The 144179-nt window shown below is 43.0% G+C and overlaps 1 protein-coding gene and 2 pseudogenes across 2 annotated transcripts; all 3 read left to right on the top strand.

Moving 5' to 3' along the window:
* The first annotated feature begins 38033 nt into the window (after positions 1–38033).
* Positions 38034–43231, top strand: LOC130848466 (transmembrane 9 superfamily member 1-like; annotated as a pseudogene).
* A 16300-nt stretch (positions 43232–59531) lies between these two features.
* SETD7 (SET domain containing 7, histone lysine methyltransferase) lies at positions 59532–107476 on the top strand. 2 transcript variants are annotated; one of them, XM_057727936.1, is made up of 8 exons: positions 59532–59879; positions 67850–67979; positions 79870–80071; positions 84121–84310; positions 90391–90472; positions 92900–93017; positions 97192–97349; positions 101810–107476. In XM_057727936.1, exons 1-8 carry the CDS (start codon positions 59840–59842, stop codon positions 101988–101990), a joined length of 1101 nt encoding a protein of 366 aa, XP_057583919.1. In that variant the 5' UTR covers positions 59532–59839; the 3' UTR covers positions 101991–107476. The 2 variants fall into 2 exon arrangements, with proteins under 2 accessions (XP_057583919.1, XP_057583920.1); XM_057727937.1 differs by lacking the exon at positions 59532–59879 and adding an exon at positions 72857–73036 and having other exon boundaries at positions 67866–67979.
* A 24120-nt stretch (positions 107477–131596) lies between these two features.
* Positions 131597–133386, top strand: LOC130848465 (transmembrane protein 42-like; annotated as a pseudogene).
* Positions 133387–144179: the final 10793 nt, after the last annotated feature.

Here is a 144179-nt window from a genome sequence, read left to right as displayed (position 1 = left end):
TAGAGATTTCCAGACACATGCTATAAATGAAAATTCAACAGGAAGTTTCTTTCACTTCCTCCAAATCTGACCTACATTTCAAAAATATGTGAGTGGGCTATAACCAGAAACTTCTCTTGCTGCCATTATTCACGCTGTGTTTTCTGAAGATTTTTTTTCTTCTCAGTGACTCTAATGGCCGTTGAGGGAACTGTAGACCTCAGGAGTCTTTATACAGCCCTATGTGAAATGGCAAATGTTATCAATAAGGATGGCCAGATGGTGTAGCTCTGAGCTACCTACATCCATCAGATTAACCAGAAAAGTAAGGCCTCTGTGCTCTTTTCGTGGAAATGGCTTTTTCAGCTATCCAGTCTTAGATATTTTTAATGTGAGCAGCCATTTGGTGGCTACATCTTCTGCAACTCTATGCCATCCACCGATCTACTCTAAAGGAATTGGTGTGGTGATGAATTAGATCTACTTTGTGTAACATGGCTAGCTTTTTCGAGAATGGCACCATGTAAATTCAAGACCTTGGTAAAAATGAGCTAAAGCCCATAATATACCAGCTTATGTATATTTTATTGTACTCTACACTGCAGTATAAACACAGAGCATTCCCACAAGGGTTCTGGAATCCAGTCCAGGAGTCTGGTGTGGTCCCTAGATGGTTGTGTGTGTCTTTGTGCCTGGCGAAATATGAGCTTCATAGAAGCTTTTCTTTCCATTTCACAGTGACTTCCACAAGGTAGCTGGATAAGATGCTTACAGCAGAGCACCTGCTGCCCTCTGCATCCAGGTAAAATTCCAGGAGACGTGGGGGAAAGGGGGCAGCCCAGTTAAGTAATAAGGTGTTAATTCAGTTTAAAGATCTGAAGCTAAGAGCAACTAGGTGCAGAGTGAGGAAGTTTTAGACATTTTAGTCTTTAGCAGGGATTTAAAAGTCAAATGCATCGAGGGATCAGACAGGGAATATAAATTGTCAAGTGGCTTTAGCTAATAGGAAGTGATAAGGACAGGGGTAATTTTTTTTTTTTAATTTTCCATCACCTTTTATTACAATCCTATCCTTGTGTTCCAGAATGAATGGCTATTTAATACACAACCCAAAGCACTCCTAAAATTGATCTGAACCTCCCCATTGCTTTCTCAATATATTAAATTAAAAGGAAAAAAATCTTCCAAAAAAGGTCACCAGGTTTACTACATCCCAGGAAGAGCACCTATAGTAAACAACAGGAAACAGAACATGCCAGGAATCTGACCAAATACACAAAGCAGCAGGTGAGATTGTTGATAGGAAGGAATGACTCCCGATGAAACATAAATAGATCCCCTCGAAGTACATATATTTCCCATGAGTGTGTACATATATATGTAATATGTTAAAAGAAATTTGGTTTCTACCACGAGAAGTTACTCAGAGCATTCAAATTTTAAAAGTTAAAAAAAAATTTTTTTAAACAGAAACAAACAAAAACACTGCATATCCAAATAAAACGTGCCCCCTAGTTACTACATATGACCTTATATATCAATAGAAGGACATCTAGGGAGATGGGTGGTTTTTAAGATGCTGGCTGTTTCTGCTTAAAAGCCAGATAATCAGACTCTGCTTCAAATAGGGTAAAAGTATTGTACGTGCTGAAACTAATACTGGGTCTTGGGTTAAGCAAGATATTGGGTATTTTCTCCCACAGGGGTCATCACATAACAACAGCAACAACAATAACAACCACGGATACTCATATAGTCCTTACTTTGTGCCGGGCACTTTTTTAACCACCTTACATATATTAGTTCATTTTTAATACGCAAGAAACAACTTTCTAAAGTGGATACTACTATTATTCCATCTTATACATAAGGAAGCAAAGGCCCAGAGTCAGGCTGTTAGGAAGTGGTGGCAGTTGCATTTGAACCAGGATAGAAATTTACTCAATGATTCTCTACTAAACTCAACATGATCTGAGCGTCAGACAGATTTCAGTGGCTTCCTCCTGACCTGAAGATCATACTTATACCAATCCAATCACTTCATTGATTCAAAGTTTGAACTTCAAACTTTTCTTTAAAACATTTTTCAGGGACTTCCCTGGAGGTCCAGTGGTTAAAACTCCTCGCTCCCAATGCAGAGGGCACGGGTTCGATTCCATGGGTAACTAAGATCCCACGTGATACACAGTGTGGCCAAAAAGTAAAAAATTGAAAAATTTAAAAATAAACACTTTTCATGGTAAGAAACACATTTTACCTCTTCATCCAATAGACACATATGTGATGCAACACTCACTCTCACAGCGCACAACGCACTCTGGTCTGTTCAATTTTTTTCTGTGCTGTACCATTTTTTTTGAATTGCTCAACACAATTTGATTTCTGCATTTTGGAAATTACTAATAAAAGGGTCTTTTCTCAGCCCAAATCCGTATATGGTCAAAATATTGATTGACATGGATGTCCAGGAAAAAAAAAACTTTATGAAAATTCTTGCCACTGCCTTGATTTTCACCTCCCAAAGATAGGCATTAGCATACCAGCCAAAGATTGAATCAGTGTCGCTCTTTGCAAGCACAAATACCCCTTTCACAATTGTTACAGTCAAAAAACAATTAGTGCACACACATACAGCACAAAAGTTAAACGATTTGTCCCTGCAGCCTAATTTTACATTACTATCTTCTATTTGAATACTGCTTAGTGTATATTTAAGGCTCATGAATAAAGAGAATCCACTCCTTTTCTTCCCTCGCTTTCTTTTCTTTCTTTCTTTTGTTCTTTCATTCTTTCCTTCTTCCTTTCTTCCCTTCCCTTCCTTCCTTGCCTTTTTTCGTTCTTGCCTCCCTCTTTCTTTTTCTCATCCTTTAATTCAACAAAGTATTAAGCATCACCAAGACAAGACACACACTCCAGCCTCATGGAATTTACAATTCGGTAAGGATTAAAACAAAGGATTGAAGGATTGAAACAAACTGGATACTCAGCCCAGTGTGTGTCGATGCCAGTTTAATTCCTTTTTCTTTTTGTGATAAGTGACCTACCAAAATATTTCTCAAGTGCAGTTCAATAAATATTTTATGTCAAGACACCAGGCATCTAAAGCGAAAACAAAAACAACCAAACCCTCAGTACTTCTTATGTATTAAGCTGTTTTCACTGGAAAATGTTTGCCTGAAAACCAAAGCCAGAGAGGAAACAGGTGTTTGGTTTTATTTTTCAGTAGCTTCTTTTTGGGTTCTCTCTGTCAGTTGCCTGTGATGTGTACCTTGCCCCTGTGTTTCATAGATGTTCTCGTGATTGTCAACATATGTACATAAATCAGATATACTGGCATGGGGGGGGCGGATTTCTATTTTAATCTAATGCCCAAATAATTGAGGCTGAACTATATATTATTAGTTACACTTTCCAGTAACTTGATAATCTAAGTTTGAGTCCTCTGTTTGATGAAAATTCCAAGGAGCCTATAGATGGTACGGTGAATACAATATCACCCTCTAGATAAGAGGTGGCAGCTATTATTCTGGTTTAAATTTCACTGAGAAGTATTTACTAGTATAGAAGAGGGTTGGATAGGAATCCAAAGAATGCCCTAGTATCCTTGAATCTGTGCTCAATGCCACCCTCTCAATGAAGCGCATACACATACACCCACTCCTGGTCCCCACTGCCTTTGCTCTACCTCTTTTTTTTTTAATTGTACTTAATACCTACCAACATACTTTATGCCTGACATTTAATATGCTTAGTATGTTATTGTTGGTTGTTTATTGTCTTAGCTCCCACTGGAAGGTAAATCTCTAATAAGACATGACTTTCCTGGTAGTGCAGTGCTTAAGAATCTGCCTGCCAATGCAGGGTACTTGGGTTTGAGCCCTGGCCAGGGAAGATCCCACACGCCGTCGAGCAACTAAGCCCATGAGCCACAACTACTGAGCCTGCACTCTGGAGCTCGAGAGCCACAACTATTGAGCCCACGTGTTGCAACTACTGAAGCCGCCACCTAGAGCCTGTGTTCTGCAACAAGAGAAGCCACCACAGTGAGAAGCCCACGCACCGCAACGAAGAGTAGCCCCTGCTCGCTACAACTGTAGAAAGTCTGTGCGCAGCAACAAAGACCCAACTCAGCCAATAAATAAATAAATAAATAAATGAATTAACTAAAAAAAACTCTAATAGGACAGAAAGTTTATCTGTCCTATTAGGGGACAGATAACATTGCTTATTGATATATACTAGGCCCAGTAAATGAACAAACACCTATTGATTGACTGATTGGATAAATTAAAGGAAGAATGTATGTATTGATTATCTATTCTAATCCATAATGCAAAGTGTGGGCTTTGGAATCACATTGCCTGTGTTCAACTCCCAGCAACTCTATTTTTTTGTTTGTTTGTTTTTTTGGCTGCACCATGCAGGATACTAGCTACCCTGCCGAGGATCAAACCTGGGCCCCTGGCAGTGAGAGCTCCAAGTCCTAACCACTGGACTGCCAGGGGATTCCCTCCCAGCAACTCTATGTATTAACTGTTAGCCTAGGGCAAGCTACTTACTCCTCCTGGTTCCCTCAGCAATAATACTGGTCAGATAATAGTAATGCCTAGATCCCAAAGATGGTGTCAGGGTTAATTAGGTAATTTTCCCTATCCAGAACATGCTAAATCCTCCACAAATGTTCGTTATTATTAATGTGCACCCGGCATCTTCACACACTGTACCTCATTTTAATACAGGATCCTGACATTACACCTGTGGAGTTCTCCCAAGTATCACACAAAAACTCTGGGCCAATCTAAATATAACCCCCAACTGGGGGATCCTTGCTAAAACCAGAAGAGACAACAGTCTTAGAAACACAAGGAATTTTGCTGGAAAATAGGACTTCTCTTCCCTCCAAATAGCAAGGAATGAATCAACTAATCATTTTCCCTATATGCTACCACCCAAAATCAGGGGTCCCAAAGTGAAATTCCTGCAGAGACTGACAGAAATAAGATTGTGATACAGGATAAATTTTCTTATAATAATAAGTTGATCAAGAGCACACTTCAGAAATAGCATCCTTTAAAGTCTCTGCTTAGACAATTGATGAGAAAGTCACATGCACTCAGCCATTTTCATTCCCAATGGGTCAACATGCAGAGGACCAAATTCAAGTACGGTGGCCAACTAAGGACATACCAAGTTGCAGGGCCAAACAAAATATAAGGATTATAATCATTTATTAGCGTTCTTAAGTGTCAGAAGTAAGATTTTATATTTTGTTATCTGTTACCCATGTTTGACATGGCACATTAAATAGTCCAAGCTCAGGGTGACCAGATATATAACCTGCTCCAGTACGTAGAAATTTGTGTATAAAATATGAATGTGAACCATTATTCTGGTGTTTTACTCCAGTCCTTATATCTACTCGCCAAGAATCAGCTACTCTGAGCATGTGGTAGACCATCCTGTGCTCCCCTGGGAGTATGGCTTATTGTGGCTTTGCAAAAGGTCAGCCTAAGGAAAAGGATACACACGCTCTGACCCAGGAATCACATTTCTTGAATTTGTTCTGTATGTGTGATCTGAGATAGGCCCAATGAACTGCCCACAAAAATGTTCACTAGAACACTATTTATTGTAATTTAAACATGGAGACAAATTAATGTCTCAAAATTGGAGATTACATAAAATAGTGGTATATGTATGAGGCTATTCAGAGATCAGAAAACTGTTGCCCACGGACAAAATCCAGCCTGCCTGTTTTTGTAAATTTTATTGGTTTTATTGGAACACAGACACATCCACTCATTTATATATTGTCTATAGCTGCCTTTACTACAACAGCAGAGTCGAGAAATTGAATGTATTCATTACCTGTTGCTGCTGTAGCAAATGACCACAAATGGGTGGCTTAAACCATACAAAATTTATTTTCTTACAGTTCTGGAAGTCAGAAGTCCTAAAATCAAGGTGTCAGTGGGACTGTGTTCCTTCTGGTGGCCTTAGGGGAGAATCTGTTTCCTTGCCTTTTCTAGCTTCTAGAGGTCATCTGTATTCCCTGGTTCATGGTCCCCTCTGCCATCTTCAAAGCAAGCTGGGTATCATTTTATTCTCTCTCCCTCTGACTCTGACCCTTCTGTGTCCCTCTTATAAGGGCCCTTATGATTTCTTTGAGCCCACCCAGATAATCCAAGATAATCTCCCATCTCAAGATCCTTAATTTAATCACAACTGCCAAGTCTCTTTTGACATATAAAGTAACATATTCACAGGTTCTGGTGACTAGGATGTGGACATCTCAGTATTCAGTCTACCACATGGTGTAACCCACAAAGCCCGAAATATTTACTCTCTGATCCTTTAGAAAAAAGTTTGCCGACCTCTGCTTTAGACTGTTGGACTGGAGGATGAGAACAAAAGCTCATGGCCTCAGGGAGCAACTTCTCTGCCACATAACCCCAGGAGGGCTGCCCTCTAAGCCAGTTCTGTGACAAGGGACTTATAGATTCAGTCCTCTTTAGAAATACAACTGCAATTAACCTTGAAAAACCTGAAAAATATACAGAGAATCAGAAGAAAATCTAAATTTCCAAATCATAAGAAGGATCCTTTCTTGGCTGTATGGTACTTTTCTTTTTGACTTTGACACCTGCTTTTTCTCCCCAACTCCCTTTCATCCTTACCTAATGGAATCCTGAGTTTTAACCAGATAGCAATGTACCCAGTTAAAAATATCCATCCCTCCAGCCTCCTTTGCAACTAGAGATTACCCTGTGACTCATTTTGATCAATGAGATAAAAGCTGAAATCTGCTGAATGGAGCTTCTTGGGAATATTATTGTTTTCATAATTAAAAAAAAAATGCAGAGTCACCTAGTTCATCCTTATAGCCCTTCATTATTTTCTTCTACGTCCAACATGGAACACAGATGTGATTGTTGAGGTGGAACAGCCATTCAAGGAAGAAGATAAGCACCAGGTCTGATGATGGTAGAGTAGGAACTTTGATGGGTCCTGGGTCCTTGGCGACATGCATGAGCAGCTACACAAGCCTTGGACTGGCCACCTCCAGATTATTACATCAGAAAAATGAGCCATTTTTTGGCTTAGCCACTGTGGTTAGTATTCTTTTTACATGCAAAAATACTCCTAGAGATTACAAGATCGCATGATGTATATCAAAGCTCCACAACATGGTCCCTATCTGTGTGCTAGTCTATCAGTCTCTCTAACAAGCGTGGATCTGCACTTATGGGGTAGAAGGATGGATAGAACACAGGTCTTTTTCATTTAGTTAATTCTAACATCCTTTCCTGGTTAAAAAAAAAATACTCAAACTAGAAATAGAAGGGAGCTTCCTCAATCTAAAAGTCATCTATGGAAAATCCACAGCTAACCTTATAATTAGTGGTGAAAAACTGAATGCTTTCCCTCTAAGATCAGGAACAAGACAAGGATGTTTGTTCTTGCCACCTCTAGTTAACATTGTACTGCAGGTTTTAGCCAGGGCAATTAGGCAGGGAAATGAGAAAAATTTGGAGAAGAAGAAGTAAAACAATCTCTCTTTGCAGATAACATAATCTGTTATATAGTAAATCCTAAATAATCCATAAAAAAACTATTAGAGTTAATAAACAAATTCAGTAAGACGGCAGGATACAACATCAATATACAAAAATCAATTGTATTTCTATATACTGACAATGAACAACCCAAAGTGAAATTAAGAAAACAATTCCATTTACAATAGCATTAAAAAGAATAAAATATTGAAGAATGAATTTAATAAAAGAAATGTAAGACGTGGACACTGCAAACTACAAAGCATCATTGAAAGAAATTTTAAAAGACCTAAAAAAGTGGAAAAACTTCCTGAGTTCATTGGAAGATAATGTTGTTAAGATGGCAACACTCCCCAAATTGATCTACAGACTCGATACAATTTTTATCAAAATCTCAGCTCCCTTCTTGCACAGAAATGAATGAACAAATGGGTCCTAAAATTCATACGGAAATAGAAGGGACCCAGAATAACCAAAGCAATCTTGAAAAATAAGTTGGAGGAGTCAGAGTTCTCAATTTTAAAACTAACTATAAAGCAACAATAATCAAGACTGTGGTACTGGCATAAGGAAAGACATATAGATCAAGGAAATGGAATTGAGAGTCTGGCTTTAAACTCAAAGTCTAAATGGCAACCACAGGGTTGGAAAATTCTGATGAGGACATACCACTGGGATGAGATGGCACAACTAAGAGTCAAGTTTCAAAGTGAGATGAACATCTGACTGGAGTCAGAACCTCTTAACTGGAGTCACCTGTGTACTCCCAGGGTAAGAGAAGGCAGGGCTTCCAATTATAGCCCTTCCACCCAAGAAGAAGAGATGACTACAGATAAGAAAATCAGAATAGTGTTAAGAAAATTTATTCTAGGAACTTCCCTGGTGATGCAGTGGTTGGGACTTCGGAGTCCCAACCACTGCCATGGGCCTGGGTTCCATCCCTGGTCTCGGAATTAAGATCCCGCAAGCCTCTCGGTGTGGCCAGAAAAAAAGAAAAAAAAATTATTCTACGCTGTTCCTATTGATTTCCATGGAGTAAAGGAGTAAAAAAGCATATTCTTGAAGAGGCAAGGGTTTTTCACACCTCATTTTGAAGTTTCGACATTAAGTATATACCTGTGCTTCTTTACATTTTTTTCTTAGTTCTGGTACTTCTCTCTTTGTTCCGAAACATTTTGCCACACTCTTTATTCTCTATATGCCTGTCCCTGCCCTCCCCCAATGTCTTTACTACCACCAACCTCTCTCACTCACTCTCTCTCTCCCTCTCAAACACACACACACTCATGCATGCACATCCACCCTGCATTCTTATCACAGCAGCAAACAGTTCATTAACTGCATGGATTTTAGATGTAGACTGATCTAGCTTTGAATTCGAGTTTTGCTTTTTATTGACTTGTGCCCATCAGGCATATACCTAAACTCTAAGATCATTTCCTTGTCCATAAAGTGGGAAGAATACATATATTGACCTCACAGGGGCTTTGTGATGTGGTGTGTTGGGAGTTCCCAGTGGTTAGGATTCTGGGCTTTCACTGCCGTGGCCCAGGTTCAATCTTTGGACGGGAACTGGAATCCCACAAGGCATGAGGCGCAGCCAAAAAAAAAAATGTGGTGTATATAAGATACTTAGCCCAGAGCCTGGCACATTGTAAGTTCTTACTTAATGGCAGGCATACTGTAGCTGTGACTATGGCAACTTCCTAACCAATAGAGGCGTTTGAAAAAGAAACTCCTCTGGGGGAACTGGTTTCATTCTGCTGAAGATCAGAGAGAGACCCTGGCTTACCCACAGGATGGCAAAAGTTATACCTGCAAAAACAAAATCCCCTGTTACAGGAGAAATTTTCTTAGACATGATATCTCCAATGTCCATGTACTGGCCTGTCTTCGGATGCTCTTAATAAAAATACATGGTTCTATCAAATCTGTTGCTTTTTAAAAGGGGTATTTTTAGGCTTACATATAAAGTTATTAAGGGGTAGAGAAATATACACTGTGAAAGAGATAACAGAAGCAGGATTTAGCTTGGAAAAAAGGAAGGCAGTGTGTGTGAAATTAATAGCTGTCTTCAATAAGGACATTAAAAGCTATTATGATGAGTGTAGTGGTCAGCTCCGTTCCATTGCCACTAAGACAGAAATGAATTATGAGGCTTAACTGTGGCATTTAAAGTAGAGATTTAGCCAACTCTGGATTAAACACACTTAGAAAAGTAATCAAAGAACAGATAATGCAAACCAGTTTGTAATGGAAAAAAACTGTTTGGCTCTGAAGTCGTTGACACATATAAAGGGAACGTCTTTATGAGGATGGCCATTGACTGTTTTGCGGATTTTTTTCCCTTGATGCATTCATTTATTGCACAATTGGCTGGACCAGTTAGTAGATTACTTTTGGCAATTTTTTATGCTAAGACATCTTAATTAACTTTTAACACATTTTGGGAAAAAAACCAAACAAAAAAACCAGGCCATCCTTAGGCTGGTTTGTAGACCTTCATCAGCCAGAGGAGCACGGTTTCTAAAGTCCTGGTTCCAGGACCCCTTACCTTCAGAACCCTACTCCATGCAGGTTCCTGTCTTCCAGTGAAGATTTTGGCTCTTGATGTAAGCTCTTTCTCTCCACTCCCAGACCTCTCAGTATCTTGGATGACCTCAGATCCACCGTGATACCCAGAGCTCTTCACTTCATGGTCATGCCCTTGACCTTGTAGCAGCAGATCCACTCCTCCTCAGAAATATACATAAAACAGTAACTTCTTACCCTTCCAACTAGCTTACTCAATTACTGCTCAGGTAATACCTCTTTGACTTTTGCTCCACCTTGTTTCCTGAGTCAACTCTCCTGATCTCCAGGTTGACTACTACACACATCCACCTGCAATCCTGTCCCTTCCACTGAACCCTCAGCAGATCACAGCACAATGCTTCCTCCACAAGAGTGTAGATGCTGCCAGAAAAGAGCATCTGTGACATGTGCCACCAAATCATCACACCCACCTTCTTCCAGCTTCCCCCTTTCCTCTGGTTACAGTAGACAGGACACCCTCATCCATCCTATTCTCCTGGACCCTGAACCCCTCCTCAACCACCTCCTCAGGGATGGATTAGCTCCTCCTTTTATCTTCAGTCTCTCCCTTTCTAGAGACTCTTCCATCAGCATTTAAACATATTCATTTTCTCTCATCTTAAAATATAAAATCAAAACTCTCCCTCAGTCGGGATTTCTAACCTGTCGCCTTCCTCTCCATGAAAGACCTGACTTCTGGCATCTACAACCCTCGCTCATCCCACTCCAGCTGGCCTCTGGCTCCTACGGCACCAAAATATCTTTCACCTCCACTGACCCAGATAAAGCTTTTTGCAGTCAACTTTGGTTCTTTCTTGACCTCCAGGCAACGTTTGCCTCCACAGACAATGCCCTGCTCTCTCACTTTCTGTGATACTTGTGCTCTCTTGGTCTCCTATGTTCGCCCTCTCTCTCCCCTCCTTTCCAGTCTCCTTTCTAGACTCTTCCACAAAGGATGTGTTTTGTATTGTGTTTTCTCCTAGGGCTCTGTCTGAGGCCCTTTTCTCTTTTCACTCTTCAAACTCTCCCTGGATGAACTTGTTTGCTCTCAAGATGTCATTTACTATCTAAAGTCTAATGATGCTCAAGCCTTTTTCATCTAGTCTGGATCTTTCTTCTGAGCTCCAGGTAGGCAACTGACCACTGGAGACCTCCCCTCGGATCTACCTCTTACCTCAAATCCCTCAAGCTCATCATGTCCCACGCTGGACTCATTACCATCCTTCTTTCCTCCCAACTCATGCCTCTGGCAGCTTCCCCTGCTCACAGTAGTGTTCCCCTCTCTACCCTGGTGCTTCCACCAGGAACTCAGGTGTTATTCTTGAAACCTCCCTCTCTTGACTCCTCACATCCAATCAATAGTCAAGTCTTCCAATTGTCCATTCTAAAAAATCTGTTCAGGGACTTTCCTGGTGGTCCAGCAGTTAAGAGCCCACACTCCCAATGCAGGGGGTGCAGGTTCAATCCCTGGTCAGGGGATCAGATCTCACACACCGCAACTAAGAGTTTGCATGCCACAATGAAGATCCCATGTGATGCAACGAAAACTCCCTGCAGCCAAATAAATATATATATATTTAATCTATTTAGTAAAAAAATTTTTTACTAAATATATAAAATAAAAATTTGTCCATCTAGCTCTGTCTCTCCATCCTTGCTGCCATTTCTGGTCCAGGCACCAGCCCTTGCTTAGGGTGTGTAGCAAAACCCTCCTGACTGGTCCCCCTGGTTTCTGTCTTCACTCTTGCAAACAGCTTTGACTGATCGAAAATGTTCATCAGATTGTGTCCTGCACCTTCTCCCCTTCCTCTGAATTCCTCTAAGATTTCCCACGGCCCCTGAGATAAAACACAGACTCTCAGACACGGCTCTCAGGGCTCTCGCTTCTCTGCCGCTCCCCTTGCTCCCCACAACTCACCCCAGAGACAATCCTGCAATATTCCTCTCCTTCCCTCAACTAGTCTAGCCCTTACTTAGGCTTCTGGTCTCAGCTTAAATGTCACTTCCTCAGGAGGTGAGGAGGCCTTCAGTGATGGGTGGAATAGTGCCTCCCTTTCCCAATCCAAACATAAAAATGCTATTCCCCGTCCTAATTTCTGGAACCTGTGAATATTACCCTACATGGCAAAAGTTGTGGTTAAGCTAAGGATCTCCAGATTTTCCTGGATCATCCAGGTGCGCCTTGGGCTGCCATACAAAATTCCACATGCTAGGTATCTTAAACAACAGAAATTTATTTTCTTATAGTCCTGGAGGCCAGAAGTCTAAGATCAAAATGCTGGCAGCGTTGGTTTCTGGTGAGACCTCTCTACCTGGCTTGCAGATGGCTGAATTCTCACTGTCATCACATGGTCTTTCCTCTGGCCTTGGGGCTTGGGAGTGGGAGGTGTAGTCCTGATGTCTCCTGTTCTTTTGAGGCTGCCAGTTGTATTGAATTGGGTTCACCATTATGACCTTATTTAACTTTATTCCCTTAAAGGCTCTGTCTCCAAAAATGCTCACTTTAGGGTTAGGGCTTCAACATATGGATTTGAAGGGTGCACAATTCAGTCCGCAACAGGCCCTAAATGCAATCACACGTATCCTTATAACGTAGACACGCAGAGGAGAAGAGGCAGTAACGTGACCAAAGAGGCAGAGATTGGGGTGATGGAGCCACAAACCAAGAGATGCCTGGAGCCCCCAGAAAAGGGACAGATAGCAACAGATTCTCCCCAAGAGCCCTGGGAGGGAGTGCGGCCCTGACAGCACCTAGTGTCTGCTTCTAGCTTCCCAAACTGTGAGAGAATGACTTTTTGTTGTTTTCAGCCACTCAGTTTGTGATAATTTGTTACAGAAGCCACAGAAGCGAGTACATTTCTGTGACCTCAAAGATAAGGTAAGGCCACCTGCTCGCTGCCCCCGCGGCTTGTCTACCCTTTTCATCACCCACATCACACTGAATTGTCAGGGTTTGTTTTGAGTCAGTCTTCTCTTCTAGGCTATAGGTTCAAGAGGGCAGAGGCTGCCTTTCTTATCCACCACTGCTCCCCAGGGAGTGGTACATAATACATGCTCAATAAATATATATGAGATGGATGAGTGAATGAGCTGGTTTTGAGAATTTCTTGGCTGGGAGAGTTAATAAATAATAGACCGAGCTATGAAAACAAGCTCTGGAAGTTGTTCCTTATAGGAGACATTCTCAGTCCTCTGAAATAATTAGGTAATGTCTTATCTAGAGACCCCAGAATGACCTTCCAGAGGTTTTCTAGCCCCTCAACAGCTGTGACCCAGTGGTTTGCCGTTTTCCTAGCAACTTGAGCTTTGGTGCCCTCTGGTGACAGAAATGAATTGTCTCTTGTAAGTCTGGACACAAATCTAGTTACCTGCTGCTGTTTGGGATTTTCTCATGAAGAAATTGAATTTTCTCCTTACCATTAAAAGAAATCGACTGGAATGAGGTATTTAACCATGAAGTCGATAAAATCACATAACCTCCAAAGCCTTTGCAGATGTCACTTTGAATGTGTTCTTTTGAATATTAAGATTTCCTTGTGAAATATGAAATTTCAGGTTGCATTTACACTTTCTCCCCAAATAGCCATGTTTTTTATGGCCGAATTTAATTATCATTTGGAAAACTGACGCTGTATTGTAAGTGGCTGCTTATGATAACTAAGACTTACAGTGTTTTCCAAGGCCCTTAAACCTTTATTGAAATTGAAAATCAAGTTGCTATTTTTTTTAACAAACCACATACATAAAAAGATTGCATGTGTGCTGCTTGTAAATGAGAAGTTATGGGTTTGGCTGCCTGTCTGTAAACAGACTTACTTTTTATCTCCTGATCTTGTAAAGATGCTGACAGCTACACAGTCTTCCAATTTTAATTCTGTGTGAGTAGCAATGCCAGACAGTTCCACATGGCAACCACGTGTATGACTATGCTTAGCTTCCTGTCAAAGATGTGCTTTCTAAAGTGTCATTTGAAGATGATTTTGGAGGACAGAGTAAATACCTTTTTTTCTCACCGATTACATCATCATTTCAGTGATAAATTACCATCATTTCTGATGATTTCCAAGGCATCATGCTGACCTGCTAACATCTGAGTTTGAAGTGTTTCTGACCTCAACCATTTAGTCAAATAAGCAAGTACATATTTGCACGAGGGAGCTGCTATTTATAGGCACTCAACACTGGTTTCCTTTCTAAATTAAAGAGTCCTTTGGTAACATAAACAACCACCCTCTGACTTTGTTCCTTTTGAACGTTCCTGGTTTCACTTTCCTATTTGCTCAAAGCACTGTATATCTGTATAAACCCACAAGACACTGATGTCCCCAAGGTGCTTCTTACAAAGAGCCAGAACCCAAGCATTATGATGCAAATGATTTCTGGAAGATGCAACTGTTTGCAAGATGATTCTTCAGCTGGTGAGATTTTACAGTTTGTTTTTTTCTAGAGAGAAATGGGATATCTATATACATACAGGAATATATAGGATGGATATATATATATATATTATATATAAATGAGGTAGAGAGGTGAACATTGTTTTAAACACTTGGGAGACAATAGACTATAAGAGTTGAGTGTAAATCCTAGGATCAGATTGCCTGTATTTGAAAACAAGCATTGACATTTATTAGTTCTGTGCCCTTGGGAATGTCATTTTATCTCCTGTGCCTTGTATTCCTTATTTGTAAAATGGTGGTAATGATAGTAACTATCTCTTAAAGCTGTTATGAACCCCAAATAGCCAATACAATCTTTTTTCAAAAATAAATTTATTTGTTTATTTATTTATTTATTTATTTATTTATTTATTGCATTGTCTCTTTGTTGCTGCATGCGGGCTTTCTCTAGTTGCAGTGAGCAGGGGCTACTCCTTGTTGCAGTGTGCAGGCTTCTTGTGGTAGCTTTTCTTATTGCAGAGCACAGGCTCTAGATGTGTGGGCTTCAGCAGTTGTGGCTCATGGGCTCTAGAGTGTAGGCTCAGTAGTTGTGGCACACATGGGCTGAGTTGCTCCGTGGCATGCGGGATCTTCCCAGACCAAGGCTTGAACCAATGTCCCCTACATTGGCAGGTGGATTCTTAACCACTGCACCACCAGGGAAGCCCCTAGCCAAAACAATCTTGAAAAAATAGAACAGAGCTGGAGGCAGTTTTCTGAACCCAGCCTCTGTAGGCTGACACTGAATTAAATCTCAGGACAGAATTTTGGGTGAAGTAGAAAAGAACAGCTTTATTGCTTTGCCAGGCAAAGGAGGCCACAAGCAGGCTAGTGTCCCCAAAACGGTGTCATCCTTTGGGGAAGGTAGTGAGGAATCTTATAGTAGCGGTCAAAGAAGCAGGGCTGTAGATAAGGATCAGGGTGCATGCAGTGCTTGTATTCTTGTCATTCTTAGATCATCTCAGAACTTTCAAGGCTGGCTTCAGGGGGCCCTGTGACAAGCTTCCATGGTTCTCAAGGTTACCAAACTGTAACCTTCTTTCTGAAATGAAGAATGCTTCATCAAGTAGTTAACACTTTCCATTTGTTGGGGGTTTTAGTTCTGCAGAAGAGCTCAAAGTTATTGTTATGTGTATCCCTTGAGGAGGAACCAGGACCCTGCCCCAAGGCTGCACTGTTGTTTCTTGACTGCTCCTCTGTTGTCTCTGCATCCCCTCCCTTCCCTGATTAGCAACTGTTTGAACTGGTCCTTTGGAACTCAGGGAAGGTCATGTTGGTTGAATGAAGCCCATATCCTACAGACAAGAAACAGGGGACGCAGAAAGGATTTCGTGCCCAGGAGACTCACAGCGTCCTGCTCAGGTTTAGCATCACACTTCCTGATTTCAAAATATATCACAAAACTAAAGTAATTAAAACAGTACAATACTGGCAAAAAAGACAAGTATATAGATCAATGGAACAGAAGAGAGAACCCTGAAATAAATCCATGTATGCATGGTCAACTGATTCTTGAGAAGGGTGCCAAGAATATACAATGGGGAAAGGATAATCTCTTTAACTTTGGAAAAACTGGATAGTCACATGCAAAAGAATAAAACTGGACCCATATCTTACATCATACACAAAAATCAACTCAAAATGGATTCAGTATTTAAACATAAATGTTTAATGTTTCATGAAATTATAAAACTCTCAGAAGAAAACGTAAGGGAAATCTTCATGACATTGGTCTTGGCAATGATTTAATGGATATGACACCAAAAGCACAGGCAACAAAAGCAAAAGTAGAAAGTGAGACGCCATCAAACTAAAAAGCTTCTGCATAGCAAAGGAAACCATCAACAAAGTGAAAAGGCAACCTGTGGAATGGGAGAAAATATTTACAAACCACCTATTTGATAAAAGGTTAATTTCCAAAATATATAAGGAACTCCTACAACTCAATAGCCAAACAAATAATAACTTGATTTTTAAATGAGCTGAGGACTTCAACAGACATTTCTCCAAACACAGCATGCAGGTACAAGAAATTCAACATTTCTAATCATCAGGGAAATGCAAATCAAAACCACAATGAGATACCATCTCACACTTATTAGGATGGCTATTATCAAAAAGACAAAAAACAAAAAATCCCACAAGAAACCAAAATACAAGTGTTGTCAAGAATGTGGAGAATTTGGAACCCCTGTACACTGTTGATAAGAATGCAAAATGGTGCAGTTGCTGTGGAAAACAGTATGGTGCTTTCTCAATGTTTTTTTTTAGTAGAATTACTATATGATCTGGCAATGCCACTTCTGGCTATTTATTCCAAAGGTTTGAAGTTAAGATCTTGAAGAGATATTGGCACTCCTGTGCAGCACTAATCACAATAACCAAGGCATGGAAACAGACTAAATGTCCATCCAGAGATGAATGGATAAAGAAAATGTGGAATATTGTTCAGCCTTAAAAAAGAAGGAAATACTGAAATGTACAGCAATAAGGATGAACTTTGAGGACATTACACTAAGTGAAGTAAGCAGTCACATGATTCCACTTATGTGAGGTATCTAAAATAGTCAAACTCACTAATTGATGAGTTTAGTAAAGTAGCAGGATACAAAATTAATGCACAGAAATCTCTTGCATTCCTATACACTAACAACGGAAGAGCAGAAAAAGAAATTAAGGAAACTCTCCCATTCACCATTGCAACAAAAAGAATAAAATATCTAGGAATAAACCTGCCTAAGGAGGCAAAAGATCTGTATGTAGAAAACTTTAAGACATTGATGAAAGAAATCAAAGATGACACAAACAGATGGAGGGACATACCATGTTCCTGGATTGAAAGAATCAACATTGTGAAAATGACTGTACTACCCAAAGCAATTTACAGATTCAATGCAATCCCGATCAAATTACCAATGGCATTTTTCACAGAACTAGAGCAAGAAATCTTACGATTTGTATGGAAATGCAAAAGACCCCAAATAGCCAAAGCAATCTTGAGAAGGAAAAATGGAGTTGGTGGAATCAGGCTTCCTGACTTCAGACTATACTACAAGGCCATAGTGATCAAGACAGTATGGTACTGGCACAAAAACAGAAAGGACGATCAATGGAATAGAATAGAGAACTCAGAGGTAAGCCCAAACACATATGGGCACCTTATCTTTGACAAAGGAGGCACGAATATACAGTGGAAAAAAGACAGCCTCTTCAATAAGTGGTGCTGGGAAAATTGGACAGCTACATGCAAAAGAATGAAATTAGAACACTTCCTAACACCATACACAAAAATAAACTCCAAATGGATTAAAGACCTACATGTAAGGCCAGACACTATAAAACTCCTAGAGGAAAACATAGGCAGAACACTCTATGACATCCATCAAAGCAAGATCCTTTTTGACCCACCTCCTAGAATCATGGAAATAAAATCAAGAATAAACAAATGGGACCTCATGAAACTTAAAAGCTTTTGCACAGCAAAAGAAACCATAAACAAGACAAGAAGGCAACCCTCAGAATGGGAAAAAATAGTTGCCCACGAAACAACGGACAAAGGATTAACCTCCAAAATATACAAGCAGCTCATGCAGCTTAATACCAAAAAAGCAAATAACCCAATCCACAAATGGGCGGAAGACCTAAGTAGACATTTCTCCGAAGAAGACATGCAGATGGCCAACAAACACATAAAAAGATGCTCAACATCACTCATCATCAGAGAAATGCAAGTCAAAGCCACAATGAGGTATCACCTCGCACCAATCAGAATGGCCATCATCACAAAATCTGCAAACAACAAATGTTGGAGAGGGTGTGGAGAAAAGGGAACTCTCCTGCACTGTTCATGGGAATGTAAGTTGGTACAGCCACTATGGAAAACAATTTGGAGGTTCCTTAGAAAACTACAAATAGAACTACCATATGATCCAGTAATCCCATTACTGGGCTTATACCCAAAGAAAACCATAATCCCAAAAGAAACATGTACCATAATGTTTATTGCAGCACTATTTCCAATAGCCAGGACATGGAAGCAACCTAAATGCCCATCAACAAATGAATGGATACAGAAGATGTGGCATATATTTACAATGGAATATTACTCAGCTATAAAAAGGGATGAGATGGAGCTGTATGTAATGAGGTGGATAGACTTAGAGTCTGTCATACAGAGTGAAGTAAGTCAGAAAGAGAAAGACAAATATTGTATGCTAACTCACATATACGGAATCTAAAAATGGTACTGATGAACTCAGTGACAAGACAAGAACAGGGAAGCAGATACAGAGAATGGACTGGAGAACTCGAGGTTTGGGGGGGCGGGGGGAGAAGGGGAAGCTGAGACGAAGTGAGAGAGTAGCATAGACATATATATACTACCAACTGTAAAATAGATAGCCAGTGGGAAGTTGTTGTGTAACAAAGGGAGTTCAACTCGAGGATGGAGGATGCCTTAGAGGACTGGGACGGGGAGGGTGGGGGGAGTCAAGGGAGGGTTGGGGGGGAGTTGAGGGAGGGAGGGAATACGGGGATATGTGTATAAAAACAGATGATTGAACTTGGTGTACCCCTCCCAAAATAAATAAATAAATAAAACCAAAATAAAATAAAATAAAATAAAATAAAATAAAATAGTCAAACTCATAGAAGCAGAGAACAGAATGGTGGTTGCCGGGGGCTACGGTGAGACGAAACCAGGAGTTGCTAATCAACGTACACAATTTCAGTTATGCAAGATGAATAAATTCTAGATATCTAATGTACAACACTGCCTACAGATAATTATACTATACACTTAAAATCCTGTTAAGAGGAGTTCATGTTAAGTGTTCTTACATACATGACATGCATACATAAAAGAAATTATTATGAAAATTAAATGAGTCACACAGACTTAGAGAATGAACTTGTGGTTACCGGGGGGAAAGGATGGGGAGGAGGGATAGATTGGGAGTTTGGGGTTCACATGTACACACTGCTATATTTAGAAGAGATAACCAGCAAGGACCTACTGTATAGCACAGGGAACTCTGCTAAATATTCTGTAATAACCTAAATGGGAAAAGAATTTGAAAAAGAATAGATACATGTATATAAATAACTGAATCACTTTGCTGTACACCTGAAACTAACACAACATTGTTAATCAACTATACTCCAATATAAAAGAAAAAGAAAAAGAAAATCAAAGAAGTCAATGTTGTGAAGCCCATGGAACAGCGTCTGGCACATAGAAAACATATAAAATTTTTTCTAATTATTATTGAACAGCCTTCTCTGGCCCTGATGGCCAGCAATGAGGATTGCTCCTCTTTGCCCAATTTCACCGCCCCTCCCCGCCTAAGTCAGAAGGGTCACTTCTCCCAGGGAGAGAAATTCGCCGTGAAAGTCCTTTAATTCTGGTCTGACAGACTGCCTGACCTCTGAGTTAATTCTTGGGGTTTACAGAGTATTTCATGGGCTAATCAGTTGACTTGCAACCACTAAAATAAGGGCAACGTCCCTTAAAAAGATCATGTGGGGAGGAGTGTGTAAGTACTAGAAAGGACACTGTGGCCATAAAGGCTTTTTCCAGCCCAAAACCCTGCGCAGTTCCCTTTGTGGTTCAGCAGTGGGCCCAACGAAGCTGCTTGACACCATGGGAAACAGAACTTGTGGGAAACCCTGCGATATGTGGTTTTCAAACCCATGGCTCCACCCTGGAGTCAAGTTTGGTTACTGGTCCTAAGCTAGACAGGCAGGGAACATGGTGAAGGGATTGGATCACTCCAGGGTAGCCTGAGTAGAATAATAGGTGTTATTAGAAAGTATAGCTTTTCACTAAAAAGGAAGAAAATTCTGACCCATGCTACAACATGGATGAAGCCTGAGGATGTGAATGCTAAATGAAATTAGTCAGTCTCAAAAAGACAGATACTGTATGATTCCACCTACATGAGGTACTTAGAGAGTCAAAATCACCAAAACAGAAAATAAAATGGTGGTTGCCAGGGACAGGGGGGCGGGCAGCGGGGAGTTATTGTTTAATGAGTGTAGAGCTTCAGTTTTGCAAGATGAAAGGAATTCTGGAGACAGATGATGGGGATGGTTGTACAACAATGTGAATGTACTTAATACCACTGAACTGTATAGTTCAAACGGTTAGGATGGTAACTTGTGTATTTTCCCACAATTAAACATTTTAAATAAATAAATTTCTTAAAAGTGCAGCTTTTGATGGCATGGAATTCTCTCCCTCTTCTTGGTCTCCAGAAGATGAGAGGGCGCATGAGATGGCAAGGATGTGCCACTTTGTGGCATTTATCCCTGTGGACCACTATATCGCGGTGCTCTGGTTTTCAATTATTCATTAAACGAAAATGTACTGAGCATTTACTATGTACTAGGCCTTGTTCTGGAGGCTGGAGTCATGACAGTGAAACTGTGCATCTCAGATTGTGTCGTGAACCCACGTGCTGGGACTTGAACCCGGCCTAAACCCAAAGTCTTCCACCTGAAATCACACACCTGGTTTCAGGACTGAATGAAGCTCAGGTTCTTGATGTCTCATCACAGAAAGAATTCAGTGAGAGGCAAAGTGATAGGTAAGAAGTGGATTTATTTAGAGAGAAACACATGCCACAGAGTGTGAGCCATCTCAGAAGGTGAGAAAGGCAGCAGGGTATAGGGTTGTCAGTTTTTATAGGTGTGGGTAATGTCTTAGGCTAATGAGTGGGAGGCGTAATCTAGCTATTTTGGTGAAGGGGCGGAGATTTCCAGGAATTGGGCCACCACCCACTTTTTGATCCTTATGGTTGGCCTTGGAACTGTCATGGCACCTGTGGGTGTGCCATTTAGCTTGCTGATGTGTTACAGTGAGAGTATACTGAGGCTCAAGGTCTAGAGGAAGTCGACTTGTCCATGATCTTGGACCCATTTGGTTCTAATCAGTTTATGCCACATCCTCAGGCTATGTCAAAGGTTATGCCTTGCCCCCTTCCCTCCTGTTTCAACCGCACACAAAAAAGATCCCCCAAATTTCCTATCCATAGGGATCTCACCTTTCAGCAGGTGCAGAAAAATAAAATAAAATAAAATAAAACACAAGTAAGATATACACTATTTAACAACAAACTAGTGAATAAAACAAAAAAGAAGCAGACTCAGAGATATAGAGAACAAACTAGTGGTTACCAGAGGGGAGAGGAAAGAGGGAGGGCAATACAGGGGTAGGGGAGGAAGGGTTATTATGGGATTATATAAAATCATGTGTGTGAAAATTTTGAAAATTGTAAAGCACTATAGAATTTAAAGAATCTTTCATTCAATTTAAAAAAAGAAAAAATAAATAAAATAAAAAAGATATACAGTATTTAGATGGCAATATGAGTACAGAGAGGGCGGATGGAACATGTATAAGGATTGTTATTTTAAATAGAATTGTCAGAGGATACTTCACTGAGGTCTTACTAGAGTCACATGAGTAAAACTTGAATGAAATGAGGAGGTTAGCCATGAAGGTATCTGAGGGAAGAATGTTTCAGACAAAAGGAAAAGCCAGTGCAAAGGTCCTGAGGCAGATGCATGACTGGTACATACAAGGAAGAGCAAAGGGACCACAGTGGCTGGAGCAGAGTAAGCAAGGGGGAAGTAGTCTAAGATGAGGTTAGAGACATCAAAGAAGTCATTCCAGATCACAAAGAACATAGCAGCCCATTGTTAGTAAGACTTTGGCTCTCACTCTGAGACAGTAGCTAGAGGAATGACATGATCTGACTTCCGTGTTAAAAGGATGGGGGTGGGGTGGGGTGGGGGGTCTTGCAAGGTCAAGGGCAGAACCAGGGAGACTAGTAGGATTGCAATATTCCAGGTAAGAGATGTTAAGAGCTCAAACCAGGTAGACAGCAATGGAGGTGGTAAGAAGTGGTAAGATTCTGGGTGTATTTTGAGGAAAGGGCCGAGAGGAGTTGCTGGGAGCCTGGCTCAAGAGAAAGAAGGAAGAGAAAGGTTATAGAAGACTCTACTAGTTTCCTGTGGCTGCTGGAACACAACATCACAAATGTGACAGCTTAAAACGACAGAAATTTATTCTGTTGCAATTCTAAAGGCCAAAAGGCTGAAACAAAGGAGTTGTCAGGGCTCCCCTGTCTCCAGAAGCTCTAGGGGATATTCTGTTCCTTGCCTCTCCCAGTTTCTGGGGGACCCAAGCATTCTTTAGGTTGAGGATGCATGAACCCAATCTCTGCTTCCACCCTCACGTGGCCTTCTCCTCTGTGTCTATGTCATCTCTTTTGTCTCTCACAAGGACACTTGTCATTGGACTTAGGACCCACCCAGATAATTCAGCATGATCTCATCTCAAGATCCTTAACTACATCTGCCAAGACCTCTCCCCCAAATAAGTTCACATTCACAGGTACTGGGAGTTAGGACTTGGCCATATCTTTTTGATTCCAGGCTCCTTTAACCTGAGTAACTGTGAGGATGTAATCGCCATTCATTGAGATGGTGAAGGTGTGGGTTGAACAGAGTTGGAAGAGTAGTCTAGGATGTCAGTGTTGGAAATGTCAGGTTTGAGAGGCTTATTTGATATTCAGTGAAGATGTTGAGAGGGCAGCTGGATGAACAAGCCTGGAGCTCAGGGCCGTGCAGGGCTTGAGGTCTAGATATAGAGGTACTAGTATGCAGGCAGCATGGCAAGACACGGGACCCATGATGTAACCAGAGGAGGGATGGAGACAGAAGAGGGAAGTCGTGGGACTTCCCTGGTGGTCCAGTGGTTAAAACTCTACACTTCCAATGCATGGGGCATGGGTTTGATCCCTGGTTGGGGAACTAAGATTCCACATGTCATGAGGCACAGCCAAAAAAAGAAGAAGAAAAAGAGGGAAGCCGTGCCAGCATTCAGAGAACCCAGCTAAGAACTGAGAGCAGAAGCCCAGCTGAAGGAGAAGAAACAGGGGCATGTAAGGTCCTAGAAACTAAGTGGAGAAATTGCTCGAAGGAGGAAGGAGTGATCAACTCCATATTCTGACTGTGGCATCATAGTTGCAAATTCTTAGGTTTTCAGGTAAAAGTTGAAATTTCCTATAACAAAAAAGTGCAGTTTTCATATAACTCCTCTTTTATGATGCGGGAAAGCCAGTGGCATCTGACCGGAATCATCGCGAATACCCTGAAGTTACTTATAATGAAGTATGTTTTCAAAGTGTTGCGTTATTATTTTGGTCAGCATAGCCTTCTCATTGGGCCAATGTTTAATGCATTTGACTCAGAAGGGAAAGAAAGGCATCTGTCTCAACCCCACACAAGGTAGGAGACACCATCAAGAGCCGTTGCTGCCTGGAATCACACCATTTTCCTCATTTGAAGCTCTTGAGGCAAAGGCTTTGTTATCCTTCATGGGACTGTGAGGGAAGTCACTTGGAGAAACTGTTTTAAAAGGTTCTAAACTACTGCTAGAGGATAGTGCAGTCACCTCAGGAACCAAGACGGCCATTAAACAAGTGAAAAAATTCCACCGTCTTGACTGAAGTCTGTTACACGATGCCAAACATCTGGTCAGATCAATCAATGGAATTAAGCAAGTTGTTTGTCCTTCGTGGCAGGTGGAGGAGGAGAAGCAGCGTGAGGTGATGGATTCGATTTTCCACCAAGTGGGCATCCCAAAGACACAGCTTAAATCTTGACCAGTTTTTGGTTTTTTTGTGAATGATAATAAATGGTTAAATTAGAGAAGCGAGTGCTAAATCCTGAAAAATACATCTTGTGGGAATTGTTTCTGTGTCTCTGTAGCCAAAATATCTCAAGCTTCACTGGTCTGTGACCACAAATGGGGTTTCATCAATATTAATATCCAAATCTCCATGACTCACAGCCTCCACCAGCCTGACATCCAAATCCCCTCCCCCCGCCCTGAGTGTTTAGGAAATCCTCAGCGTGTGTATTTGTAGAACCCTAAAGTTGCAAGCTTGGCTGAGAGGGAATCTTAACCAGACCCCAGAAGAGCCCCTCCACGCTGGGGGCTGCTCAGAGCCACTGCCCTATTAGGTGTCTGTGCGGCTGGAATAGCTCTGAAACTTCGTGTGGGCGACTAGCCTCCTCTCTCTTGTGAAATCAGAACATTCCCTGATTCCATTCAGTTAGAGGGTTGACACCACAAGGGTCTTTGAGTCTCAGAATGTCACAAGCCTTAGTCACAAGACTTTTCAATTCAGGCACAAAGCCCCTTTCTCCCCCAGGGGGTGAAGTTGTGCTGCCTGGGTGGGAGGACGTTCTGGGAAAAGCTCTCATTCAGCCCTTTACAGTGGGTCATCCACAAGGTCAGTAGGGATCTGTGTTCCCTAAAAGACTCCTCAGCCCTCAGGGACTCAGAGATTGTGAACAGACTGATGGGAGAAAAGGATACTGCCTCACCTTCCTCACCAGGATCATCGGAGCCTCCATTCTGTCCCTCAGCTGAGACACTTCTTTGGAAAGATTTTTTTAAGAATTGGAATTGTTCTGTCCTCTAAAATGATTAGCCCGGTAGACTGTTTCCAATTCCAGCAAAAGACAGAAATTGTTGGGGAAATAGGAACTGTTCCTATTAGGAAGAGAAATCCATCCCACGGCTCCTCTGCAGACCTCCATACCTTACTTGACAGAAAATCCTCAGCTTGCTCATGGTGGGAGTTGTCCCAGCCTGGACCCAGCCTCCCAGAACCAAGGAAAGAGAGGGACTCCTTAAGAGGAGATCAAAAGTACTTCCTTCTTTACCCCAGTTCGCTCAGAATCACACTGTTGGGTTGTCTTGCATAGAGAAAAGGATTCAATAATCTGGAACTTTTGAACAAACAATCAGATTTGTAAGAGTAGTGGTAATAAGAAATCTAATTACTTTGGGTGTTTACTGTGTGCTAGGCATTGTGCTAAGCATTATATACATGAATTATAAAATATTACATATATGTATACACACACATATAATCTTACTTAACCTACACCAAATTTATGATGTAGATTTCTGTATCCCCATTTTATAGAAAAGTAAATTGAGGCTCAAAAAGTTTTCATTAACAAGGCCACAGGGACTTCCCTGGTGGTGCAGTGGTTAAGGATCTGCCTGACAATGCAGGGGAGGTGGATTTGATCCCTGGTCCAGGAAGATCCTACATGCCAAGGAGCAACTAAGCCTGTCTGCCACAACTTCTGAGCTTGCGTGCTGCAACTACTGAAGCCTGAGCACTGCAGTAAAGAGTAGCCCCCGCTTGCTGCAACTAAAGAAAGCCTGCATGTAGCAACAAAGACCAAATGCAGCCAAAAAGTAAATAAATAAACAATATGTATTTATTTATTTAAAACAACAACAACAACAACCAAAAACAAAGCCACGGAATCCAGGAGGCCAACCCAGTATAACTCCAAAGCCTGAACTTTGAACCACAATACTGTATTGGTTCTTAACATTCAGATGTAAAAAAATCACCCTCAACCCCCTCTGACATCAGAAAAGCCCTTTACAAAGCATAATTTGATTGAAGGTTTCCTTTGGACATCGTTGCAGTGAATTTTATTTGTGTTCCAGAAAAACTACTGTGAGAGAGGGGAAAAAAAAAAAAGCACATCCTGGGTCAGATCCTCCCGAGTTGTGTGATGCTAAGAGGCTTCAGGAGATCTGGCTCCCCAGCAGCCTCCTTATCTAGGGAACATAAGGTCTCTGAGTGTGTAACTCTGGAAGAGCTATACGGAGATGGACGAATATGAGACAGATAATGAAAACTGAGATGGCACCTGAAACTCATCAGCACATGGACATCCCAGGAGTCCCCAGGTCCCAGCTTCATTTGATCAGGGACTGTAGATCCTCAGAAAAGTTACGGCACCTCCCAGGGCTTCCTCACCCCCACGTCTGGAAGACCAGGAGAAATGTGGCAGGTGTGGTAGTATTCTCCACCTCCAACCTCGCCAGCCCAGAGGGAATGAATGTGCCTTGGATGTGGCAAGCCTGTTTCAAGGGAGCTATAAGTTCCCGAGAGTCTCCATCATCAGAGCATGCTACTTGTTATTATTTCAGAAACCAAGGAGTTTTGTTTCCCAGGCCATCACTCTGGTTCTGTTCACCACCAAGTAATTTCACTAAAGGTGAGCACAGAAATGAAAAATAAAATGGCCATTAAAAGTTTTATTACAGTACATGCCCAGTGGCTATTTTTAAATAGAATCCCTTTGAAATTTTATTCTTGACATTTTTTTTTTCATCAACTGATTGGGACTGTTTGATAGATTAAGTGAAATTTCACTTTAGAATTATGTTGCTTTTTAACTGCCCCCCAAAATGAGGTATTCATTTTCACTCTTCTCATCCAAAGAGGAACATCAAATTCAAGTTTGGAGAAAAGAAATTGTGACAATTTCCTCCCTTTCTTCAACATAATTACATAAGACTTTTTAAAAAATCGGTTCAATTATTAACCTGCAAAAAATGAGACAGATAATGAAAACTGAGATGGCACCTGAAACTCATCAGCACATGGACAGCAATCCTTGCAGGAACTGTAGATCAAAGCTTTGTGATAAAATGCACTGACAGAACCAATTCATTTGCATCCCATTTTGTAAGACACTAAATAGAAGAGCTAGTGTCACAATTTCATTATCCCCGTCCCTCATGCATATTGCATTATGAATTAATGTAGCGATGCAAAGTCGAAAGCAACCTTAAAGCGGAAAACATGAGGCTCAGAGCAGCTCACTGTAAGGTGCATCACACTGTCAACTAAAATTTACCATCATTGTGTTATCTTACTCTCTTGCTATAAACTAATGACATCAGAGGCATTGAATCTGGAAACTGAAGTGACAGGACATGCCTCTGTGCTGCATATAGTACTTAGGAGAACTAAGCAGCTGGAAAGAGAAGCCACCCCTTGGGGAATGGACAGCCAATGAGAGAGTGCTTGGATGATGTAATGTCTTTTCCCCTGGCCAGTCTTTGGTTAAATGGAAACAAAGATAACAATAATGTTCTCCAGGAGTCTGTGAATTCCTTCTGCCTGAACAACTCCTGGCACTCTGCACACATCTCATTGATCTTAGGAGGTGGGCCCCAGACTTAGGGAATAGCCAAGACTTCAAACAAGCCTGAAGCAACAGATGGATATAGCTGCCTCAGAGCAACATGAATTTCTCTGTCTGTAGGGTTTGCTAGCCTCCCTGAGTTGGGTGGTCTGGAGTGTTTTCCAACACCACCAAGCCATTCTCCAATTCTCCGGGGACACTGACTGGGTGTCCTACAAATTTAACTCAGTTCTGACACTCTCTACCTGGAGCCCACAGGCTCAGGGCTGAAGTCCCACAGTCCCCATTTCAGACACCAATCGCAAGTCCAGGTTGTCACCTGTGCTTCTGACCAACTCGCTGTAAATAGGAAGTTCTCACAACTTCCTCCTGAAATTCCAGTAATTTGCTAGAGCAGCTCACTGAATTCAGAAAACATTTACTTACATTTGTCAGTTTGTTCCAATGGATTTGTATAAAGGATACAGATGAACAGCCACATGAAGAGGCACATAGGGTAAGGTCCAGAAGGGTCCTGAATACAGAAGCTTCTGTCCCTGGGGACCAGGGTGCACCACCTTCCTGGCAGGTCGATGTGTTCACCAATCCGGACACTCATCAAATTTCATTGTTTGAGAGTTTTAATAGAGTTTATCTGCAGCTCCCCCCCGTCCCCTTCCCAGCCTGTGTGTTGGGCTGAAAGTTCCAACCTTCTAATCACTTGATCTTTCTGGCGATCAGCCCCATCTGAAGGGATCTCGGGGCCCCTCCTTCAGTCACCTCATTAGCATAAACTCAAATGTGTTCAAAAGGGGGCTGCTTATAAAGAACAAAAGACACTCCTGTCACTCAGGAAATGCCAAGGGTTTGAGGAGTTCTGTGCGAAGAACCAGGGATAAAGTCCAAATATACTTATTATACCCCAGTGGGCATCACCTGCACTTTTCAGTGATGGCAGACAAGGACCATTCAAGCTCAGAGAGGGTGGTGACCCTCCTGGGGAGAGGATGGGCTCCAGGGTGATGCCCTAGCATCTGGTCTGCGGTCTCTCCTACCTGATCCATGCCAGACTCATTCCATAAAAGCATGTCTCCGTCCGCATCTTTCTCTTGCTCCAAATAAAGTCCTGTCTTTTCAGATTTATTTCCAGCTGCTCTCTCCTCACACCCCATGTTCCAGCCTAACCCAACTCTTCCCTCACCTACACCTATGCTCGCTCACCTCTGAGCCTTTGCCCTACTGTCCTCTGCCTGCCATGCTCTCCTCTCTTGCGCCTGTCCAGATCCTTTCCAGTTTCTATGTGAGAGCATCCTCAATGCTTGTCCTGATCCCACTAATTCCTCTTCAGAAGAAAACTCTCTCTAGCTTAAAGATATAAGAGGTGCAGGATCCAGTGCAGTGGTCCTCAAACATTTTTGCTTGTGTCCCCTCATATTTTTTTTAAGATTTCTTTTGATGTGAACTATTTTTAAAGTCTTTATTGAATCTGTTACAATACTGTGTCTGTTTTATGTTTTGGTGTTTTGGCGGAGACGCATGTGGGATCTTAGTTCCCTGACCAGGGATCGAACCTGCATCCCTGCATTGGAAGGTGAAGTCTCAACCACTGGGCCACCGGGGAAGTTCCACCCTCACACATTTAAATTGACATTAAAATTTTTCTATTACAAGTTTACGTAACTGCAAAGGCAGCAACTGATGGTACAGTAGGTCTCACGCTTGAGCAGTAGGTCTCTGTACCATCAGATGACTGAGCAGGCATCAGAATCACCTGGAGGGCAGGTGAAAACACAGGTTACTGGGGCCCCTCCTCAGAGTTTCTGATTCAATGGGTCGCAGGTGGGGCCTGGGAATTTGCATCTCTGTAAAATTCCCAGGTGATCCCAATGCTGAGGGCTCAGGAACCATGCTTTGAGAACTACTGTTCTGGTGTATTGTAAACACTGACACCTTAAAATAAAACCATCATATCACTCCTTTAAACACATCCAGTGGGATCTAAAAGCGGCAGCAATTTGAGAGCCACTATCATCCAATTTTTAAAAATACAAGAATAAGCTCTTCTTGACAATTGGAAACTTTATGTTCCTCCTTTTTCTCCTTGAGCTTTTATTTCCAACCTATTACCTCCATTGAATTTTATGCTAATGTAATGTATTTTGTTCTTAAAAGTATTTTATTGATCACTTTTTTGCATATCTCTGTCACAAATGTATGTATAGAAGATAAAATTGAAATTTATTTAAATTTCCTGTAACTATTAGTCTCTGAGTATTTAAAATTTTTATTTTGGATTAAGTTAGTATTACAATTATTAGTATATAATTGAACAAAACAACATATATATATTTATTAAAGGTGAAAAGTGAAATTTTATTAGAAATGTAGCTTTTAGTAAGATGGGATTTTTTAAAATTAGTTCTTGTATTTTTTAATTAATATTACTTATTGCTAGAATGACACAGGCTTCTATATGAATTCTATTCCTATTTTTTAATTTTTTATAGACATGGCACCAAAGAATATTGTTGACATGAAAATGGAATGAATTATGTAACTGCAATTTTACTTAATACTCTGAATGCCTTCCAAGTTATAGACCAACAATCTCATAGTGATCTAACATCTAGAATTATTTTTTATGATCTATCAGCTAAAAATTAAGTGATTAAGTCTCATTCAGTACGGTTGAAAGCAAAGCATTAGAAACAACCTGGCTTGCAAAAGGGTTTGTTACCAAATATTTTTGAGCCATTCTCTTTCTCAGTATTGACACCATTATTTCAAATTGTCCCTTTCTTTGCTGCACTGGAGGTTTTGTTTTATTTGTTTGCTGATTTTTTGCTTTTTTAATTATCTAGGGCAAGGGTTTAAGGCCAACTGGTGCTGACCAAATTCTGCCCATCCTGTTTGTGTACAGCCCTCAAGCTAAGAATGGTTTTTACATTTTTAAAGGATTGTAAAACACACACACACACACACACACACACACACACAAGAACATTCAAAGAGACAGTATATGGCCCACAAATTCTGAAATATCTACTATATGACCCTTTACAGGCAAAGTTTTCTGACTCCTGTTCTGAGACAAAGCAGCCTGATAAGAGCCAGGGGGGTGACTACACACCGTAATTGTACAGTGAAGACTGGCCTTTGTGAAAAGGTCTATGTGACGCTGGATTCTTAAGGTGGTCAATTTTAGAAGAGTCCAAATGGAACATTCGAATCTGCAAATGATTCCCTACCTATGGCTGCATAGCAAACTACCCAAAACTTGGTAGCTTCAACCAAGAACAATCATTTACTCTGCTCACAAATCTGTAACTTGCACAGGGCTGAGAGGGGAAAGCTCATCTCTGCTCCACGTGACTTAGCTAAGGGCTGGGGGATATGTTCTCAAGACAACTCTTGAGCTCAGAGGGGCAGAGGCTACAGGCTTCAGATCCTGTGCAGTTTGTACAGCGGGTCTGACTGTTGTCCTTAGAAAGGCCTGCTGGCAAGGCTGGTCCTTGACTAGTATTTGGGAATTTGGATTTGGGGAGTGCTCACCTCCCTAACTGCTACGAGTGGCTCTCAGTGCTTAAATTGTTTATACAAACAATGTGGTTTATGCTAAATACCAACCTCGTTCTGGGGGTCTAGAATCTTGGGACCTGCTAGGTAGAGGGTGCCTACATGACCAGCCCACCATAAAAACCTTGGGCACTTTTTTCTCTAATCCTGTCTTGAGTAGATGCCATTTCACATGTGTGGTCACAGCTCGTTGCTGGAGGAATTCAGTGCATCTTATGTGACTCCACAGGGAGAGGACTACAGAGACTTGTGCCTGTTTCTCCTGACTTTGCCCCACACACCTGTTCCCTTTGCTGATTTTGCATTGTAACCTCTCATATAATAAATCTTAGTCTTGAGTACAACCATATGCTGAGTCTTGTGAGACCTCATGGTGAATCATCAAACCTGGGGGTGATCTGGGGGCCCCCGACACAGTTCTTTTTCATGTGAGCCCCTCCATGAGGTCTGGACTTCCTCACAGCATGGTGGCTGGGTTCCAAAAACAAGTATTCGGAGAGAATGAGCCAGGTGGACCTCACCTCAGAAGTCACGTAGCATCACCTCTGCACACTCTATTAGTTGAGATAGTCATAAAGGCCCACTCAGGTCCAAGGGGAAGATACACAGACTCCTCCTTCAGATGAGGGCTTGGCAAGGTTCCAGAAAAGGATATAGATGGGAAATATTGTTTAAGCTGTTTCTGGAAAATAAAATCAACCATACCCTTAAAAGCATGGGTACCTACATTCCCTTTGAAATGTCTCTGAATGCCTTCAGGATAGGTTTCTCAGTTTGAGACCATGGCTTTTGAGTCAGAAAGACTGGATTTGAATCTTGGCTCTGTCACTTCCTGCCAAGAGAGCAACGCCCATTAGCAATTTCCAAACACGCATACTTGTTAGAGTTCTAAGGGTTTAGGAGCGATTGCTTGAGGCCCTGAGTCCAGCTATGAAACTTTGAGAATTTACTAATTTACTCGTTCAACAAACATTTGTCGAGTGTCTTTTACGAGTTGTCACTGTGTGGGTGCTGGATGTGTGATGCTTAGCAAAATTGACCCAGTCCACATGGACCTTACAAAAGAGGAAAAGACCGAATCAAGTGATCACACAAATAAGTAACAAACGCGCTGTGTGAAGCTCCATAAAAGGAGAGTCCAAGGCACTAACTCCAGCAGAATATAAGCTCCATGAGAGTCCTGAGTATTTTGTTATCTGATGTATCCCTACCACCTAGAAGGTGGCCTGGCATATATGAGGTGCTCAGTAAACATTTGTCAAATGAGTGAGTGAATGAATGAATGGATGAATGAAAGCTGCGAGATTACTTCTTGAAGGGCTAGTGTAAATTCTTTCAGGAAGTGCTATTTTGGCTGATGTTAAAGATAAACTCCATTTTTCCTAGTTCAAATTCTACTGAATGACTCTATATTAACTCAACTCTCAAGGGACTAATTTGTGCACCAGGACATACTTATTATTTTTGTGGTGGGAGACATATACCTGATTTAGCATTTCCCTAGGAAGCACCCAAAAAACTCCAAGGGAAACTATCTTTGGTATTACTACGATTCTGCTGAGTTGAGCAGTAGTTAGACACCTCTCAGGGAGCCAAATTAGTTATCAGAAGGCTAATATAGAAGAACCTGGAGTCAGTAAAATGGAAACTGCATAGGTTTAAAGGACATTCACACAAGTCGCCCATACAACTGACATAAAACCCCTTTCCTACTAGGGACACTCCTGTGTAGATCAAATTCTCCCCTCTCTTGGCAGTGCTGAGGAATCACAGCAACTCATGTTGGAATTATTCATTTTCCTAGATTCCAAGCTAAGAACTACACTTATATGAAATTCCAGGGCCCTATTCTTTTGCTTTGGGCTGTCTGTGAACCTAGTCTCAACAAGGTAGCTGTCTTCTTGAGTTTGTGCCAAGTTTAACTTCCTCCTAGTTCCTGGAGTCCTTTGAAATCAAATGTTTATGAAGGCTTGACATAAATCACAGCAAAATCTTTTTTTGACCCACCTCCTAGAGTAATGGAAATAAAAACAAAAATAAATAAGTGGCACCTAATGAAACTTCAAAGCTTCTGCACAGCAAAGGAAACCATAAACAAGATGAAAAGACAACCTTCAGAATGGGAGAAAATATTTGCAAACAAATCAACAGGCAAAGCATTAATCTCCAATATATATAAACAGTTCATGCAGCTCAATATCAAAAAAACAAGCAACCCAATCAAAAAATGGGCAGAAGACCTAAACAGGCATTTCTCCAAAGAAGACACACAGATAGCCAAGAGGCACATGAAAAGCTGCTCAACATCACTAATTATTAGAGAAATGCACATCAAAACTACAATGAGGTATCACCTCACACCAGTTAGAATGGACATCATCAGAAAATCTACAAACAGTAAATGCTGGAGAGGGTGTGGAGAAAAGGGAATGCTCTTGCACTGTTGGTGGGAATGTACATTGATACAGCCACTATGGAGAACAGTATGGAGGTTCCTTGAAAAAATAAAAATAGAGTTACCATATGACCCAGCAATCCCACTCCTGGGCATATACCCAGAGAACACCACAATTCAAAAAGACACATGCACCCTAATGTTCACTGCAGCAATAGCCAGGTTGTGGAAGCAACCTAAATGTCCATCAAACAGATGAATGGATAAAGAAGATGTGGTACATATGTACAACGGAATATTATCCAGCCATAAAAAGGAATGAAATTGGGACATTTGTAGAGACATGGATGGACCTAGAGACTGTCATGCAGAGTGAAGTGAGTCCGAAAGAGAAAAACAAATATCGTATATTAACACATATATACGGAATATAGAAAAATGGTACAAATCAACCAGTTTGCAAGGCAGAAATAGAGACACAGATGTAGAGAACAAACCATATGGACACCAAGTGGGGAAAGCGGGGGTGGGTTGGGGTGGATGAATTATGAGATTGGGATTGCCATATATACATTACTAGCAAGGAAAGAAATATCAAATTGTACACTTTAAATATATGCAGTTTATTGTATGTCATTGTATCTCAATTAAAGTTCTTTAAAAAAAAAGTTTACAAAGGTATTTGTTGGTGTAGGGGAGCAAAATTCACCACCTTCAAAATATCTCTTTGGCATGTGGATTATTTTGAGCTGAAAACAATTAAGGCCCAAAAGACTCAGGAAGAACTTTCGACCTTCCCCCAACTGCCTAAAAAATGTAGAGGACCAGTTCCAAGAAGGGAGCTGTCACTGTAGATAACCATAGTATTAACTGGGTGGGTAGACACAGAGGAACCTAGCAAAGTCTGTTTGTTAAAAATCCTCTCTGTGTCCTATGGTCTCTTCATGGCCCAGCAAACATTTGTTCACCAAACATTGCTTTTCCATCTCCATGTCAATTGCCTTCCTTCCCTTTGAGATCCCAAACCACTAGTCCCAACATCCTCTTTTGCCTTTAACTGAGGATGGTCTTTAAGTTGAGGGTTTTGGCCATTTTGGCGAGTTACTCACTTCTGGGTCTCTCCTTTGTATGCATGTTATTAAACTTTTGTTTGATTTTCTCCTGTTCATCTGTCTCATGCCAACTTAATACTAAGACGAGCCAAAAGAACCTAGAAGAATAGAAAATTTCTTCTCCCCAACGTATGCCTCTTACAGGAAGTTCTCCGTGTATCCTCTGCTGTCTCTGGGTAATGTATCTATTTCTGTATGGATGAGTGCATGTGTTTCGGCGTGGTTCTCCATGCGTCTGCACTTAGGTACAACAGCAAAGTCTTGTGCTTTACTTCACAAGCCCAATGAGACCATTCACCTCACTGTTTTAGCATATTGCCCAGTGAGGATGCATACATGTATATACCTAGGTATTGAGAGTGTATACACATATTTGCTATAACAAGTCGTCTGGGGCACTTTGAGGACTGCTGGCTCCCCTGAAGTGAGAATCTGTTTAAACCAGATGACAGGTGAGTCAAGGGAGAATCTTGAAGACGGGGCCCTGCTCAGACCCCAGAGAATCTGTTCTTTTCTGAGCCATGCAGGAAAGAAGGGAATGCGTTAATGTGAGTGCTGGCAAGTCTCAAAAGAGTATTTTGCTCACAAAAACTGAAAATAGCATGTGGAAGTAGGACATTTGAGCCTTATGGAAAAGAATTAAAGTGTATTTTGTAACAAAATGCTGTTAGGCAGGTAGGGAATCTCTACAGATCCACGTGGGTCCACAGCACTATGGATCCAAAGGGTCGTTTTTAGCTCATGAAACATAATAAAGTTAATTTCCTAAAAATGAAGATTTTCCCCCGTCTGCCTTTATAAAACAGATGTTCCTAGTTACAGTCTTCCACGCCACCAGTAGGACAACAAATTTTTTCCTTTAAGCAGTGATGTTGTGGAACTCTCACAGACCCTAGAGCTCCCAATAATTTTCCTATGAGATCTGGGAAATTATGTCAACAGAGCAGCAAGGAAAGAGTGAGAAGCTGTGGTTACCTTGAATGTTCCGGCCTTAGGACTTCAGAGGTCAATGTATTGGGCTTTCTGAAACACCATCTCCAGCCCTGCCCTCTCTCCCTCCTCCCTCTGAGACTGGGCTTTGCATTCTCAAAAGTGCTGAATGCATCTTGAATTGAACCTTTCCTTAAAATAAAAAACAAAAAAAACCAGAAAACATTTTCATCACCATGTGTTAATTGCCTCCTATGACATAGTCATATTACATCAGAGCTGCTGCTTGTCCACGTGGTGCTTTTAGACGAATTAGAAAAGGTATCCCTTACACTTTATCTTCATCTATTTTTAAAAAAATTGTTTTAACATACTGATTTTTTTTTTTTAATAGGACCCTTTCTCGGCAGTTGCAGCAAAATCATCTGTGATGTCTAGGATGTGAATGGTGCCCTTTTAGAGTTAAAAGCACAAGCCTGAAACCCAAACAGTTTGGATTCAAACTCTAGCTCTGCCTCTTCCAGCAAATTGCTGAACTTTTCTGAGCACTAGGTTTCCCCCATTTGTAAAAGTGGGGTAATATACCTAACCGTCAAGCTCGTTATGGGGATTAAATGAAATGCTGTGTGTAAAACACTTAGTATGATGCTCATCGAATAGTATGGGTTGTATGAAAAGGACAGGAACACACATATTAACAGCACACATGGGGTAAATTAAAAATAAGATTTATCAGGGGGAAGCTTATAAGCATAGAAGTAACAAGTGTTTGTGAAGCTCTGAGGCCCCATTAAGTCCCAGAGAAGTGTGTGGAACTCAGCACTGGAGGCAGATGCGTCATGGAAAGGTCCCTGGAGAGGGACTCTGTGCCTTTAGTGCTCTACGCACATTTAGAGAAAGAAGCACGGGAACATCTACGTAATTCTGTAGTAGTAGAGCTTCCTGAGCCGTGAAACAGCCAGCCTTGTTACAACGGGGAGGCTCCCGGGCTCAGCTTCCAGCATCAGGCTCTTCCTCCCTCAGCTAATTCTGTCCAACTGAGCTGGCTTCTTGCTACGAAAGGGGAGGAAATGAGCTTCCAAGGCCATGTGATTTTCTTTCCTCTAAAAGTGTCACATAAGAAAACGTGAGGAAACAAGCATTGGCTGCCATGGCAAGGGTTGGACTCAGCTTTCCCAATTTCTAAGGCCAGAGATCTTTCCACTTGGCCGTGTTGCTTCTACTAACAAGTCAGCCTAGAAATCATTCAAAGAGTGTAATTGAAACTAATTCTAAATCTCTTAGAGTCATACATTGAAAAGGACACGAGAGATAATACAATTCAATCCGACATTTGCAGACAAAAGTGAGACTCAAAATGGGTGTTTATTGGGTTACCAGAATGAAGTGGTAGAGTTGGGCCTGAACCTTCATCTTCCAAATCCCATTTCCTCTTAAATTGCAATAAAGTGCAACGTAACCTTGTTTAGCACACAAGTCCCCGAGATCCTATTAAAAAGGGCTTTATGACTTTAATCTACAAGGGTTGAGGAAAAGCAGCAGCTTCCAGAGTAAACTGAGAGAGTAGCAGAGCCAAAGATGATTGATTCATTTTGTTCAAACCCTTGGAAGTTTGTAAATAAGAAAGAAAAGCTAGAGAAGTTAACAAATAATGATCAAGAGAACACTACTTATTAACATCTATGAGATGTAGTCAAAGATTTATTCAGGGGAAAAGTGATAATCTTAAAACCTTTTTAGCTTAAGAATGAATATGAAGGAAGTGACTATTCAAGGTGACTAAAAAAACAATAATTTTAAAATCTAAGGAAAATAGAATTTTTTTAAAATTTTATTTATTTATTTATTTTTGGCTGTGTTGGGTCTTTGTTGCTGTGCGCGGGCTTTCTCTAGTTGTGGTGAGCGGGGGCTACTCTTTGTTGCTGTGTGCGAGCTTCTCATTGTGGGCCCGTGGCTTCTCTTGCTGCAGAGCACAGGCTCTAGGCACGTGGGCTCAGTGGTTGCGGCTCGCAGGCTCCAGAGCGCAGGCTCAGTAGTTGTGGCACACGGGCATAGTTGCTCCACGGCATGTGGGATCTTCCCAGACTAGGAATTGAAACTGTATCCCCTGCATTTGCAGGCGGATTCTTAACCACTGTGCCACCAGGGAAGTACGGAAAATAGAATTTAAAATGAAAGCAGAATATAATGAAGTTGAAAACAAAGTCAGTGGAATTGATTGTTGGGAGACAGTGCTCCCATGGGTGGCTTACATTCCTGTACATCTCCGGAGAAGACGCACTGACTGCTTTTGTTCTAGACTATCTTTTCAAGGAAGTTTGTGTAGCAATCAGCTTAGGAAGCTAGAGGGAGTGACTCTACCCAGAGCCAAGGGCAGGCATTCTCACATTCCTTATAAAAGATTCAAGTTTGCTAAGCTTAGGATCCGGATTCCTCTCCTCTAACCTACTACATGAGCAAGCACCACGCGGCCTCCATGGTAGGGACCTGCGGAAGTGGCAAAAATGCTGATACTCTAGTGCTCGCGGACCTGGGAGGTTTACATGTTCTACCAACAGACTAACTAACCTGTTAGCTTGCAAATAGGATAAAATCTCAGACCATTTGCAGGGCTTCATATTGATAAAGAAATCCAGGGCTGGTTCATCACAGAAAAGAGAAAACAGCTACAATAATAAATAATCCACTAAGTTAGCCTAATCAAGGGAAAAGGGGAAAAATATAAAGTTAGGAATTAGAAACTCGATTAACACATATACAGGAAACTATAATTCTTTTTTTAAAACTATATTTATTGAGATGTATTTAACATATAACATCATATTAGTTTCAGGTGTAAAATAATAATAATGCTTTGATATTTGCATATAGGAAATTAAAATTCTTGTAAAAGAGTCACTAGTACAAACATGTGTTCCTATTTTCAAAGTCTGAGTGAAATGGATAATTTTTGAGGAAAATATAAAACATCAAAATTCATTCAAAAAGAAGCAGAAAACTTAAACAGGCCCATCTCATACCAGAAATTGAGAGGCCAAAGCCAAGGTCTTAGTCTACTTAGCAGATCAGCCACGTTCTCCCAGGACTTGTCCGCTTGCTTGTTTCTGGCCATCGATCAAAGGCAGATGCCTCAGCCTACAAGGCCAGTGTTTGCCTCTGCTTGGAGTTGAAAGTGGGGGTGAAATATGCCAGCCTTAACTCCAAACATTATGATATGATAAAATGACCTCATATGTCACGCTTTTTTCACTGGAGAAAGAAGAGAGAGAGGAAAAAATAATTTTTATTAAATAGTACACACACACATATTTCTTACGAATCCTATCCTTTAAATCTTATGCCATTTGCTTTATTTATAAAATAATACCTTTGCTCTGGAAATATCGGTTCAGAAGTGACTGATTTTGATTGGACAAGGACAATAAGATCACCAGAAAGAGTCTTGTGGTGTATGTCAGTGCCTTCCTTGGGTTCAATCTGCTGCCATATACCATGGCCCTTGCCCAGACACTCCACCCATTACAATAAAGCAGTGGTTCTCCAGCCCACAGCATCAGCATTACCCGGAAACGTGTTAGAAATGCACTTTCTTGAGCGCCACCCCAGATCTACTGATTCACAAACTCTGGGGGTGGTGCCCAGCAGGCTGTGTTTCAACAAGCCCCTCCGGGTGATTCTGATGCACAGTCAAGTTTGAGAAGTGCTGTAACAGACCTCATTCATGCCATCAAATTTAGCATCTATCAGAGCCCACTTCCTGTTAGTTGCATCAAAACGACTCAGAAGGAAAAAATTCCACTCCTTTGCAGCCCCCCTCTCGCTATAAATAGTGAACACTTGCTTACCAGCAGCTGGAGTTCCGGCCCATCCTTGCTGGAGCGCTCCATCTCCATCAGCAGCTGCTGCAGAATGCCAATAGCCGAAAGAACAAGGATATTCGGCCACGCTAGGGGAAAATTCGACCATCTTTTAGGTCTTGCCCAATAAAGTCACAAAGCAGATTTGCAGTAGAAGTTTAGGAAAGCAAGGTTTGCCCCACTTTTTTTTTTTTTTTTAAATGAGCAAAGTTAAGATGGAACTCATACACAGCTACAGACCCTAATCCTAACTACATGTGAGATTTAAAGAGGCAGCAAGATCTAATGCTGAGGCAACGAAACTGGAAGGACCAGAAACCCAAATCCTTTCCCTGTCTCAGATACTAATTCACCACATGACCTTGGGAACATTACTTAAGCTTTTAATTCTTTACTATTCCTGTCTGTGAAATATGAGAGATAATAATCCCCACTCCCCGCCCGCCCCCCCTCCCCCCACCCACTCCCCGCCCCCTTCCCCGGCATCACAGACTGGTAGGGAGATTCAGTCCCACATCTAGAAAAGAGGTTTTTAAGAGAAAAGAGCCACAGGCAGAGCTGGCCCTCAGGTACTGCAGGCCGGTCTCACGCACCTCCTCCCAAACTCAAGGAGAGATTGGGGAAGAGCTAGGATTTCAAAAATCCCTTCACTTAGAGGAAAGTTAGAAACTTACACTCACCTAAAAATAACTCCACGCTTGTTTTGCTTTTGTGAAATATGCTTGCTGGGCCTAGAAAAACAGAAAAACAGGATGACCTAACAATCCAATGTAACTTTAAGATGTTTTGCTAAAAAATGGAATGTTCTGCACCTGCTTTTGTACCTTTCTGTTTGGAAACTTCTATGCTCTGTAAACACGTGCTCTATAAAAGTAAAGCCTACCCTGAGCTCGGGGCCCAGAATTTTGGAGCATTAGCTCATCTGGGGCCACTGGCTTAATAAACCTGAGTTCTCCAAAAAAAAAAAAAAAAAATCCCTTCACTCACGCACATGAATGACCTGAGCTTCTAACCTAGCACGTGGCACCCCTAACAAGGCAGACTGGGCCACGTCAGCCCTTGGCTTGTCCCTCTGATAGAGACGGTGGGGAGAGGTGGAGGGAGATTTTTTGTTTGTTTGTTTTCCAAAGCACCTTTGTGGGAAATGATATGATTTGATTCTAACTACAGCCTCACGTGGCAGGCAGGACAGGTAGTATTATTTGTATTTGGTTGATGAAGAAACACTCGCTCAGAAGTAACTTCTTCAAGACTACATGGATAGTGGATTGCAGAGTTGATAGCAGAACCCGGGGCTCCTGACTCGAAGCTTCCGTGTTGGTATAAGGTCCCAACTATCTCTCCTGCGTAGTCATTTATTTCCATTCCTAACTCTTCACGGTTTTAACTGGCTCCTTTACATTCTACCTAATTTTCCCTGTCATGCTTTTTTCTTCAGCAACTCCAAGTCTTCCTTGCTCTTTTCAGAGAATCCCAACCTACTGGGGTCTAACCCAGTGGTTCTCAACAGGGGACTCTTGTCTCTCAAGAGACATTTGGCAATGTCTGGAGATATTTTTGATTGTCACTACTGGGGGGACGTTACGGACACCTCGTGAGAAGAAGCCAGGGACGGAGAATCTTACGAGGCATAGGACAGCCCCCCACGACAAAGAATTATCCAGCCCAAAATGCCATTAGTGCTGAGGCTGAAACCCTGCTCTAATCCAATGCCTGGGGAGGCCTTGTCTGACTCATGACTGGCTCTCTGTAGGTGGAACAGCTGCGCCAGGCCATCGAGGAACAATACTGCTTTGAATTTGTGGTGGACGACTAGCCAATCCGTGGCTTTGTGGGCTGCATGGAGGAGAGTGGCTTCCTGCCTCACGCCCACAAGATAGGACTCTGGACCCATTTGGACTTCCACCTAGAATTCCACAGAGATCGAATTATATTTGCCAGTGTCTCAGGTTGGGATGTGGAGCACCACAGTTTAGATGGGTTACAACCTGATGAGCTGCTAGGCCTCACCCACACGTACAGCGTGTGCTGGTCTAAGACATCAGTTGAGCGGCGGAGTGGCCGGTGCCATGGTGATGATGGTGGTTTCTTTCCCAGAATGCTGGAAATCCGTTGGTTGTCCATCATCAGTTCCACAGTGCTTGTGCTTTTACTGGTGGGTTTTGTGGCTGTCATTCTCATGCGTGTACTCCAAAACGACCTGGCTCTGTACCATTTGGATGAAGGGACAACCTCTGGATGTTCTGGTGATGACTTTGACCAAGTGTGACAATGGCTGGAAAATTATCCATACAGGTGTCTTCCACTTCCCTCCATGTTGCGGTCTGCTCTGTGCTGTGCATGGGCGGGTGCCCAGTTCCTGGCCCCTGGCACTGGTAAGGTGGTAAAAAATCAATCAGGGATTTCTCTCAAGGGGTAGAACTAAGTAGGCGGTTTGTTCAGAAAAAGATCTGCAGATCTTCTCTTCTGTCCAAGGGGAGGGGTAGACCTAAGGGGTGGATGGCTCCAGCAAGGATGTGTATATTCTACTGTGGGTTTTCTGGACAACAGAACTGGGGGGATATTGTTTTGATGGAAGCTGATTCCTCTGAAGTTGCCAGAGAGGGATAGTGGGACCTAACACAGGCTTTCCACTACCACCCTGCAGGCACTGTTGCCATGGCGCTGCTGGGCCTGTTCAGTGTGCACCGTCACAGGGCCATTAGCTCAGCAGCATCCCTGTTGTATGCCCTGACTTGCTGCATCTCTGGCTACATGTCCAGCCACTTCTACCGGCAGATGGGAGGCCAGTGTGGGGTGTGCGACATCATTCCTACCACCAGTCTCTCCTCTGGTGAGGACTGCCCTTTCCCTGGTGGGCCAGTTTAGGAACTTAGAACACATCATGGAAGCTGCTTCCTTGTCCCAGAGCCGCCAGTTCGCGGCCCTGCTGACCCACAGATGGCTGAGCATCAGCTGCGAGGGTGCCTTTGTTTTTTAAACTGAAGTATAGTTGATTTACCATGCTGTGTTAATTTCAGCTGTACAGCAAAGGGACATATATATATATATTCTTTTTCAGATTCTTTTCCATTATAATTCATAACAAGGTATTGAGTATAGTTCTCTGTGCTATGCATTAGGCCCTAGTTGTTTATCTACTGTATATATGTTTATCTATATGTATAATATTTTGTTTCTGCTAATGCCAAACTCCTAATTTATCCCTCCCTTACCCTTTCCCCTTTGGTAAACATAAATTTGTCTTCTATGTCCGTGAGTCTGTTTCTGCTTTGTAAGTTCATTTGTATCATTTTTTTAGATTCCACAGATAAGTTATATCTGATGATATTTGTGGAGGGTGCTTTTTCATGATTCTCTCCTACCCCATGGCTACCCTGATCAAATGTTTGAGCCCAAAATAGGGGTAGCTGCCTCACAAAATGAAGGGTACCTATAGAGAAACTAGGCGGGATTTTCTAAATCAGAGGGTAAAGATTACACCCCCTGTAACCGCCTGGACAATCTCTCCCCCAGCACAAGCCCCTCTAAGAGGTCTGTGCTCTGCCCCTACCTCCTTCCTTCAGGAGATTCCTCAGAACCTGTCTTTTCTTCACTCTTCCTTTATGCACGCTGAGTGCTCAATACATGTGTGTTAAATGAAAGATGAAAGAGTGAGTGGCTTAATTCTTCCCCTTTGAGAGAGTGCTCGACACACATTTTATCCTACTTTCACCTGCTTGTTATAGCCAACAACGTGCCCTGCATTATCCCCACCACGGGCCGCCTGGGGCCGTTGCTTCTTGAGATGTAGGACTTTTATCACAATAAGGAGCCTTAGCTGTTGTTCAGACCACCTTCTTTTACACACTTAGCCAAGGCTCAGAGAGAAGAAATGACCTGGATAGCTGTTTTGTCTAGAAACGTCGTTGTTAAGATATTAAGTGACGGAGTGATAATCACTGAATCAAAGGGCTTAGAAACCTTCAGAAGCCAAGAATAGATCTGGGATACAAATAACATCTGGGCATTGTCTTTGAGGCCTGAAGAGCAGACTCACACAGAATGCAGCACTTACCCCTGTGTTCATACAGCTCAACTAATTCTGCCACAGTCACAAAGAGCGGAAGTTTGGAAAATAGGGCTGATGCCTTTTGGCTCCCACAGACCTGCCCGAGTCCTTTCAAGGGTTGGAGAGTGCCCCTTCCAAAGCCCCAGGGGAGAGGGAATGTGCCCTCAAGGGTCTCTTTTTTTTTTTTTCAATTGAAGTGTAGTTGATTTACAGTGTTGTATTAATTTCTGATGTACAGCAAAGTGATTGAGATATTTAATATATATGTAGGTATTCTTTTTCATATTCTTCCATTATGGTTTATTACAAGACATTGAATATAATTCCCTGTGCTATACAGTAGGCCCTGGTTGTTTATCTATTTTATATATAGTAGTTTTTATCTGCTAATCCCAAACTCCAAATTTATCCCTCCCCAAACCCCTACCCCCTTTGGTAACCATAACTTTGTCCTCTATGTCTCTGAATCTGTTTCTGTTTTGTAAATAAGTTCATTTGTGTCATATTTTAGATTCCACACGTAAGTGATATCACATGGAGATTGTCTTTGACTTACTTCACTTAGTATGATAATCTCCAGGTCCATCCATGTTGCTGCGAATGGCATTATTTCATTCTTTTTTTATGGCTAAGTAGTATCCCGTTGTATATATACAACACATCTTTATCCATTCCTCTGTCGATGGACACTTAGGTTGCTCCCATGTCTCGGCTATTGTGAATAGCGCTGCTATGAACATTAGGGTGCATGTATCTTTTCACATCAGAGTTTTCTCTGGATGTATACCCAGGAGTGGGATTGCTAGAATCTCTGGTAACTTTATTTTTATTTTTTTAAGGAACGTCCCCACTGTTTTCCATAGTGGCTGTACCAATTTACATTCCCACCCATAGTGTAGGAGGCTTCCCTCAAGGGTCTCTTAATGCATCCCTCAAGGGACACCATCAAGACTTTCCTAGCTGCTCTGATCTCTCCTTACCTGCTCTGATCAATGTATGAGGGATGCCTCGGGTTGTATTCATCTTAGAGATGAAAAAGTTGGGACCCGGGGAGGAACATCCCACCCAGGTGGACCAGTCATGATCAGGGAAGGAATTCAAAGCTTAAAATAAAGTCCACCCAACAAGGTCGTCCTAGGTGAATTCTTAGATCAGAAGCCTGTCCCCTCTTTGTTGTCTCCCTTTTCTTTGCTGCTACTTGTTGTCTTACTTTCTTTGTAAATGTTGTCTCTTTAGCCTCCTGCCTGCCCAGCACCCCAGTGTCTGGGGCTTACCCTCTCTGGCCTGGCATCAGGTCCTCTCCAGAGCCAACTACATTTTTCTACTCGAGGTCTCCCTCTTGGTCTGCCCTCCCACACATGACTTGCTTCTCCAGCATTGACTCATTTTTGCAAAGTAAAAGGTTGCTAGTTCAGATCCACCAACAGGAGACCAGAATAGGGGACAGATGGGCAGAGATAATGCCTCCTTCTTCTGATAGCAAAGCAAGGCCACAGTCAAATCATACCACATACTTTGCTAATGCGGTATGCTCTCCCTTGGAAGGATATATGCAGAAGGTCTCAAGCAAGTGACAGAAAAAGGTCCCCATAAGTCCCTCAGACAAAACTCTTCCACAATCATAGCACTGACATCTATATACTGTCTACCAGGTATTAGACACCCCAAGTCTTACCCCCACCCTATGAAGTGCTCCTACCCCCATGTTACAGATGAGAAAACTGAGGCTCCGAGATATTAGTCAGTGGCTCATTGGTGAGAGAGCTTGAATATGAACCCAGGTCTGCTTGACTTCAACACCCAGGTTCCTAACTTCTACCTTCTTCTACATTCAGCTTGACTCTGAGACGGCTGACTCATTCCAAGCTGCACCGAGAGTCAGCGTTCTAACTTGCCCCTTGTCCTCCTCTTCTACATCCTAAACGCTCACCTCTGTGGGAAGCTGATTTCCTGCGGTTTTTCTTTCTGCCTTGCCTCCACTCCCTTCAACCTCTCTACCTTTCATGGGTGGTTTCTGACAGAAAGGTGTTGACGGCTGTTTATAACTGTCCTTTTAGTTTTCTTAAAAACAAAGGAACACATTCATATTTTAAAACTTGGAAGCATGGCTCAGTGATGTAAAAAATTATGTCAGAACAAAGAACACAAAAGACAGAACCTTAGAAAGAGACATACCAGCCCGCACAACCTGTTGCAAAGCTATTTTACACATCGAATAAATCACAAATGCCTCCAACATCTGCTGTGCCCTGGAAAGGCTCTCTGGAACAAGCAGCAGTGAGAGAGTCTTTGTGCTTATCTTGCAAACATCAGCAGGGTTAAAGCCCTGGCACCATAGGAGAAGAAAGTTGGAGCATGGAACCAGTCCTTAATTAGGAGTCAGTCGACGACTGAACACTGAGCAAGCACGAGGCGTCAGTCAGCCTCTCTGGGCCTCATCTGGAGTGCTTTTTTAAGGTCCAGCTCTCCTCTGCCACTCTGATTGAATATGTCTCAGATGGAGCCTAGGAATTGCTGTACTTTAAAATTTCCCTGAGTGATCCCTACCCACAGCCAGATTTGGGAACCACTGAATGAAATGATATCTAAGATACCTTCCAACTCTAAAAACTTATGACAGTTTCCCTAACTCCATTAAGGGCAACTTGATAGCATCCCCACATACCTGGTATTGCCAAGTACATTCCGAATATCACATAAAACAGGGACACCGGTCTCTATTGCAGACCAGCGACCACAAGGATGGGTTTGGATGACTATTTGAAATCAAGACCCAGGGAGGGGCTTGGCTGCCACCCAAGAGAGAAGGGGGTTTGGCTCTTGCCTATCTGAATGGAAGGCAGTGGGTAGGGTACTGGTTACATGTACTTGACAGAATCCTGCTGGAAAGAAGGCCTCCCTCTTTAAGCAAAGCAAATTCCTTGCTTTCAAGTTTATTGAAAAACAGAACCAACTTAAGAGTTTATGTTTTTCCATCTAAATATCCTTGAAGAGCAAAATCTCAGCGATAATAACGTCTTGTGGGGAAGAGATTTTAGACAGCAAAATATGAGACCCTAGTTCTTCCTTTGGAGAATATTTGAAAATACTTGTATTACTGTTATGAGTTGAATGAATTGAATTGTGTCTCTGCCCCTGCTCCCTGCGCCCAGGCCAAAAATGATATGCTGAAGTCCGAATTCCAGGTCCTCAGAATGTGACATCATTTGGAAATAGGATCTTTGCAGAAGTCTAGTTAAAATGAGGTCAAGAGTGTGGGTCCTAATCAGTGTGGCTGGGTCCTTATAAAAGGAGGAAAATTATACACAGAGGTAGACATGCACCCAGGGAGGACCATGTAAGGACACACATGGAGAAAATGCCATGTGCCTGGAGTGATACATCTGTGTGCCAAGGACTGCTGCCAAACACCAGAAGCCAGGAAGAGACAAAGGACTCCCCTGCTCATTCGGAGGGAGTGCGGGCCCTGCCAACACCCTAATTTCAGACTTCTAGCCTCTAGAACTGTGAGACAATATATTTTTGTTGTTTTAAGCCACTCAATTTATGGTACTTTGTTACAGCAATGCTAGGAAATGAATACACTTATCAACCTAGATTTTAAAATAATAACAACAATAATGGCCACCATCTGTTGCTGGGTTTTTACATGCATGATCTCATTTAATCCTCTCAATAATCAATGAAGTAGGTTTATCATCCCTACTTTTATTTTGTTGTCATCTCCATTTTTTTAAAAAAGGCAGGTTGGACCAAGTAAGATTAAAAATTTGCTGAGGATCAGACGGCTCTGAAAAGGAATGGGACTTGAACTTGATCTTGGACTATCTGATCCCAAAGCCTTCCACATTATACTGCTACTGACCCTAGAGGAGCCTCCATGGAAGAACTAAACCTAGAAAAGTAAACCTAATGAATTCCTCAACTACTGATGCCAATATTTATGGCCTAGTGTCATTATTTTGTTTAAAGTGAAATTGTAGGCCAGATACCTACGATTAGGTAAATACCAAAGCACGTTAAATAAAATGTAAAATGGTTTTATGTTATCTGAGATTTAAATCAAATAAGCAAGGATAAGACCCTGCTTCTATTAATATAAATTAATCAGTGATTGAGTCTACATGTTTATAATAAAGGTGACAAAATCAGTGATGTAAGAAGCATGACTGTTTTCATTTTACAGCTAATGAAACTGAGCCACTTCAGAGAGTGAAGTTATGATCTCAGAGATGCTCTCCACAAACTTCCAGAATTAGGATTGAATTGGAGTTATTTCAGGTTAATGAGTCTTTCCAGATCAGAACTCTTTCTTATTCAAAATAATATTGTACGAGAAATTTTAGAAACTCCCATCAACGGAGCCCCCCTGCTTTCTGAAGCTTAACTCTTAGGCAATAAAATCTTTGGACTCAAAGTGGCAGCACAAAGATCAGATACAGGGAAAATATGCCTGAAATTATCTTGTGGTACTTTCAGTGATGAAATGATGATTGTCAATGATGAAACCAATGCTGAACCTATTCTTTTTTAAGCTGTATTGTCATGTTTATACTTAGATAACTCAAGCAGAAATTTCCTGAGAAAGCTCACCAGCCACCAGCATGACATACTTGGAGCTTGATCTTAGGGAAGAATTCTCACATGTTGACTCTCGCCTCTAGAATTAAGCGTGTGAAAGAGTTGGTGTCAGCCCCCCTGCCCTCTGTGAGCATGCAGATCTGCAGGAACATTCCCTCAGACAGGCTCAGACCCGCCCGCGCCTAGGAGATGTGGCTCTTGTCAACAGCCTCGGTCCATCAGTTGCAGGAGTGAGGTGTGGCCGTGACAGCTGGGCATTCCCCCTGCTCTCCGTATCCTCCACACCCCTCACCTTACCGCCCCATCCTCCTTTGTTGGAAGCTGCTTTTCCTCAAGTGCTAGTATGCATGATAAACATTTAACTTGTATTTCTTATTCATTTTCCCTGTTTTGTTTCCTAGATTTTCAACATGGTTGATTTTTTTTTTTCCCCCTACTGAGCACGGTAGGTTAAATAGTCTTTTGTGGGCTAGTCTGGGAACATTGTTTCCAGTGAAAAATGCATTCTGTGTTGGAAACAAACAACATACAAAGAGAATCCTCGGGGACATGACCTCTTTGTAGAGTGTGGACTGCCTGTCCAGCCTCATGTATCCTACAAGGGTTCTCTTTTCAAATCTGGACAGCACCCTTTTTTAATGTCTCAATCTGGCTTGGAGAGCTGTGAATCTGGCCACATGTGGGATATGCTTAGAAATAAACGGTTTTGATGTTTGCATCATCTGTTTTCTAATGGGGAGAGAGGGTTAGAAATAAAGTGATATGACTGCCTTCTTCCTCTTTAGGAAAACACCTGCCTTCTGAGGAGAAGGTGGTGGGAGGTGACTAAACTGTTCATTCACTTGACAAAGATAATCGACTTAATTAAGTAAATCATCCAGCAACTATATATTGATTGTTTACAGACCCGCTGGACACCGTTCTAGGTGTTCCAGAGGCAATTCTGACAAAACAAACAAGCTCTATGGGGAGACTGACACTAGCTAACTGAATAATACAAATACACAAGAAAATGTTGTGGCAAATACTATGATGAAAATGAAACAGAAGAAGAATTAAACAGGGGAGGTGTGCCAGGGCAGCTCCTTTCAGTTGGGTGGCTGGGGAGGCCTCTCTGAGGAGAGACTTCTTTACTAATACCAAAATCCAGCCATGAGAAACTATCAAGAAGAGAATTCCACGTAAAGGGAACAGTGAGTGCAAAGGCCCTGAGGTAGGAGAGAACTTGATTTTATTCCAGGAACAAAAGGGTCAGTGTGGCTGGACTGTAGCAACTGAGGAGGAAAGAGGATAATGGGAGAGTTGATTGCAGAGCTGATCAGGGACCACATCCTGCAGGGCCTTGCAACCAGGGAAAGCTGTTTAGATCTCATCCTAAGTGCACGGGCAACACTGGGAGGCTTTAAGCAGGGCAATGGCCTATGTGAACTGACTTGAAAGGCCACTCTCCTACCCCATGAGAATGCAAGAGTAGAAGCTGAGGTTTTAATCAATGGTCGTGGCCAACAGGTACTGTATGCTTACCATGTGCCTGGGATTCTTTTTTTTTTTTTAATTAATTAATTGGTCGTATTGAGTCTTCGTTGCTGCACACGAGCTTTCTCTAGTTGTGGCGAGCGGGGGCTACTTTTCATTGTGGTGCATGGGCCCCTTATTGCCGTGACTTCTCTTGTTGTGGAGCACGGGCTCTAGGTGGGCAGGCTTTAGTAGTTTCAGCACATGGGCTCAGTAGTTGTGGCTCACGGGCTCTAGAGCACAGGCTCAATAGTTATGGCGCACAGGCTTAGTTGCCCCGAGACATGTGGGATATTCATGGCCCAGGGCTCGAACCCATGTCCCCTGCATTGGCAGTCGGATTCTTAACCACTGCGCCACCTAGGAAGCCACCGCCTGGGATTCTTTAAAGTGCTTTACCTGCATTACTTTGATGAACCCTTATGACCACTCTATGGAGTGGAAATTATTAGAATTTCCATATTATTCATAAAGAAAAATAGCCTAAAAAGTAAAGAAACTTGTCTCCAGCTGGTAGGTTTAAAAAAAAAATCCTTTTATAATTATACAAGTTAATAATGTTAATTATAAAAAAACTGTTTTTTTATTTTTAATTTTTTTTATTTTTAAATCTTTTGGCTGCACTGCACGTCATGTAGGATCTTACTTTCCTGACCAGAGATCGAATCCATGCCTCCTGCATTGGCAGCATGGAGTCTTAACCACTGGACCGCCAGGGAAGTCCCAAGAAAACTGTTCTCAATGAACAAAAAGAAAAAAAACTAACACACTTGAGATCACATTGTCCTGAGATAACTACTGTTAACATTTTAGCTTATGTTTTTCTAGTCGTTGTGCTATGCAAATACGTTAACTACTGTTCTCAAAAGCGTAAGACTGCCTACTTCTATACATGACATAATGCCTAGATTACAGATTTTTTTACATTTTTATTATTATTTTTAAGAAACTGTCGACAAATCCATTTTGAATGACAGTATGAAAAAAATGTTAAATGGTAATACGCAGAATCAAGTATACTGCTGGATAGTTAACTAATATGAAATATTAATTGAGAATAGAGTTAATTGGGGGGGATAAAGTAGGAGTTTGGGATTAACATGTACACAGTACTATTGTATACATAAAATAGATAAACAACAGGACCTACTGTATAGCACAGGGAACTATATTCAATGTCTTGTAATAGCCTAGGATAGAAAAGAATCTGAAAAAGAACATATTTAAATATATATGTATATGTATAACTGTATCACTTTGCTGTACACCTGAAACTAACACAACAGTGCAAATCAACTACATTTCAATTAAAAAAGAATAGAGTTAATTGAAAAAATGCAGAATATTATGCATCCTATAAGTCTATTTTGTCTATGCTTCTATACTTTTTAAAGTGTATATACCACATTGTTTATAGAGGTTACTATTTGTTGTTAGGATTTCAAGTGAGTTTTACTTTCTTCCTTTTGATATTCTACTTTTCTAATATCTCCACAATGAATTTTCTCCTTCTAAAAGCAATAAAGTAAATGGTGATTTAAAATTATAGTTTACTCAATACTCTGTAATGGCCTATGTGGGAAAAGAATCTAAAAAAGAGTGGATATACATATATGTGTAGCTGATTTACTTTGCTGTACACCTGAAACTAACACAACATTGTAAATCAACTAGACTACAATAAAAATTTTTTCAAAAATTATAGACTAAGACTGGACTGTTTGGGGGAATTCCCTGGCAGTCCAGTGGTTAGGACTCGGTGCTCTCACTGCCCAGGCCCCAGGTGTGATCCCCTAAGATGCCACAAGCCTCAAGGCACAGCCAAAAAACAAAACCCAAAGAAACCCGGACTGGATTGTTTTTAATTTAATGAAGTTCTCCAAAAAAAAAACACTTTTCTGTCCTCTTCCATGTCCACAGCTCAAAAGTCACCTGTCAGAAGAAAATTGCCCCCAGGATGGCCATTCCCAGCAACCTGCTCTCGGTGGGCTTATTTGGATTGGTCCCTCCATGGCAGAGAGCACACATCTCCTAGATACCTACATTGCCAGCCTGTACTAGGCGCCCCGAGACCTAGTGCAGCAGCAGCAGAAGCAGATGTAATTTCTGCCCTCCATCTCCACCACCATTACCAGAAAAACAAACTGAACAGTGTGGGTCCAAGTAGTAGGTAATCTCAAATAAGGGGCGACCATCTCAAATAAGAGTAGGTCACCTGGGACACCTGCGTAAAAGCATACCTCCAAAGATGGTCAAAATGCACCCACTCCCAGTGACAAGGTAAATAAGTCCTAAGGATGTCATGTACCTCATGATGACCATAGTTAGCACTGCTGTATGATACATAGGAATGCAGTTAAGAGAGTAAATGCTGAGAGTTCTCATCACAATAAAAAAAATGGTTTTTTCTTTTTCTTCTTATTCTGTCTATATGAGATGATGGATGCTAACTAACCATATTGTGGTAATCATTTCACAATACATGTAAGTCAAACCACTATCCTGTACACCTTAAACGTATACAGTGATCTATGTCAATTATATGTCAATGAAACTGGGGGAGGGGATGAGCATACCTTCAGAGATAAAGTCAAAGCTCTCCCCTGCTATCCAAGGCCAACCACATACATGCTCTTGTGGTTTCATCCCCCATAACTCCATCTTGCATGGACACCATGGAAATTGATGTAGGATTTCCTCAAGTACTTTTCCTTTACTCAGCCAGCTTGCAGAATTGTTTCTCCACCACTGTCCTGTCATTTCCCTTTCCTCTGCATGTAGCTTTTCATGGTTTGGACAGCTATGGTTCCAATCCCAATACCATTGCTGATATGACTGCAGACAAGTTATTTAAACTTAGAGTCTCAAGGTTTCTCATCTATAAATGGAGATAATACTCCATAAGGTCATTTTTAGGATTAAATGAAATTACATGGCTCAAGGTCCTGGGATACAGTAGACTGTCTCTAAGAGCCTTTCTCTTCTCACTTGTCTCCTGCCCTCCTATGCCCACTGTCTAAAGAATCTCATCACTCTGCATGAGATGTGTGATATGGTTGAAGGCCCAATGGGCCTTCATTTGAGCCCCATTCATCCATGTTTTTGTCATGGGATCCTGGGTAAGTCTTTAAACCATCATGGTCCTGAGGATTACTTTGAGAAACTAATGAGAATATAGACACCAAATTGCTTTCTATTCAAGGTAGAGCTCTCCAAATACTGGAAGATTATGGTACCAAGAGAAATAGGCCCTTGGAGAAAAATGAATCTATAAATGAGATACATCCACTGTATGAATTTTTCAATAAGCATTTTCAGAAAAACTATTTTGAAATAGGAAAGTTAATTTCAAAATACCCAAATCGTATACAGGATTGGTGGGGTGGGGGGAAAGAAACTGACTTGCCCCTCCCTCTTATCTCATATACAACTTAAATGAACCTAGCCTGCTTCAAATCACAATCTTTTGTCACACCTGAGTGGGTAGAGAATCGCAGGGGAGGCCAGTCCAGAGAGAGGCAGCACGGGCAATGTGGAGGACACGCCCTGCCTTCCCAGCTGAGCAATAACTAGGCTGCCCTCTCCGATAGGAAACCCATGCTCAGCGCAGGCTTGAGGCACTACCCAGATACCAGGTTGGAAAAAGATGCTCAGGACTTACAGAAGACCTGCCCCCGTAACAGGCTGCTCAACTAGCATTGTTCTGCAAGGAGACAGTGCAGGGCCTGCCACAGAGCTGCTTCTTTGTGTTCCTCTGTCTTGAGCATGGGAGCATTTGAGCTGGGCTCTATAAATTGGGCTGAAGGATATTCCAGAAGTTGGCCACAGCATTGTTTCCTGGGGATTGATCTATGGACTCAGCAAGGAGGATCAATAGGACCTTACATGACCTGAAAGGACACTCCACATTCAAAGACACTGCAAGGCAGGTCCCCAAAATGTCCATCTCGGGAAGGGATGGCTTAGCATCTAGCCCATCTGGGTGGGGGCTACCTAGGGGTCAAGGATGTCGTTTCAATGCCAGGGATTCCAGAAATACTTTGTCAATCTGTCCTTGTTTGTAACTTGAGTTAACATGCCAGGTGAATATTTTCATTTCTGGATTTTGAGTCCAAAATCAGAGTCCTGTTTGCTCTCCATCTATATTAGAGTAGATAGTACCTGCACCCTTAAGGTGAAATTTCACAGCTTAAGTCATCATAGCAAAAGGCATGCCTCTCTACTCCTGCAGAGAAGAGGAAAAATACCCTTGAGTTGGATGCCCAGGAAAAGATGTACAACTCTATCACATCACAGGACCTATGGACCCTAATATGCCTGATTTCTTTATTCAAAGTGCATGGTAGCCAAAGGAAGGTTAGGTCACTGTTGGTAGCCCATGAAGCAAAAATGAGCTGCTTCTCCAAGAACTTGGAAACCAGGTCAGCCTCAGACAGTTAGACTAGCACAATCTGCACATATGATGGATTTGACTAGAATTCAGTGGGAGTAAACCAAGACAGTGACTGAATTTGTGACTGAAGCATTTAGAAATACCCCAAATTCACATCAAATTGACTTGACCGTAATATCATGAAGGTAGACATGGAATGTGGCTATGACTTTAAAAGTGTAAATCTGCCTAGTTAGCTTTACAGGATCCTGTATGGAGAAACTGGTTTGAAGAGACTAGCTTGCATGGAAAGGAAGCCCAAACTCTCAGAAGATGGCAGGGCCATCTAAGCAAGGATAGGTGGGGTGAATGTGTCCAGGGGTATTTCTCTTGTGGACCACACAACTAATTTCATTTATTTGAACTCCAGGCTAAGCAAACTTCTAGCTGGAATTTATCTTCTCAAGTACATTTATTTGTAGAGACTGTGCTTGCCTTGCCAACATGAGTATTCTGGGCTGTTGGTCATAATTTAGGTATGTACATCAGCATCTGGGGTCTGGTTAATGTGAGTTTATTTGAGGAAGCTCATGATCTGGGCCTTGATGAATGTTGTGACATTTGTGATAAATAAGACAGCTGGAAATGCCTTTCCATTCACTCTGTGAACAGTAATGTACCGCAGAGTGGTACACAAAAGATACACAATGTACCTTCCCCCTGCAATGTTAACATTTGCACATGACTGATTACAAGACCCAGTAACTTTAATTATAGCCTAGTAAAATAATTTTTTAAAACAATAAAATATAATAAAATGATACTTGAGAAAACACTTGATTTTGATGGTGGTTGTATTTTTCAAATTCCTGCATCTTACTGATTTTTCTAAAGTACTTTCTAAAGCAGTCACCTCTTTGAAACTGTTTCCAATTTGTTTTTCAAATTATGTCATTCAGCAGCTTCACCAGACCCAAGCCTGATAAGGATTGTCATATCCCATAATGCAAAGACCAAAAGAAGCAGGCACACTGCGGAGGAAGAATATTTGCCCAGACTAGACCCATACAGGGAGACCTGGGCTGTGTCTTCTCTTCCTCTGTGTCCCAAAAGGTCTAAATTTAGTTTACCAGATACACTGCGATGACATTACCGTGTTGCAAGAACAAGAATCAACCCAAAGAGAGAAAAAGAAGCTTAATGTGGTGTGAGATATTTAAATGCCACGGCAACTATGATGTCTTCTCTATTATTTAATTCACTTCCTCAGGTCAGGTTTTCCTGCCCTCTCTCCCCTGTACTTCCTGTTGCTGTAATCAAATCAGGTCACCCTGAATTCCTGAGTCCTCTTCATGACTGCCGTCATGTCTATTTCCAGCAGAATGAATTTTCTCCACCTCTTCCTTTGCTCCCAGACCTTTATTTGGTGCTCTTGATGTTCCCAGTGGCTCTTTGCTGTGCTCCACATGCTGCAAATGCTTCCCTTTCATCCACATCTCCTCCCCCACACCCTCTCCTCAATGCTGTCCTCCCGGCCCCTCCCTCCAGCTTCTGCAGCTGTCACTAACACAGTTAGCCACTTGATTAGCAACTCAGTGATTCAGAAGCCAAGAACTTTGGTTCTCCTGAAAGGCCCATGCTTCCCTTCCTAGAGTAAGATAAAGTCCCACCCTCACCCCCAGATCTCAGTGCCATTAAGCTGAGATGACGCGGTGAGGGTTGGGGGAGGGGACCTGAATATTCTGTTTGCCAGAGTTGCCCATACATCTTCCCCTTTCTTTTTCTGTGCATGTCCCTGGAGCTCTTCATGCTCTATTTAGCTTTTCCCCGGGAAAGGTGGACAGAGAAAGTTTGAGCATAGTATTTTGGTAGCCCAACCTCCTCGTTTACCAATGGGAAAACTAAGGTCCAGAGAGCTTAACTGACCAGTTGCATGGCTAACCCTTGGAGGCACCAAAACAAATAGGGTGAAAACTCAATCACATTGGCAGATTTGGTGGGAAAAAAGGCGTGAGCAGTGCCAAAATGAAATGATGATTATTTAACAGTTCCTTCACTCATTCTGCCCTCGTCTCCCTGCCAGCAGTGTAAGCAAAAGATCAAAGCAGAGCGGGCACACCAGCTGTAGATCCACCAGGACACCTGGTGAGGCTCTGCTTCGTAGGAGCATGGAGACCCTGAAGACCGCCTGGGCCCCTCCAGCCCCTACCAGCAGGACAGGATGAGAGCTCAGTGATAGACTAATGAAATCCACACAAGTCCCACATCCACTAGGCATTTCCCTATTTGACAGCACACATAGTGGTAAACGGACAGAATATTTTTCCCCTCAATGTAAAAAGATGCATAAAATACATGATGCCTAGGAAAATATATTTATTGCAAAAGTTGTATCAGTCTTGCAAACACCAGCCTTCTCTGGGGACAGATATGGGTGGTAAAATGAATAAAATAACTCAGTATCTTGACTGCTTGCTGCAGTGGAAGAGGGACTTCTGTTTCCCAAGCTGAGTGGGAAGAGAGGGATTTATCCTTGGATGCAGAAGCAGCAAGGCAGCGCAGCTTAGAAAAGCCACTCCTTGGTGTGAGCATGCAAGCAAGCCCCACCCCAGAGCCTGGCTGTTGGATATCCTGAGCTGTCCCTTTCCTCCCGGGTAGGGCTTATTCTGGCGCATTGGGATTTGCTGAGTTAGGAGCTGAGCTCTGCTGCTGCTGCGGCAGCCGCTGCCCCACGCCGTGATTAAAAGCTCAGTGATTGATTTTCTAGCCCATGACCACATTGGTGGGGACAGAGTACGACAGAGGAGACTGGCGGGAAGCCAAGTGGAAAGAGGGTTTATGAAATGAGCTCTCAATGAAGAAAACTGTGGGAAAGAATGCGATGGAAGCAGATTTGGGGCCAGTAGATGTGGGAAAGTAGAACAACTCAAAAATGCTCTTCAGACTCGAACTAAAACAAAGCCTTTCGCCAAACACAGGAAGACGATCCAGTATGAGAGAAAGACTCAGCACTGTTTATATAAAACACAATATTCATCTCTGCACAATCATCACTGACAAAGCTTAACCTGCCTTCTGTACCAGGCACTGTGCTGGATTCTAGGGCTATAAAGAAGAATCAGTCGGTCTAGAGAAAGGGATTGAAAACACACAAAATGATGTGTAAAAATGCAAATGGCTCTTAAGGAAGTCATCAAAACATTTTGCCTAAACTTTGGGCCCAGAGCCAGCAGGCCTGAGTGGTGGGGGGGAGGGGCTGGGACTGTGTGCGGGATGCTGCCTGCCTCATGTGCAAATCTCAGGAAGGTGCTTGCAGGAAGACCCTGGTCACTTCCCATCCCTGCTGTGTACAGGGTTCCAGGTGTTCATGTTGGGGAAACCTCACAGCACCAGGGGGAAAGTTGGACACCCTCCTGTAAGCCTAAAGTTAGGGCAGGACACTTCTGACATGATTCTTCCCCCTCCCCCCCCCCCACTTACCCACCCACTGTGAACTTGTGTCTTGGTGACTCCACCTGTGTATTTTGAAGGCAGATTTCTTCTAACCTACCCTGGCCCTGCCTCAGCCCCCTTTAAGTAAAGAAATAAATTATTTGTGCTTCCTTTAGTTTTCAGCATCATTTTTACCCCCGAAAAATAAACTGGAAACTGGAGAAAAAGATAGATATCTGGCATGTTTTTGTGCATCAGTTTACAATACATAAGAAAGAAGATGATATGTTTAAAAGGGGAAAATAAGAAAAAATATCATATAACTCAAAACCAGTGAGTGACCAAGCTCAGTACATGATGGCTTTTTTTTTTTTTAATCAGAAATAAAATCCTGTTACTGTAGGTCATGTTTGAAAATGATGTAATCCAAAGTGGCACTTTCATCTTCCACTGCAGGAACCCCTTCTCTTTGCAGCTTTGGAGCTCAGGTATCTGTGCTGGAGGAATTTAAGAAGGTTAAATTGAAGCCAAGCTGGAAGACTTCAGAAAGGTATCAGCTAAGCAGGAGGACCTCTGAGCAATCTAGCCTAAGCTGGGGGACCTCAGAGCCTCTAGCCTGAGCTGGAGGGCCTGATACCAGCGTAGCCTAAGCCTTTATCTCCTAGGGGAGGAATTCAGGCTGGGAGGGATGGCCTCCAGAGCCTTTATGCAGGTGAGCAGCACCAGGAGCCAAGTTTCCTAACTCCTGATCCAGGGCCCTTCCCTCTCTTTCTGAAACAGTCAAAGGGGTTGAAATTTCTGGCAGTGTATGAGACAAAGGTCCCTAACATTGTTCTCTTTTTTTTTGCAGAAGAAAAACTGAATTTAAGAAGAAACTCACAATACTCGATAAAAATACCTGGCATTTAAGCACAAAGCCAAAAGCAAGGCGTGGTCTCCCGGGTACTGGAAGTACTTTGAAATCCACAAAGTCTCATTCGCGGTTCAGAAAACAAAATGGAACAACTTTCTCTGCTCCTTCCTATCCTCTCCCCCCATCCCCGCCCCCTCCATGCAGTAGCTGTTCTTGGCAGATGCCCAGAGCAGCACCCGGTAATTCCACGGTACATTGTGTACATTTGCATCCATTTAACCAGCTATTTACAGCCGCCCTTTACCGCCACCTGTAAGAGGCAACGCCATAATGACACTAAGTGGCGGGGCTGGCAAGCGGGTGCCCCGTGATATTCTCCACTTCAAGTGCCCGAATCTGTGGAAGGCTGGCACTTGGAGACACAAGGAGACGGCTGGGGACATCACACGTACAGGGCGGGAGGCGCGAGAAGGAGGCGCGCCAGACGGAGGGTCTTTCCTCAGTAGCTCCGCTCGGTGGCTCCTTTTCCGTTAGCACAACAGCGAGGAGGGAACTGCCGGGCCTTCCGCGCGGCTTGTTTCCTGCCTGATAAAGAGCCCGCTGCCATTTGGATTTGCTGAATGTCTGAATTACCCGAGACGCATGACGGTCCCGAGGAGGGTGGGGACGCAGCGCGCTAGGGTGGGAGCCGCAGACCGGCGGCCTCCGGGCTGGATGTCACCCCCTTGAGTCTAGGAAACCTGCTCGCGGATGTGATGCGGCAACGCGGGGACACCTGCGCTCCCGTGCGTGCCGCACTCGTGCAGCTCCGGGTGGCAAACGGGATGAAGTGGGGGCGAGGGCGAGAGGAAGTTGAGGCGCTGGAGCTTCAGGAACGCTGCCTTAGCGCGCCTTGCTCTTTGGAGGCTGTCCCGGGGCGGGGGGGGGGGGTGATGCGGGGGGGAGGCAGGCAGACAGTGCACGCGGACTTCCAAGTGGTCCCTGGCACAGTTGGAGGTCGGGAGTTCTGAGCCCCCAGAGGGCGGATACCCGGAGGTCCCAAGTGCCTGCGAGGAGCCCGCGGCGCCCAGGACCAGGCTTAGAGCTCTTAGCGCACCAAGCCTCGCAGAAGCAAAAGCTAAATAAACCCTGATGGGCCCGGGGGCTGGTGGGCTGGGGTGCAGAGTCAGAGCGGACCTGGAGCGTCTTTCGTTTTAAGGAGCCTTACTTCTGGGAAGGGACAGGGAACTGTCAATCAGCGAGGGAGGGAGCGCACCGGCGCTGGGTGATGTCAGCGGATCAGCTGCTCGATAACAAAGAGGGGGTATTACAGGAGAAAGTTGCAGCGGCGGCGGCGGCCACGGCGGCACCCCGGAGCCTCGGAAGCGAGGGGCAAGTAGGCGATGGGAGGAGGGACGGCTGCTGCCGGAGCAGCTTAAGGCCAAGGAATTGAAAGGGCTGTAGGGGGAGGCAGTGCGAGCCAGCCCCGACTGCTCCTCCTCTTCCTCCTCCTCCAAACTCGCAGGGTTCAGCCCCAGCGCTCGCTCAGCCTCCGGGAGCACCCGGAGGGACGGGAGGCAGCCGCGCGGCCCCGAGCTGGGCAGGGTCCCCAGCCGCCATGGATAGCGACGACGAGATGGTGGAGGAGGCGGTGGAAGGTACAGACATTTCTCTGGGGCCAGGGGAGGAGGCGCCGAGGGCAAGGAACGCGGAAGGAGTGGCGGGCTGTGACCGGCGCGGCGCCGGGCCGCGCGGCCGCCACCGTCCCCTACGCGTGTGGCCCGCTGCCGGGTTCGGGCAAGGGCCGGACAGCCACCGCCACGCCACCGGGAGCGCGCATTGCGCGGCGGGGCGCAGGCCGGGGACGGGGCTCGGCTGGGCCGGGGTCCCCGGGAGAGCACGACTGCTACATCCCGCCCGGTCACTGCCTGCATCCGCCCTCGGAGTTGGGAAGCCTGCCCCACACTTCGGCCTTCCCCCTTTCCGGGATGGGAGGTGGGGGTGCGCAGGAGGAGAGCCCCCCGCGGCCGGCGGTCTCCGTGGAGCAATCCCCTCGCCCAGATTTGGCAAGCCCAAGCCCTTCTCCGGGAGCCAGCCCTTTCCTTCCGCTGGCCGCTGCGACCCGCGGTGACCGCGGCGGCGGCCGGGTCCGTCCCCCGGCGCAGCGCACGGGGTCGGACCAGGCACGTGGCAGCCGCGGTCCGGGCGGTCGCTCCTCCGAAACGACGAAATCATTGCAGGGCCCTAGACAACGCTCCCTTCCCGGGGCTTGAACGCACGCGGGCCGGGAGGCGGGTGGCCCCGGCCTCTGCTGCCCCCGAACGAACTCAGTCAGACCTCCCCTCCCCCTTCCTGCTTCCCAGGCGGGTGCCGCCGCCGCCGCCGCCACGCTGTGCAGGCGCGCCGCAAGCCTGGACTGAAATTGCTGGGTGACACTTAACTTTCTGAATTCCATGCAGTTGGCTGTGTGTGATATCACCGCCTTGGTGTCGTGTTTCTCCGCCCCTTCGCTTCCAGCGCCCCTCCCCCGACTTTTCTCGCCACTTTGTTTTGCTGAGTTTCTCCACCTCTTTTTCTTTTTTTTTTTTTTTTTGCTAGTTCTAAAAAGCGAGGTGGGGACGTTATACAATCTAGTTGTTTGTATCATGAGATGTTATGATTTTGTAACAGTGAATACTGGAAAATACTCTTTAGCGTATTTATTTATTTGATTCTACCCTAGACAGGACGTCGTGAGGTTTTGCAATGTTGTTGCGTGGTATTATTCTAGAATATTTTAACCAAACATCTAAGTAAATATTTTTTTAGCTTTTGGTTGAAGCTGGTTTCTATCTAATTTGTATAAACAAGCTCGCAGAAATGGTAAAGGAAGACTAAGTGGCGATGCTTAAAGATGCATGAGGATGCATAGTTATTGCTACTTTGGGAGAAAAAAAAGTCAATTTTTATGTCCACATAATTGACTCCTTTTGTAGTGCTCCCGAGGTCTTAAGGAGAGATAAGTAGAATAATATTTCTGAATTCTCTAAAAGCTAAATGTCTTAATGTAACTATTGAAACTTCTTATTTCTTTATCCAGCTTCAAGGAGTGTTGGTGGAGGTGTTTTAATTTCACAATGTCCTGAACTGTTTAATAAGTAAAGCCAATGCTGGGACTTCCTGGGGCCCAAAGACGTTGATTGGAAGCCTTCTTTAAATTTAAATTATTCACTATGTGTGCCTTCATATTATGAAAGATAATTGAAAAATGCTCTTCTCAAATTGTTAGGACTTGCTCTCATTCTTCAAAGTTTACTTTTATTCATAAAAATTTAATGCAAACCCTTGATCACGGGCAGTGCTCCCGGGATTAAACCACCTTCCCCTTTGAAGCTGTTTGGAAACATAAGGCCCAGTTGTCCACCTGTCCACAGGCTCCTTGCAGAATGTGAGCAAATAGCTTTAGAAATGTATTGATGTTGTTTTTGAGATTGCTCAATGGGTGAAAGCAGAGAAATTTATATGAGCAAGGAAGGTTCTGTTGTATAGGGTGACCATATACGTTATTGTCCAAAATCAGAATATACTTGAGAAGGGTCACTATTTAATACTTATGCTGGAACAACTGGTTTAAACCTTGAATGTCTGGAGCAATCCAGGACACATGGTTACTCAGCTGTACCTAACAGTAAACAATTAGAGTAACAGAATATTTAAAAATCCTTAGACACACCCAAGGCTCAAACTCACAGTGTCTAGGGCATGTGTGTGTAAAAGTAGGCTTTTCTCTAGTTATTCTTGGCTTTTTAAGTGCTGTCTGTAATAGTCTTTACTTAACATGTAACACATGCATGGGGGACTGGTAAAAGCCTAGTCTGAATATCTTGGTGTTGAAGTACCAAGTAACCTACCTCTCTCTGTATGCAGAGCCTGTGTTCTCAGTAGCTTTATTGTCTTAGCTGTAATTATTGCTGTAATTGTTTAGTTCTTACTATGTGCAGCCTCTGTGCTAAGTGTTTCACACACACATTATCCATTCAGTCTTATGACATGGGTATTAATATTATCCTAATTTTACAGCAGAGGGAAATGAGGCTTAGAGAAATTATGAACTAATCCAAGGACACTCAGCCAGGTAGAAGGCAGGCTTGGACCTCGAGAACCCCACTCTACCATACCAAATCATCACCCTACGTCTTTCTTATTTTTTATCTTTTAGTGAGTCAGTCAAATGAAGTAGTTGGTAACCCAGTTTGGGAGCAACAGTTAAATGTTGTATCAGTGTCATTCTTTATCAGTGTCTCTCTTTAGAGGCTGGTTCTGAAAGAGTTTGGTGACTTTCAGAAAAATGTATTTGAGGAAAGAGAATTTACGGTTTCTGCAACAGATATCCTTTTTCTTTTTTCTTTCTCCTTAGAAATTTACTCTGGGGAAGAAATTGGTCCCTACAGGATTGGAGTTTAAATCCTGTCACATCATATACAGTTTGGTCCTCTGTCAGGGTGGAACTGTAGCTTGGGTGGCGTTCTAAGCTCAGGGTGGATGAATCCCTGAGGGCAGCTGGGTGAAGGGAGTGCCTGTGTACAGCGTTGGCTGTGCTCCCTTGGGAAGGCAGCACTGGGCCTCTTCAAGCTTACAAACATCACCTGAGCTCTTGCTGTGGTTTTTAAAAAACTCTTTGAGGCTCATTGGTTCTGCAGGGAGTGATGTTTAGCTTTGGGAATAGAAATCTTTATTACATCTATTTCTTGGTCTACCTGTAGACTCAAAGATAAATACAATGTGATCCCTAATATAATTTGAAATAAATATATCATATCTAAACAGATGAGTGATGGTGGTTGAGAGGAAGTAAAAATTGCATGGAGCCTGGGGAAATAGATGGGGAAGGATTTCCCAAAAGAGGTGGTGGGTAGTTGAGTCCAATCGCGAGGGGAACTTTGGGAGTAAAAGAGAGGTGTGGAATGAAACAGCGGTTCACAGGAAAAATACAGATGACCACTAAGCAGCTGGAAAGACACAACTTCATTAAATAAGTACAAATGAAAATGTTGAGATAAACGTTTTCTCTAATTAAATTGGCAAAATTCAACAAGATTGATATCATCCTACAAAGAAAGGGGCACTCTTATGCATGATTCATTAATATCATCAAGGAATTTCAGCTAATAGAATACTAACCCAGCAGCACAAAGACATTAAAAAGAAAAGGGAAAAAAGAAGAGCGAGAGGAGTGGAATTATGCAGGCACATTTAGTGACAAATCGCTAGGTTATGCTGTAACAGAGGGCCTAGGAGGAGAAAAGTGGAGGGTGAGACAGGGAAAGGAGGCTTGTCACAGGCTGAGATCGTGCGTGGACTGCGTCCTGGAGGCCACGGGAGGCGTGGGGGCTCTTTAGAGCTGGGAATGGGAGGATGGGGGCTCTGCCCTGGGAGGATAAACAGGCAGTGGCGAGCGGGTGAGGCGATCACCTAAAAGGCTCTTTGCAATAGCGGTTATGAGGGCAGAGAAAAACAGAAAGGCCTGGAAACATAAAGGACACATCGAGGAAGAATCCTCAAAAAGGTGAAATAACAGAATCTCCAGAACTAAGGAGCCAGAATGAAAACAAGCACCTCTGTGTTTCAGTGCCCCAACCCCCTCAAATATTAAGAGCATTTTTAACAGTCCCCCAGTATCTTATCCTGCCTGCCTCTAATAAGACTCCTCATGCTCTGTACTTAGGAAAAATACAGGCGAGGTGTCCTGCTAGCACCCTCTATGTGTGGGCCTCACATTGAAATTAGGACCCTCACAACTAATAACTGAGCTCTTGCAAAAGATTACTCTCAAAAATCAAATTATGTTTTTAACCATTAGCGCAAGTACATCACCATGAGGGCTTATGTGCACTAAACAGGATGTTTGTCTTTTATTATTTTTACTTTTTTTTTTAAGTGGTTCTGCAAAACCAACCATGCAGGTAAGGGTCTCTGATTCTGAGGGACACACACACACACACACACACACACACACACCACACACACACTCAGATCTCCTGCGAGTACGCCTGAGGCAGTAAGCAGCCGGGTGTCTGATCCAGAGGGAATTTCCTGTGCTGAAAGTTACCTTCACTGCACAGAATACAGGCCTGGCTCTCATCAGGTTCAGGAAAAAGCTCCCGGGGAACCCGAGGGGAAAAATTGAACTTTCTCTCTGTTCAGTAGAGAATGATGTTTAGAAGAAAGTGAAAAAGTAGACGTGTGGGACAGTTGCTTCCCCGCCCCCACCCCCAACTTCTGTCCGTAGTTAAAACCGTGCTGCGGACCCATATATGGCACACGAGCTGGGCCAGCATTCCCAACACAGAGCAGTCATTCAAGTGGATTTTCCTTGTTGTTTGGGTCTGGCGTTCAACCTCTATGGAGTGGGAATTGGCCCGGAAGGCTGCTGGCTGACTTGGCACATTGCACGGACGGACCTCCGTCAGAGCAAGCAGGACTAGTGTTTCTCTTTGTGTTGGGTAACACTTGCAAGGGATAGGCATTTGCCACCAGGATATGCCGGTGAAGATCCTGGTGGTTCTGTGAGAACCATCTTAACTACGAAGGCATCTTCCACTTCTCTGCCTGGGGCCTGAGAGCAGCTACCTCTTTAGAGGTCTCTTCTTCCACCATCAGCAGGGAAGAAAGGGTGTTCTGCTAGTTTGCCTTTGAACAGAGAGAAACAGAGTTGGAAAATTGGGGGAAGGGGCCTTCGGCGTCCATTAGCACATTCAGGGTAGCAGTTAATGTGTTTCTTGGGCACATAGAGGCGGCTTCCTCATCTATAAGATTGGAATTTAAGGGATGGTTTAAAATTTAATTTAGATAACAAGAAATTATATAAGCTGGTGCCTGATGCATAGTAGTAGGTACACAGATTTTTTTCTTCTCTGCCTATCAGTCTTCCTCTCCATTAAATTGACTGTTACTGGCAAGACAAATATTACATGCTCTTATTGTCCAAATGGCATTGGAACAGGAGTGATACCAGAAGCTCCTCTAGCGCTAACACAGCAACCCAGTCTCTTCTCTTCCCGACACTTCTTTCCTTGCAAAATCTCTTAGCTGTTGTGATTGTTTTTATGTTTTGTGTTTTGCTTAAACATAAAGTTCTGCTGCTAGGAACACCACCTCAGGCTATTAAATATTCAGGGTGGAAGTCTCAAATGATCACAAGTCTTAACTTTTAGCTCCTCTTCATTGATCCTGGTCATTGATCACATCCTGCTCATTGATCACATTGTCTCTCCTTTCGGAAGAATCAGAAGAAAACAAAACAAGCCAACCAGAGGATTCTGCTGTGATCTGACAGAAGGAGCTTTCTCACAGCAAGCAGCCTGAACACCTTTAGAAAGCCAGGGAAACGTCACAAGTCCGAGCCTTCTTTCTAAACACACGATGTCACCAGAGAAACAGCTGTCATTCAGCAGCTCCTCTGTTCTTCTCTCTCCCTAGAGCCTGACAAGGTGATGGGACTCCTCTTTGCTGGCCTGTGGGAGGAGGCCAGGGCATGGGCACGGGCATCCTTCCTGGAGCGGAGTTGATGTTTTTGCTTTCGTCTCAGTGGGGTTCAGTACTGTCCCTCAAGTGCTTTTAGTGTGTTCTATATTGCTTCCAATTTTCTCTAATATCTAAATGCCATTGCCAAGGGTGCACCTGCAGTGTTTTATTCAGAAATAGGACAGGACTGTTGCAACTGAGCAAAGGTGGAAATGAGTTAACATTGGATTTTTTTCCCCTCAGTGTTCATGTTTTTCATAATATTTCTCTTGATCTAAAGTAGAATAACTAATTTTATCAAACATTAACTTTATAAAGTCTGAAATATGTGAACTGTTTTCTATGGGGAAAATGTTTTCAACAAATTAATAACTACCTCAATATAAGGCTAAAATGATTATTCTGATAGTTACACCTAAATCAAAAGTGGAATACTAAATTTGTAGGAATGCTAATAGCTAAATTTAATTTGATCCGAGCAACATTTCATAAAAGAAAGCTTTTAACTGTACACTCAGTGTTTTTTTTTATGAAAGGAAAAAAAGTAGATTTAATTTATTTCAATGAGAGAAATGTCATCAGTAGATATTTAGAAAATAATTGTTCAAATTATTTCATATAACAAGTGTTATTGAATTATGTCATGTACGGTTTTTGGTTTTTGAGCAAGAAGGAAGCAATTGTGGCCTAGGTCCCTCCTAACCATTAATTTCCTGGCCTTTGGTAGAAAAAATTTGTGTTAAGAGGAAAGGAACCTTATTGATTGTGATTTATTTAAGTAGCCATGTTTTATTGTAATATATTCTAGGTAATTCATTCTATACAGAATCAGGTGTAGCAATAAAACAGTGTATTTGTTCATTTTAATTTATGTTTATGTAATCAATAATACAAATAAAGAGCGTTTTTGTTCTTTATAAGAGTGCTTACTTACTGTCTCTTCTAAGGAATGATATTCTTTTATCACTTTAGAAGAAATTATTTTAGGAGAGTAAAGCATTCATTGTGGTGATATGGTTTGTGTTTTCTTTTATGTCTGTGAGCCACCTGGAAGCCACATTTAAGTGTTTAATGTCCCTGCACTGCACACAGTATTTAATGCTTTTATACCTTTTCCATCCATGACTCAGGTCATTAACCCAGGAAAAAGCCAGTAGATTAACTGCTGCCTTCATTTTCACCCGCCTCTGCAAAATTAGCTCACCAGAATGACTGGAGAGACACCAGTGAGGTGACTCCTGGGTTTTGTGAAATATGTACATAATAATAAAAATAACCTAAACATTGACTGTAAACGTAAATATTAGAATATACCAATCAGTGACCCAAGAAGAACCAACAATTTAAAGATCACAGTGTAATAATTGCTGCTGATGTTCAAAATCACTGCTTCAATGGATACTTCTAACTACATTTAAAGCACAAACCCTCTAAACACAGTGGGTAGAGGGTATATGACAAGGTGATTTCTGAACATTCAGCACTGAGAGATTTTGTAAAGTAAAGCAGTAAGTTCAAGGTTAAGCTTAAGTTCAAACTTAGAAGGACTCTGAGTTCGTGTGTTAGTACAGTGCGGTGTAGACATTAGGGCAGTTTTAGAGACATGGCTCTAGCCCTTGTTTGAGTGTAAAAAAGAGCAGTGGGGTTTTCAGAGGGCGCCTGGCTAGCAGTGTTCCACATCCCATATAAAGATGTATACTTAGTTCTAGAACCAGATAACTGATTGCCAAGATAGTGTGCCATCTCGACCATGTCTCAGTTAAGCATGAGATTTTGGGGGCATTAATTCCAAATGTGAGGAGTACCGTGTGGGGAAGTACTGGGTCAACTGAAACTCGCACTGCTGATGTTATTATTGAGAATAACTCTCAGTCCGCAGTAAAATATGAGCATGGTTTTAGTTCATATCTGAGGCCCTCTATTGTGGACCCGTCCTTTCTAAATGTTCCTAATGGTGGAGGTGATAGGGCTGATGCGGGCAGAGAAACCTTGGCGTTCACTCTCCCCCAGGCAGGGAAGGGACCCTCGGGCTGCTCAGGGCACTTGCTGGTAGCACCTGAGCGCAGCTGATGGTGATGGAGCATGGAAGATGTTAAAGGTTTGCCTTGTGGTTCCCTTTCTCCAGGGCACTTGGATGATGATGGATTACCGCACGGCTTCTGCACAGTCACCTACTCCTCCACGGACAGATTTGAGGGCAACTTCATTCACGGAGAAAAGAACGGACGGGGGAAGTTCTTCTTCTTTGATGGCAGGTAGCCCTCACGGTTTGGTTTGGTTTGTTTTTGCGGGGGTGGGGGATAGGTACCAAATTATTTGGAGGAATGATATGAATGAGAGAATTTAAGTGAATATTTTAGTAAAATTTATAGAAAAAGTCAAAATAACCCCAACATGCATGTACTGCTTTGGGGACAAAGGAAGTCACCTGCTGTTACTGAGCCAAATTTGGGTCTGCTTGCCCATGCGCAGTAAAGCCAATCTGACACCTGGTTGTGGTAAAGAAAAGTGCAGCATTTAGCGCAGGCGCCAAGCAATGGATCCAGGGCAACTAGTGCTCAAAACACCCAAACTCCCAGATGGGTTTTGGGAAAGCATTTTTAAAGGCTGGGTGAGGGCAGGCAGTCCCAGGGGATGTGATCAGCGTGCACATGTTTCTCTGATTGGTTGATGGTGAGGTAACAGGGCGATGTCATAGGAGTTAATATTACCAATCCTTCGGCACCAGTAGGTTTGGGGGCTACATAGTATGACCATGTATGACCTCAAGTAGTTAATTTCTTCCATTTGGTGGTGGTTTTAGCATCTGTAAAACAACTCCGGAAATGTGTATCAGATACTGTTATCTGGGTACTTTAGAGAGGAGCTACAGCAGAGGATGTGGGGGAGGAGTCTGTCCCGGGAAGGCCCCATCATGTCCTGCTCAGTTACACCCCTGGCTATGTCCTAAGACTCAGCTCTGCCATCACTGCCTCTGAGGGTGTGCTTGTCAAAGAGACCCTCTGCCGTGCCAGATTCAGGGGCTCCCATCTTGCACAGGTTGGCTAGGTGGTCACCCAAGTCTTTGATGGACTTCACCCCCGTTTTCAGATAATGAGTCTCTATAAAGTCACACAAGTGGGGATCATTTTGGTTAGGGACCACTGTGTGTAGTTCCAGTAGTGACTGATTCACGCTCTTTTCCAAGCGTAACACACACTCACTGTGTTGTGTTCAGCACGCTCTCAGACGTCATGGTCCGATTTCTTGATCTCCTAAAAGAAGATTCAGCCACCTCGTTGGTTCTGCAGCTTCCTAATTTTCTCAGCATATTCTCTCTCCTCCTGAGATTAGTCAGGAGAATATTTAGCAAAGTTCTTCAAGGCCACATCATCACAGTCCAAGCAATAAGAGGGGTAGACATAGGAGGGGTACAGCTCCAGACTCACATTGTTTTAAATGCTTGTCTTTGGGATGACTGGACATTGTGTGTGATACCTTAATGCTGATGTCGTAACTAGTATTTCCTATGTTCTACCTCTAGTTAAAATATTTTTCACAGCAGCGTTCTTTTACCTCGCTTTCACCTCCTGGATGAGAACACTGTGAGGCACCCTCTTGAGATCGATGGGAATAACTAGGACTTTTCTCTTTTAAGAAGAGATGGGGTTGCATGGGCCCAGCTATCCAACAGTGACTTTTAAAGCCATGTCAGCTTCAGAAATGAAGAGTAGTGGGTGTGAATTTCTCTAGCATTTAGAGGAATTCGGAGCCATGGAAGGACCAGCTCTTTTCATACCATTTGATTGGATAATACAGAAATGGATTTAGCTAAAGCAGGTTATAAGATTCTGTGGGACACAGCACCGCTTACTAAACTCTTGACATTGGTAATAAGGTGAAGCTTCCTTAAACCTTGGAATTCCTTCAGGAAAGAGAACGTCTAAGCTGATAGTTGAAGGGTGATCACAGGGCCTGGCTTGTGACCCAGAATCCCTTTCTGTAGGTAGGGTGAGTTGCTTTTAAAAAATATGAGCAGGTCCTCAGCCTCTCAATTATCTGATATAAGGAGGGGTGAGGAAAGCAATAAAAACCTATCAGAGAACTTTTGTAAATTTTTGTATTTTAATTCCAACCTTCTCTTTCCCATTATCCCCAACCTCACACCCCACCTCTTTTCAGCAGAAATTGATTTCCAAACTATTCATTTTTCAAACGGTCGAATATTCTACTTCCTTTCTTTGCCCTGGTGGATACCTGAGTCCCGTAGCAGCTTCTTACTGGATTTCCTATCAGTGCTTTCTTTTCTCCTGATCCCTTTAACCTGTCCGGAAGGAGACTTTTCCCGTCTCATTTCCACAGAAGTTAATTTGTAACTCTTTTCTGCAAAGTGTCACTATTTACCTCATGCAATTATTCTTCTATTCACTCAACAAATATATATTTATATAAATGTCTTATTTTCCCTACAGGAGAGAGGTTTCCTTGAGGGGAAAAATCTGTGTCTGTTTTATCGTCTATGCTTTATAGCACTTTCTCTTAATTTGGTACTAAAAAAAAATTCTTGCTGAATGAGGATGGGAGATGAAAAAGAGGGTAGAATTCACACACACACACACACACCACACACACACACTCATGCTTTAAATCTCATACCCAGTAACTGAATGACTCTGGGAAAACAGTCCAGCAGGCTTGGTTGAATTTAGTATTGGTTACGGGCTTGCTTCACAGACCCGAGACTCAGCGTGCTGAAGGGTTGGGCTGAGCTTCCCAACCAGTGCACCAGGAATGAGCCCTGGTGGGGCTGAGTGGGGCCTGAGACTTCCCAAGTGCCTCCCTCCCTTTCCCAAGCTAGTCATGTCTGTCTCTGACCAGCTTCATCCAGTTTCCCCCCATGTGCTGTACAAATGCAGTGATCTGCATGGGGGTCATGACTAGAGAAAGCTAGAGCACTGGGTGAGGCCAAAGCACTAGGCCAATAACTATCTACAGAATAGAAATTCATTGACTTTTTTTTCTTTTGGAGGCATGAATTCACTGGTTTTTATACCTACCACTCAAACACCTGGAGAGACTCAGGTCCAGTGGTAGACTCAAAGAATGATAGTGTTACCAAGGACCTGAAAAGCTCACCCTTGTTAGCCTTCTGCAGATAGATGGGGGATAATACCTTGAGGGGAGAATGTCAGTATCACTGCTTTTATGACATGAGATGAAGCAGTATGGTGACAGGTTCTCAAAAGGTCATTGTCACCTTCATTCTTAAGCCTAATGATGATCATGTTATGAGACATGAAAAATTAGTGAGAGAGTCTTAAGACTGAAATAAAGGCTGTGGAATCTATTAGATCTTCCTAAGAGGGGTGCAGGAAGTGGTCATGGAGAAAGTTGTCTCTACATGAAGCAGCACCTTGGTTTACAATGCTCTATTAATTCTTCTCCCTAATACTGCTCCCAAGTTTTAGGGTCTGACGTATTGGGTGAAATAAAGTGGGCATTCAGTGCTTTCACTGCCAGTCAGGAGGATTTAGTCTGGAAAAATTCCTCCCAAAAGGGTGAGACCAAGGTTTTGAAATAACAATCAAGGAAACAAAAGGTTTATGGTGGAGTTTTTAAAAATTGTTCAGACCTGTAGTACTGGCTAATGTTCCCATCAGAGGCTTTGTTTGCAGTTACAGGAGCCTGTGTTTGGAATATTACAGTATAGTGACAGAAGATTTGGCCTGATGCATTCTAATCTTATATAAAACCTGAACCTGGGTGTGTGGTGTTTTTTTTTAACTTGAGGCATGATTCACATACAAAAAGCTGTACATATTTAACATCTACAACTTCATGAATTTGGAGTTAAGTATACGTTCATGAAACTATTACCACAATCTATGCCATAGACTGGGTGTGTGGTTTATGAGATGGTTTCAAACAAATAAAAATTTATATCAAGAAAGTTCTGAAATCAGTTTTTTTCCCTTTACACACAATATGATAAACCTGAATAAGAATTTAAAATATTCAGATCACCAGGAGAGATGGCCTGGAAAAATAGAAACAGAATATTTTATTTTATTTTTAAATTACATAGGTAGCAAATACTTGGTAGAAGAAAGAACTTCAAGAAATTAGAGAAATGTAAAAAATGAACATGCTCCCCCCTTTTTTTCCCCCATCCTCAGGTCACAGTGGTAAACCACTGTTGGCAGAGAATTTAAGCATCTTAAGTAAATATATTCAAGGTAAAATAAGGAGCTAGCTATCTTTTTCCAAATCAGTTTAAATAGCCAAAATGTACATTTTTACTTTTTTACTACTGTCTCAGCTTCAGACGCTTCAGAATGTTCACTAGTTTTGAGATCTTAACCAACAGTTGACCTGTCTTTCCTTAAGTTACAACTGGCTTATTAAGTTGGAAACCTAAAGTCTGACCACTCATGCTTTAGCAGATAGTTTATCCCACAAATGAAGAATGAATGAGAAAACTGACCTGATTTTTTAAATTATCTTTTCAAGCAGCTATTGTTTTTCTCCCCCCTCCCCCTTTTTTTGGCCACCCTGAGTGCCTTGCGGGACCAACCAGGGATCAAACTCCAGCCCTCCACACTGAAAGCACTGAGTCCTAACCAGTGGACCTCCAGGGAAGTCCCCATTTCCACCCCCCTTTTTAAAGGAAAGAAGATTGTCCTAAGATTAGCTAATTGGGACTTCTTAACATCTGCTCTGGTCCTGAGATAAAGGCATTTATGCAATGAGGAAAAAGGTATCTTAAGGCTTTGTTGGTGTGGTTCTGGAGTCCTCTGGCATCAGTGATTTGCTGGAGTACTGTGAGGTATTATAAAATGTTTAGTATGCAAAATACTTTGAGAGACACATCTCTAATTTTTATGCTAATCCCAGATTCTGGATGTTCATATTCATGTATGTTTTCCCTGAATTGTTCTCATCTCAAGCAAGATTCGTGGATGTAAAGACTTAGCAGGACTTCTCGAAATCTTAGTAGGGTAACGAGAAAAGAGATTTTTCAATGCAGATTGACTTTGGGCTATGTGAGTTTAGAGCATCCTGTGGTTTTTAGCCTGATTATGAGACAGAGATGTGAATTCACTCGTTTTTTTTTTCCCACATTATTGATGCTTCCTCCTGACATGCCAATTAGATTTCAAAGTAGTTTTTGCTACTCTGTGACTTCATCCTCCTCTACCCAAGTCATTTTCTGATGTTGATTGGCTCCACTAATGAATCCGGCTAAGAGGGCTCCTTGTAGTTGATCATTGACCAGATAACCTAGGAGAAGCTGCCCATCTGATGAGCCACTGAGAAGGCTGATGTTTTCCAGGTGAGGGGTCCATGCAGGAATTCTTGTGTTTGGTTTTTACAAAGCGCTTGGTTACATTTCAAGAAATTGGAGTTGGAACAGACTTCTGAAGTCATGTATCCCAACCTCCCACACAAGGCAAAAGTCCCTTCTATGCTGATTTTGTTGGAACCAGGCTCAGACAAATGCATTCATCTGTATTCTAAGGAACAGTTCTGATTGAGGCAAAGATTTTTGTGATGTATAAGAGAGGGAGGAGGGGAGACTTCCCTGGCTGTCCAGTGGTTAAGACTTTACCTTCCAATGCAGAAGGTGCAGGTTCAATCCCTGGTCAGGGAGCTGAGATCCCACATGTCTTGCAGCCAAAAAACCAAAATTAAAAAAAAAAAAAAAACAAGAAGCAGTATTGTAAAAAATTCAATAAATACTTTAAAAATGGTCCATATCAAAAAAGAAAAAAATCTTAAAAAAAAAATAAAATGAAGAAAGGAAGAGGGAACGAGATGGATAACTTTGAATACCTGCCATTTGCTCAAACACTGGATATGTAGCCTTCATAACAATCTGTGAAGCAGGTTTTATAAGCTTTTTTACTTATAAAGAAACTAAGACACAGAGAGATGAAATAACTTGTCCCAGGTGACCTCATTGCTAAGAGCTGGAGCTGAGATTCAAGCCAAGGTGAGTTCAGTTCCAGAGGCACACCTCTTCTCACTGCATCTACTTCCTTCCTCTCACTGAAAGCAAGGAAATCACTCTGATCCTAATGGCCTTCCATGCTTTAACTTTATTTGCAGTCACTCATTAGCTATAATTATGAAAAAATTATATACTGCCATATAACTAGTTCCTAAAACAATGTTTTATTTTATTTTATTGTTTTTTTTCATTGAGGTACTATTGACATACAACATTATATATGTATATACATCTCCCCCCCACCTCCACAACCGCCCCCCACCACGCAGCATGTGGGATCTTAGTTCCCCAACCAGGGACTGGACATTGGAAGTGCAGAGTCTTAACCGCTGGACCACCAGGGGAGTCCCTAAAGCAATGTTTTAATACTGAGTCACAATTTAAGTTGCTTAGAGACAGGAATTTAAAGTAGAATTATCATTTGTATAAAATTTCCCTCAATTCTATACCAGACAAAAGAAAGGGAACACAGTGGGGGAGAGAACAGAGTTTATGCCTCAGGAGCTGGAAAGCCCCAAACCTTCTAGAGCCCAAAATATAAAAGAAAAGCCAAAGCTGTTTAGTCTCCTAAGAACACTTTTGTGTATTCAGATATTAAAGAGAATTTTAAAATGAAAATAGTTGCATAGATTGCAGATGTATCAATCTAGGTAAACAATTATAAAAATTTTTCATTTCTTTGTAAGTTAGATTTTCTCTTTTAATTTAATACTGGAAATTTAAGTACAAGCACTTTGATAAAACAGATGAAAATGGTCTGTGTGTATATGGAAGGAAATCTAATTAAAATTGATTTTTAAATTTTCTCCACTTTTTCGAGTTATTTGATTCAGATGCGGGTACCAGAAAAATCAAACCATTTTTGTAGCTTCTTAACATACTAAAAAGTCTGCCAAGATGTTGAAAGAAATTTTAAGAAAATACAAGTCAAGAACATTGTATATGGTATGATCCCATTTTTGTTAAAACAACAACCACACAAGGTCGGAAAATGCATAATATATAAATGGAAAAAAATCTTAAGTGGTATATGCCAAATTGGGTAGGAGTACTGGGAGTTTCTAACTTTCCACATCTTTGTAGTGTTTGATTTTTTTTTATTAATTTGTTCATTTTACAATGAATACATATTACTTTTTTCACTTAAAGAAGTATTTATTCTATCCTTCCCTCAGACAGAGAGGAATCGTTCTTGCTTTTTTTTTTTAAGTAGATTTAGATCAGTGTTGTAAATTTCTTTGACTATCTGTTCCAGTGTCTCATAATTTTTTCCCTGATGCTGCTGTTTTAAGCCAGGTTTCTCAGTAGAGAGCTCACCATCATATACATGAAAGTGCATCCTTAATAAGAACAGCTGTTATTTATTCGAGCAGTCATTATGTCCCAGATCATCTTCTAAAGCACTTGATATGTATTAACCCATGTAATCCTTAATAACCCTATTAGTAGCTGCAGTTTACAAATGGAGAAATAAAGCATGGAGTTTAAGAAACTTTCCTAACTTGCAGACTATATGCACAGACACTTCACATAAAGAATCCTCCCTGCACTTGAGAAATACTTTTAACATGCTGATGTTCTCTCTCAATTTTCTCTTCTCAAAGCAAGATGATCCCAGTTCCCAGTTGCACTCTTTCATTTAGGAAATACCACTTGAAGGTATGCTATGTTTATGTGTTAGGGGAGGAATACATAATGCCTAATTTGCTCCTGTGAAGGGTTTACAATCTGTTTAGAGAAATAGGACCCATAAGCTGATCGTGGCTAAAGACATGGCACATCCTGTACTAGCCCATGACTAGGCTTCAGTGACTGAGGTTTCAGAGGTCAAGGTAGACTCTGTGGGAGGTAGGGCTCCCTGTGGGGGATGGGGAGGATCTGGGGAGGCCGGTGATGAGCACGCTTCCTCCGCAACACAGCCCCCCATCCAGTTTCAGCGAGAAAGACTGGAAAGTTATGCCTACACAGTTCTCAAATGTGACCAAACAATCGAGTGGCTGGCTACAAAATAGGGCCATTTTCTCATAACTGACTTCTTCTTCAAATAGAAAAAGACCAGAGGTTGGAGAATAATTATTCTTTTCCCAAAGTTATTTTTGTTTTTGAATGAAAAAAAAAAAGAAAATATGATCTGTAACTTTTTTTGTCCTGAATGTGTCCTCAGGAATTTTGAAAGTTTGGTTACATATGTTTTAAGGGAAGAAGCAGCAAAAACATAGTGTAGAAACTAAGATACGTAGAGGTGTGCTTGGGGCCAGTGAATAAACTAATGGGAGCAGGGGATTCTAGAGCAGGAGTCAACAAACTTTTTCTGCCCCAGGGTGAGATAGTAAATATTTTAGGCTTTTTGGGCCACATATGGCCTCTGTTGCAACTATTCAACTCTGCTGTTGTCATATGAAAGCAGCCACGGAGGATACGGAAAGGAATGTTCGTGGCTGTGTTCCAGTAGAACTGTATTTACAAAAACAGGCAGCTGGCCATGGTTTGCCAACCTCCTCTGGAGGAAAAAGTTAGAAAGAAAGGTGGTGCCTTTAACACCGGACTAAGAAGCTTTTATTTTATTTCGTCAGTGACAGAGGATTTCAAAGCCTTATCATTTTTTTATTGCCCTGGAGACCCCAGTTCATGTGATAACATGCCCCTTTTTTGTTATTAGATTCCATCTAAGTTACCAAAAAAACTTACCAAGGAAGCTAAGCTGTTCTCTCAGGCAGGGGCTGGAAAACAATGCAGTAAGTTTTGCTCTCCAATGCCTAAGAATTTGCATTTGGGAATCTTATGTGCCTTGAGCTAAAGGAAATAGCAGTTTGTTCTTACGATTATGATACTAATAAGGGTGGGCTCTGCTGTAAGGGACAGTGGGACAAGCCACTAGAGATGAACTGGGGAGGAAGGGGAAATATGTGGAAATCCACATGATGGGTTAACTGATTATCAAGACCCATGCCTTGTAGATTTCATCATAAACCTGAGAAGTATTGGCAGACTACTTTGTCAGGGGATAATCCTGCCGAAACACACACAATAACATTTTGGGGTTTGTTGTTGTTGTTGTTTATTTGTTTATATATTTTTATTGTTAATATTTCAAGCCAACAGAAATTTGTAGAGGCCAACAGAAATTTATAGATGGTGAACATGGTGAATACACATATACCCATTACTTAGCTTTATTAAACTGTAACCCTCTGCCCTACTTACCTGAGTTTCCTTTCTTAAGAATTAAAACATTACAGAGTTGACACCCTGTATGCAGCTTTCCCAGTCTCTCCAACACCATCTCTCCCTAGAAGTGCCAGTATCTTGAATATTTTTATACTACTACTACAGTGAGGGTATTCATAAATGATACAGGGTTTGGGAGCATATTTTTAAATTATATACAAATGGTAATCCATACATGTATCATTCTGAAACGCCTTTTTCGTTCAGCACTTTGTGAGACTCATTCATGTTGACACTTGTAGCTCTAGTTCATTCATTTTCCTTATTGTAGAGAATTCCAGTGTGTATGTTTACTTATCCATTCTCTTGTTAGAGGACATTTGTATTGCTTCGATTTTTTTTTTGCTATTTCAAATGGGGTTGCTCTGAAAAGTCTTGGGCATATGTGCAGATTTCTCTCAATGTCCATCTAGAAATGATATTTGCATCTTCAATTTGACCAGATATTTCCAAATTGCCCTGTAAAGGACTTGTATTCTCACCAGCAGTGCCTGAAAGTTTCCATTGCTTCACATCCTTGCCGAAAGTTGTTATTTGTTGTGCTTTTAAAAGTTTTGCCAGTTTGTTGGATGTGAAATGGTATCTTATATAAAGCATTTAGAATGTTACCTGGCACATAGTAGGGTCTTACTAAAGGTGAATTATTATTTTAATTATGATTTCCATAATCAGTGTGTGTTGGGCACCTTTTCATTTGTTTGCTGGTCATTAAAAGTTTTCTGTGAAGTACTTCCTCATGTCCTTTCCCCATTGTTCTTCTACTGGGTTGTCTTTTTCTTATTGATTTATAGGATTCTTCGTATTTTCCTGCACTAATCCTTTGTTGCTTATGTATTCTGTGTCATGTCTTTAACTTCCTTTATGGTGTCTTTCATCATTCAGAATTATATTTCTTTTTTCTGTGATTCTAAGCTTTTGTCTGTTTTTAGATTAGTACCATTTGCTCCTTCCCATCTACTTCTCGATAACATTTTGAAAGCTGCTGAAAATTCAGAGTCAACAGGGTCACCAGGTTTAGCAAATAAAAATCCAGGGCACCCAGTTAAAATGGTATATAAGCCATGAAAAATATTTTAGTATAACTACATCCCATTCAATATTTGGGACATACTTATGCTAAAAAATTATTTGTTGTTTATCTGAAATTCAAACTTATCTGAGCATCCTCTGTTTTATCTGGCAATCCCCAAGCTGAAGATAGATGATGAATTAGTATTTTGCCCTGTCTGTTGCATCACTGTGTCGGCTGATTAGTTACCCTTCACCAAGGTTGTTCTTTTTTTTTTTTTTCGTGGCGGGAGTCTAATGACAGTCAGATCTCATTAATTCTGACCTCACTGGTTTAGAATTTTGATTATTGATGCAAGGGCTATGCTAAAGTGCACCTTTTTCTCTTCATGAATTTACTAGGCCTATTTATCACTGATAGTACAAAAAAAAAAACTGAAAGAGAACGATTTATCTCCTTGGGAGACTATAAATAGTGTAATTACAATGTAATCAGAGGCTATCGTCATCTAGACTGTGCTTTTCATTTAATAATTACAGATCATTCTGTCATTCATTACAGCAAGACTTTTCCAAGCAGCGTCAGGTGCAGCCACCTCGGTCCCCATGGCCCCCTTTGGGTCCCACCTGTCCCCAGTACCTGTCCCCAGTACCTGTCCCCAGTACCTGTCCCCAGTACCTGTCCTCAGTACCTGTCCTCAGTACCTATCCCCAGCACCTGTCCCCAGTACCTCCTGTCCTCAGTACCTGTCCCCAGTACCTGTCCCCAGGGCCTGCCCCCAGCACCTGTCCCCAGCACCTGCCCCCAGCACCTGTCCCCAGCACCTGTCCCCTGGTTTTGTCTTCATCATGCTTTCTAGATCCTCGCACAGCATACTACTTGAAGGCACCCTATAAATGTCTGTTAGTTGAATCAATGAATGAGTGCTATCTGCACATGTTACAATAATCAAACTGTCTTTGTTGCTAAACATCTTTTGTTTTAATTGTAAAAAAATAATTTGAGCTGGTCTTTCCTCTTACTCCAAATTTCAGTTCATGAAGGGAATTGTTGGATAAAGTTAGTTTCATTGCATAAGAGCCTTTGCGAGGCTGACACTGAAAACATGTTATTGAAATTCCAAAAGTGTTTTATGAGGAAAGAAGAAAGATTCTTGTAAAATCACCATGAGTACCACTGTGAGCTTTCTTCTGTTCCAGTATGATGGGTCTCAAACTTTATCAGGCTGCTAATGATATGAGCAAGGTTTAGCCTGCCATCTTCCTTACTTGCCCCCATTCCCCATGATCTCACACACACACACACACACACACACACACACACACACACACATAAATCCCCATATATGTTCCAAAGAGAGTGAAGGGGATACTTTTGATTGGATACCATTTATGGTTGTCACCGATAAATAATGCATTAATGGCTTAAGACAGCTAGGTAGACATCTACATGTTATAAACCACATTTGTATTATTAGGGCCCACTATATGCAAGCCATCTGAAAGACCCTTGAGAACTCCCAGGGAATTCTGGACCACTCTTGAGAGAAATTAAGCATGAGTGGTTTACGTGTGGAAAGAGTAACAGAATTTCTATTGCCTGGTATTGGTCGGCATCTAGCCTTAGGAAACATATTTAGATGAGGCTTATTCTGTTTCCACCTGTGGCCTCTTTTTTCTGTATTTTTTCCAGTAGAGAAATTGGATTAATAGGAGCCAGGAGATTAGGAATTAAATCTCCCTGTTTCTAATCCTGTCCATATCTTGGGAGTATTTTTCCTAGCAATCTCAGAGAATTCAGGAGGCTGCACTGAATACAGGTCAGCACTGGAACAGAACTGGGGGGTGATATGATCATTTCTGTGAAAAGAGTTGAGTCATGGTCTGACTCTTCTCTTTTGTTCTCCCTTCTCTCACAGCACCCTGGAGGGATATTATGTGGACGATGCCCTGCAGGGCCAGGGAGTTTACACTTATGAGGATGGAGGAGTCCTCCAGGGCACATATGTAGACGGAGAGCTGAATGGACCGGCCCAAGAGTACGACACAGATGGGAGACTGATCTTCAAGGGACAATATAAAGATAACATTCGGCATGGAGTGTGCTGGATATATTACCCAGTAAGCCTCGTGACTGTTCGTTTTGCTGGAAAGTAACCTGTTTTAAGACAATGCTTTGAGTTTTCCCAATGAAGAGCAGAATGTATTCTCTATGTTAGAAAATGTGAGGTTGTGAAACTCGAGAGTCAGTAGCTGAAGCCAACAGCTTAGGGGGGATGTCCTCTCACTGTTTTATTGACTTAGATTGTTGTCCTCTGATCTACTATGAATTCCACCTCAGGGTGGCTTTGGAAAGGAATGATTAGTCATGATTAAAACAAACTGGGACAAATTGGTTTGATTGTACCACTAATAAAGACAAAAATATATTACTTTTAAAAATATTCGTTTGGGATATAGAAAGTGATGGTGGAATGTCTCATTGTTGCAGTTTTATTCTTTCTCCTGTGTAAGAATGTATCCAGCAAATTCCCATTTTTTTTGGACTTAAATTATTGTTATTTGATTTTATAGTCTTACTCCCTGCTTTATGGTTTATATTGCTTAAATCAAGGTGATTAAAATTAACTTGCCTTTGAGTGATAACATTTTATGATCTTTCTGGAGTTGACTAGAGCAAAAAAGATGGCAAAACCCGTGGCTGGGAATTAATGCTGTAATTTTTGTTTGCATTTCAAATACCCCATCTGTTTTTAGTGAATTTCCAGAAAATGTTTCAGAAAATAGACCTGAGAAAATATTTTATCTAATATTTTATTTTGTCCAGAGCTTAAGTCAAAACGTTTTCTTCCTTACTCTTAACCCTATCCTCCCATGATTTAAAAGTATTAATAAAAACAAAGTATCTATTACATGTATAACAAGAAAAGTAGTCCCAGCTAAATCTGCTTACAGATTATTGTTCCTAAAAAAGTAAGTTATACTCTATACTCTAGGCATAAGAAAAACTATTGTAAAACATTTTAAAAAATAATTGCTAAAGCATTTACACATTCTCTTGATAGGATTTGCAATAGCTCACAAGTCCTTTCAGTTACAGAGGGAGAAGAGGTGGAGGTACTTACCAGTTTAGGAAGCCTGAAACTTTTATTGTTTCATCAGTAGGCAGGATAAGTGCTGGGGAGCTGTGGATGTGACAGTGAATGTTGAAGTCAGGGAAAGCGGAATTCCTCATGAGTGGGTCTAGGAAAGAGGCAATGGATTACCACATTCTCCCACTACCTGTCATTTTACTTGTGACTATGATCAGTTGAAGTCCCTAGAGTAGATCAAAGATGCACTAAGGTGAATGGATCCTTAGTGGAGTCACCAAGTGGATTCACTCATTGTTGCATTTTGAAACCTAAAATGTGCAGCTGAATTTTAGCCTTCAGCCTTAATTATTGTCTTTTAAAGCACCAAGAGCAGACTCTCCCTTTGGAAGGAAGAAGCACTAGGGAGTTACAAGCTTTAAAAATCAACTTGGTTGATAACACTTTGCATATAGTACCTGCTAGCATTTGGGGGGGGGGGGCGGGGGAGGGAGGCTGGTAATCGCACCCCACTGCTCTGCTCTCTGGATTGGGAATCAATTAAGAAATAGACATAGGTGTCAGGGGTCAGGATATCAGTTTCATTATGGCAGAGCTGGATTGGAGATGTGGCGTGGGCTTTTACGCTTGCCCCTCTGAACTAAACAGATGGCCAGCTGCCCACAGAGCAGCTAGAAAGCGGCAGGTTTCCCTTGGGGAGTAGAGCTGCCTGGGGGAGCTTCCCCAAGGAGAGGAGAGGAATGAGAGAGGAACAGGTGCACCCTGTGGGCACTGCCAGTTCCCGGGACAGGTGAGCAAAAATGCAGAACACATGAGAGCAACAGGCTTTCTTCTGTTAACCCCCACCCATTAGAGTTGGGTGTCAGTGGGTGTCAGATCTTGCCTTCTCACTAATCAAGTGAGCGATTCCTTCTCCCATGAGGGGGAGCCACTGAGCAGAGGAGAAAAAGGATCCGTTTCTTCCCCAGCACCCTCCACACAGCCGACAAGGAAGTGTTTGTGATATGAAGTCAAAGCAGGAACAAGGGGAGGCAAAAATATTGATCCTCTGTACAGGATTTGTAAGTTCACCCTAAGGACAGTTTGTTTCTTTCAAAATTTGACCTTGGAACAGTGATGGAAGGTTTTTAATTAAAAACTCATAACTCCTTTTGGGAATAAAAGAAGAATCTCTGCTTTATCATTCTAGACAAATAAAATCATTTGCCCCCAAAACTGGAAGTTTAAAGCACATAAGAGGGAAAAAAATGTGAGACCCTAGAAGGACAGATCTTGTTATGAATAAATAGTAATATTGATGGCTTATATAAGTTACGGCATGTAAGAAGCACAAATGCTCTAGCATCATTCAGCTCAGTCATCATCACTGAAAGCCTGGAGGCAGATCTTGCAGAAAGTATCATCCCCATTCAGGCTGGGTTATTAAGAATTAACTCAGGAAAGAGAAAGAGCAATTATATATTTGTCCCTAATGCACTTTCTATCCATGAAAAATGCTTCCAAGTATTTTTCTTTCTATGGAAGTGCTGTGATTTGTTTTTTAATTTGTAGTCTTTTTTCTCCAAAGAGCAATTAGACTACAGAGAACTGTAGAAATCCTGTACCTGGTGGTGTTTCTTCCTGCTGTCTCTCTGTAAACAGCATTTGGAATCACCCAGAAGTCATCCCACGTCACTGACTTTGAGTAGCTGTTTCTAGAACCTTTCGATTGGGGAAATAACCAAGCTTTTAGAAGATGTCATGACCTTGCTAGTCTTACATCAAACCCACAAAACTCTTAGTTTTTCAGTTATGCCATAAGGACCTTCTGAATGGGGAGGGGAGGAGGGGACCATCTCTTGCACCCTAGATTGGATTTTATTTTTAAGCTCTTTATTGGAATATAATTGCTTTGCACTCTTGTACCAGCTTTTGAGGTATACCAAAGTGAATCAGCTGTATTTATACATATATCCCCATATCCCCTCCCTCCCAAGACTCCCTCCCGCTCTCCCTGTCCTGGCCCTCTAAGGCAGCACCCATCATCGAGTTGATCTCCCTTTGTTATACAGCAACTTCCCACTAGCTATCTGTTTTACAGTTGGTAGTGTATCTATGTCTATGCTACTCTCTCACTTCGTCCCAGCTTCCCCTTGCCCCCCGCCCCCAACCCCGTGTCCTCCCTAGATTGGATTTTTAAAAATTATTTAGTAGTTTATTTTTAGTATCTCAATTCAATTTTTAAAAGTATTTGTATCACCTACTAGGTTTTCCTAGCACTAGTACCAGGATACAGAATTCTATGGTAGCCTCTGCCCTAAAGCATTTAATGACCCTTAGGAATGAAGCAAATGACAGTTAAACAGGAAGCACAGCTGACTCCTCTCCTGGAAGGAGGCAGAAGGGAGCAGTAAATAAAGAAGAAAGTGGGAAGAAAGACGTGATGGGGGAGTAGAATTTAGTTGATCTTTTTTTACTTTGCCTTCTAACTCCAAAAAAATGATGGTATAGGATTCTCAGAAAGACAGTGTTCAGAAGTGCTTTTGTTTATCCCTTAGAAAGTGCAGACAGTGCTCTTTACTCATGTACACTGAACTAATTCGTAAGTACCTTTGAAATAAAGATTTTCTTACTAGACTAGAAATCCAGAATTCCATATTTGAGAAGTGAAGTCATAGGAATAGTGAGTAAGACTGTCTTGCTACAGATTCTCATCACATTTTTTGTTGGCCCAAAGTAACAGTTACATTTCCTTTAAAGGTTTGTAACTAATATAAATATAACATGTTTGTTTCTTAGACAGCAAACCAAGTTAGAGTATCAGTAACTTGTGCAGGATTATAAAGTACAACTCTGCCTCTGACTCTCTAAATCAGGCTTATATGCCCCCTGTGCACATAACTTATAGGGAGGAGACTGGATGAGGAAGGGATATATGCATCACACTTTTCATGCTCATGTGAAAAGCTCTGAGTTCTTAACCTGTTGTGATCCATTTAAGCACTGTTAACAATGCGGGTGCAGAGAAATGTCTTGAACTCATCTCATATAGATAAATACTATATATAATATTTTCTGGTTTTGGGTTTCTCCCATCAGGATGGAGGCAGCCTTGTAGGAGAAGTAAATGAAGATGGGGAGATGACTGGAGAGAAGATAGCCTATGTGTACCCTGATGAGAGGACTGCACTGTATGGAAAATTCATTGATGGAGAGATGATAGAAGGGAAACTGGCTACTCTTCTGTCCACTGAAGAAGGAAGGCCTCACTTTGAACCGATGCCTGAAAGTAAGTTGAATCTGCTTCAGACGGGTTGCTCTAGTTCCGTAACGGGTTGTTAGAGGTTATTTGAGAGTAGTTTCTTTGTCTAGTCCACTTTAATGGTGTATTAGCTTGGCTGCATAACAGACACCTCTGCGCCTAAATAGTTTGCAACAGCAAACACAGGTCTGCTAAGCAGTTGCACTCAACTGGTCCAGGTGGGGCATGGCCAGGCCAGGCTGGACTTGAGGCTTCTAGTCAGCTCTGAGTCTGTTCTATGTCTTAATTCTGGGCCCAATCTGAAGGGACAGTGGTGGCCTGCGTCAAGATTTTCTCAGGCGGTCACAGGAAGCCAGAGCATGAGCAGACGCCTATGAATGCCTCTTAAAGCCTCAGCCTGGAACTGACACAAAGCCCCTTTCACCCACTTTTCATTGGTCAAAGCAAGTCACATGGCCAAGCTGAACATCAGTGAGACACGGAAATATACACCATGCACTTTAGTGGCAGATACTGAAAAGTCATCTGACAAGGGTATAGCTGTATGATTCTAATGCACAGAAGGAGTGAAGAAATGACAGCAGTAATTTAATCAGTTTTATATATTTTGTCTGAAGGAAAAAAAACCTACAGTTTAATGATTTAATTGATGAAGAATCAAATTAGGTAGATCTCCAAGATGGTACAGATTGTAACGCTGATTCAGCCTGAGCTCTGATTGGAAAAGATAAATGCACATTGGCCTGGGCCCTCTTCTTGGAGGATGTACTCCATACATGAATGAGCCTAATGGAATCCATATTAGAAAAAATCCTATTTCCTTTTAGAAGTACAGGATGGCATACGAAACTTTTTTCCTGATTATAAAATTATTTATTTTTGAAAATCTGGAAGATATGCAAAGAAAAAAAATTAAGATTTTGTATTTTGAGTGGCACAATGTTAAGAAAGCTAGGGCTTCCCTTGTGGCCCAGTGGTTAAGAATCCACCTGCCAATGCAGGGGACACGGGTTCAAGCCCTGGTCTGGGAGGATCCCACATGCCACGCAGCAACTAAGCCCGTGTGCCACAACTACTGAGCCCACACACTACAACTACTGAAGCCCGCGTGCCTAGAGTCTATGCTCCACAACAAGAGAAGCCACCACAAAGAGAAACCTGCACACTACAACAAAGAGTAGCCCCTGCCTGCCACAGCTAGAGAAAGCCCGTGCACAGCAACAAAGACTCAATTCAGCCAAAAATAAAATAAATAATAAAAAAATAAATCTTTAAAAAAAAAGCTAAATCAGTCTGATTCCTTGAATCACATATATGTGTATATGTATTTCCAATCCAAGTTAAGGTATAAGGAGAATAAAGTAGAAAAGATAATACATCTAGGCATTGATAGGCTTAAATAGTATTTAGCTGTTTGGATCCGAAGGAGATTCTCCAAAGGGTGGTTGTCCAAAAATAGGAAACCTGGCATTTTGCATTTAGGTCCAACTTGGGTTGTTGTAAATGTCTCCTTTTTTGTTTTTCTAAGTTAAAAATTGAGGCATTTTAGATGCAATATGGGATTCTGGTGTGGCTCCTGGAACAGAAAAAGGACATCCGTGGAAAAACTGGTGAAATCTGAATAAAGTCTGGAGTTCATTCAATAGTAACACAGCTATGTTGGTTTCTTAATTTGGACAAACCTACCATGTAACATAAGAAATTAACATCAGGAGAAACAGTGAGGGGCCTTGGGAACTCTCTGTACTATGTTTGCAACTTTTCTGTAAATTTAAAATCATTCCAAATGAAGTTGTTTTTTTAAAGTGTAACAGTAATCTTTGAACTTCAAGCTCTAATTGCTCTTCACATCCATTCTAAAAGGCGACAGTGTTCCAATGTTTAGAAATGAGGCCAGTCCAGCCAGGGGAAGATCCCAGTCAGTGATGCAGATTTTAAAACTTCAGAAGTGGCAGCATTTTTAGTGGCAAGAGTCTTGGACTTGAGTCACCTCGTTTGAATCTCAGCTCCAACATTTTCTGTATTATGGTTTGAGGCAGGTTAGTTATCCTCTCAGAACCTGTTTCTTCATTATAAAATAGGGATAGCAGCACCCACCATACAGCCCAGGAGGAAAGTTATTGTGGTCGTGTTACATTCTTCTTGGTGTAAGTATGAAACACATGTTGGGAGGTGAAAGTGATCGCCCTCAGGGGAAGATGATTTTTCTTAGAACTCCTGGTCGCAAATAACAAACACCCTCTTCAAAGTAACTTAAGGCCAAAAAAAAAAAAGGAGGGGCGTGGATTTACTGGCAAGATTCCAGCAGGCCTCAGTGCTTTTAAGGATAGGTTGAACAATTTGGGTCTCAGAAGGGTCGGGAACCATAGCTACTCTGGGCGACTGGGAGGAATCGGGCACCGTCTTTGCTGTGCATTCTGCCCCTTTGTTTCTCTCTCCTTCCTCTTCCACTTAGAATTACTCAACCAGCGACCGGCTGACAGATGAGGGCTTTCCGGGTTATGTGGCCTCTGGTCCAGTGGTTGGGGGAGGAGGAGTAGGAAGGAAACAGAACGCGAGTATCTCGTCGAAAATCCTTCTCACTGCCTTCTCCGCCTTTCTCTCTGTGCTTTTGGATCCACAAACCTCTTTGTCTCTCCACTTACTTCTTGCTGAGTTTCTCCTGTTGCCTCTGCCTGAAATGTCTTCTCTCCTCATCTCTTCACCTCTTTACATAGGAACTCCATTCCCTGGCCAATGCCTATTCCATCTTGTTTATTTAATGCCGTTGTCAGCACCAACTGAATGTTTCTTAGAAATGCAGGCTGTCAGGCCTACTTTGGGACTATTAAATCAGAATTAGTATTTTTCTTAATTTAACTTTGTAAAAAATTTTTATTGAAGTATAGGTGATTTACAGTGTTGTGTTACTTTCAGGTGTACAGCGAAGTGAATCAGTTGTACTCTTTTTTTTTTTTTAAAGATTCTTTTCCCATATAGGCCATTACAGAGTACTGAGTAGACTTCCCTGTGCTCTACAGTAGGTCCTTATCAGTTTTTAATTTTTTGGCTGCATGGCTTGCAGGATCTCAATTCCTGGACCAGGGATTGAACCTAGGCCCTCAGCAGTGAAAGCATGAAGTCCCAACCACTGGACCGCCAGAGAAGTCCCTGGCCTATTCCATCTTAACGGCTTGGGTCCCCTCTCAGAAGTAATGTTTGTCAAGTGATTGGGTGAATTCTAGTCACAGGTATAGTATCAATGATAGGGGAAAGGAGGAAAAGGAAAGGGTGCCGTCATTTTGCCCAGAGCACAGGCCTGTCTAAGGGAGTAGAGGGACGGACAGTACACATTGGAGAAGATGCATCAACTCCTTGAGGGCAGGAGGAGATGTGACTCCTGCTTGTATCTGCACAGCCCCTAACACAGTGCTTTACATGTGATTGACACTTAGTACATTTGTGAGGAAAGTTTTAGTCTAAGGAAAGGAGATGGGAGTTCACAGGAGAATTTCTGCACAATAGAACATGTATTCCACAGAAATGTTTGGTTTGAAAGTGTGGGTTTTTTTTTCTTTTTTGAACTAACTTCCTTTAATGGGTTGTGTGCCGGTCCAGATGCATTTGCCAGCCTTTCCTCACCCTGCTTTACTGCAGGGGGGCTTTGCCCCTTACAGGCTGCATTTCCCAGGCTCTTCTGCCTCTGGCTTCTGTCTGGGTTTGGCCACAGGCTGGGGACACAGAGACGGACAGGAGCAGGGAGATGCCCTCTCTGCATCCAGCAGAGTCCCCAGCAGTGGCCTGTCTCCTGATTCCATCTGCCAACAGGACGGTCCCCTTGGGTCCATTTCCTGGGCTCCCCCAGCTCTAGAGCTCCAGGAACGCCTCTGCCTCTGTCCCTGTGGCTCAGGGTTTTGGCTTCTTGCTCTTGCCAGTTTCTGGGCTTGTCATTGCCCTGTTTGGCTTCTCAGCTTTTGCATCCTCTGTGTAACCAATTCCCTGTATTAAATTCTCTCTCTTTGAAGTACTCAAATGGTCTGTTTCCTGGTTAGATACTGACTGATCTGATTATTTTCTGACTTTTACTTTGAGACATTAATTTGGGTTTTGATTGTATTAAAAAAAGACAGAAAGAGGACCTGGTAGCCATTGCTAACCACTTAGGAATTGCTTAAAGGAATAATTTGTGTTGCCTTAGTGCCTAAAATAATTGACTTTGCAGGAGTAAGTCCTCCAGTTCCAAAACTTGTTTCTTTACTTATTAGCCTTTGGAACACCGTATGTCTTCCTTGTGCTCTGAGAGGATTCTCTGAGGCTAATTCTTTGCAGAGAACGAATGTTAATTCTAGGACGGTTGTGTACCTTTGTTTCTGGAATAAATTACTAATTGGCTTCTGAACCACTTTAATAGAAATAAGGTGACTTTGTTAATGCTTTATCAAAAGCAGTCTGTACTCCTTAATTCTGGTGAGGCTGAATGTTTATTTTTAGTGAAGGAGACAATTGCCAAGGGTGGGTGGTTGGATTCTACAGACTATGTCTAGTATGAAGAAAACCACAAGAAAAATTTAAAACTATTATCCAATCTGATCTGACCAGAGAGATCTCAAATTTTCATGACAAAGCTTTTTCTCGATTAAAAATTTTAATTACACAAGCAGCTTTTAAACCATGTGAATAAAGAGAATTCAAAAGTAAAGATGGGATTTTAAGAGACACTTCTCATGGCTGTTTATTAAGACCTGAGAACAAAACTCCAGAACAAATCTAAAAACTATCCATTTATATCTTGCACAAGATATAAATGTAATTATAATTACTGGTAATTACTGGTGTAAACCTGCCTATAGGAAGCATGTTATCTAGCCAGTCAGCCACTGTTTCATTCTATAATATATTTTATTTATTTATTTATTTATTTATTTATTTATTTATTTATTTATTTATTTTACTTTGGGGTGGGTTGGGTCTTTGCTGCTGCGCTCAGGCTTTCTCAAGTTGCAGGCGAGTGGGGGCTACTCTTTCCTTGCGGTGCATGGGCTTCTATGTGGTGGCTTCTCTTGTTGCAGAGTACGGGCTCTAGGAGCGTGGACTCAGTAGTTGCGGCACGTGGGCTCAGTAGCTGTGGCTTCCAGCCTGAGAGCACAGGCTCAGTAGTTGTGGCCCACAGGCTCAGTCGCTCCGAGGCACGTGGGATCTTCCCGGAGCAGGGATCGAACCCGTGTCCCCTGCACTGGCAGGTGGACTCTTAACACTGCACCACCAGGGAAGTCCCTATCATGTGTTTTAATTAGAACTAATATTACCACCTGGTACTCTTCCCATCGACTAAGCATCCAGTTGCTGTATTCAATAATAACCTGAAAGTATCTTTTAGCAACTCAATTCAACATCACAAAGCTCAGCAAACAAAACAGCAGATTTTAATCCCCTCATATAAGAATATTTGATGTTATGGCAGTAACATCGAACTGTTATACTTATGATTCTCAAATCATAAATGATCTTAGAGGTATAACATCAGTTCTACCAAATGGTGTGGATGATACTTAGATGTAGACCATCCATGTAACTCCAAATGTTTATAGAATGAAAGAGCAAAAGTAAATTATGCTTTATAACATGGTATCCATCTTCATTATTATATTCTTGAGTATAGTGAAAGCATGTCAGGAGTAATATAAAAATTATTTCTTAGATTAACTCTTTCCTGAGTGTCTGTATGTATTTTTTCCACTTAGATATTCAGGAAAAGAAATAAAACCCATATGTGTATCTTTCACTAGGTAACAAACTGAAGAGTTGGGGTTTATGTACTCACAATTGTAAAGTCTCCTAAAAATAATGAATGTTATTTTAATCACCAAGAGATTCATGATGAAGATGATGGATAATGAAGCTAAGAATTTTGTTTGCACATTTTCTCAGCATAAGTAAACTTTCTTATCATAAAAACCTGTTATCATAAAAAGACTATCCATTTGTATTGAAGAATTGCATTCTAGTTGGTCTAACTTGAATAACATTTGTCATTATTTAACTCTTTCTGGTCTCATGGATAGAGAGGAATGTTTTCAATGCTCTTCCCTAACTCTGCGCCTGTACTGAGATTTTTGTTTGCTTTTTAGGTTCGGTGTATCATTTTGATAAGTCAACTTCGTCCTGCATTTCTACCAATGCTCTTCTTCCAGATCCATATGAATCAGAGAGGTAATTTTTTTCCTTGTGCTTTTAACGGCACCGTTTATGTGAGATTAAATAACCCTCGTGGTGAGAATTAGTGCTCCTTGATGGCCCTCTACTCAGGCCAAATTCCCGAGCAGAAAAAAATATTTATATATTCTGAGGAAGAGTGTTTTTATTGTCGTATAGAATCTGTCCCTGTAAGAAAGTTTCTCTGCCCATAAAGCACAGGACAGCCTGTGTGTCGGTCCCAAATGAAGCTGCTACAAGAGACAGCTGTTGAGCCAGGCAGCCAGCTCTGCCCTGCTCAAGTATCCCCTTGCTTGGGCCTCTGGTGTCACATTTGTGCCTCAGCCCCTGCTGGTCCCTAGGGAGCTTTTCACACTCTTGAAAGCTCTAGCTGAGGCAGGGACCAGATGCCTCCTTTTCTACTTAGCCCAGCTGAGGGGGTCTCTAATGTGGGATAATTTCTTTATTCACTAAGGGAAGACAGGAGTGAAACAAAGAAAATACCAGAAGCATAAAAACATTCCAGCTTATACATTACGAGTTTCTGATTCTATAAGCTCCCTCCCAGAGTGTCAAGCCCTGTTCCATTTCATATCCTATCTAGACTCTAGCTCATGATTCCTGGTATGGCTTTCTCTGGTCCCTTGTCTGGGGTTCTTATTGCCTAACAACTAGCTTGTCTGTGGGTAAGAGTGCCATCTGCAGTTGGCTTTCTCTTGGCCTCACTCCGCAAGCATGGCTTCCATTCGGTTTCTGTTCTGTCCCCATCTGAGAAAAAGACCTCTTGCCTAGTTTAACTGATAGGGCTGACACCACAATGTTACAATGAATGAATGGCCACTTTCTTGACACGAGGCTTTGTCCTATTTGCAGAGAGAAGGGTTTGGTCTCTTGTTAGTCCCCAAACACAGTCGTACCATAACCATATGTATCAGTCTTTTTTTGTTACTGTCCTTGTGATGCTGCCGCATAACGATACCCTCAGACTATCCGTGATTTACAAAAGCAAACATTTTCTTTTGTGCTCGTGCTTCTGTAGATTGGCTGAGGCTCAGCCACTTTTGACTGTGGCTCAAGGCAGCTCGGCTGGACTAGGCTACATTCCAGGTTTCGTTGGGTTCCGGACTGTCTCACATGCCTTCATTCCAAGACTCAGGCTAAGGAAGCAACAGCCCCCCCTGAGGCATCTTCTTCTTGTGGAGATGAGCAGAAACTCAAGGAAGCTGGCAGAAACTTGCCATGCTTCTTAATACTTGAGACCTAGCTTTGTAGTCACTTCTGCCCAGTAGCAAAGCAGATCACACAGCCAGGACCAAAGTCAGTCCGGCAGGATGGACTTGCTCTCTGCCTAAGCTGACGGGCAGTCACATGGCCAAGCGCAGGATGTATAATTCTGTCCCAGGGAGAGTCAAGAGGTGGAAGCAATAATTCAGCCTTCCAGGCCATCAAATAAGCAGAAGATCTATGTAACAGAAATCCCAGATGACCAGTTCCATCAGAGTCATTACATCACAGGGGCCGGAAGAACTGAAATCTTGTGGATGGGGCATGTAGTCTCTTAACTAAATCCAGTTCCGTAATCATGAGTGCTGTTTTCTAATAAACCAGTGGTTGGCAAACTTGTCCTGTAAAGGGCCACATGGTGAATATTGTAGGCTTTGTAGGTCTATATGGCAACTACTCAGATCTGCCTTTGTGATGCTAAAGCAGTGACAGATAATATTGAACAAATAGGTGTTGGCTGTGTCCCAATAAAACTTTATTTACAAAAATGAACAACAGCCAGATTTGATCCTTGGGCCAAAGTTAGCTGATCTGTTATCAACTCCTTTGTTGCGAAATGCTTATTGGATATCTTTTACTAAGTATTTGTCACTCTTTCAAGTAAAATATTCATTTTGGGGCTCCATTAAAACAGTCTTCCCTCCTATTTGGCATCGAGAAACTTGGGTATAGCTTTAATTAGCTTTGGGAAATGTTTGCCTTGTCCAGGAAGACAGTGGGAATTGTCATTAATTAAAACATACAAATTTGTAAAAACCTTATATCAAGCACTGAGTTAGGGCCTTCCCTGGCAGTCCAGTGGTTACGACTCCGTGCTTCTACCGCAGGGAGCGCAGGTTTGATCCCTGGTCAGGGAACGAAGATCCCACACGCCACATGGCCAAAAACAAATACAAAAACAACAAAAAAAGCGCACTGAGTTACTTTGTGAATATATACTAATAATCCCTTTATTAGAGAGCATTGAGAGACATAAGTACCAGTTCTCCAGTTTCCAATGCCAAAATATGTGGTTTTACTCTTTCTTACTTCCTCATTGGATTATTATGAACTGATATTTTAAGTTCTGTAGCTATAATGATATTTGGTGGTTGATGTAAGGGATGACATATCAAACTTAAAAAAAAATCATTATTTGCCCCCCCTTTTTTTTCTATTTAGGGTTTATGTTGCTGATTCTCTCATTTCCAGTGCTGGAGAAGGACTGTTTTCAAAGGTAGCAGTGGGACCCAATACTGTTATGTCTTTTTATAATGGAGTCCGAATTACACACCAAGAGGTGAGTGGGGTAGACGTGGAAAATCAGCTTGACTGGTTAAAGGGCTTTGTTTCAAACACCCTTAATTTTCTCATTAGTCCTTTTACTTTAATATTCACTAGGAATATAAAGGAACAAAAAGCTAGGCTTTTTTTGTAAAATTGCTTGGATATTGTCTTATAGCCAGCTTCAGACTGCCATAACAAAGACACCGTAGATTCCGTAGCTTAGGAACAACAGAAATTTATTTTTCACAATTCTGGAGGCTGAGAAGTCTAAGATCAAGGTGCCAACAGATTCAGTGTCTGGTGAGAGCCTGCTTCCTGGTTTTCATAGATGTCCCTCTTTTTGCTGTAACTTCGCACGGCAGGAAGGATGAGGGAGCTCTCTGGGGCCTCTTTCATAAGGCCACTGATCCCATTCATGAGGGCTCTGCCTGCCCTCATGACCCAAACACCTCCCAAAGACCCCACTGCCTAACACCATGACATTGGGGATAAGATTTCAACATATGAACTGGGGAGGAGGGGGCACAGAAACATTCAGTCTATAGCATAGTCCTCTTTATTTTAAGCCTTAGTATGATTTTTTTTTTTTTTAAGTTCCACAGCTATGTTATAGAAAATGGGCTGGTGCCATCAGGGAAACAGTAATTGCCTTGTATTGGACTACACCCAGTATGTGAAAATTTGAGATCCAACCAGACTCTGTCAATAATTAATTTCTGACCTTGGGTGGGGTGCTTTACAGGAAGGCCCCTACTTCTGTTTGGGCAAAAGCCATACAATAGCCTACATCTTTCCTGGAAGGGTTCTATTGCCAAAACAATTAAAAATTAAAAGTTAAAGAGTTGAATCCCCCTTGCCTGTAAGATACAATCTTTGATATACTTCTCAGATTTCATTTGTTTTTGTTTTTGTTTCTTCACTTCACAGCTAGCTTCCTTAAGGGTCTGCTTACAGGCAAAAGCTTGATGCTTTGAGCACAGCTAGGGCTTCCTGGCCTCACTTGTGTGAAGTAGATCGTCCTTAAGCTGTTCAGTCATATCCGACCTTCACGTATTCTTTTTTCATTCCTTCCTATGGAATTATAAAGGGCGAAAGGCCAAGAAATAATCAAGTCACTTCACGTTCAAAGCAACTGCCTGGGCAAAGATGTCAGCGCCCAAACCGAGATGTCACTGCAGTCAGGGACTGCAGTGCAGTGTCCAGTTGTGATGGTCAGTCCAGAAAGCCCGAGAAATTCAGCCCGTGGAAGGTGGCTCGGGGTATTGATATATAATTTATTCAAAAATTTTACATCTAAGGAAACTGAAGCCAAAAGAGGTTAAGCAATGTGCCCAAGGTCATAAATACAGTAACTGGCAGAGTTCAAGCAGGGTTTCAAACAGCAGAATCTGGCTCTGTGCTGAAACTCACTCTATAAATGAATGAGGTACCTGCTTGCCTTCATGAAGTTTAGATCAGAAAAATACACAGCTGGTGGCAACATAAGGTAGATGGTACCGAGTGCCATGTATCATATCACATAACAGGTCTGGAATATTAAGATCCACGAAGATTTTTTTTTCACTTTCATCACTGCTGTATCCCTTGTACCTAGAACAGTGCCTGGCGTATGGTAGGCACTCAGTCAATATCTATTGAATGACTATTAGCTACAAATAAAAGCGTAACTGTAGTTTAGGGATGGGAGAGATGGTATACCTCTGAGAGTCAACAGTTTTTGAATGAAAACGTGACCCTGTTGGTTCCCAAAGGCTGTCGTTGCTGGCATGCACAGATGCTGGGACATGTTGGTTGGGATTGGTTAGGAGAAGGAAAGCCTGCAGCTTGTATGGTGGGTAGCGAGTCCTCCTGTAGATAGGAAAGCACACTGGTTGTCCATGACTCTGCTGGTCGCACCGATTGCCCACCTGCAGCAAAGGTGTAGGACTTTCCTGGTGCTCAGTTTTGCATTCCTTAGGTTTTTGGTTCCATTTGATATTCTTATTTTCATTTTTCTTTGGCCTCATCCTTCTGTCTGTAGAGGTTCAAGGGATTTGGGGGCTGAATAGAGAAAAAGACCACAAGAGGCAGAGGCACACAGCAAGCTTTATAGATATTGGGTGGTGATTGGGTGGGATTGTGTGGAAGGGGGTGTCCTCCCAGTGTGAGGCTGTTCAGAGGCTTTTGGCGCAGGAGCTGCTGTCCAGAGGGGAGCAGGGAAAGGGAACTCCTGGGAAAGAGGGGGATCGGAGAGGGGGCTGACATGTCTTGGTGATGTGTAGCCTGGGAGGGGTCTCTGGGCCAGAGAACTCCAAAGGACAGCTACAGTCAGGCATCTTTTTGGTCCTGGGTTTATCTATCTGCTCCTAGCAGATGTGGGGTGAGGTTTCAAGGATGAAGCAGACCTTGAATGGCTAAAACTCTGCTCTCTTTGGGCTATTTAAAACAACAGTGGGGTATGGGGCTTCCTAGGTGGCGCAGTGGTTAAGAACCTGCCTGCCAGTGCAGGGGACACTGGTTCGAGCCCTGCTCCAGGAAGATCCCACATGCCGTGGAGCCGCTAAGCCTGTGTGCCACAATTATTGAGCCTGTGCTTTAGAGCCTGTGAGTCACAACTATTGAGCCCATGTGCTGCAACTACTGAAGCCCACGTGCCTAGAGCCCATGCTCTGCAACAAGAGAAGCCACGGCAATGAGGAGTCCGCGCACCACAACGAAGAGTAGCCCCCCCTCGCTGCAACTAAAGAAAGCCCACGCACAGCAAAAAGAGACCCAACACAGCCAATTAATAAATAAATAGATAAATTTATTAAAAAAGAAAAACAGTGGGGTATGTAAAAATTTGAGTTTGGTGGTGATAGGCTTTTAAGGTAACAGGTCTCAGCCAGCAGTGAAGAAATAAATAACCTAGGGGCCCATACACAGAGGCAATCTTTGACTCGTTGGCATAACACTCACCTGCTTTTTTTTTTTTTTTAACATTTATTTATTTATTTTTTAATTTATTATTTTTTTGGGGGTACACCAAGTTCAATCATCTGTTTTTATACACATATCCCCGTATTCCCTCCCTTCCTTGACTCCCCCCCCCTCGAGCCCCCCCCACCCTCCCTGCCCCAGTCCTCTAAGGCATGTTCCATCCTCGAGTTGGACTCCCTTTGTTATACAACAACTTCCCACTGGCTATCTATTTTACAGTTGGTAGTATATATATGTCTGTGCTACTCTCCTGCTTCGTCTCAGCTTCCCCTTCACCCCCAGCCCCCTCCCAAACCTCGAGTTCTCCAGTCCATTCTCTGCATCTACGTCCTTGTTCTTGTCACTGAGTTCATCAGTACCATTTTTAGATTCCGTATATGTGAGTTAGCATACAGTATTTGTCTTTCTCTTTCTGACTTACTTCACTCTGTATGACAGACTGTAGTTCTTTCCACCTCATTACATATAGCTCCATCTCATCCCTTTTTATAGCTGAGTAATATTCCATTGTATATATATGCCACATCTTCTGTATCCATTCATTTGTTGATGGGCATTTAGGTTGCTTCCATGTCCTGGCTATTGTAAATAGTGCTGTAATAAACTTTATGGTACAAGTTTCTTTTGGGATTATGGTTTTCTTTGGGTATAAGCCCAGGAGTGGGATTACTGGATCATATGGTAGTTCTATTTGTAGTTTTTTAAGGAACCTCCAAATTGTTTTCCATAGTGGCTGTACCAACTTACATTCCCACCAACAGTGCAGGAGAGTTCCCTTTTCTCCACACCCTCTCCAACATTTGTTGTTTGTAGATTTTGTGATGATGGCCATTCTGATTGGTGTGAGATGATACCTCATTGTGGCTTTGACTTGCATTTCTCTGATGATTAGTGAGGTTGAGCATCTTTTCATGACTCACCTGCTTTTAATTCAAGATATTTCGTTATTTTTGTGTGTCTTTGTAAGGGACTTTAAATCCTTTTTTTCACATGAGATAGGAGGAAATCAATAAATAGTAAGTTGAGCTGCCTGGCGCTGCTCACATATGCCTTTTGCATCACCATTGTGCAGGGTTTGCACCATCGAGGTATAAGGGATGCCTTAGGCTCTTTCCATGTATGTGGCACTCAAACCATGAAGTTAAGAATAAATGAGTTAATATCTCCAATGTCCTTTGAGCTCCTGGGAGGAAGGGCCTTTCTAATGTTCGCTTTCTTGTTTTCTGCAGGTTGACAGCAGGGACTGGGCTCTTAATGGAAACACCCTCTCCCTCGATGAAGAAACAGTCATTGATGTGCCTGAGCCCTACAACCATGTCTCCAAGTACTGTGCCTCCTTGGGACACAAGGCAAATCACTCCTTCACTCCAAACTGCGTCTATGACATGTGAGTAGGACACCAAGCTGCCAGTGGCTGGGGCAGTCCTGTGCCTCGGGGCCCCAAGAATGAGGAGGGCACCTCAAGAGTGTTTTCCTGCCCTCCCTCAGAATATCTGAGGGTCCTCTGCCAGGGGCCTCACAATTATGACTTGAAACTCAGAAGTGAAAAGTGCTTCAAAGAGTAGAAATGCTGTACTCAGAGACGTCCCTGGCAGAGCAGTGGTTAAGACTCCGCTCCTCCACTCTAAGGGGCACGGGCTTGAGCCCTGGTCGTGGAACCCGTATGCCACGCAGTGCGGCCGGAAAAAAGAAAAGCTTTAAAGAAATGCTGTACTTAGTGGTTGTTGTTTTATTGTGGCTTTTTTTGTCCTTCAGTTGTCTCATTCTGGAAAATTAAGGATAGTGTCATTTGAAGTAATAGTACAAACTGAAATGACTCTGCACAATGGAGATTAGGGAATCCTTTTATGATCTGAAAGGAAGGAGGACAATAAAATCCTAAGCCTAGGGCATGTGGTCTCGGTGTTGGAAAGAAACCTATAAAATCAAAGAGTCCCTGTCATTTGACAATCAAGAGGAATGAAGTAGTGACACATGCTGCTACATGGATGAGCCTTGAAAACATGCTAAGCACCAAAAGCCAGTCACCAAAGACCATGTCGTGTGTGACTCCATGTATATGAGTAGTCCGCTATAGCCACAGAGACAGGATGCAGATCAGTGGTTGCCTAGTGCTGGGCGCAGGGGTAAGAGGAGTGGAAGCTGATGGCTAATGAGCATGGAGGTTCCTTTTGCAGCTGATGAAAGCTTCCAAAATTGGTGGCGATGGTTGCACAACTGAAAACCATTGAATTGTACACTTTAAATGGATGGATTTTATGAGCCATGAATTATATCTCAACAAAGCTGTTATTTTTTAAAAAATCAAATAATCCTGCCTCCCTCTCAGTTTGAGCCTCCCTTTCCAATGGTGCACTGAACCTCTTGGAAACCCATTGATGAGAACCGTACCCATTATCCACAAAGGCAGCTGTCTGGACAAACAAATACGTATGGTGGAATTAGTTGTTGGGCTCTGATGATTAGAAAGTTTTTTCCATTGAGCCCAAATGGGTTCCTCTACAACATCCAGTCCTTGGCCCTAATTATCTCCCTTTCTTTCCTGTGTACAGCGTCAATCTCTCTTCCACAGAGTAGTCCTACAGATGTGTTAGTAGTTTTCGTGTGGCCCCTGAACCCTCTCTTCCCAAAGTCAGGCATCTCTGCCTATTCCTTAAAGGGTACAGCTGAGATTCCATGTCATTGCTGTCCTTAGCTCAGCCTGAGAATGACAGTTCCTCCTAGGAGTCAGACAGCTGTGTGCAACCTTTTCTGCTCAGCTGTAGTTTGCTGTCACTTAGTCCTCTAGCTTGTTAACATAAGCAGGATCAGATCAAGTGCATTTAATCTGTAGGAAAATTGCCAGGATTTGAATGTCCCTTCTTGCATCCCTGAGATGGCTTTAAAATTGTTCTGGCAGTGACTTGCTCTCCTTGGCAGCTAGTACCAAGCACTGAAGCTACAACTTCTGTTTAAAGGGCGGGTAGAAATGGCAAAGGACGTGTGTCATGTGAAATGAAACTGACACTGTTATTAACTCCAAGGCTTTCATGGCCGATGTGAATTAGGCCAAAGCATCGTTCCAGGCTGCACACAGCTGAACAACACGCCTTTAAAGCAGTGGTAACTAATGATAATAAATGCCACTTAGGCTGCCCCTTAAAACAAATGAGTTCTGTGATTCCATGGCAGGGACATGATTTTTCTCATCAAAAAGAAAAGAGCACAGGAGACAAGAGAAGGAACCATTTGTGCAAAATCAAGTACCTCCTCAGTTTTTTTTTCAAGCCCAGTGTGAACGATTAGTTATTTGGGGTCATGGGGAGACTACCTGAATAATAATTGAAATCATATTCAGATGCCAGTCCCTGGCATTCATTTGTTTCTAAAACACTGGCACTGTTATGCCCACTTTAACATAAACTGAAGAGTACTTCCGTAAGCCGCCTTAACTGTAGTCTGCTACCTCACGCCCAGGGGACAGATAGGCAGGAATTGCTCTCCGCACTGTACATAGAGGTTAGTCTTCGACAAGAGGCCCAGCTGTGTGGCCCAGAGGTTTGGTCTGAGGGCTAATTGTGCAGCCAATGCTTCCTGAGCACTTTCTCTAGGTCAGTGCTGTGCTGAAGGCTTCTGTGCAAGATGTCATTCAGTTCTGCCAAGAACTTCATGGGGCCACTCGTATTACTGCTGATCCCAGATCAGCGACAAGAAAACGCAGGGCTCTTGTCACAGTGGAGAAGCGCTCTTAACCGTTGTGCCTTAGGGCTGCCTTGAAGAATGAGCACCTGAGATTGAGTTCTTTCTTTTCAGTCTGCCCATTTCCTGCTCTCTGAAAATAATGATTAGCAGGAAAATGAAAATACAAGAGGATGATAAGAGAAATCTTAGGCTTCTTGTGGGATTTTTTTCAGTGTACCAGAGGGTTAACTAGAGCTCCATTTCAGGAGTATTTTTTTTAATTGAAGTATCATTGATTTACAATATCATGTTAGTTTCAGGTATACAGCAAAGTGATTCAGATATATATATATATATATTCTTCTTCAGATGCTTTTCCTTATAGGCTATTATAAGATATTGAATATACTTCCCTGTGCTATACAGTAGGTCCTTGTTGTTTGCCTGTTTTATATATAGTAGTGTGTACCTGTTAATCCTAATTTATCTCTCTCCCACTCACCACCTTTCCCCTTTGGTAACCATGAGTTTGTTTTCTATGTCTGTGAGTCTATTTCTGTTTTGTAAATAAGTTCATTTGTATTATTCTTTTCAATTCCACATATAAGTGATATCATATGATATTTGTCTTTGTCTGACTTACTTCTCTTAGTATGATAAACTCCAGGTCCACCCATATTGTTGCAAATGGCATTATTTCATCCTTTTTTATGGCTAACATTCCATTGTAAGGAATATTATTTTTTAATGAAATATTTTAATTTAGAGACAGAGTTGTGATTTTAAGAAGGAATTTCCAGATCCCTGATCCCGGGACGTGCTCTGTGCTGGAGCACAGTCTTGAGAATTCTGTGCACGGGCACGCTCTCACACACCCACACACTTGCTTACACATGTGGTAATTATGTGACCCTATTATGTTACCACAACGACTCCTGGAGAATAAGGATTACTAGTGTTATCCAGATTTTTCAGGTGAGGAACATGAGATTCAGAGACATAGAGGTGAGCTTTCCAGAAGGAGGCAGTAATAATGTGTGGAATTAGGACTCACACCAAAGTCTTTGGGCCAAAATCAAGTGTGCTTTCCAAGAAACAGGACACCCAGAGGGGGTGGACACGGAGGCCCCCTTGGGGTGGAGGTGTGGTTGTTCCTTTTTACCCCCCACAAAACATGTCCGTGCGCTGCAGACACGCTCCTCTCCCACCAGGTGCTTGCCATCATGCCCCATCTGCCTCTAACTTAGGGCCTGGAGCCTCCTCCTTTGGTGTTTCAGTGTCCTTTGTTCAAAATGTAACTATAAATGAACGAAATGGATTTGACCAGATGCATACAAAAATAAAGTTAGTTTCTTTCTGGCGGGTGCCTTCCATGTATCCGTTTTGGGTTTCTGCAGCTGTTAGAGGAGATGAGTCTATTAATACTTATTTAGCTCCTGCTCGCCTGCAGGGAGCCATGCAGGTGAGCCAGGCTGGCAGCCTTTGGCAGAAGAGCACAGTCCTAGCGTTAGCCGGGCCTCCCCCGTCACAGGCTACGTCAGGGGGAAATCTGAAAGAAGCAGGATGACAGAGCGGCCTGGGCTTCCCTCTTGAAAAGACTCTTCATCTACTTTTATGCTAGAAAGTAACTCTTCCTCTATAGGTACAGGATGGAATACAGAGTTTTTTGCTTTTGAAAATCCACAGGGCTCTTTCCTACAACTTCAGAAGTACCCTGGCAAAGCCTTCCCCTGAGGTACAGCCAGGTAATCTGATGCTACAGGCCAGAGGAGTGGAAATGCTGACAAGCTGCATTGGATCTGATTTCTCATTAAAGACAGATTTTTTTTTTTCATAGATCCTGATCGTTGATTTATAAATACAGAGTGCCAAATATGCTCAAAAAGAAAGACAGGGCTGTGCTTTTTAAACCTTAATGTACATAGGAATGACCTGGGGCAGGGGGCGGGGGGGAGTGTTAAAATGCAGATTCCACTGCCAGGTCTGGGTGGGCGAGCCCGGAGTGTGCCCGTGAGCACCAGGCTCCCAGGGGAAGCTGATGCCGGCTCCTCTGTGGCCTGCACGCTGAGGACCGCCCGGTGGCGTCCAGGGCATAGCAGGTGGGTGATTCCCGCCTCAGCCCTTGTAGCCTTTGCGTCTGACCTCCTGGTCCGGCCTGGGAATGACCGTGTGCATCTTGATGTCTAGGTTTGTCCACCCCCGTTTCGGACCCATCAAATGCATCCGCACACTCCGAGCCGTGGAGGCCGCCGAGGAGCTCACCGTTGCCTACGGCTATGACCACAGTCCCCCGGGGAAGAGCGGGCCTGAAGCCCCTGAGTGGTACCAGGTAGAGCTGAAGGCCTTCCAGGCCACCCAGCAGAAGTGATCGGCCTGGCTCTGGGCTTCAGAGACCTGGAACAGAAACTTGGATCTATGCACTACGTTTATCCGACAACGGGACAACCAGGGACTGCTCATGCTGTGACATCACATCCTCTCACTCTGCGTTCGCTACGACTTTCTTGAATACTAACTAGGTCTGACTGTATTACTCATACCAGATTTAAAATTAGCTAGCCTCGCAACAACGCCCTCCCGAGAGGTACTGTCGAGTGCTTGACAGAAGACAGCGTGATGTTCTTGGGTGGTTCAAGTCTAAATCTGTACCACGTTCAGAGATGCCAAATGATTAGACTGAAAAAGGGAAAAAGGGGGTTTTTCAGTCATTTTTAGTCAGTGGCTTTTCCATGAGGTTTATTTCTATGGCCAATGCAAATTGCATTATCACACTTGCATATGCGCCATATGGAGGAGAGAGAATTACTACATTTTTATTCTCTAAATGTAGTATAATTTGCCTTTTAACCTTTGATCTGTCTCTTGCAATAGAATGGCTTTGTTTTTTCCCTAGCGAACAGAACCCCACTTTTTAAGTCACTTCACCCCTTAGTCCTCTTCTGTATCTTAGGTATCCTTCACAAGAGAAAACTTCCAAATGGATTTCATGTCAGTGCCAGTGTGTAGGTCTCTCTGGCTCTTCCTATATCATTGTTTCATTATTATGTCCTAATATAAAGATCTGGCTCCCAGGGCCAGGCTATTATTATAGAATTATTATTCTCGCATGTAAACAAAGATATCTTTGCTTTAAGATGTGAGAAGAAATGAATTTACTTTGTTTGCATTAAGTTATGGAAGAGATGTAATATATACCTTAAGAAAGAAGAGAGGGAAATTAGTATTTCTAAGCAGTAGATGTGACGATTTTGCGATATCTTCAATAGTGCTAGTAATTTTTTTTCTCCTTGGGTACACATTAAATGTACATAACATAGAGCAGTCTGGCTTGTGGCACAGTGCATTGAATTCAAAAGTCAAACAGCAAACTTGAATTCTAACACAGAGTTCAAAAGTTCTTTTTTTTTTTTTAATCGCTACTGTTAAGAGAGATGTACTGATCACTAGGTACAAATCAAACCTTAACGCTAAAACTCTTCATCATTGTAATTTCAGAGCACTTACCTGCTTCAAAGCCTTGTGAATTAAGACTAACACCTGTATAGTTTAAAAGCAACGGTATCAATAGCATTTCAGCCATTTTGCTAGCCATGTGTAATCACAACTGCAGAAATAAGGAGAAAAACCCCTGTTTTTTAGTTTAGCTAATTAGGTATGTAACCTAACTGGGATTGCTCTGGATGAATTCTGGGAGTTTGGGGTTTTTGTAAAAGTGCCCTCACCACATGCCATAGCTATGTCTTCTTCAGATGCCTCCCTGAAGAGCTGGGAGGTCAGGAAAGCAGCAGTTGCTTTAAGTTGCAACTGTCAGCGGGGGCACCTGTCACCGAGTCCGTTTGGTCTTGAAGGTTGAAGCCCTCCATGCGGTATCTCTGGTGAGTAGGGAAAGCTTGCTGCCAAAGGGGGAAAGGAGAAAAGAAACAGGCAGGAGGAAGTTTGCTATTTCATGTCAATTACACATTGCTCTTGGGAAGAACTTAGCAAAAGTGCTTGGTCCAGGGCTGCTCACAGCTTTAAGTTCTGGTAGCTCCTGGCCACAGGACTCAGCCTTCCAGACAGTGATAGAAGTGGCCCTTTCCCTCGGTAGGGCCAGGCTTTCCGGAGCTCCCCTGTCCCCAGCAGTGCAGCTGGGTGGCTGTGGTTTCACGGAACTAAGCGGCTGGTTCACTCGTGAGAAGTTATGAGGGCTGCCAGAAAGATCTTCCACGAAGGGAACTGAATAGAGTTTTTAGATTAAAAGCCACCAGGATAGGATCGCTTCTATTCTGTAGAAAGAGACCGTTCTGTAAACTGTGACAGATGGGCAGAGTCTTGGGACTCGTATTCTGATAGGTGCTTTCATTCAAACGCGTCCCAAAGTACGTGACTGTCTTCAGGAGAAAGATGGCTTTCATTAACCCCAGTCAGTTGGGTTGTGACGTCAGATCAGGGAGTGCAGTCAGGGGGAGGGTGGCGCAGGACTGATGGGGTGTAATTCCTGTCTCAGTGGGCTACCCCATCCAAATGGAATTTTCTTTTCTTTTCACAAAAGTGATTGAAGAGTTGTAAATGGTGATTAACCAGCGAATCCAGTTTTCGAGTAAGATAGTGAATAATAACTCTCTGAGTTTAGAACCTGGTGGTGTGTCTGTCTGTGACTTTCAGAAGAATCAGAGGAAGCAGTACACCCAAGCTGAGCCTCTCTACGTTCTTCCTGCTCTCTCCCTGTTCCTCTGGGTCTCCTTTCTCCTGCCCTATCCTTTCCTCTCTCTCTGTTGTCTGTGAGAATACCGCGTGTGCCTACATAACAACATGCCAGCTGATCCCTCCCGCCCGCTCCCTCTCTCCCTCCTCTCCTGCCAGCCTCGGGCTCTGTGTGCGGCCCCTCAGACCCTCTCTATCTGTCTTTCCCTCTGTGAGTACCTCTCTCCATCACTCTGTGTCCATGCCTGGTTCTGGACTCCTGCTGTCCCCCTGCCCCTCCCCCCCCCCCCCAAATGTAAGGCTTTGCTGCAGGGTGGTGTCAGAGGGGGCCTTGAGATTCACTGTGTTCTGTAGGTAGGTCAAACGCTCGAGGGTTTTGGGGTCCCGTGAGGAATTATCTGGTCAGGGAATAAGGGCTTGTTCCCTATTTGAGCCAAAGCCTGAGGGGGAAAACTTAGGATGTATTTTTCTACTGAATCTTGACATCCACTGTGGAAGGATATATGTCAGGAGGCAGGTGATGTCATCAGCATCATAACAGATGCGGAAGAGTCCATGTGGTGGGGATGAAGGAGTAACTTTCTGCTCTCCTCCAAAACCGAGGAGGGTGCCCAATGCCATGGTCCCCAGGAGATTCACTCAGAGCTGTCTCAGTCCAACTCCTGCATGACTAGATCTTTCCTTAGCAGCTTTTCTATGAAAAATATCAACTTGTGTTAGAGTTAGGAATAGGAACTAAAATGGAGGAGTATGTCCCCAAATGGGCATTTGAACGGACTCACAAAAAACAACCGTAAGGACTGAATTTCCGACACAAAGGAATGAAGAAATTAAAAGGCTGTAGGCAAGGAAGACTTGAGTTTTGCAGTACCTATTCTTATTTTAACCTGCTTCATCCCTGGTCTGAGAAACTGAGGAGGAAATTGGTTGTTCAAGACCTCTTGAACCTGTCTGGGGCTGTCGTTAAACTTATTTGCCCTCTGGGGGTTCTTCACACTTGAAAAACAATTTCCTTTATCACCAACAACCCGAAAAGGCCAAAGTGAAGTCCAAGCGTAACCATTGACAACAATTAATTGTAACGGTAAAACTGTGATAACTGTGAACAGTGAGTTCTAGGGTTGTCTTCTCAGTGAGTCGTATGTGGCACTTTAGTAACTTTCCTTTAATATATGAAATTTTAAATCACTCACTGCAAAATGCATTTAAGATCTTCCAGGAAGGTATTGTTTTCTGTTGTGCTTTGTTTTGAAAACAGTTGCCTCAAGTTTCTGTCTTAAGAGTAGTGATGTAGAATCCAGACATCTTTTGTTTTAGACAAACAAGCAAAACCATGTTGCAAGACTGATAGTCGTAATGTTTTTTTGCTTCAGATCAAAGGTTCACAAAATATATGGAATTTCCATCTACTTGAGGTACCTTGATAGGTTGTTTTTTTTTTCTTTGATCTTTCCCTTCAGGAATTTGGAGCCTCAGTGTCCATTTTTATTTAAAAAATACTAAATTGTAATCGTTTTATTTTGCCAAATGTGTGCAGACATATTCAAAGCAATGAAGACTATTTCAAGCCATACAACCACAGGGATGGAAACCCTTTTCACAAATTTTAACGTGTTTGTATGTAAATAGATGTTTGTATGAACTATTTTCATGGTAGAATGAATATATTTAAATGAAGTTGAATTATTCCAGTGCTATTTAAACAAATTGCAAAAATTTTTGGTGAGAATTCTCTGAGTCTATTGAGATACAATGCAGATCAATTTTGATTTTTACAAAATCAAAAAGCCTACAAATAACTCTGACTCATGGCAACTTCCCCGCGTTGTTGCACCTGACGTGGAGAGAGCTCGTAGGCTTCCCCAGTGCCTCAGCCGCTTCCTGGTGGAAGTTAGGTGCTCGTGGAGGTATGTCCACCCTTTAGTGACATCGCTCCGGGCCTTTGGAGGCCTGTGAGTGACTCAGAGGCATTAGAGACACCGGTGCAGTTATCCGGAGCACAATTTCTTTGCAGGGCAGCAGAATCAGAAGCCAGACGTGGCCGTGTGAACCTCGGGACCGGGTTTTCTGGCCGCCATCCACCGCCTCCCTTACTGCCTAGTCACACACGTCAGGGAGGCTGCCCTCAGTGGAGTTGGGGTTCAGACCCCCGCCCCCGGGTGGGACTTCACGGTTCTGCCAGCAGACCCTGCCTCCTGGCCTCCACCTCAAGAGAGAGGATGGAGGAGGGTCTTGCTGGCAAGGGGCCCATTTCTCAGCACAGTACACTTCCTGTCTCAGCTCTGGGAGACTATGCACCCAAGCACCAAACTTCCAACCAGAGAGAGACATCCTCGGATTACGCAGATCCTTGCTTCCTCTGTCTGTGACTTTACACACCGTTGTTAGAAGTCGTTTTAACATCAAGACCAATCACCTCCCTAGGACATACTTCCCAACTCCCCTGACTCTTATTAGAACACTCCTTTATAATGATATTCAACTTGAGTGGTTTTTTTTTCTCCCACTTTGGTCCAGGATACAATGAAATAATAAATATGATGACAAATTTTCACTGTGTATACTAGCAATATGTACACACATACTGATGTATCTTAACATACAACTTGGTTACATTTTGGATGACTGTCATTCATCTCAGTTCATGTATTGGGAAACTACAGGGACTATGTAACATCTGTTTATCATAGAAGAAAGTTCGGTTCGTGGTTCTGAGCTCCCTACTTCAAAAGTTTTTCCTCTTGGGTTTTCTGTGTTCTCTTTTCATCCTGAAATGTGTTGATTAGGTTGTGAGGTATGTTTAAGGATAGGAAGCCAGGGGAATGGTTTCAGCATTTATTGCAACCAAAAGTTAACCTCATCACAGTTAACGAGCATCTTTGATCGGTCTTTTGTGGAATTTGAACTAAATCTATGAGCCTTATTCAATATCTATAATTATATGATTTTTTTAAATTATGGGAAATTAATGAAAGATGTTTACATGAATAATGTTTGCCCTTACTGTGTTATGAATGAGTTTTTTGTAGTGTGTCTGGGTGCATGTGCAAGAGAGTAGGAAAAATGTTTCTGAAACAAAACTTGACAAATATTTGTAATGAAAAGTAAATTTAAAGATTGCTATAATTGCGCTATAGAAACAATGCAAGTATTAAACAAAATATACAATCACCTATCATAGTCTTCCTTTGGTCGCCTGGGGCAGAAAGGCAGTAACGTATTTCTCATGCCGTGTCTTCCTGTATATTTAAATTACAAAGCAAACTTTACACTTGAAGTTGTTTGAAAATGTTACAGTAAGTCCCCTACAGATGAACGAGTTCCATTCCAAGAGCAAGTTCGTAAGTCCAATTTGTTCAAGTCCAACAAAGTTAGCCTAGGTACCCAACACAATCGGTTATATAGTCGTGTACTGTAATAAGTTTATAATACTTTTCACATGAATAATACATAAAAAACAAACACAAAAAAATAAAGAAAACATGTTTAATCTTACAGTACAGAACCTTGAAAAGCACAGTAGTACAGTACAACAGCTGGCATCCAGGGGCTGGCATCGCGTGAACAGGCACGAAGAGTTACGGGCTGGAGGAGGGCGAGGAGGTGGGAGATGGTGGAGCGGAAGCATCGTCAGCAGTAGGAGCCGGAGGTCATGCTGCCGTTTCACTCACGCCTGGTGTTGATGCAACGCACGTTCACAGCTTTGAAAGTTCACAACTTGAAGGTGTGTATGTAGGGGACTTACTCTATTAACCTTTTACCATTTTCAAAGCACTATAGTAAGACCTGAGGGAGGGGTATGGAAAGGTTAGGAGCTTGCTGTGTATTTGGCGTGACACCACATACACCCATGAACCCAGAAAAATTAGCAACATCTGCCAGACCTATCTGGTTGACGACATAAATGTTAAAGGTAGTGAACAAAAATGAGAAGATCAGGGAAAATATCTGAAGGATGGGAAACTTCGACTCGAGGTTGCAAACACAGGAACGTTGTTCGATGTCGTTGTAGATCTTGGTGATCGTAGGACAGCTTTGAACCAAGGAAGCCAGGAGCCCCTTGTTTCTGCCCACGGTCAACATTCCCAAACTCTCCGCTACAGTATTCCCAAAGCACAAAGGCCAGGGACAGAGGAGGTAAAAATAGTACTTCACTATCAGCTGGACCACCTGCGCAGGGTCCCAAAGAAATGAATTCTAGTAAGTTGGGTGTCAAAGTGAAGCAGCCCATGAGCCCGCCTGCTTTATCTTACATCCCTGCTTGCCCATTCTCTGCTCTCATCACACTGCCTTCCACTGAAGCAAGTGAGATGACTCAATCCAGACCGTGCTGGATCAGCTTCACCACTTGAACGAAGACACATCCATACGCTGGATCTTTAAGGCAGGGTTTCACCCACTAAGACACAATATTAATATTCGTTCTCCTTGTGGCAGGGAGGGGTGTGAAGTTAAAAACGGAGTAAAACGGGGGTCCGTCTAAGAAGCTCAACTCTCAACGTGAAGGATCAGGCAACTTTTTTTCTTTTTAATTGGGGTATAGTTGCTTTACAATGTTGTGTTTGTTTCTGCTGTACAGCAAAGTGAATCAGCTATATGTATACATATAGCCCCTCTTTTTTGGATTTCCTTCCCAGTTAGGTCACCACAGAGCATTAAGTTCCCTGTGCTACACAGTAGATTCTTGTTAGTTATCTATTTTGTATGTATTCGTGTGTATATGTCAATCCCAATCTCCCAATTCATCTCACCCCCTCTTTCCCCCTCCTTGGTGTCCATACCTTTGCTTTCTAACAGGCAACTTTTTGTGAATTAATATGGATGTGGGCTCAAGGGTTGTAGAATAAGGGATCTTGAGGAAGATTGAAACCAAATTGTTTTAATCTCAGTAATCATCCCACATTTACTTCTTACTAAATATCTGCCTTTAGGTTTTAATGTTCCAGACCATTTATCCTGCTAATTCACACTAGACTTGAAATTATTTCAGCAGTCATTTCTAGAATTAGAATTAGGTAATAATCATTCAGAAGGATTTTATGAATCTGACTGGTTTGGGGTTGTTCAGCTAGAAAGTTTTACCCCAAAAATCTTTTAGAAAATAGCTGTCACCTCCTAGAGTAATGGAAATAAAAACAAAAATAAATAAGTGGGACCTAGTGAAACTTAAAAGCTTTTGCACAGCAAAGGAAACTATAAATAAGACAAAAAGACAACCCTCAGAATGGGAGAAAATATTTGCAAACAAATCAACAGACAAAGGATTAATCTCCAGAATATAAAAACAGTTCATGCAGCTCAATATCAAAAAAACAAACGACAACAAAAAAAAAACCCAATCAAAAAATGGGCAGAAGACCTAAATAGGTATTTCTTCAAAGAAGACATACAGATGGCCAAAAGGCACATAAAAAGCTGCTCAACATCACTAATTATTAGAGAAATGCACATCAAAACTACAATGAGGTATCACCTCACACCAGTTAGAATGGGCATCATCAGAAAATCTACAAACAGTAAATGCTGGAGAGGGTGTGGAGAAAAGGGAACCCTCTTGCACTGTTGGTGGGAATGTATATTGATACAGCCACTATGGAGAATATGTTCCTTGAAAAACTAAAAATAGAGTTACCATATGACCCAGCAATCCCACTGTTGGGCATATACCCAGAGAAAGCCATCATTCAAAAAGACACATGCACCCAGTGTTCATTGCAGCACTATTTACAATAGCCAGGTCATGGAAGCAACCTAAATGTCATCAACAGATGAATGGATAAAGAAGATGTGGTACATATATACAATGGAATATTACTCAGCTATAAAAAGGAACAAAATTGGGACATTTGTAGAGACATGGATGGACCTAGAGACTGTCATACAGAGTGAAGTGAGTCAGAAAGAGAAAAACAAATATTGTATATTAATCCATATATGTAGAATATAGAAAAGTGGTACAGATCAACTGGTCTGCAAGGCAGAAACAGACACAGATGTAGAGAGCAAATATGGACACAAAGGGGGGAAGTGGGGGAGGGTAGCGGTTGGGGTGGGATGAATTGGGAGATTGCGATTGCCATATGTACATTACTAATAAGAAAAAAAATCAAATTGTACACTTTAAATATATGCAGTTTATTGTGTGTCAATTATATCCCGATAAAAGTTCTTAAAAAATAAATATAAAAAGATCATACAATCTAAAAAAAAAGAGAAAGAAAAAAACAGCTGTTGCCTTTCATATAAAAAGATGATGCAAACTCCCCTGCAACATATTGGTATGTGTCTTTCTTAGAGTTTTGTTTCTTTTTGAAAACCAAAAGCCATGGTTTTGAATTTAGAGCTTCACTTCTTATAGTGTACATAGAAAAAGATGAATGGCTCCATCTAGATTGCTACCAAAGTTTTACCTTTCCAAGTATCAAAATTCTTCCAGCTTCAAGGAGCCTAAACACCTGCCTCAATATAGCTGAAGCAAAAAAGATTTACTATCTCACATAACAAGAAGTATTTAGTGGCCCTGGAATTGGTTAATTCTAACCAACTTTCTATCTTTCTGCTTTGCAATTCTTAGCATGTTAGGTTTACCCTTAGGGGCCAGTTCACCTCACAGTCACAATATGGCTGTCATAGTTCCAGACATCACAGCTAGATTTGGCAACTTCCAGTGTGTGAAAAGGAAAATCTCTTGTATGGTCTCTACCACGGAGGAATCCTAGACCAATACCTTGCAGGGCCATGGGGGCACCGTGATTATCTGAGGGAAGCATACTGCTGTGTTGGGAAGGGTGGAGGCCCTGAACATAGCTGGGATTCTCCCAGCAAGGAAGAAAGGAGAAAAGAGAGTTGGGTTGACCACTCACAGTGTCCGCCTCTTCTATATCACAGGTTTTGTCTTATTTTCTTCAGAGAAGAAAGGAGATTAGTGTCTTCAAATACATAAATTGATTTTCTAATTAATCAAATCAACTTAGAGAATTCTCCAGTGGCTGGTGTGGGAGAGATTCTCCAAAGATATGTTTAGGTCAAGTTTATAAGGCAGTTTTAAATGTTTAGGTTATTCATTTATTTCACAAACAGCCATGTGATATAGGTACTGCTATCACCCCATTTTAGAGAAGGAAAAACAGGCATAAAGGTGTTAAGTAACTTGACTTGCAGTTAGGTAACCCGGTCACAGAACTCACGAGGAAGTGGCAGAGGAAAGCATGCTCCAGGCTGCTCTCCTAACCACACTTATGGGAGCTCCACTCTCCTCCTGCCTTTCACTTCTCCATGCTTTCCACAGGGTAGAGCCAACTATTAATATCTAATATTAGTCTAAGTCTTCCTTTCCCTTGATCATTTGCTTAGCCAGCTAATCAACTGATCTCCCAGGCCCCGGTCCCTCCCTGGTCCTATCCATGCGGTATTGAAACCGAGTGGGGCCCTGTGGGGATCCTGGGCACAGAGGCTTTTTTTGTCCCCCATTTCTTGTAGGCAAGACTCCAGGCTCCATGACTTTCCCTGAGTTCCAAAGGGCAGTTTCCTGAACAGTTGCTAATCAAGGGAGAAGCAGCCAGGAAACCACCTGAGGCCGGATTAAAGAGACCAGAAAAGCTCATCAAGATTAGGAGACCCGACCACCTGAGACCCTGCACATGCCCTAACCTCGTCAGCAACCCCACCCTTGAACTATTGCTATAAAACTCCTCATCAAATCCTCCCAGGTTGGGACACATAGTTTTTTGAGACAGGAGCCTGCTATGTTCCTCTTTGCTTGGCAAAGCAACAAAGGCATCCTTTTCTGCTTCACCCGAACCTCTGTCTCTGAGATTCAGTTCGGTATCAGTGTACAGAGAAGCTGAGTTTTCGGTATCAATACCCAGACCAACTTCCTATGGTTCTGCTCTCATCACCTTCTGCCCTGACCCAGAGCTTCAACACCCTCTGCCTGGAGTCTAGTCATAGCTCCTCCACCCCATCTTATTTCTCATGCCTCACCTCTACCACCCAAAGCTCCCTCAGTGATGAGGTTTCACTATATCTGCATCTCTGTGGTGGCACGAGGGAGGTTCACCGGGTGGAAAGGACTTGGGCTCTGAAGTCAAACTGGTTTGCATCAGCTCTGCCCCCAGGACGGTGGGCTTTAGACTGCTCTCTGGCAAACGTGGGTAACACCTGCTGCACAGAGTTGCTTTGTAGAGATTGAGCATTTGCAGGCCCTCCTCCCTCCCTGACCCTCTTCCTTCCTCTCTAGCCACTCTCACTGCCTTCCTGTCTTTAGAAATGCCAGGCTCGCTCCAGCTCCCCTCTCAGACCCGTGCGTGTCTTTCTTCCAGATCCACGGGGCTCCCTTCCTCGCCTCCTTCAAGTCTTCATTGAAATGCCTTTCTTAACCATCCACTTAAATTGCAACACCCTCCTCCCAGCAGCATCCCCAAACCACTTTACTCTTCTTTCTTTTCCTCCAGACCAGTTATCAGCTTCTACCTTACTATATAATTTCATTATCCATTATGTGTGTTCATTGTCTTTCTCCTTCCTCTAGACTGTCAGCTCCAAGTGGGCATGGATTTTAGTCCGTTTCATTCACTGATGAATCCCTAACATCAGGCACTTAGTAAGCACTCAGTAAATTGGAAGAATGGATGGGTGAATGGGAGTCCACAGATTGTGATGGTTGAGAGCTTTGGTGATCCTCTTAGACGGAAATCCCAGCTCTGCCATTTCCCAACTGTGTGATAAAGCTTCTTTACTTTTCACAATTTCCTTATTTGTGAATTTACATTAATAATGATACCTGAAAAAAAAAAAGACTGAGTGCTTGACCCATGGCGCAGACTCACTAACTATGTCCCTTCTGCTTCGGAATGCCACATTTGGGGGGGTGGGGTAGGGAGGGGGAGGGGGCAGCTGCCCTACTCTTCAGGACCTGCCGTCACTGGTCCCCTTCTCTGCACCCATGGACATCACTGGGCCACACTGTATTCTCAGTTGTTTAATGAGTGAAACATCTTGCTGGCCTCCCCCTTAGATGACAGGCTTTGGGGACAGCAAGTGTGTCTTTCTGGATGCATACAAAGCATTCTCCCAGTACCTGATGTAAGAATGACTGACTGAGCTCGAGTGTCTTTTTGAAAAAATTCATGTTCTCAGTTTGCTCATTCATTCAGCACACATCTCTTACCATCTAGCATTCAGTATTCTAGGCCATTAAATTAGAAGTGAACAAAAATCAAGTCCCCACCTTGCGGAGCTTACATTTCCATGGCAACACTGGTCATGAACGAGGAGTGGCTGTAAGTGCCAGGTGAGTGCTATGGAACAAGGCTAGGGGAGAAGGAGAGCAGGGAGGGGCGTGGGGGTAAGATGTGGGGAATGCACTGAGGGAGAGGGAATGCAAATCCGGGGTCTGGAGAAGTGTGCAGGCCAGACGGGCTGCAAGGAACCAAAGCCTGAGTGGGAGAGGTGTGGAGGGTGTGAGGGCAGGGGAGGCCAGGATGGGGAAGAGAGAGGGCCGGGTGCTGTGTTCAGAGGGCAAGCAGGGCCCCAGTTCTACAGGGGCCCCCAAAGCCATTTTAAGGACTTGGCTTTTAACTCAGAGTGGATGGGAAGTCAACCAGTGACATAAACCACTTTTTTATGTTTTTAGAAACACCCCAGCTTTATCCACCTTAGTTTTCTGAAGGTTCCCAAAATGCTGTTGAAACTGTAATTGCTGGTAGCCCTTCTGCTGGAGAGGAGAGTGACAAGACCTGCCTTACTTGTGTAATAGGCTCACCTTGACTGCTCACAGGGTGCAGAATATCCTGGGGTGTGGGGGAGGGGCAGGTGGAAGTAGGCAGAGTAAGACTGTGGCGACTGGACGGAAGGGGCGGTGGCGGTGAGGCGTGGGGGAATTGGAGATACACCGGAAAGGCAGAGACGAGAGGATTTGCTGAGATATGGGGTTAGGGATTTTAAGATGTTGGTCTTATTATTACTCAGGTACTGTGAGGCCCACAGATCAGTGCCATGGAAGGAAAAGACAGTTTATTCCTCACAGTTTCCAAGGAGAGTGGGCGCCAAGCCTCAGGGGGCCAGGCAGGGAAGCACCAGGGTCGGTCAGGAGGCAGAGGGGACCGGTGACAACAGGGACAAGAGGCTTGATTGTGGTTTCTGGGGGAAGGGACAGGCAGGAAGGTTTAGAATTAGTCTGAATGATTTCAACGGGCTCTGGGGTAGAGGGGCTCCTTTTAGTCACCTGGTACCTAGCCCTGGGGTCATAGAGGCCAGGAGTATAAGAGCCCTAAAAGAAGCCGGTTGCAGAATGGGCTCGGGATTGGTTGGTTTGCATATGAAAGGATGAGGTGTTTGCTGTCTCAAGAAATTGGTGGCCCAGTGTCAGCAAGGCCTCAAATGTCAAAGCATCAGAAGAGAAAGACATGCTTAATTCACTGGGAAGTAAGGAATCAAGGATGACTCTGATCTTTGGTCTGAACAACTAAAAGAATGGAATAATCACTTGTGAAAATCACTTCTGTCACCGCTTCCCACCCTGATGGTCTTACCCTGAATCACCTGTGCTCTCGCAGTTTTTATTTCTATTTGCAAAACAACCCATTAATTTCTTTGTGGTCCAGCTCCCTCTTGTGGTGAGGATTTATTCTCACATTGTTTCTGACATGAAGCTGTAGAACAAAAAGAACTTTAGCAAAAGGATGATTTAATACATTTTGAAAACAAATATGAAAACTGGGCTGATGTTTATTTCCATCATCAGGTTGAACTTTGTATACACAAGTGAAGACACAATTTCCAGGGCTTTTTTATTGTTTAAATAAACCCGAATTTCAAAAGAGCTAATAGCACTTTTGGAGCTTGCAATAAACTAAGTTGAACAAAGCTTGTTTTTCTTTTAAAACAAACCAAAAAAAAAAAAAAAAAGCATTTTTAGGTCATATAGGTCTTTAAAAGCACCACTTCCTGCAAAACATGGGTTATGAGTTCATTAGTCCTAAATCAACCTTGTCTTGTACTTCCCTGACCTATCACTTTATTTATTATTATTTTTTTAAATGAGTCACCCATGGTGTGGTGAAACGGGTCACGGATCACCAGGGGAAATTATCTCCTAGTTAACCACATGCAAAAACTATACAAAGGTAAATGGAAGTGCATAGATACCTTCACTGAAAACCAGCTTCCTAAATTTATTCTAAACTCTAGAATCTAGCTCCTGACTGGGGCAGAAGAATATAGTTTCTCCAAAACAAGGAACTCTTAAGTAACTTGAAATAAAAAGAGTCCTAGTCAAGCTTACCATGTGAGTGGAATGTATGCTGGAGGGAGTATGAGTGTTCGTCCCAAAACTAATTGGTCCCTAAAAGGAAAATATTGGATTGGCCAAAAAGTTTGTTTGGGTTTTTCCATAACATCATAAAGAAAATCCCAAACGAACTTTTTGGCCAACCCTATAATTTATCCCAATAGAACTGAGATATTATAGAAATTTCTCAAAATTGTGTTATACAGTAGAATGAGTCAACATACAGCACTCAAGTAGCAACCCCAGCAACCCCACTCCTGGGCATATATCCAGAGAAAACTCTAATTTGAAAAGATACGTGCACCCCAATGTTCACAGCAGCACTATTTACAATAGCCATGACATGGAAACAACCTAAATGTCCATCGACAGATGCATGGATAAAGAGGATATGGTACATATATACAATGGAATATTACTCAGCCATAAAAGAGAATGAAATAAGGCCATTTGCAGCAACATGGGTGGACCTAGAGATTATATACTAAGTGAAGTTAGTCAGACAGAGAAAGACAAATATCATATGATATCACTTATATATGGAATCTTAAAAAAAATGATACAAATGAACTTATTTACAAAACAGAAAGACTCACAGACGTAGAAAACAAACTTATGGTTACCAAAGGGGGAAGGTGGGGAGCTAGGGGGAGAGATAAGTTAGGAGTATGTGATTAGCAGATATACACCCCTATATATAAAATAAACAAGGACCTACTGTATAGCACAGGGAACTATATTCAAAATCTTATAGTAAACTATAATGGAAAATAATCTCAAAAAGAATATTTAACTGTGTGTGTGTATATATGTGTGTATACACACACACATATATACTTGAATCAATCTGCTATACACCTGAAACTAACACATTTTCAATCAATCATACTTCAATTTAAAAAAAAAGCAAATCTAGCACTCTGCCTGTATATATGTGTGTGTGTGTATGTGTGTATGTACAGGAACACCACTTACCTAGGTAAGACTTACAGAATTCACAGCTATGTGGGACACAGCCAGAAACCTGAAAGCAAGGGATTTCTGAGCAGCCAATAGCTATTTCAAAGTTCATGCACTTTGCTCTTCAGAACTACCCTGGCACAGCCACAGAGGAACACAAGATTCCAGCCTCAGAGCCTCTGACCCATGAGGCGTGACAACCAGTGACAGAGGGAAGGAGGAAGTATCAGAAAAACGCAGCTGGTTTTCTAAAAACCTCTTGTTTTTCAGCACCATGGCTACATACCTTAGCAATCTCTGACAATGTTCTCGGCTGGTGCTTCTCCAACCTCAGGGACAGAATCACCTGGGAATTTGTTACCTCTGCAGATTCTTGAACCCCACTCCCAGAGACCCTGCATCTGGATCAAGCCACCCGGGCAGAGCACAGAAGCCTGGCATTTCTGCTTTCCAGTCCAGTCCAGTAAGTGATGCGCAGAGTGATATCCCTAAGTAATTAAGAAAAGATAAAAGTAAGCGGAATGTATCCTGCCTAATGATAATGGTAATTGTTCTCAGAACCATAGGCTTCTCTCAAGAACTAAAAATGGCTCTCTGGGAGCTGTTTTAAGATCAGAGCAGAGCTATCTAAAGTCACCAGAAAAAAAGAAAAAGAAATGGTGCTCACACCAGCAGAACTTGAGAGTTTTCTTCAAGGGACTTCCCTGGCAGTCCAGTGGTTAAGACTCTGTGCTTCCACTGCAGGGGGCACGGGTTCGATCCCTTGTCTGGGAATTAAGATCCCTGCATGCCACGTGGTGTGGCCAAAAAAAAGTATTTTCTTCAAATTCCAATACAGGAGGGTAGGGAAAGCAGATAAGGATGTCAATAAAACCAGATTGACTGACCAGAGGTGGGTAATGATTGCAACCAGGTGATGGGTATATAGGGGCTCATTATCTTACACTGTATATTCTTCTATGTTTCAGAATCTCCATACAAAAAGTTAAAGAAAAGAAAAAACTAAGAAAGAGAACGTTATTAACTATGAACGTGTTGTCAAGGAGAAAGAAAATTTCTTCTATCCTTCTAGGTTCTTCTGGCTAGTCTGAAGAATTAAGTTGCCATGAGACGGTAACAGGAGAAAATCAACCAAACGAGTTTAAAGTATAGTTGATTTACAATGCTGTTGGTTTCTGGTGTACAGCACAGTGTTTTAGTCACACATAGATACATATGTGTGTGTGTATATATACATATACATATATACATACATATATATTCTTTTTCATATTCATTTCCATCATGGTTTATTACAGGATATTAAATATAGTTCCCTTTGCTATACAGTAGGACCTTGTTGGTTTTCCATTCTATATATAATAGCACTGATCTGTTGGCCTCACAGTACCTGAGTAATAATAAGACCAACATCTTAAAATCCCTAACCCCATATCTCAGCAAATCCTCTTGTCTCTGCCTTTACGGTGTATCTCCAATTCCACCACTGCTCATCGCCATCGCGATACATGTATACATACATATATATTCTTTTTCATATTCTTTTCCATCATGGTTTATTACAGGATATTGAATATAGTTCCCTTTGCTATACAGTAGGACTTTGTTGGTTTTCCATTCTATATATAATAGTTTGCACCTGCTAATCCCAAACTCCCAATCCATCCCTCTCCTACTCCCCACCCCTTAGCAACCATAGCCTGTTCTCTACGTCTATGAAGGGATATTTCTTTTTTTTTTTTCTCATTTTTGCTTTTGGAGTTGCCACAATAGAGCATTTTAATTTTTTAATTATTATTTGTTTTATTGAGGTATAGTTGATGTACAATATTATACGTTTCAAGGGTACAGCATAATAATTCACAATTTTTAAAGGTTATACTCCATTTATAGTTGTTTTAAAATATTGGCTATATTCCCTTGCTGTACAATATATCCTTGTAGCTTATGTATTTTATACCCAGTAGTTTGTGTCTCTTAGACCTCTACCCCTGTATTGCACCTCCCCCCTTCCCTCTGCCCGCTGGTAATCACTAGTTTGTTCTCTATATCTGTGAGTCTGCTTCTGTATTGTTATATTTATTTGCTTGTTTTATTTTTTGGACTCCACATGTAAGTGATATCATACAGTATTTGTCTTTCTCTGTCTGACATTTCACTTAGCATAATACACTCCAAGTCCATCCATGTTGTTGTAAATGGCAAAATTTCATTCTTTGTTCATGGCTGAGTAGTATCCCATTGTTTATAAAAACACCATATATTCTTTATCCATTTATCTGTTGATGGACACTTAGGTTGCTTCTAACATCTTGGCAATTGTAAGTAGTGCTGCTATGAACATTGGGGTGCATAGGGATTCTTAGAATGTAAATATTTTAGGCACAGGAAGGCAGGGAGGAAAATGATGTGTAATTGGCTTTTGGGGTAGCCAATCCTCTGTCTGTCATCGTGGTCATCTGCATTATTCCTAAAATGAGCCTGTGAAATAGGTGGGGCAATTTTTATTGGACTCATTTATAAAAGGGAAACAGCATTAAAAAGCACAAAGTTCAGAAGGCTTGAGTCTCGATCTTTTGACCTCAAATTGGATGTGTTCTTCTCACTACTGGTTATTATGCTGGGCCCCTCAAAAGGCTGAACCCAGTCACACGTGTCCTGGTGTGTCTCAATGTCCAGTGTACCTGAACAATAATCATGGCTGAATGGGCACTGGAGGGAGATCTGTTCATCAGAACAGACTTTGGAATGGAAAGAAGACTTCTAAAAAACAAGAAGAATAAAAGGAAATAATAAATAATGTCTTCTGTTATATCAGTAAATATTGTTCTACTGAACAGAATGATAGGTGGACAGAACATGCACTCCAGGGGATGTGGAAGACAATCCACTGGCGTGTGGGAAAGACATTGAGAATTTTGTGTTTCCATGAATGTAGATAATATACAGATATAGACATAGAAATTCCGCCTTGCTAATATTTAATACATAAATTGACACCGGGTATCCAACAGGCACACGCCTTACATATATGGAATTCAAGTATCCTGATTCTACAGTCCACACAGTGGAGAGGTTAACAGCAGCACCCTCACTGTTCATTCACTGTCAGTGGATTGTGGCAATATGGGTTTACAAATGCCTGGCTAAGTGGGTTCATTAGTAATATTATCTTAAATAGTAAACTTTTTATAATTCTTTGTAACGAGATGGAGAGTATCAATGAACCTCTACTTAGAACAATGCTTAATAATCATTATCTATATATATTCACATGGCATTGTAGCCAGAATATCACATTATGGATTATACGCAATAAGTGTTCAACATAGGTACTTTATGTACATAGGGATGTATGTAATTACATACCACAGTGTTTTCTACCGTGAAAATCAAGATAACTAACAGAAAATACCCAGTACAATGCTTGCTCTACATATTATAGTAAACATTCAATTAATGAAGAAAAGCAACCGCAAGCTGGATGGGGTGTTTTTTCACTTGGCTGGCTTCTTCCTAAAGGTTACATCAGGAGACATTCATTACCTTGGGAAGTTTTCCTTGGCTTAATGCTTTTCCTGGTCTTTATAGGCTCAGAACCTGGATGCTTTGTCAACACATTATGAATAGCTCCACCTTTTAGGATGGGATTCATTAACCAAACTTACAAGACCCCTGAACCAAAATCAGAATTCTAGTTAATGACAGATGATGAAGACTGTGACTGTCACATGGATTGAGGAGCTGTGCTAACATGATCAGAATATTTTCTCCCTGAAGGCGGACTGACAAGCAGAAGATTGCTTGGTGAGCAAGGAATCAGAACAAGGGGAGTTTTCACTTATATACATGTAATATTTAATGCTCCTTGATAGATCCATTTCACAATAGGGATTAGTTTGCCAATGTGCCCTGGAAATTCAAGAAAGGCAATTACTTGGGCAGAATTAGAATAGGTAATGTGTTTGCCTCTGTGACACTTGTTTTTTCATATTGTAGGGGAGCAGAATTTGCCACCCCCAAACATGTCCCTTTGGCAGATTCATTATTTTAAGTTGGTTATTTTCTAAGAAACAGTATACATGGGGGAAACTCTGAAAACCAAGTAGGAGTTATACTTTTGTAAGAAACACTCACATTTATAAGAGAAACCTCCATTTGTAAGGGTGTCTCCCTGGCTGTACCAGGAAGAGGAGGATGACCAAATCTCTAGAAACTCTCATGAATGGAGAAGTCAAAGACTTAAATCTACTCAAGAAGCTTACCCTTGTTTATTGTGCTTTTCTTGATAACTTCCCATAACTGAATCTCCCCACCTTCAACATCCTCCTTTGTCTTTAGCTGAGGATGGTCTTTAAGGTGAGGGTTTCAGCTATTTATTTTGGCCAGTCACTCCATTCCCCTGGGTCTCTCCATACATGGGAGTCCACAGATTGTGATGGTTGAGAGCTTTGGTGATCATCTTAGACGGAAATCCCAGCTCTGCCATTTCCCAACTGCGTGATAAAGCTTCTTTACTTTTCACAATTTCCTTATATGTGAATTTACATTAATAATGATACCTGAAAAAAAAAAAAAGACTGAGCGCTTGACCCATGGCGCAGACTCACTAACTATGTCCCTTCTGCTTCGGAATGCCACATTTGGGGGGGTGGGGTAGGGAGGGGGAGGGGGCAGCTGCCCTACTCTTCAGGACCTGCCGTCACTGGTCCCCTTCTCTGCACCCATGGACATCACTGGGCCACACTGTATTCTCAGTTGTTTAATGAGTGAAACATCTTGCTGGCCTCCCCCTTAGATGACAGGCTTTGGGGACAGCAAGTGTGTCTTTCTGGATGCATACAAAGCATTCTCCCAGTACCTGATGTAAGAATGACTGACTGAGCTCGAGTGTCTTTTTGAAAAAATTCATGTTCTCAGTTTGCTCATTCATTCAGCACACATTTCTTACCATCTAGCATTCAGTATTCTAGGCCATTAAATCAGAAGTGAACAAAAATCAAGTCCCCACCTTGCAGAGCTTACATTTCCATGGCAACACTGGTCATGAACTAGGAGTGGCTGTAAGTGCCAGGTGAGTGCTATGGAACAAGGCTAGGGGAGAAGGAGAGCAGGGAGGGGCGTGGGGGTAAGATGTGGGGAATGCACTGAGGGAGAGGGAATGCAAATCCGGGGTCTGGGGAAGTGTGCAGGCCAGACGGGCTGCAAGGAACCAAAGCCTGAGTGGGAGAGGTGTGGAGTGTGTGAGGGCAGGGGAGGCCAGGACGGGGAAGAGAGAGGGCCGGGTGCTGTGCTCAGAGGGCAAGCAGGGCCTCAGTTCTTCAGGGGCCCCCAAAGCCATTTTAAGGACTTGGCTTTTAACTCAGCTAGGGCTGGCCACCAGACCAAGTTCTGGCCCATGAGACAGAGTCATTTAGTGGAGCCTCCAGGGAACTATGTAAAAGAAAGAGATTCCAGTAGGCATGTCGACTTTATCTCTTATTCTCCAATTCAGCTACCAGAGTGAGCTTTTAAAATAGTGACTCAGGTGATGCCATTGCCCTATGGAATCCCTTTCCATTGCAGTTAGAATAAAACTCAAACTATGTACACCAACCTGGCTCCCTCCACCTCCCTGGTATCATTCAGTCCATTCTCCCCCCATCCCTGTCCTCCAGCCAGACCTTCTGTTCCTCAAACTTGCCAAGTGTTTTCCTGGCTCTAGGCCTTTACACCTGCTGATTCCTCTGTCCAGTGCTCTCCTCCAACCCACACACCCCAATGTCCATTGCAGCCGTATTTACAATAGCCAAGACATGGAAGCAAAGAAAATATTCACAGATCGATGAATGGATAGAGAAGCTGGGCTACATATAGACAATGGAATATTACTTAGCCATAAAAAAGAATGAAATAATGCCACTTGCAGCAAAACAGATGGACCTAGAGATGATCATATTAACTGAAGTAAGTCAGAAAGGAAAGAGAAATATCATACTAAAACACTTACAGGTGGAATCCAAAGACAAAGGAGCCAATTTACAAAACAGAAACAGGCTCACAGAGTTAGAAAACAAACTTGGTATCAAAGGGGAAAGGTGGTGGAAAGGGATAAACGAGGAGGTTGGGATTAACATTTACACCCTAATATATATATATATACATATATATATATGTATATATATATAATAGATAATCAACAAGGACCTACTGTCTAGCATAGGAAGCTCTACTTAAAGCTCATTAATAACCTATAGGGGAAAAGAATCTGAAAAGGAACAGATATACGTCTTTGTAGAACCGAATCCAGTTGTTGAATACCTAAAACAACACAACACTGTAAATCAGCTATACTCCAACATAAAAAAAAACTGAACTAAAAAAAAAAAGAAATGCCAACTATGTTCCCAACAGACCTTGGTGACCGAGGCTGGAGTCACAACCCCGGAGCCTGAGCAGGCTTGGGTCCCAAGGCTGGATTGTCCTGGACTGAGGGCGCTGGGAAAGATGTGCCAACAAATGAGCCCTCTTTGGACCTGTAGTGCCTGGTGCCCTCTGCATGGGACCACAGTCTCCAGATGCAGGCAGACTCTCTGGGCTGGAAGAACTTTGAAAAGTTGCCTGGTCTCCATGTCTCCTGCTGGTAAGGTTCCCACTTCTAGCCTCCTCCCTTACAGTCACCCTACCTCCAGAGGACAGCACCCTCAACAGAAAAATAATTCAAAACAGGGCAGACTCTCAAGAAGCCAATTTCAAGAGGTAACTTTTACTCACACTGTTTTTAAAAAAAGCACATGACAAGATGCTCAACATTCCTTTTCCAGAGGTTGGGATCTGCCCAGGGATGAAGAATAAGGGGGAAGAAGTAATGAGATACAGCTCCTTGGGTTGTTTTTTGTTGTTTGGCCATGTGGCATGTGAGACCCTAGTTCCCTGACCCGGGATCTAACATGTGCCCCCTGCACTGGAAGCGCAGAGTCTTAACCACTGGACTGCAGGGAAGTCCCCTCCGGTACTTGTTCTGGCACATACCACTCCAATTTACAACCCAGGAACACAACTTTCTCTAAGGCTCTTGTTGCCAGAGTAACCAGAGTTGGGTATAAAGAAAGCCTGCCACCTTGTGGCCGTTTCTGTAACAACGTCAATACCAGTGCTTATGGGGACTTCCCTGATGGTGCAGTTGTTGGGAATCGGCCTGCCAATGCAGGGCACATGGGTTCAATCCCTGGTCTGGGAAGATCCCACATGCAGTGGAGCAACTAAGCCCATGCGCCACAACTACTGAACCTGCACTCTGGAGCCTGGGAGCCACAGCTGCTGAGCCTGTGTGCCACAACTACTGTAGCCCATATGCCTAGAGCCTGTGCTCTGCAACAAGAAGCCACCACAATAAGAAGCCCATGCACCACAACAAAGAGTAGCCCCCGCTTGCCACAGATGAAAAAAGCCCAACACAGCCAAAACAAAACAAAACAAAAAAACAAAAACAGTGCTTATGTGCACTTCATATTCAAAAGGCCTGGGGGACTGTAAACGACACCTGCCCTCAAGAAATTTCCTGCGGTAGGGAATGGAAAAATAATTCAAAACAGAGCAGACTGTCAAGAAGCCAATTTCAAGAAGTAACTTTTATGCACACTGTTTTTTAAAAAAGCACATAAGATGCTCAACATTCCTAATTATCAGAGAAACACAAAACAAGGTATCACCTTGCACCGGTCACAATAGCCATCATCAAAAAGTCTACAAACAATAAATGCTAGAGAGGGCGTGGAACAAAGGGAACCCACCTACACTGTTAGTGGGAATGGAAACTGGTAATAGCTACTATAAAGAACAGTATGGAGCTTCCTTAAAAAACTAAAAATAAAGCTACCAGTTGATCCGGCAATCCCACCCCTGGGGTACATCCAGAGAAAACCAGTATTCAAAAAGACCCATGCACCCCAATGCCCACAGAAGCAGTATTTACAACAGCCAAGACATGGAAGCCACGTAAATGTTCACAGACAGATGAATGGATAAAGAAGATGTGGTACATATGGACAATGGAATATTACTCAGCCATGAAAAAAATGAAATAATGCCACTTGCAGCAACACAGATGGACCCAGAGATGATCATACTCAGTGAAGTAAGTCAGGAAGGGAAAGACAAATATCATATAATATCACTTATAGGTGGAATCCAAAAATTGGTACAAAGGAACTAATTTACACAGGGCACACAAGCACCCTCACACAGAGAAATACACTGTTATTGATTCAATCTGCCTTCTTAAATTGGTGACCCTAATTAAATCAATTGTCCTTAATGGGTGTCAGAAGGCAGGTTGATTTAACGGGAGTCAGGAAATCTAAGGTGTTTGATTGGTTTAATGAACCTTAAGAGATTTTAGAAGGACAATTGATTCAACGGGGGTCCCAGCATTTAAGGGAATTGATTTAATCAACGGGAGGCAGGGTATTTAAGGATGCTGATTCAATCCATGGGAGTCGTGTATTGGGGGCTGATTGGGTCATTGGTAGTCCCATGATGTAAGGGGAGTGATTGAATCAAAGGCATCCCCTGTGGAGGACAGCACCCTGCGTGGCTCTGACCGCTTTGGAGGTGGGAGAAGGTGGAGCACTGGAGCTGGTAATAAGGAGGCTTGGGTCTAATCACCGGAGTTCCCTAGATGTGCCGCGACAAACTGGCAAAAACCGGGTGGTTTAACACAGCAGAACCTTTTTCGCTTACAGTTCTGGAGACTCCAATCCAAAATCGAGGTGTTGGCAAGGCTCAGGACTGAATGTTTTACAAAAACACAGAACCCAAGGAGGGCAGGGATCTTCGTCATCCTGGCATCTCTGCTCCCTGGAACAGGCCTGGCCCAGAGTGTGTCTGAGCTCATTTGTTTAACTGGGAGGAGAAATAAATGGACACAGAGTGAAAGGAGAAGAGGGAGAGGAAGAGACTGAGATAAGGTTGGAGAGAAGAGGTAAGGTTAAGAGAGACCAGACATTCACTCCCTAGGTCATCACAGCCCACACCCATTCCCCATGTCTCACGTGGGGGTGGGGGTGGGGTGGTTCTCATATTTAAATTCCCTCCTTGGCTCCTAAGGCCTCTTAAATATGTGACTTGAGCCCCTAAAGGAGAGGGAGAGTTTGAATGGGTCTCCAAGAACTCAGTAAGTCATTTTTGTCCATAAGCCATCTTTGAGGTGTGTTTTCATTGCTTTGTAAAATAAAAGTGGGATGAAGCATTCCTTCCCCTCCCCACTCCCCGTTCAGGGTGCTCTAGTTTGCACCCTGATGCCGTTGATGGTCCTGCCCTCCATGTCCTCAGCCTACCTTTTGTCTGTGGAAAAACTTTAGCCAAAGAATGTTTGATTAGAGAGTGAGAAAATGCAGAAACAAAGGAAAGCAGTCAAAGGAGACCAAGTAATAATAGTTTAGTCATTAAGCAAAGTCGAGGACCTGGAGTTCCTTCTCAAAGGCTGTAGATAATATTCTGAGCTGTCTTATAGATACTAAAACCCCCACCAGGTGGAAGAAGTTGATGACCAGACTGTAGCCATGACATAAGCTGCCACAATTCCAAGAACTGGTCTCAAAACAATGGGAACAAATCGCCCCTGGAGCTGAAGATTAACTGTGCTTAAAACAATCAAGATGACGCTGGTCAGACCACCGCATGACCAATTTCAAGATGACTGTCAGAGCTGACTGTGCTGTTTCTGCATGTAGCCCCGTCCCTCAGCCTATAAAAGCTCTGACCCAAAGTAGAGACACAGATGTAGAGAACAAGCGTATGGATTCCAAGGGGGAAACGTGGGGGTGGGTGGTGGAATGAATTGATTGACATATATACACTAATATGTATGAAATAGGTAACTAATAACATGCAGTATAGCACAGGGAACTCCGCTGTACGGTAGAAACCAACACAACATTGTAAAACAACTATACCCCAATAAAAAATGTAAAAACAAAAAAACTTTGGGGAGGAGCCACAATTTCTTACAAAATTAGAAATATTTCATGGCTAGTTTATTTTGCATGATTAAACATGCATTATTAAATAAAACACACCTCCTTCTTACCACACACACACACACACACACACACACACACAAAGCTCTTGCCCACTGGTTGTGGGGGGTGTGAGTTGGCCTTTGGGGAGGAGTTCACCCCTATCCTCCTGTTGCCAGCATCCGCAATAAAGCAAACTTTCCTTTCCACCAAACTTGCCTCTTTTCTGGCTTTTGAGTGGCGAGTAGCCAGACCCCACTTTCTGTTACAATGCTGTTAGAAAGTTTTTAAATTTTATTTATCTTCTATAATCAAATCATAGTCTGTTCACTCAAACATTTGTAGCTAGGACATGAGCTGGTCACAATATTGGGCACTGTGGCAGGAGCAAAGAGAAAACATGCACTGGCACCTGCCTGATGGAGCCCAGTTAGGGAGGCGAGTGTGTTGCAAGGCGACGGCAACTGTCAATTGCAGCCTTGCTACTCAGCGTGGTCCCCCTCCCCACCTGCATCATTAGCACCACCTAGGAGCCTGTTAGAAATGCAGAACCTCAATCCAGCTCCAGACCTAAATCAGAATCTTCATTTTAACAACATGGCTAGCAGGTGATAGGTATGCACACTGGAGCTTTTGTCTAGGAGACAGAAATCACTTCCCAGCAGGGTGTCCAAAGATGGTATCAATTCAAGGATCATCAGCAGAACAAGGCCCTGTGCTGGGCAATGGGGACCCAGAGAAGAAATAAATGTATCCTTGCCCTCAAGGAGCTTGCAGGCTAACAAGGAAACAGATACACAACCACAAGGCTGGTGCAAAGGCAGGAGAGTAGCAGAGTCTGCTTTACAAAGGTGGTGGCTCTGAGATGCTCAACCTCTAGTGCTAGTAGAGGCATCATTTGTTCTAAGAAAACTCCTTATAAAGCATGCAGAGTTTTGAGATCCAGCTCAATACCACTCAATTTTCTATAGGTTCAAAGTAACATAAGGGATTTCCAAGGGGATCATCTTTGAGCTGAGCTCACACAGAAATTTGTTCAGTGGCACAGTGCCTCTCTGAGCCTCGATATTCTCAACTGCAAAATGGGGCAATATGTACCATGCTTTTTTTTTTTTTTTTTGGCCACACTGCATGGCAGGCATGCGGGATCTCAGTGCCCCCTGCAGTGGAAGCTCCAAGTCTTAACCACTGAACCGCCAGGGAAGTCCCTAACCATGCTTTTATTAGAGCCACAAAGCCACCTTGTGAGAGAGAATGGCAAGTAAGAACTGACATGAAAACTTACTGAGTAAAAAAAGAACGCTGCTGGACAGTATGTGCACTGTGAAATCATGTTTAGGAAAAATGTCTCACTATATGAACTATTTTTTAACATGTGCTATATACAAAACTATACATAGAGAAAAAGTTCTGTAATAACAGTGACTTTCCTGGAGGGTGGAAGTAGGCCTTTATACACTTCAACAGCAGTTTATTTTCAAAGAAATGTACTGCTTCTGTTGCCAAATCTGGCTCCCTGTGCACCGATGCCGAATAAAAATATGGAGACAGAGAAGTGGAAGATAAGAAATAGGCTTTTTATTTTCTTTGCCAGGCAAGGGGAAGACACAGTAGGCTAGTGCCTCAAGAACTGTGCCTCCCTCCTTGGAGAAGATTTTATACATGCGGCTCGCAGTCCGGGGTGTACGATAAGGATCAAAGTAGTGTACGTCTTGCATTTCTTTTCTTTTCTTTTTTTCTCTTTTTTGCTTGCAAGAGCATTTTTTTTCTTTTTTTCTTTAAGAACTTTTATTGAGATACAATTGACATACAATAAACTGCATATATTTAAAGTGTACAATTTGATATTTTTTTTCTTGTTAGTAATGTGCATATGGCAATCCCAATCTCCCAACTCATCCACCCCAGCCCCTCCCACTTTCCCCACTTGGTGTCCATCTGTTTACTCTCTACATCTGTCTCTATTTATGCCTTGCACACTGGTTGTACCATTTTTCTATATTCCGCATAGATGTGTTAATATATGATATTTGTTTTTCTCTTTCTGACTCACTTCACTCTGTATGACAGTCTCTAGGTCCATCCAGGTCTCTACAAATGTTCCAATTTCGTTCCTTTTCATGGCTGAACAATAGTCCATTGTATATATGTACCACATCTTCTTTATCCATTCATCTGTTTGATGGACATTTAGGTTGCTTCCACGTCCTGACTATTGTAAATAGTGCTGCAATGAACATTGGGATGCATGTGTCTTTTTGATGATGGTGTTCTCTGGGTATATGCCCAGGAGTGGGATTGCTGGGTCATATGGTAGTTCTATTTTTAGTTTTTCAAGGAACTTCCATACTGTTCTCCATAGTGGCTGTATCAATTTACATTCCCACCAACAGTGTAAGAAGGTTCCCTTTTCTCCACACCCTCTCCAGCATTTAGTCTGTAGATTTTCTGATGATACCCATTCTAATCGGTGTGAGGTGATACCTCATTGTAGTTTTGATGTGCATTTCTCTAATAATTAGTGATGTTGAGCAGCTTTTCTTGTGCCTCTTGGCCATCTGTATGTCTTCTTTGGAGAAATGCCTGTTTAGGTCTTCTGCCCATTTTTTGATTGGGTTGTTTGTTTTTTTGATATTGAGCTGCATGTATTGTTCATATATTTTGGAGATTAATCCCCTGTCTGTTGATTCGTTTGCAAATATTTTCTCCCATTCTGACGGTTGTTTTTTCATCTTGTTTATAGTTTCCTTTGCTGTGCAGAAGATTTAAAGTTCCATTAGGTGCTGCTTATTTATTTTTGTTTTTATTTCCATTACTCTAGGAGGTGGGTCAAAAATGATCTTGCTGTGATTTATGTCAAAGAGTGTTCTTCCTATGTTTTCCTCTAGGAGTTTTGTAGTGTCTGGCCTTACGTTTAGGTCTTTAATCCATTTGGAGTTTATTTTTGTGTATGGTGTTAGGGAGTGTTCTAATTTCATTCTTTTACATGCAGCTGTCCAGTTTTCCCAGCAGCACTTATTGAAGATGCATTTCTTTTCTTCTGCAAATCCATGGCCAAAGCTGGCATCAGGCGGCTCAGCAACCGGGTCTGGTGTCCCTAAAGCTATCGGCCCGTGACCTTCTTTCTGAAATGAAGAGTGCTACAAGGGAGTGTAGGGGGAGAAGAAATGCCAGGCGCAAAGGGGTAATTTATATGCAGTCAGAGAGTAATCAGCTTTGTGAAGGACAAGTCTAGCTACAAGTGTTGGTTAGTAGTAACAGCTAAAGAATAACAAAGATTTTTTAACTCTTTCAGGCCTGTTTACATTGTTTCCCCAGCCTGTTCATTGTTTCCTTGTTTTTCCTGGTTATCAGGAGAGGGAAAAAAACCCATTTCTACTTTTCTTGGCAACACTTCTTAAACGAAAACATTTAAAAAGTATTTGAATGCCTTAGAAATTGGAAGTAACGTTAATCCCGATTATCTGAGTGGGGCGATTACGGATGACATTTGTTTCTAATTATACTCTCTAAATTCCCTACAATGAGCATGCACCCATCTGGGCCATTTGATTTGTGAGAAGCCCTAACTCCCACCCCCACCCCTACCCCCACCTGGCTTTCTTCCTGAGTCTACAGGTCTCATGCACCCTCTGCCAAAGCACCTCTAAGTTTTGTGCTTCTGGAACTAGAAGGTGTTGATCCGTCTCCTGGAGGTCTTGTTAAAATGCAGATTCTGATTCAACGGGTGTGGGGCAGGACTGGGATTCAGTGTTTTAAACAAATTCCCAGGGGAAACTGATGTTGGCCCACACCTAGTGGCAAGGATTGAAACGGCTAGGTCATGAAGAGTTACTCTACAACAGCAACCATAGTCGGCCTTGGACAACGGTCCAGGAGCGCTCCCGGGAAAGCCTAAACCTAACGGGGAGACGGCTCCCCCTGGGGACAGGGGTGGCTGGGGCTCAGCCAACGGCCCCGCCCCTCGAGGCCCTGGCAGAGCCTCCACTGGGCAGCCTACTCATGCGAACATTGTGGCACGTGAGGCTGCCATCCAACGGCAGAGAGCGCACTCAGCCCCGCCGGTGGCCGGCCCAGGGAGCACAGGGCGATGGGGCGGAGCGCAGCATCGCGGGGAGGAGAGCCTCGTCTTTGGGAAGTTTAAATTCTTCTTAAGGGGGCAGTTTTCTGGGTCTCTCTCTTCCTTCTGGCCAATCAAATTGCTTTGTCCCCCCCCCATTTGTCTCAGGGCCCCCCCCTTAGGTGTGCTCACACCCATCAGCCAGGATGGATCTTAAGGCAAAGGAGCCTGGGGGAAGCAAGACTCTTTACGGGCTAGCATTGTCCCCTGACTTTTGACCCCCAGGGAGCCTTTCTGCGCTTGTGGGGTGTCTCCCTTGCCCCCAGGAGGTGGGCGGGGAACGGAGAGCTCTGGATCCTCTACTCAGACAAGGCTTTGCCCTCATTGTTCTTGCCACGACTACTATCTTAAGGTGTCCACAGGAGACAAAGCCTGGCTGTTTACCGTCTCGGTTCTTGCTTCCATTTCAGAGAGCAAACAGGAGGCTGATTTTGAACATCTAACCTGGAGCCCATCTATCTCCCGTCTCAGGAAGTGCTAACAGGAGACGAGTTGTAAGTGTATGGCCTGAAGCGCACTTCTTCCTGCCCTCTGAAATGTAAATAGGAGGCCAGTTGTAAACGCCTAACCTGGAGCCCATCTATCTCCTGCCTCAGCCCGAGCGGGCTGTAGACTGCACAGAATGAGGGGAAAACAACTAATCCATGTGTTACCTGATCCCGGGAAGTGAGGACTCTGCCCCTAATTTACTCATACCCGTGACTGGGTAATAAGCACTTGGCCCACTGGGACTGAACTTCAAACATTGGTCATTGTGGGGCCAGTAAGGGACTGCTGTTCAATAGAAAATAAAGGGATATGGATTAGCATTTTACTTCCGCCCAAGGTCACAAGGCCGGCAAGATGCCCAAATAAGTGTCTTCTCTGAGTTTGTTTCAGCTGTAAAATGAGTGTGCTGCCTGCTAAGGGTTAAGTGAAGTCCCATGAAGGAAAGCTCTGAGGACCCCCAGGCTCTGGTGGCCCGGCTGCCAGCAGTAACCATGACCTTGGTGTGCTGTGAGGGGGGCTGCTGGTCGCGCTGCCTAGGGCTGGCCGTGGCTGCAGTGACACTGTCTCCTGCAGGTGAACATGGGCTTCTGCGTCTTAGGCATTATCGTGATGCCTACCACCAGTATCTCTGATGTGGACGTTCTTTTGCCAGGGCCTCAGTTTCTCCACGTCTTCGGCCATTGCATCTGTCACAGTGACTTCTTCAAACGTCCTCAGCTCGGTAAGTAGCCTGAGCGTACGGTTCCTCCTTCCCAAACCTTGGTTATGGGAGGGTTCTGGGTGGGTTGTCCTTGGGCAACCCCTGCTTTCCCACATAGGAGAAGGGACAGGAACTGAAACAGAGGTTGGGCTGTGGCCTGACTCCTGGTGGCTGCTCCTCTAATCTCTCAAACTTGGAGGAGTTCTCAAGTTAGATGGGGATGAAGACCAGCCTTCAAAAGCCTGCCTGCTTGCTGCTCTTCAGGGGTCTGTGAACTTGGGTATGAGATGCGGAGATCGAGGTTCTTCCCTCCCACGTGGGGCTGAGCCAGTCAGCCCTGCAGTCCAGGCAGAGAGGACTTGCTGGGCCAGCTGTGTGCTGGGCCTGGCTGCTGGCCTCTGCTGGGCTTTCTTGTGCTTTGCTGGGATCTGATGCTGTGAGGAATGTACCCTCCCCACTTCCACATGTGAGATATGCTGAAGATAACAGATGGGTTTCAGGCCCAAGACTTCCAGCTCCAGACCTTTCCTCCTGCCCTAGGGGAGTCAGGTAGTGCCCACCCACCGTGGTCAAGTCCTGAGAGCATGTGCCCACCTGATCTCAAAGACGCAGCAGTGAGTGTGGTGTGAAGCGAGATCTTAATTCCCTTCCCAGGAACTGAACTTGGGTAGCCTGGCTGAAAACCAGGAATCCTAGCCTCCAGATCCCCCTGGCTCTTGCCCCCAGTGAAAAATGCATTTCTCACGGAGGCAGAAACTGTAAAAACAGGTACAAAGTTTCTTATTAGAGACACAGCACAATAAGAAGTGGGAGAGCACACAGAGAAACTGTTTGTTTAGTTAACATAGAAGCAAGACAGAGATGCACACCCAGACAGAAAGGGTGTGGCATCCTCCCTAATGAGGAGGAAGCCAGTAAACAGGCAGTTGTATTTATATAGGGCAGCAGTTCTTCCGGGTCTTTGTTTACCTTTGGTCAATTATCTGGTTTCTTTTTCCACACTTGACCTGCCCTAGGACCCTCCCCAACATGCGTGTGCAACTTTTTTCCAAGATGGATTTCAGCCCAGAGGCCTATAGGACGGCCTTAGCATCTTTTTGACCCCCAAGGAGCCTTTCTATACATGTGCAATGTTACCCTTGCCCCAAGGATGGGAAATGTATGATCTCTTGATCCTTTACTCAAACAAGGTTTAGCCCCTCTCTGCTCCGGCCATGACTGTTATCTAAAGGTGTCCGCAGGAGACAAAGCCTGGCTCTTCAGCCTGTTTCTGTCGTTACTTCCATTTCAGAGAGTGCACAGGAGGCTGATTATAAATGCCTAGCCTGGAGCCCGCGTATCTCCTGCCTCACACCCGGCCTCACCGCTGTCTCTGTCCCACAGGCCTTCCTGGGCTTTGTGTTGTATGGAGAGTGCCAGGAGGTCCTGTGGTGGGGAGGAGTGTTCCTCGTCCTCTGTGGACTCACCCTGATCCGCGGGGAGCTCCCACCGCCCAGGAAGGCCCTTCCGCACAAGCAGCCGTAGCACCAGCGGGCTGGGTGGACCCACTGGAAAGACAGCGATGATGGCTCCGGCTCGGGTTGGCCTGTGGGGACTGTTTCTCAGGGCAATCTGGGTGCGAACCCTTCTGACCCTCGGCCAGAGGGAGATGCTTCCCAGGGAAGCAGGCCCGTGACCGAGCGGGCTTGCGGGGGGGACAGCTCTGGCGTCACGGCAGCTCGTTCTGCCCGAAGCCTTCTCCATCCGTCTGCTCGGTGCTGTTGATTCTCAGGCTCCTCTGCCCATCCCGTGAGCCTTGGCAGGTGCAGGAGACCCTGGGGTGGGCCCGCTTCCTGTGTGGACTTGAAACTGCTCTGTGACTGCAGTGCCATTGCCTAACGCACGCGGTCACAGAATTTTGGAATCAGCGACTGGTTGGGTTTTCAACATCTTCACACGGATGTATCAGGCCATCAGCCTCGTGCTTCTGTATTGGGGCAAAAGAAGGAAAACTAGAGTAATAAATACTACTTTTGTAAGTTAAAACTGCCAGGTGTGGAATCTTAATTCTTTCCTGCATCTTTTCCTTTCCTAATTTTTTGGAGTAAGAGCAGCCAGGACGAGCTGCAGTTCCGGATGGGGAGTTGAAACCCCACCCCCGCGTGCAGGCCTGGGGCTCGGCTGCTCTCTGCCTACCTGCGTGGTTCCTTCCTGACTTCACCCAGGCTGGTGCTCTTCACCTTCAGGAGTGTCGGTCCGTCCTCTCGGTACTCGAGGAGAAAAGCTTGCCCTCACTTTGGGGACCCGGTTTTATTTTACTTATTAGGAAAGGAAACTGGCCCAGAGGTTGCTTCCGCCTCCTCATTTTATCTTTCCGCCTTGTCTGTGCTTTGGTCACGTGACTTTTTTGTACCTTACACCATGCGAATGGAAGTCAAAGCGGTCGAGTTGCGGCTCGCACCCTCTCCCCATGCGTAGCTTCAAGTGTGATGCTTACCTGCTCCAGTCCTTAGGGGTGCCCCTGGTTGTCTGAGAGCCCACTCAGCCCTCCTGAGCCTACTGCCGGGCCCAGGTCTCCTTCCGCCTTGCCGGCAAGAGAGAGGGACTTCTTAGTCACGAGGCTGGGGGAGAGAAGTGTCGTGTCCAGGCTGGCCCCTCCTCCCCACGCCAGGAGCACCACCATTACCCTCCTCCACTGCTTGTTGCAGTTGACAGATGGGTTTTCCAGAGCTGTTTCATGGCTCCTAGCGACTGTGCTCTGGCCCAGCCCACCTCTCCAGCTTCTCTCTTGCTGCCTCCTTCACACCCTCACTCACCATGCTTGAGTCACCCACAGGTCTGCATCTCAGCAGTTCTCAAGTCCATCGTGCCCAGTTCTACCTCCGTGCTTTTGTGCTTGCTTTTTCCTTGGTCTTGGTTTCCCTTCCTGTTCCCCTTCTCCCTGGAAAACTCCTGCTCCTCCTTCAAACCCCCCGGGGCACAATTTGCTGTTATTTCTGAGCTCCCACAGGGACCAAGGCCAAGCTGTGATTCACAGAATGGTAACTGATCAGCCCTACTTTGACACATTGAATCCTCCAAGCCACACTGGGAGGGAGGTACTCTTGTTATTCTCATTTTAGAGGTGAGGAAATGCAGGCTCAGAGAGGTTGAGTCATTTGCCCAAAATCTCACAGCTAATGAACGCCTGAATCACTGTGTCAGCCCAAGTCCGTGTGACTCCAGGGTTCGGCTCTTAATCCCTATAACCATCCTGCCTCCCACATCAGCATGTTAAAGACCCGGAGAAGTCCTGTGGGAGAGGAGCCTGTTTCACAGGGTCTAGTAGCGTTTCCCAAGTCTCAGAACTCTTCTTTCGCCAATCACCTCCTCCTCTCTGAGGGTTCTTGATGCTGCTTGGAACACTCTTCAGGTCTCCCTGATCTAACCTGACCCCATTATTCTACAAATGAGGAAGATGAAGGCCATTCAAGCCTCCGCAGGGCGTGTTCAGGCACCCAGCCAAGGCCAGACGTGAAGCCTGCTGAGAGCTGGTGGTCGGGCCTCCGTGAGCAGTTCATGAAAAGGGCAAGAAGTCATCCATCTCAGAGCAGACGTTGTCCTGAGGGGACCCAGCCTCCCATTCAGACACCTGCTGGATACATAAAGATGGTTGGTGATGACCCAGACCCTATCATTCGCAATTCAACAGGTGTGCCTGCAGGAACCCACAGGATACAATGAGATGTTTCTCTAAGAGGAAGATTAGTCATTTTTCAAAAAGCAGAGAGATAAACGTCTTCATCTAAGAAGATGGGGAAGTGTTCACCGTGTCTCCTCATTTCAGAGGTATGTTATCTTGATAAGAGTAAACTGTGTGTCGATATTTGTCTTTCTGGTGTGCACCCTGGATGATGGATTAGACTTTGTTTGCTCTGGAGCTGGCCATTTGATGTTCTGTTTTGACGGCCAATAGCCTGATAGGTCAGTGTTATTTTTTTTTCCTGGTTTTAAAATTTTACTCATTTCTTTTTTTTTTAATTTAAATTTATTTTTATTTATTGAGGCTGTGTTGGTCTTCGTTGCTCTGCGTGGGCTTTCTCTAGTTGCGGCGAGCAGGGGCTACTCTTTGTTGAGATGTGCAGACTTCTCATTGCAGTGACTTCTCTTGTAGAGCACAGGCTCTAAGCGTGTGGACTTCAGTAGCTGTGGCACTCGGGCTCAGTAGTTGTGGTGCATGGGCTTAGTTGCTCCGAGGCATGTGGGACCTTCCTGGACCAGGGCTCGAACTCATGTCCCCTGCATTGGCAGGCAGATTCTTAACCACTGCTCCACCAGGGAAGTCCCTCATTTCTTTTTTAATATGTATAACTCAGTAGTTTGTTATTATATTCACAAACTTTTTAACCGTCACCACTAATTCCAGACCATCTTATCACCACAAAAAGAAACTCCCAGACCCATTAGCAATCACTTTCCATTCCACAGTCACCCAGCCTGCTAGCAACCAAATCTGCTTTCTGTCTCTATGGATTTGCCTAGAGTCTGGACATTTCAGAGAGATAGAATTATATAGTGTACAGCCTTTTGTGTCTCACTTCTTTCATTTAGCATAATATTTTAAAGGCACATCCGTGTTGTAATATGTATCAGCACTTGATTCCTTTTTATGACTGAATAATATTCCATTGTGTGCATGTACCACATTTTGTTTATCCGTTCATCTTGTGGTGGACGTGTGGGTTGGGTCCACTTTTGGGCTGTTATGAGTAATGCTGTTAGGAATATTTGTGTACAAGTTTTTGTGTGGACTTAGGTTAGAGTCAGTTAGAAATGAGCTTAGAGCTTCTGATACAAGAAGACAAGATTTTGCTCCTTCAGATCTGTGGATGTGGATTTACTAACTCCTCCTCTCCACAAAAAAGGGGGAAAGTGTATCAGGGTGGAACGCCTTTATGACTGAGACCCAGGGCTTGGCATCCTGCAGCGCCTAGGACTCTCACAGGGCCTCACCTCTCTTGTTCCTCAGAATCGGCAGATGTGCACAGAGCTTGATTGGGAGTAGGTTTGAATCCCCAAAAGCAATGCTGAGACTCTCCTTCCCAAAGAGACTCCCGGCTTCCCTTGGAAGCAGAAGACATGGTCTTCCCCAACCTCTGGAAGGGGCGCCCACCCCCAAGGCACACAGTGATTTCGGCCCTGCTGTATGCCAGGTGCTGGCGGCACTGAGAGATCTGTGGTGCAGAACCCTTCCTCATACATTATCTCCATTAAACAGCAGCTCTCTGAGCTGCTCACCTATTCATTTACACATGCATGCATTTGTCTGTTGAGCACTGACCATGGGCCAAGCTATGGGCTGGGACACAGAAATGAGAAGAGTCCATTCCTAGCTCTAAAATCAAAGTCCCTTGTGAGTTTCATTTTGAAATGTATACCTGTCTCTCACCCCTCCTGTTATTTTCAGGCCTTCTTCCCTGCCTTTCTCTCATCTCCCTTTTCATCCTATCATCTCTGGGTTAACATGAAGTTCGGTCCATACCTATTTTTCTTGGAGAGTTTGCATTTTGAACTTCCTGTCCCATGGTGGGGCCTGAGGCCTGTTGCCTATGTGAGCAGACAGCAGAGGGTCTTAAGTGGGATGTCCCTGACCCCAATATCCCAGGAGCTGGCTGGGATCCATCACTTGGGAAGGCCAGACCCTGGTGTGGTTTGGGGGCTGCAATCCTGGGGCCTCGGAGTCCCAGTGGCCTGTGACCAGACCCTGGTATCAGCTGTGCCAGGCAGGAGATGTGAGAATAGACGACTCCTTAGGACCAGCTGATGGATAAAATGCCATCACACAAGGAACTGAGTTAGAGCCAGGTCTTCTGAGGCCTGGAAGTTCTGGGTAGGAAGAGAGAAGGAAGGCTCACCGGCTTCCTCTGCTGACACCCAATATATCCCATCCTCTCTGTGCTGCCGCTTTCTATCTGTAAAATGAGGGTATCAGGATGGACACCCTTTCTAAGTTCCCCCAGAGAGCTCATTTTTTTGTAGAGAATTTGGAATTGCCTTCACCTGCTTATAGCACCCTTTACCGAGCCCAGCACCACAGACTCTGCTTTAGACATATGACCTCCTACTCCCCCCAACAGACCTGTGACATGGGTGTTCTTATCTCCATCTTCCAGATGAGGATATGGAGGCACAGAAAGGTTGGGTAACTTGCCCAGGGTCCCACAGGAGGTCTGTAATGGGAACCAGGACTCAGGCCCTATTCTCTCTGACCCCAAAGTCTGTTCCCTCTGGATGTTTTTACACTCACGCTGGTACCCAGGATTTTCTGGCTTGTAAGTCACCAGAGAAAGTTCATCTTGTTCAAGCCCCTCATTGATCAAAGGAGATGAAGGACGCCCAGAGAAGTGAAGCAACTAAAACTCAGACCTTCTTCCTCCAGGTCAGGGTGCTTTCCGAGGGCTTCTCTTCCTTTATGTTCTAAATGGTGAATTTAACTTTTGAATAGGTAATTCATGCACATGGTGCTAAATTCTGATGATGGAAAAGGAAATAAAGAGAAAAATAAGTATCCCCTTCCCATCCCTGAGCCCCCAGAGCAGGACTGGGGCCTCCCTGCAGACAGTGCCCTGCCCAGGCTTTTTATAAGTGCCGTATGCCCTTCAGGGCTTGGTTTGTTTTATTCTACCTGAAAATGCAGGACTGAGGTGTCCGTCCTCAGGACAGCAGAAAGCTGCTGACCCTGTTCTCATTGTTACAAGTGACCAGGGTGCCCCTGCCTCTCTTTAAGGCAGCAAAGGTGACTGCCAAGTCCTGGGCACCTTATTCAGTCCCTTTGCTTTGCAGGCGAGGAACTGAACAAAGCCTTCTTTCCCAGCAACATGCAGCACGTTACTGCAGGGTTGGGGCTCCGTCTCAGGTCCCCTCCCCCCTGGTCTGGGACTTCTGTTGCCACACCAGGCTGGCTCCTCTCAGTAGATTTAACATCATTTAAGAAAGTGCCCCTGTGGAATGCAGAGCATTACTATCTATCAATGTTACAAACGTTTAAGCTCATTGGCTCAACATTTCCACTTCAAGGCATTCAGTTCTTCCCATAGATGTACGCACGTACAGGTAAAATGATCTCTGTACAAGTTTATTCTTTGCAGCACTGATTGTAATAGTGAGATATATTGAAAGCAACCCAAGTGCCTATGGATAAGGTGCTAGTTAAATAAATGATGGGCCTTCCATACAATGGAACATTACGCAGCTGTGAAAAAACTGCATAGTGGGTCTCCACAGGCTGATGGAAAGATCTCCAACGTCTCCAAGATATATTTTCCAAAGAAAGACTGAAAGTGCAGAACACATTGATTTGCTCCCCTTTATGTGAATTGGAAGGGAAATTGTACATGAACATATTTCCTTCTCAGTGCATATAACATCTCTAGAAAGATCTAAAAGAAACTAGCAACTAGGATGCATTAAAGTGGCTGGGGGTGCTTTTAAAACTTTGATCCATGTGGTTGCATTATCTGTTCAAAACATCGAACAAAACTTTAAAAATCACAAGCATCTCTAACTTTTTTAACTTGAAGCAAAAAAACAAAAAGAAAATCAGAAGTTAGTCAAGGTTAATCCAGCTCTTCTAGAATTGATCTTGTTGGTAACTGGAATGGCTAGCTGCACATAGGTGAGGTCACGAGTCCTGGCCCTGTTTTGGGGTCACATATGAGACAAACGGGTGTCGTTCTCCATTTTCATTCCCTTTTAAATTGGCTCATCTTGGCTCCTGGTTTCCCAGGTCTGATATGCAAGGCCAAGGTTTTATTATTTCTAATCAGTGCCCCTTTCTCCAGCCCCACCCATGGCAGCCAGGGCAGGATCACATCTAACCCAGGACCACATAGTTAGGGCTTATGTCCTCCCCCGAGGACTGACTCCAAGGGAGCCCTGGACACCAGGGCTGGAGTCTTCCCCAGTGATTGCAGGAAAGAAGCTGAAGGGCTCTGGGCACATCTGGCAGTGAGTGGGTGAAATCTCGCCTTGGCCAGCTGGCCCCAAACCATTGTCTTTCATCTAGAGGGTGCACAGGGCCATCGCCCTCTCACCCAACTTGTGGCTCTGTGGCGTGCACTGCTGCCTTTCTTATCCCTTCAAAAAATCTTATTGCAGCATAATTTCAGATTTGTAGAAATATAGTCAGCATAGTAAGAAGAATTCCCATAAACCCTTCACCCAGATTCCCCAAATGATTCCATGCTTATGAATCCCTAGCCTTCACGCCCCCATGACCTCCTGGCAGGCTGTGTTCTGCAGGCTTCACTCCTGGTTGAGAAGCAGCTTGGTAGGTAAGGAAGGCTGCTCTGAAATGCTGCAGAGGGACAAACTCAGACCCTCTGGGCTCCCAGCTTCTTCTTTTTGGAGTGACACTGAAGAAGGAATCTGAGTCTTGGAGTTTTGGGTTCCTCTCCAGTGGGTGATTGCTCACCTAGACTCAGGCATGGAGGGCAGAGAGGCCTGGGGACTGCAAAGGGCAGTGCGGTGTGATGGGAAGAACTTGCTGATTTGAGGGAGGAGATTCAGGTTCGGGTCTCTGCTGTGCATTAATCAGCAGTGTCCACTGGGTTTTCTCAGCTGTAAAAAACAAACAAACATCAAATCTGTGAAAACGGTTTATAGATTGCTAAGGACAACTCAGAAGAACGGTAGGATTTCCCTGGGCCACGCTGTCACTTTACAGTGGGACCCTGCTCTTCAGGGAGGGTGGAGGACTTGCCTGAGGTCTCAGCTATCAGTGGCAAACCTGGGTCCCTTAAGGCTGCATCACATTGCCACCCTCACTGGGTAGAATTTGACTTTACTCTCAAGGTCAAAATGACCAAAGATAGGAGCCTTGTGGCCACAGTGGTGGGGCGTTGGTAGGAGGGGCTGATGTTTCTTGAGATGTCCTCTCTGCTGGGCTTGCACAAGTCACAGTCACAGCTCGCCATGCAGGGGCAGTGGGTTGTGATGCTTACACAGTGTTTTCATGAATAACATTTCATTTGTTCTTCTAACAGCTCTGGGAGGTCAGGACATTCCAGGGACCTTGAAGATAGATGGTGGTCAGTTTGGGATAAAGATAGGGTTTCATAAAACAGGGATTGTGCAATTCATGATGTTAGGACAACTGGCTAATATTTCAAGAAAAAATAAAACTGGATTGCAGCTTTGTGCCTTACACCACAGTAAATTCCAGAAAGGTTAAAGATGAGACAGACAGTAAAAGAGAAGAAAATGAAGGTGATATGAAAAATTATCTTGAAGTGAAGATGTTTCACAGGAAACAGGAAACTTAGAAACAGAAAGGAAAAGATAAATAAAACTGACTGCATAGAAGTTAGAACATACGTGTGGCACAGCTTACAGAGTCAGAAGGTAATGCAACTGTGAAAAGTGCTTTCAATACACCTAATAAGCAAAAGCTATTCTGAAGTACAAAAAAGAGCTCTTATAAATCTATTAAAAAATGACCAATATTCTAAAAGTTAAATGGACAGAGAGCAATACTAGGTACTTCAAAGTATTACAATATTATATATGAAAAGGCACTCAATCTGACTAGTAATGAGGGTGGTCATGAAGCCAAATTGAAACAGCAATGAGATTTCATTTTTTTACCCATCAGATTGGCCAAGATTAAAAATTTAGTAGTAAACAGGTGTTGTGTGTGTGTGTGTGTATGTTTAAGGTATCTTCCCATCTTTTTATAGGAGTGTCACTGATGCATTCTCTGGAAGGCTCTTTGGCAACATTTACTGAAATTAAAGATGCACGTATCGTGTGATACAGTCATTCCACTTTGGAAGACTTGTTACAACTATTGTCACACATAAGTGCAAAGACACGTGTCCAAGGAAGTTATAGCATGTAAGAAGAGTTGAAACAATCTCAATGCCCACCCAGAGGCAATGGTAGCCACCAAAAAGAATGAGATCTACTAGGGTGGTTAGGAAATAAATTCCAAGGTAGATTTTAGAGACAAAAAGAAAAAGCAGGATACAGAATGGCATGTTAAGGAAGTTCCCACTTGAGTAAATAAATATTTGTTTATGGCAGAGAAAACTGGAAAGATATTTAGACTCTTCCTAGTGATTGCCTCTAGAGAGAGGATCTGGGGGTCTGGGATGGGAGAGAGATTTAATTTTTGCAGTGGGCATTTCTCATTTTCTGTTCTGTTTGGGACTCTTTGCGATTCCTAAATAAGAAGATTCAGGGTCTTTCATCCTGTCTGGAAATTCTCGGTCATCACTCTGCTGCTGCTCCCCCATCCTTGATCCGCTCCTTATAGAACTCTGATTCTATATATTTTGGACTTTCTCATTCAAGCCTCCACACCTCTAAACTGCTCTTTTATATTTACTTCCTATTTCTCTAGGCTGTGTGTGGGTATGGGTATTTGCTTCCAATCTCTTTTCTAGTTCACTAATACTCTTTCAATTAGATCTGTATTTAACCTGTTCATTGAGTTTCTTGAATTTCAAAAACCATATTTTATTTCTGCAGTTATTTAAAAACAATCCGTCTGGTCAATCTCAACAGTATTTTATTCCTTTTCCATCTTTTTGATTTCTTCTCTTAGGTCCCTAGTCATTTCTTTCTTTCTTCCTTCCTTCCTTCCTTCCTTCCTTTTCTTTCTTTCTTTCTTGGCTGCGTTGGGTCTTTGTTGCTGCACATGGACTCTCTCTAGTTGTGGCGAGCGGGGACTACTCTTCTTTGTTGTGTGTAGGCTTCTCATTGTGGTGGCTTCTCTTGTTGCAGAGCACAGGCCCTAGGTGCGTGGGCTTCAGTAGTTGTGGCACATCGGCTCAGTAGTTGTGGCTCAAGGGCTCTAGAGCCGCAGGCCCAGTAGTTGTGGTGCATGGGCTTAGTTGCTCTGTGGCATGTGGGATCTTGCCAGACCAGGGATCAAACCCATGTCTCCTGCATTGGCAGGCGAATTCTTAACCACTGCACCAGCAGGGAAGTCCACCCTAGTCATTTCTGACTTGCCTGTTTTATGGTCTTGGGGACAAAGCATGTGGCCTGCCATATCAGTAAACAAACGACGTTGTGGTCATTGAGCCATCAGCCACTGCAGCCCCACCTCCCCATGGTGTGCCCTGAGGGGAATTCAGGTTGAAGAAAAACAGGCCATTGGCCGTAGATAGTTAAGGGGCATGTCAAAGGGATGATTTCAATAAGCCCAGACTCTTGCATCTTCCCATACATAGAAATGCACTGAAATCATTAACTTGAGAGGTTTGTTTTTTGTGATGAGCAGTAATCTTTTGATGTTCCAACATATGGTTGTTGCTACTGTTGTTCTCCAGCAATAAGTCCTATACATCCTGGCTCCTCCCTTATGTCTCAGAGCTGAGAGCCTAGTTCCTAGACTATTCTCCAGTGATGCCCTAAATAAAACACAATTCTCAACTTTCAGGTTGTGCTTTTTTTTTTTTCAGTTGACAGTCTGTATATTGTTTTATTGTAGTCAATGTATTATTTTATATTCTGTGTATTGTATTATCTACTTGGGGGGGAGGGAATACTTATGTAGTTTCTGCTAAAGTAGTGGATTGTTTTCTTGTGTTTTAAAATTTCAGGCTGTCAGCTTGTTTTGAACGTGACCTTATCTATGGGAATCCTACAAAACCTTGATTGAGAGTGAACCCCTCCAAAGAGGATTGGCATTTGTGCCCTAATCGTATTATGGGCCAAACACAACTGTTTATTTTTCTTTCTCAGTTTGGGGGGTGGGTCCCAGACCTCTATAGAAGTGGTGCTGTTTAAAATACTGCACAACTGGTGTGCATCTTGTTGAAGCTCCAGTTCCCACGTGTGGTCCTGTGACGTGACTTTCCAGGAGCACCTGCCTTGGGCGGCCAGAGGGACAGCAGAGGGCATATGGTCACTCTCACGGCTGTGATTTATTGCAGTAAAAGGAGGCAATGAAAAGTCAGCCAAGGGAAAAGGTACACGGGGTGAAGTCCCCAGAAAACCAAGCATAAACTCCAAGGGCCTCTCCCAGGGGAGTCACGCAGGAAGTTCTCAGCTCCTCCAGCTCTGAGTTGTGACAACACGTGTGAAACATTATCTACGGGGGAGCTCATTAGTGACTCTGCCCCCAGGGTTTTTACTGGGGGCTGATCATACAGGCCCACTTTGCCTGGCACAGATCAACATTCCAGACTTCTCAAAGGAAAGCAGGTGTTCAGCATAAACTATGTTTGTACACAAGTTTTTGGGGGTTTTTTTTGTTGTTTTTTTTGGGGTATAGTTGTTTCACAATGTTGTGTTTCTTTCTACTGTACAGCCAAGTGGAGTTCCCTGTACTATACAGCAGGTTCTTACTA

This window comes from Hippopotamus amphibius, chromosome 3 (genome assembly GCF_030028045.1).
Source record: "Hippopotamus amphibius kiboko isolate mHipAmp2 chromosome 3, mHipAmp2.hap2, whole genome shotgun sequence".
Classification (NCBI taxonomy): domain Eukaryota; kingdom Metazoa; phylum Chordata; class Mammalia; order Artiodactyla; family Hippopotamidae; genus Hippopotamus; species Hippopotamus amphibius.
The sequence above is the reverse complement of the archived record's forward strand: the minus strand, read 5'-3'. Positions and strand labels throughout refer to the sequence as shown.

Coding starts and splice junctions, on each gene's coding strand:
- SETD7 (XM_057727936.1), top strand. CDS start 59,840: ATGGATAGCGACGACGAGATGGTGGAGGAGGCGGTGGAAG. Junction 67,980..79,869: donor TTCTTCTTCTTTGATGGCAG/GTAGCCCTCACG, acceptor CTTCTCTCACAG/CACCCTGGAGGGATATTATG. Junction 97,350..101,809: donor CCAAACTGCGTCTATGACAT/GTGAGTAGGACA, acceptor CTTGATGTCTAG/GTTTGTCCACCCCCGTTTCG.